Genomic DNA, 144,179 nt, shown 5'->3' with positions numbered 1-144,179 from the left:
CTTGAGAAAAGAAAACTGCTGATACTAAGTGAGAAGCACACATATATGCTATTATATTTGAGGTAGCTATGTTTCCCTGCACATTATTTGCTGTGGGGTATGCAGTATTCAGATCTCTTTTTACAAAATCGTACTTTGCTTCTTGATTTATACATCTATTTAATTTTAGCTATGAAGTTTAAAGTAGACATCTCTTTTCAAGGGAAAAATAACCAGGCTTTGATATACTTTTTTGTCTCACAATTTCAAGGGCATCATGGGAGTCTAGTTTGTGAAAATGGTACTCTCAGGAGCATGGGGCCTTGTGGACAGATCTGGACAAGAGAGCCAAAGCACCTGGAGCTTGTTGAGGGGAGAGCCTACATGTGCAGGTGGGAAATCCGAATCCCTGGTGCTCCTGGTGATTTCTCTCTGCTTGAGTTACTAGAGATGAAAAGAATTCTCATCTTCGACAAGATGAGTGTGCAGCCCAGAAAAGTAAGCAGCTGTCACAAAGCCACACTGCTAGATGTTGGCGGCCACAGCCTGGAAGTCAGGGCTCCTGTTGCTCTGTTTTGTGCCATTTGGACTCCATCTATCTGTGGGGCTTGAGGATCCGACAGCACAGCACCTAGAAGCAATAACTGTGTTCCTAAGAATACCTCCAGTGAATTACTAATTCCTCAGATTTTTCAGATTAAGAAGCCAAGAGTCAAAAGTCACATTTGCAATTGAGGTACCAGTACACCGACTTGGCTGGTTGGCAGTTGGACCTTCCAAGGGTACACCCATTAATTTTAACAGGAATGAACATGATTAAGGGTCCTCACTCTGGAGAGCGCCTTAGCCCCTTGCTCCCAGGCTCAACGCCAACTCAGCATGAATATATTCTACACCTACTTGGTGAAAGCATGATGCCGGATTCTGAAATAATGAACTTGACGTAATTCTATCTCCACTCCATGACAAGATGATCTTAGACAGGTTTCGTTTTGTTTAAGGGCCTGTTGATAAATTAACAAGTGTGGATTTACTAAGCCCCAAACAGATGTCCAAGAACTCGGGCTGTGTTGGAAAAGTCCCCAAACTCAGGGCAGGTAGGAGAGCCTGATGCAGCATCTTGGCCCAGCAATCCTAATGGAGTTACACTGGGATCAATGGCAGTCTTCTGGTGCCAAGCCTGCCTGAGGCACTCAAAGACATCTGGTCACTCTTTTGAAAAGGCAGAGACTCAAAACAGGGAAATTGAAAGGAGCAGAATACATTTGTCATCAAAGATAGGCAGAGAAAACCCAGAAGTAGACCCAAGCTTCCTGCCAACCACGACTTTGCAGCTGGAGCAGGTTGAATAGTAAGCCCTTAGAGTCCACTAGGAAGTCATTGAAATGGGAAGGAAGCACAGCAATGACCTGTCGAGCCAATAGGAATCGGGGTGACCTCTGCACCTAGGATGCCCAGTGCACTTTTATTCCAGAGACTTGGAGAGGAAGACCTCTCCTGCAAGGACTTCATCCGTAAGCAAAGGGGCAGCCTGAGGTTAAGATTAGCATTGTGCCATGTGAGAATGTGGTTATAAATTTGGATTGATAGTTGACTAATGTACATTATGGATGACTGACATCACTCACCCACTTTTGCTACTGTGCTAAACACTAGAGACCACAAGAATAAAGAGGGTGTTGGTCCCTACCCTGGACGAATTAATAATTGAATAAAAGGTACAAACTCTTACTTGCAGTCCATGATTGGGTCTGTAATAGAGGCATGAAAAAGAAGTGCTGTGGGGATTTAGAGGAGAAAGTAACCCCACTTGGGAAAAATCAAGGAAGGCTGCACAATGGAAAGGAGACCTGAGTAGAAAACACATGAAATTAATTCACTACACTGGGAGAAATAACATTCCCAGGAGTAGGAAAAGCATGTGCAATGGTGCAGCAGGGTTGAAAATAGAAGGAATAGAATCTTAGACCTCTTGGCAGGGCTTTATAACCTTCCATATCAGATGGCTGATAGGTCTAATTGTGGTCTTTCCCAAATAGACAATTTAGGTCACGCTAACCATTTTTGTTAGTGCTGACTCTTACAATTGTTCATTTGTGGCCAATTATAAAATGAGCAAGGTGGTGAAAAAATGAGGCTTTCCTTTAACTTACAAGGAAATAAACTTTCAATATATGGAGTTAAAATGGCCACTATGAAGCAACTCCTCCCAACTCGGCTCCTTAGACACATGAGAACTTAAGAATTATTTGTAGCTAAGCATATACTTTGCTGACCATCTCTCAGTATTGCAAAAGCAAGGAGGTCATCAGCTAGGATTTTGTCATTTCCCACAAAAATTTCCAGTCACCTTGAAGTGTTCCATCATACCATTTTCCAGAAAAGGCTCACCGCTTGCTTATTCCTTCTTGCAATTAAAGGTGTTATGCTCCCTGCAAAATTCTATTTTTATTTTAGATGCTCAGTTGGGAACTTTAAACTTTGTTTTGCTAAGTCATTTGTAACTGAAGCTGAACAAATAACATATGATCCAAATTCTATAAATTTTTCTCCTAGCTTCAAAGACTTCCACTCCCAAGAGCTTGAACTCTGGCAATTGAGACAGCCATGTGGTTAGAACGTGTTGCAAGGTTAAGGGTAAAAATTTCCGTAAGAATAGCATTCGGGGCTAATGCAGTCTGATCATCACAATTGGGACATTCCCCTCTGTCACCAGCCCTTCTGTCTGCATTTTTGCTACCCTCACCAGCCATTCTGGTTCTCACAGCAACCCCAGCAGGAAAGGCACTAAGAACAGGAGTGGAAAACGGAGAAACTCCCAAAAATAACTACTACAGAATTTCTCTCATGGTATCTGCATAGAGTCCACCAAGTAATAGGATTTATTGACCATTAACCATGTGCCAAGGACTGGGAATACTAAGACAAAACTCCTGAGCCTCATGAGGCATACATTCCTGCGGGGGAGATAGAAAATATATACACCATACTGCCAGGCTGTTACAAGAAGAAATGTCAAGGTGGATAAAGAGTCATGGTGTAGGAGACGTCGTTTTTGTTCAGAGGATCAGGGCAAGCCACTTTTAGAAGACAATATTTGAACAGAAATTTGAAGTGAGAAATGATCCAGACAGATATTTGGTGGAAATTACTGGATTATATTTTGGGAAAGAAGAGTTTAAGTGCTTATGCCTAGAGGGAGGACAGTGGAGGCAGGCACAAGTTTCCCAGGACCAAAAGCATATAAGGTCACTCCTTGTGATGTCCTGCCTATGAGACCTCCTGGTCTGCACCCCAGCTTTGTTTTAGCTTTGATTGGTTAAGATTAATATTTTAATAAAGTTAACATGTTTAATGAGCCCTGAAATTACCTAAGGAGGAGTGTATCTGTGACCCTAAGACCCATGTTCTACATAAAGAACACATTCAAATTTTTAAAAAGTACATGAATTTCTTTTGACATGGATTTGCACTCATTTATTTGTATCAGTAAGATCTGCATGTGATAGTCTTTCTGAAGCTTGCTATGAAAGAAGTCATATTGTACTTCCTAGGATGATTCTTCCTGCTTCTTGATCTTTTTTATTTTCATGTTATAGAATATCTTTTCAATTCTTAAACTCTTAATTTTAGTAAAAGATGCTTAATTTCCAAGAGCTTTTATATTTTGATTTTTTTCCATAGCACAATATTCTTATAAAACCTTCTTGAACCTCTCCAAGGATATTAAGTAGAGGATTTAAAAAAAAAATTTAGCAACTTTCATCGAGGATTACTGTTCTGTTTGATCTATCAAGATATTTTTGTTGCTGTTTTCTTTGTATCCAGTGATAATTGATGGAAAACGCTGTAGCCTTAGTTGTCTCCAGAATCCTTACCAAATTTCTTTAGAAAAAATTGATGCACAGCCCAGGGATAGGGGAAGGGACAAAAACCTAGGCTACTTGCCCTCTGTGCAGAAGTGAAAACGTGGGGTAGGGTGGCAGGGCAGTACACAAATTGTGTCCAGTGCTGCTTAAATGGAGGTAGCAATACTTTTCATTTGGGAAAAAAGGCACATTTTAGTTGACCAGAAAATCATTGGTGCTAGCATTTAATGGGCGGGTCCAGGGATCTCAAATTATAATACACAGGATAGTTGCATTTAGTGAAGACTGGTTCAGTATAAAATGCCAATAGTCCCTCCATTGAGAAACTGCTAGACAGGCTTTCAACTAACTGCGTTTCTCTCCCTGCCAGCATTTCCAGCTTTCCTTCTCACTCAGAATGTCAGTTCCTAATCCTGGAGGCCCTCAGGGTTTCTGTCCAGAGAGCAGAGTGATGATTTTTGGTGTTATTGGCACCTCTGGATAGTCCAGGATACAGATTTCCTGCTCTGTTTTAACTATCAATGTGCTTCCACTATTTCATCGCACGGAAATTTACTGAAAGCACTATTTTTGCTGCTAATCTTCCTTGTTTCTTGTTGCTATTATGGGATTATAACATTACCATCTTACTGAGGCCTCAAAAAAATGATAGTAACTTGGCCTCCATTCAACATTATGACTATTTTTGTTCTAGCAACCTAAGTCAATGTCTTAACGTCCTTCTAAATGCAAAGAAGATACTAGTACCCTTCTCATTCTAATATCCTCTTCCACCTTCCACCCTGTATGTAACTTGACTATTAACTTCATTGCCATTTACATTAACTTCTGCATCTGCAAACAAGTCATCTATTCTTCATAAGTGGACTCTAAAAGTTGAAAAGTTTTAAGTTGCATTTAAATTTAAATATTCATAGCTGTCCTACATAAAGTTGCATCACATTTTCTGTAGACTCAGTGTCCTAACTTCTGGACATTCAACAGACCATTTCTGGAATGAGATTAAATGGATTCTTTCTCTCTGCCTCTGCTGCTTTTTTTTTTTTTTTTTTTTTTTTTTTTTTTTTTTTTTTTTTTTTTTTTTTTTTTTTTTTTTTTTTTAATCATGCCAATTTTTGTTAGCTTAATGTTTGGAATATACATTTTCAGCAACTTTTAATTCATCTTAGAGTTTCTCATGGCCGTTCTCTTTATTCACGTATAACAAGCCGCCATCTTGGGTTTCTCTCCCCTCTCATGATGTCTTTTGCATCATTTACTGAGCGATCTCCTTCCTGGACCCTCTGCCTTCTGCACAACTCCTCCCTGCTTTGATTTCTTTCACTAATTATGTTCCTTTCTCTATTTTTGTTAACTTTTGTTTGCTCCCTTACTTGTTTCATGCAAATTTATATGAAAGGCCTGTGAGAGGCAATTATTCCGAATCCTTATATATCTAGGAATGCCTTACTTCAGCTTTCATTTTTGATTGGTAGTTTGGTTGGGTATGAAATTCTAAGATTAAAGTCATTTTATCTCAGTATTTTGAATAAAGTTCCCATTTCCTTGGAGCCTCGTACTACTGAGAGATCTGGTGCTAATCTGATCTCCTTCCTTCGAAGGGGAACTGTTTTGTTGGGAGCTGTATCACATTTATCTCTGGTGTTCTAAACTTTTGCAACTTGGTGTTGACATCTTTTTTTCCTCACATCTGATTGTATACTAAGGGAAGCACGAAGGTTTGTGTCTTAATTTTGAGAAACATTGTCCTGTCATTCCACTGAAAAATCTTACCATACTTTTTCTCTTCTCTCTGTACCTAATATTAAGTGGATGTTGAATCTCATGAATCAATTCACTATCTCCTAACTCTTTTCTCATGTTTTTCATCTTATGCCACTGTTCTATGTTCTGAGAGATAGGTCTGAAAATAGGACTGAAACAATCTATGAAGTGTTTTACCTAACAAGTCAGGCCTTTAGTTTCCAATAATTCTTTCTTGTCCCAATTCTTACTCATGGGAGCTTATTCTAGGTTATCTGTTATTGTATTGTGTGGTTTTTGCTTAGGTCTTTATTATCCTATCTAAGAACTATAAAATTTTTGAAGTTTTCTTTAAAGCTTCCCAAATGACGTGCATATTCTTAGTTTGTTCTATTTGTTTCTCTTGGTCCTTTTTTTTTTAAAGTTTTTTTCTTAACAAAACCTGATGATCCTTGTTTTTCCACATTTATAAATAAAGGACTGGATTGGTGACTGGGATGAATTACTTTGGGTCTCAGGAAGATTTTTCTTAACAAATATGTCCTCTGCATGGGACCTCTGTGTACACCAATAGGCTATATCCAATGGCCAACTTTTCTCCATGTAGGGTTGTGAAGCCGGTTGCATAGGTTAGACCAGGCCATCCCTTATCCATCTTCTCTCTGTTCATGACAAAACAAGAAGTCCAATTCCCGAAGTAGAAGTCGGTGTCCTCCCTACACAAATAATTTTATTTCAGTTGAGAGCAGGTAGTTTTTTGTACAAAATATATGGGGTACATGTGCAATTTTGTTACATGCATAGTGGTCAAGTCAGGACTTTTAGGGTATCCATCACCTGAATAATGTACATTGTTAATGAGTATTAACATTACCCAGTTGGTTAATAGGTATTAACCAATTTCTCATCCACTCTTTCACCAGTTTTTTAGTTTTTGCCTGGAGCCAAAACCACTTGTACCCAGGCTCTCTGTAAACACAGGGCTTAATGGGAAGGGGAGTGAAGTTGGAGATTTGGCCCAGCTGCTGCTCCAGGTACAGTCCTTTGATTAATTCCCACCATTGCTCTCCACTGCCACATTTGCTCTCCTTATTAGAAAGCTGTAAGTCTGGAACTTCCAAGGACTGAATATTATCATGTATACTTTGTTTTATTTTAACTAAAATTAGGTGCTTCAATAGCAAAGAGTTGGAATGAACCCAAATGCCCATAAATGATAAACTGGATAAATAATATATGGCACATATACACCATGGAATACTATACCACCATAAAAAAGGATGACTTCATGTCCTTTGCAGGGACATGGATAAAGCTGGGAACCATCATTCTCAGCAAACTGACCCAAAAAAAGAACTAAACACCACATGTTAAGTGAGTGTTTAACTGAGAACACATGGATGCAGGGAAGGGAACATCATACACTGGGGCTTGTCGGGGAGTTGGGGGCATAGGGAAAAATTGCATTAGGAAAAATACCTAATGTAGATGATGGGGTGATGGATGCAACAAACTACCATGGCATGTGTATACCTATGTAACCTGCATGTTCTGCACATGTACCCCAAAACTTAAAGTATAAAAAAGTGAGAAATCAAATATAAAAAATTAGAATACCTAAGTAAAACTAGATGCTCTTATTTCTCATGACCCGGGACATCTAATTATAAATGTGTATATATACACATATATAACTTGTATACACATGTATGAAATTGAATGCAATGGAGATACTAAGGTTTCACTACAAAATGAATGGCCATTACTTCAAGAATCTTAAAGTTCTCTTTCTTAATCTTAGCCCCACTGTAAAGGATTGTCAAAAAAACTTAGTGCTTAGGAGAAAGGTTAATGAGTTGACTGACAGCTTAACTCTTTCACACTGTACGAGTTACAGATGAGAGATCATAGTCATCACACGTGGGCTTACTACTTAGACATGGGGGTGGTGCAGGTGGCCTGTGGCTTGCTCCATGAGCCAAAAATGTTAACAGAAAACATATAAGCCATCACTTAGAATATCAGCACTCGCTTTAAAAAGGGCATCTGCATTTCATTTTAAATAGACTATTTTTAGAACAGTTTTAGATATATGGAAAAACTTACTATATTCAACAAGGTTCCCATACAGCTCACATGCCGTTTCCCCTGTTGGTACTTTTGCTACAATTAGTTAATAGTTTATCAGTATCGGTTCATTAAAGTGCATAGTTCATTTGTATTTCCCTAGCTTTTACTTCATGACGTTTTTCAGTTCCAGGATCCCCTCCAGGACACGACGTTACCTTCAGTTATTATGGTCCCTCTTTGACAATTTCTCAGACTGTGCTTGTTTTTGATGACTGACAGTTTTGAGACGTAGTCAGGTATTTTGTTGGATGCTCCACTATCAGAATTTGGCTGATATTTTTCTCATGGTTACGGGTTTGGGGGAGGAAGATCATAGAGATAGCATTTTCATCACCTTATATCGATATACTATCAACAATTTGTCACTGCTGACATCAACCTTGACAACCTGGAGAGGGTAGTGTTTATCAGATTTCTCCACTGCAGAGAAATTTTTCCCCAGCCCACTCTGTGCAGACCACAGCTGAAATGTGGAGAGTTAGGTTCTATTCCTTGAGGACAGAGTCTCTACATAAATTATCTTTGGCTTTAGTTCGGGAAATTTGTCTTTTCCCCCTCAGAAATAGCTTCTCAAAAGGTATTGAACACAATAGTATAAACGTTTTTAAAAGAAATAATGTCATTTCTCTACAATGTTACTAATCTATCCATCTGAAGTATATATTTTGAATTAGTCACTCCATAAACCTGAAATTCAATTATGCCTACAAATGAGCCAAGCAGTGCACAAAAAGCTGAAGGATAAATGATAGATGCAGTTCCCAATTAGTGGAGAAATGTTAGAAGAATCCCTGAGAAAATTCCTAAGTGGGATGTGAAACCTCTGGGGCAGCCTTAAAACAGGCTGATAGAGGTGTAAACACACACACTGTGGCAAAGTGTAAAAACATTAATCACATGCACTGTGACAAAGGCTGACAGTACAAGTACAGTATCCAGATTATGTTCTGGGGCCTGGAAAGGGAGCAAGAGTAACTCCCTCTGGAGGTCATTTAAGGAAGCCCTACATGGGCAAAGGTGAATAGATACAGCCTGCACGGGTGGTTGACCAGAAGTAATTTTTATTTATATATTTAATTGTGGAAATGTTGTACAGATTTGGGGGGCACATGGGATACTTTCATACCTGTATACAATGTTACCAAATCAGGACAACTGGAATATTCATCACCTCACACATTTCTGTGTTGAAAACATCAAAATTCTTCTAGCTATTCTGACATATAAATGTTCAACTATCTGCTGTACAATGGAACACTGGGACTGCTTCTAAGTGTCTTTTGTATCCCTTAGGGCTTTTAGAACAAGTTAGTCCTGAAGGTCAGGAGGCAGGTGATGGGGAGGCCTGGGGAGGGAGCGAGTCTGGGACAGACTACCTGCCTCTCACTCTGCCCTTGGCTGCTTAGCTTTTTTTCTTGTGAGGATGGTAGTTAAAGCCTCAGGTGACAGAATTGAGTTCATGACACTTCTTAAACTCATGGTCATGAACACCACTGGTCCTGAAGAGGTGCCTCTTTGGTTTGATGTTTTCCACGTTTCCTTCAGTCCCTCCAACCCCATGATCCTTACGCCACATGTACCCATTATGGGATATTCAAGCCCTATCCTTCTAACCCACCTTCCTCACATTCTACATAATGTTTTTGAGTTTATCATTTAAAAATGTATAGTAGTATGCTAGAAATATTTAAAACTTTTCAGTCTATTTTTAAAATCTACCCAGTGTTGTCTATAATTGAGTCCATTATTTCTGACTGCTGCGTGGTATTCTATCCTATGCACAAAGCATACTTCACTATTTTCCTGTTATACCTTTTCCAAGTCATTGTTCCCATAAGCTATGCTACAGCAAAAATCCTAATAAACATGTGACTCAGTTTCTCTAGGTTATACACACAGAAGTAGAATTGCTGGGCCGCACTGTATACATAGACCTAATTTCATTAAGTCCTACCAAATTGCTCTCATCAGGGTCACCGATGATCATGTTACTGAATCCAAATGTCTATTCTCTGCACTCATCCTAAGTAACATCTCAATGGCATTTGTCAAAATTTCATTGTCTCCATTTCTTGTTAAAAATAAACCTTTTGTTTTGTTGCATAGAATTTCATGTTTTTTCCTATATCAGTAGCCACTTAGTCTCTTTTGATAGTTCCTCTTCCTTTTTCTGACCCTAAATGGGGGAAACGCCAGAGATCTCCTATAGGAGTGGGATCGTCCTCTTCGCTGTTAATACACAGGAGTGTAAGTGCTCTCCTACACTCCCTGGCTCTTAAGACCATATCCATGTGAACGTCCTCAAATATATGTATACTGCCCTGACCTTTCTCCCAAACTCCAGATGCGTATAGCCAGTTGCTAACTCAATGTCCTGTTGGAACCTCTGGCATCTCGCACTGTGCCCACAATCAACTTTTTTCCTCCACAATCTGCCTGTTCCTTTTGCTGCTCAGTTCAGTCAACCACACCTCCCCATTTCCAGTTGTCCTTGACAAAATCTTCCAGCATCTTTGATTCCTCTCCTTTTCTCACTCTTGACTGAATCTATTAGCAAACCCTGTCAGCTGCACTCTGAAAGCATGTCCTGGGCCAACCACTCCACCTCATGCACCACCCTGGAGTGTCACCTTCCCAACGTTCCAGAGCCACAGCTGTAGTCTCTAACATTTCTTTCCTTCCTTGTCCTGTTGCATTTCCCCATACAGAAGACAGAATGTTACTGCTAGAATGTAAGTCTGATAAATGTGACTCTTCTGCTTGAATCTAGCCAGTGGTTGCCAAGTGACACCAAGAATGAGTGATCCTCGACAATCTGCCCACCTTGATCGCTGCTATGCCCACCTTTCCTGCCTTTTCCACCATCCATCGCGTTCACTTTTTCAAGCCACCCCGACCCCCCGGCAAATTCTTCAATATGTCGACACTTACCTCACAGCGTTTCTGCACTTGCTGTTTCCTCTGCCACTACACATTTCTAAAAAAATATATGCAATCAGAATACGCCACTTTTAAGAAAAATTCCATCAGATTGCAGTAGATGAAGGGCAAACAAAGGTATATGCAGGGCAATGGTAGGAAGAGAATCTCCCTGAAGGCCCTGCCCTCTGTGGGTCCTGACCTTTCCCTATCCCAGCAGCCATTGTTACTGCCATTCCATCTCACCAGGACCTAAACTCCTTCACCTCTCCATACAAGTGTTTCTCATGATGTATGTTCTAAGAGCTGATGACGGCAATGAACTCCATCAGCCTCTCTGTATTTCACAAAATGTATCCAGGCACGAATTAAGGGAGGGACCCAGAAACATGCTGTTTTAACTACCTTGCACAGCTGAGGATAGGTTCATCTTGTCACTTTCTGCACATTTTTGCAGGACAATCACCTAATGCGATGTGTTTTGAGAATTTTTTTCTGAGCAAGTACATTTACTATCAGAAGAGATCTGAATATTGACAGTTTATAAATTGTAATAAACTGAACATACATCAGCTATTCTACCCTGAGATAAGCTAGTCTTTACTGACCAACAGCCTCATGGCTAACAAATGAAGAACTATTGCTGAGAACAACTAAGAAACCTCAATTTGTAAAAGGTATACTGGGAATCGCAAGCAGGTTACATAAGTGAGGTTTCAGCAAGGTAATGTAGTGTGGTGATGAGTACTTAGGCAAGGGAACATCATTCCAGAGTGGAGGTGAGAAGCATGGAAAAAGAAGGCTGAGTCCAAATAGAAGTAGTCTTTCACTAGTTGAAAGAACCTGATTTTCTTTTTTTTCTGGTTGGTTTCTTGCAAGAGAATGGGCTGTTAATAAAAAGGCACAATGGTGTTGGTATTTTATGTAGTGTTAATAGAAATATGGAAATGTAATCATTAAATGCTTATTACTAGTTAATGAAACTGAACCCTCTCTTCTCCCAATAGCTGCTGCAAAAGTTTTCTTTCTGCCAAAGAACAATCTCAACAGCTCAAATGAGCATGTGGTTATTATGCAAGGAGAGTTGCATTCTCCTGCAGTTATCTGGCATCAAAGCACTTAGCAAGAATGGTGAGAGCCTCTTTGGATGCTCAGAGACAGACAAATTTTTCTACTTGGAGATCTGACTGCTTTTGATCGACATGGTTTCTATTTTGCTGCCTGTTTCTGCTGGCATGCAATGCTCGATGACGTTAGGCAAGGACTGAAGGCAGGAAAAATGCAGTGCTGTGGGAAGAAAATGATCACTTAGAGACTCCACTGTTGAATATTGCAAAAGCCTAGGGGAGGGGTGCTTAAGGAAAGCCAGTGAGTAATTCTCATTTCTCCCATCCAAGTCAGTGCCGGTGCTCTTCCTGCATTTCCAAACTTCCTTTAGGGAAAATAAACATCCATTAAATGCCTCCTCACACAGGGTCTGAAACACCTAGTAATGTGAGTCCCAAAAGGTTAAATCTAGATGTCTTTTACAATCAGAATGAATTGGTTTAATAACCTCAACGGCTGGTTTGTTTTGTTTGATTTTAAACTAGCTGATTCCCATTCTGAATGAAAGTTTATATCTGGGCAAACCCCCTTGGCTACACAAAAGCTGGAGAAGACCTTAAGTCAGTATTTGTTACACTGTTGTGAGGCTATCGGTCATCCCTGTGAGAACATAATTAAAGATACAGAATCGCTTCATAGTGTCATGTGTGCAAGTCCCCACACCCATGCACACACATGTACATAAACATAAATGCAGACGTAGCCCTCTTTTAAAAACTCTATCTAAATTTTCCACAGTGACTCATTCCCACTGTTTGATTGCATTTGGTATGCATTCACATGAGATTATGCACGTTGTAGCAAATTAAATACAGTCCCAAGAATCTTTGCAGGTGTCATCCCTGAAAGGCGCTCAAGTGCAGGTTTGAGTTAAGAAATGAAACGAGGTGTGAGTGAACAAGGCAGCACAGCCTGGAGGTTAGCATGAACCTCGCATCACATGCCAGTGTATCTGCTGTGTCACTTTGGGCAAGTTACTTTAGCTCAGTTTTCTCAAGTGTGAAAAGGAGATAGAATAGCAGCCCTGCATAGGTCAGATACTGCCCAACATCTCAAGCACTTGGTAAGCTCTCAAAAAATTGGCAATTATTTATGCTTTAATTCATTCACTCAAACTATGAATCCTTTATTTGGCTGTTCTGTGCTCTTATTTTCCCAAACCTTATGATTCAGAAATGCATATTCATGAGACGAAATAGGGAATTGAGCACTCTGTCCAAGCACCGCCGAAAGGATCATCCGTATCCTGAATACTTGCTATGTGACCTCTAAGTTCCCTTATGATAAACTTTCATGAGCAGCAAAAGTCTTGTGGTTCCCTTATGCTAAAGACTCTTAAGCAGTCCCTTCTAAGATAGGAAGGTTTCAGTTTAATGAAAGAGAACCTCTTAAACCTGCCACCATTGTTCATAATTTGCTGATTAGAAGCGAGTAGACTTGGCATGAAGTGTGCCCAGAAAGCAGAGAGATGTTCATATTCTCTACACGGCTCCAGCATCATACATGGTGCCCAACCCTGAGTTTATGCTCAGTTTTTATTTAATCTATTAAGGATTTAAATATCTGAAAGTAGTCATGAGGTATCTCCCCAGCCTTAAATGCCCCCTCTCAAAGCCAATGTTCCCCTATTTCTTCAAAATTTCCATAGAATGTGTCACTCAGACTGTTCATCTAAGTGGTCCTTTTGTTGAACACAATATTCCAGGGGCAGTCTGACCATGGTAGAGAAGTATTGTCAACGTTTTCCTGTTCACTCTATTCATGCACTCAATAGCTCATTCAACAAAGATCACCTTATATGCTTATTCCTAGAAAATTCTTGGAGATTCCAAAGTGAGTATTATCACTTGTATACAGCTCAACACACTTGGCTGTTGACTAATGCTTACATTTCCCTTGAGGAAGAAGTCATCCTTGTTCTTTCTAAATCCATCCTGATGCTAATTTCGGCTCACATGGTTCATCAAATCAGCTTTTGTTCCTCACACTGGAAGTGGAGCTTCTGTTAATGTTCATGATTGAAGTAATCTTTCTCCAAAATTAATATTTTAAGTTTTTTTCTTTCACAATTGTACACTTATTATGCCTCCTGGTACAGCTTCTAGAAATTGCTAATCTGTTTTTCCCTTTACACAATAGGCAACATATATGTCCTCTTTTGACCTATGTAGTTGCAGAAGAATGTCAGGCTTTCCCAAAGGGACTGTACATTCAAATATCAATCACCAGGAACCACAGGGGAAGAGGAAATAAATGAAAGAATAAATGTTTTGCTAAGTAGAGATACTTTTTAAAAGAACTACTTCCATACGTTTGCAGGCAAGTCAGCTACAGGAATGCCTAAAACTTTGTTATCCTCCCAAGGAACAGCTGACAGATTTAATTTTAACACAATACTTGAAAGAGCTTAGGGAGTCCAGGATAACTGGTTATCCAATAAATCTGTGATACAACAGGACAGCATGGGTGTGCGTCCCCTAATAAATATTGATACTGGTTCCCAGACTTTCATATAATGACTATTTTCAAAGGGAGAGTCTTTGATCTGAAGGCTCAGACTGACAGGCAATGATCTGGAAGTTCTTTAATCAACAAAATGGGTGGAGAAACACTAGAATAATTAACTCCTGTGACTTTTTTTTTTTTTTTTTTTTTTTGGATGGGGGTTTTTTTTTTTTTTTTTTTTTTTTTTTTTTTATTATTTTTTTTTCTTTTTTTTTTTTTTTTTTTTTTTTTTTTTAAGACTTGTGATCTCACAACTCTCAATTCACTGGTTGTCTCTGAACTAAGTTACATTTCCCAGGTGATCAAACAATGTCTACCAACTTCTTCAAGGTCAAATCACCAATCAGTGAGATTTGAAGTCGGGATCCATCTGAGATTGTGGCTGGGGCAAAGAGGAGCACTTGGCTTGGCAAGTTTGACTCACTGCAGGGCCAATGAATATCCAAGGGAGAAAGAAAGCACCCGCAGGAGACCTTGGAGAGACCAAAATAGCTGCCTCAGCAGCTGCCCTCCTCTGACACCTTGTGCAAACCCACTCATGAAGGAAGCCACCAATCATTCCAAGCTCCCTGGGCCATTCCTGCTTACATAATTTCATAGAGAACAAATGCAAAGCAGGGGAATCGTGGCTTTTTACAGGCCCAGGGGACCTGAAGAGGAAAGCAAACAAGATCCAGGGGGTGTTTTCAACTTCCCCCCCCCCATGAAGATTCTGACTGGAAGAAAAAAGGTTGGAATAAGTGAACAACTAGATAGGACTATTAAGCTGCATTTTACAATGCCAACATGATGTGGCATTGTATTTTTAGTAGAGACAGGGTTTCACCATGTTGGCCAAGCTGATCTCGAATTCCTGACCTCAAGTGATCCACCTAACTTGGTCTCCCAAAGTGCTGGGATTATAGGCATGAGCCACTGCACCCAGCCTCAATATTAATTATTGCTTTTATAAAGCTTATTAGCTAGTGAGTACCCCACAGTACATGTCATTTCAAAAAGATAGAATTGAAGTCAAAGAGGGGGGAAAAAGGTTCTAATAAAGATGTGGAGAAAAGACCCTGATGGACAGTCAAAGTGAGAAAGCTTGCAGGTCAGCTAAGCAAGTATTCAAAGTAAACCATTGCAATAATTAGAAGAATCCTAAATTCTACAAAATAGGAATGATAATTTCATAAAGTCTTTCAATTTGAGTTTGCCTGATTTATTTCTCATGATTATATTTAGGGTAATGCATTTTGGATAAGATATATAGAAGTGATGTTAGTCTGTTTTCAATTCATCGTACCAGGAGGTGAATGGTATGTTTTGTAACCTGTGATCTTAACTCTGGTCGTCTGGTTAAGGTGTCTACCAGCTTCTTCCACTGTAAAGTTAACTATTTTTCCCTTCACAATAAGTGAGTGTTTGGGGAAAAAAACTTCGACAAATGAAATATCCTGTTTTTCCTCTACTGACTTTAGCATCCGTTAGGGGACCCTACTTACAAGAAATACTGTTGCGTGTTTGCCTAATAGTGATGTTTTATTTCCTAATTTTTTCTACATTTAAAAATTAGTATTCTATAAGGAAGAGCTGTCCTTTCCTCCATTTATCTATTATTTGTTTGGGTTCTTCCGTATATGATTCTATGGCTTATAATCCAATATTTGTTGTTCAAGTAGTTTTAGTTTTGGAGCACCTTTTGATTGGCTTGTGGGTCCTAGACAAAGACTTCTTAGAGACATAAATGTCACCCTTAAAAGATTTTAAAACATATCATTAAAATGACTTTTGTATTATATTACACATTATATCCAAAGTAACTTTTTTTTTTTTTTGCATTCCACATTAAATCCAGAATAAGCAAAGGACTCCTAAGTCAGTAAGAGTCAGATGACCAAGACCAACCATCTGAATAGGCACTTCACAAAGGAGGAAATTCAAATGGCTAATAAACCAATGAAAAGGAGCTCAACCTCATTAGGAATCAGCAGGACACTTTAAAACCACAAGAGCATCAGGAAGAATAAAGGATGCTGGGTTTAACACCTAGGTGATGGGATGACCTGTGCAGCAAACCAACCATGGCTCATGTTGATGTAACAAACCTGTACCTCCTGCACATGGACCCCAGAACTTAAAAGTTGGAAAAAACTTAAGTACCATGTGCTACATCACACAAAGTTTAAGGTATTATACAAATTTAATGTATGTTTTTATTGTACATAGTTCTAAGTATTTTTATTTCTATTACTTTCTTTGATATATTTTTAGAAAGTGCTTTTTAATTTCAAACGTGTGGGCTTTTTTATTTCTAGTCCATCTGAGGTCAGAACAAAAAGTTGAAATACTGTAGACACAAGTTTTAATCTTTGAGAAGAAAGTATACTTGTCAGGTGCAGAATTTTTATAAGTTTCACTAGTTCAAAATTGTTAAGCTGTATTGTTCAAATATTCTCCAGCTTTAATAATTTTTGTTGGCTTATTTGTAATTGAATGTACTGTACCGAAATCTCCCATTATGATGACTTGGTGAATTTCTCCTTACAATCTTATCAATCTGGCTTAGGTATTAACATTTATATATTTTTATTTCTCTAGGCTATTTTCTTAGACATCGTTTATAATTGTCTTCCTGATAATTTAAAAATTTTTATATTATGTAGGGACCGTCTGATATGCTTTGGCTGTGTCCCCACTCAAATCTCAACTTGAATTGTATCTCCCACAATTCCCACATGTTGTGGAAAGAACCCAGAGGGAGGTAACTGAATTGTGGCAGCCATTCTTTCTTGTGCTATCATCGTGATAGTAAGTCTCACAAGATCTGATGGGCTTATCGGGGGCTTCTGCTTTTACTTCTTCATTTTCTCTTGCCATCGCCACATAAGAAGTGCCTTTCACCTCCTGCCATGATTGAGGCTTCCCCAGCCATGTGGAACTCTAAGTCCAATTAAACCTTTTTCTTCTCAGTCTCGGGTATGTCTTGATCGGCAGCATGAAAACAGACTAATATTCCGTCCTTCTCCTGAATTATTTTATTTCATTTGAATTCTATTTTGTATTTGTCTGAACATAACAGTGCTCTTGTAGTTATCTTTTGACTAGTGTTGCAGGGTATATATTTTTCCATTCTTTAACCATCACCTTTTCAATATTCTTATGAATAAAATTTAAAAAATTTTTTGCCAAACCTGACAAAGTTCATCTTATAACTGGTGGATTTAGTCTACTTCTATAACTTTTGGTATACTTTGGCTGTTTTTAACAATCTTAATTACCAAATCTATATATCATTTTTAATGTTTGTTTTCTTTTTATAGTTGGTAAGCCTTTGTTCATTCTTAATCCATTTTTGCTATTCTACTGGCTTAGAATTGTATACTCTTGTATATTGTCTTTTTTTAACTCCATAAATTAGACATTAAATATGTATTTAAATTTATACACTTATTTTTATTAATCTTTCTTCTTAGAACTTAGACCAAAGATAATTCAGATCATTTTCCTTTTATCTGAACCAAAATTTCTTAAATGAGTATCTCTTGAAGGCAAATGACTTCTGTTTTGGTACACCTGAAAATGTCTTACAACACACTTTCCTAGGTTGGTAATTATTTTCTATCAACAAATTGGAAATATTCCATTGTCTATTGCTGTTAACATCTGCTGTCAAATTGTCCTTTTTTAAGACATGTCTATTTCCAGTTACTGTAACAGTAACAGAAATGGACAAAGCCCAACCCCTGACTTCATACAAGGTACTGTCTAAATCTAGAAACACATAGATGATAAGCAAACGTATGTATACATATGAGAAGGCCACCATCCTCCAGATTCCAGAATGGTAGATCCACCGCCAGCTTACATGGTGCACCTAAAAAGCTGCAGACACTCAACAACAGCCCATGAACGCAGGCAGCATATAGCATAATATATCATAAGAATGTTGTGCTCAGAAAAGATAAAGCTGTGTCAGAAGGCAAAGAAAGTGACAGTGAATTCTATTTTGTGTGCAATGGTCAGAAAACATTTCACTGGCAAGGAAGGATCTTGTTGCACAGTGCCCTTAAGGCAGTGGAGGAGCTACCTCTGTGGCTGGCTATCTAAAGGCAAAGTGTCCCAAGGACGGAATAGCCATTGAGAAGGCCCTAATGTGGGATGAGTGTCACTGCTTCTATTAGTTTTCCAGGGCTGTCATAACAAACTATCACAGACTGGGTGGCTTAAACCATGGACATGCATTTTTTTTCACAATTCTGAAGGCTGGAAGCCCAAGATGAAGGTGCCAGCAGGGCTGTTTCTCCTGTGGCATCTATATTTGGTTTCCAAATGGTTGAGTATCCCTATGTGAGTCTGTCTGTCAGAAACACAGGAAGAAAGTCAATGTGGCTGGAGTGAAGGATGCAAAAATGAAATGTTCTGGAGAAAATGTTAGAGAGGCAGCATTGAATGCATTGAGCTTTCCAGGGCATTTTAAAGACTTCGAAGAGTTTTAAGAAGAGTGTTACGGACTGAATTGTATGCTCTCCTGCCGACTTCACATGTTGAGGGCTAAATATGACTGTATTGGGGGATAGGGGTTGAGTAAAGGTTGTTAGGTCATAAGAATTGAACTGTAATCCAATATGACTTGTGTCCTTACAAGAAGAGGAAGAGACACATGAGATTTGCACACACAAAAAAAAGAGGCCACATGTGGTTGTTGGGGAAAGTCAATCACATGTGCAAACCAAAGACAGAAGCCACAGGAGAGACCAACCCTGCTGGCATCTTGATCTTAGCTTACAGCCTCCAGAATGATGTGAAAATAAATGATATCGTTTTTAAGCCGACTAGTCTGTGATACTTTGCTAGGGCTACCATAACAAACTACAAGCAATGATATCCAGTTTCCTTTTTTGTTGCAGCTAATTCTTTTCTCATAGCCTCTCCTAGCAGTTTAGGATACCTTACTATAATTTCGACAGAATATTCATCTTACATCCAAGGATCTTGGGTTTCTTGGAATGGTCCCCACATGGACTGATTTTTTTTGTTGTCTTCATTTAATCTGGCATTTTAAATCTTGCATAAAATTCCTTTGTGTTCCTAAAATGAGGAGGCAACTTATCTAGTTCCCAATACTATTATACTGTATGCTATTAGATTTTGTTTTATATTTGAAAAATCTATTTCACTGGGAATCTGCAAAGATGGTATTATACAGATGGGATTACTACAACTCTAGGAATTCGGATGAACAGCCTTCTTAAATGAATATTGGCTATAGTAACAAATTTGTTAAAGGTTTCTTGATGTAGCAAGTTGTGTGTTTAATAGTCTTTCTAGTTTATGAAAGTCTCTTAACCTACCTGGTAATGAGGAAGCAAACAACATCTGGGCAGATATTGTCTTGTTAAGTTAAATATGCACCTGGCCCCTTAATTATCAACTGTAATTGACAACTTCATCACAGTACTTTTCTGTCCCTGCCACAGTGGTGCAAGCAATTAGGTAATAATTAATGATTCTTTAAGTGCACTATTTCCTGTGAGTTCAATTTTTACTGTACCTATAAAGAGCAACAACTCTGTTTGGTTTACCCATATTGACAAATGTTAAAATGAAAAATTGCCATGCTTGTGAGTATCTCAAGGGATCATCTATAATCACTTCTGACCTTTTATTAACTCCTCATAGTGCTTGCTTTATTTACATTCAACCTTATAAAATAACCATTAAGCATGAGAGCAATTTACAGCAACCAAATGTATATACTTCTACAAAAATGCTCATTACCGTGTCATACAAGAAAACATGTAAATTACCAATATTGGGGAAAGATTTAAGTTGCTATACCTGAACTAAACATCAGGCAAAAGTTTTAAATTACAATTTTGAAAGCAATAATTATATCAAATACATATTTTAATGAACAAATGAAAAAATAGGTAGACTAGCCATACCCCCAAATGAAAATTATATCACTGGAGGGCAGTAAAATACATTTAAGTAAATATTTTGTTTACAATTTGAATAGGTAAATCATGCCCATAATACAACATCTGAAAAATATAAAACAAGATGCATTTAAAAAGTTAATGTCCATCACAGACTGACTGTCCCCAGTAACCTTGTTCCATTTCCTAAGCAACTTTTCTAAAAACTGGTAGCTTTGTTAGTTTTACATTTTATTCCAGAGACAGACTATGTACTTAGAAACATACAAAATCTTTTTTCACACAAATGGTAGCAGTAATACCACACATTGTTCTACACCTTGCTTTTTTCACTCAATAATACTTGGAAATATTTCCATGTCATGACCTAGAAAGCTATCTAATTTTTAATCGCTATGTTTTATTAAATGAATTTATAATTTATCTTGTATTCATGTATACTTAGGTTTATTCTAGTCATTTGCTATTTGAATTAATATTTCACACAGTAGCCAGAGAGATCTATTTAAAAATGAGGTCAGACTTCTGATTTAAAGATAGCATTTATAATGTTAGAATTTCTCTATCTTCCTGGAAGTCTCTGTAAGGTAAAAAGAAGAATTAGAAATACAAACACAGGAATCATAAATACTTTCTTTGTAGCAGTGGGTAAAAAGAAAAATTCCAAGAATGTTTATGCAGTTTATAGAAAAGTTAAATGAACTTATACACCAAACCCTGGGTCATAAAATTTTACTTAGTTTGTAACAGAGCCCTGTTTGTTCTACACGAGCCTCTTATAAGCACTTGGTGTCAGAAAGTTGTATATACTTCAAAGATGAGTAATCAGAGATTTTATGCTTCTGGTAATGACAAAATAGCTGGTTTCAGACCAACTCTCCCTCTAAAAACAACTAGAAATGTCTAGGAATCTGTTTTTAAAATAGGTACTTAAAAATACTAGAGAACTAAAAAGGTAGCGAGAACTTAAACCAAGATCCTTGAGAGAAGGAATTTATGAAGAGGTGAGCTTGGCAATGATTTCATATGGCAAATACTTCTCTTTTTTCAATTTCACTAAGTTCCAGGATACCATGTGCAGAATGTGCAGGTCTGTTAAGCCTGTGCCATGGTGGTTTGCTGCACTTACCAACCTGTCATCTAGACATTAAGCCCCACATGCATTGGCTATTTGTCCTGATGCACTCCCTCCCCTTGCTCCCCACCAACAGGCTTCAGGGTGTGATGTTCCCCTCCCTGTGTCCATGTGTCTCATTGTTCATCTCCTACTTATGAGTGAAAACGTGGTTGGTTTTCTGTTCTTGTGTGTGTTTGCTGAAGATAATGGCTTCCAGCTTCATCCATGTCCCTACAAAGGACATGATCTCATTCCTTTTTATGGCTGCACAGTATTCCATAGTACTGTGTATATGTACCACATTTTTTTAATGCAGTCTATCATTGATGGGCATTGGGTTGGCTCCATATCTTTGCTATTGTGAATAGTGCTACAATAAACATATGTGTACATGTATCTTTATAACAGTGATTTGTATTCCTTTGGTTATGTATCCAGTAATGGGATTGCTGGGTCAAATGGCATTTCTGGTTTTAGGTTTTTGAGGAATTGCCATACTGTTTTCCACAATGGCTGAACTAATTTATACTCCCAGCAACAGTGCAAAAGCATTCCTATTTCTCCACAGCCTTGCCAGCATCTTTTGTTGACTTTTTAATTTGAATCACCATTCTGACTGGTATGAGGTGGTATGTCATTGTGGTATTGATTTGCGTTTCTCTAATGATCAGCGATAAGCTTTTTTGCCTATGTTGGCTGCATAATTGTCATCTTTTGCGAAGTGTCTGTTCATGTCCTTTGCCCACTTTTTGATGGGTTTTTTTCTTGTAAATTTAAGTTCCTTGTAAACTCTGGATATTAGAACTTTGTCAGACAGGTAGATTGCAAAATTTTTCTCCCATTCTGTGGACTCTCACAACACTCTGATAGCTTTTTATCTGTGCAGAAGCTCTTTAGTTTAATTAGATTTCGTTTGTCAATTTTGGCTTTTGTTGCAATTGCTTTTGGTGACTTCATAATAAAATCTTTGCCTATGCCTATGTCATGAATGGCATTGCCTAGATTTTCTTCAAGGATTTTTGTGGTTTTGGGTTTTACATTTAAGTCTTTAATTCATCTTAATTTTTGTAAAAGATGAAGGGTTTAGTTTGTTTTCTGTATATGGTTAGCCAGTTTTCCCAGCATCATTTATTAAATAAGGAATCCTTTTCCCATTGCTTGTTTTCGTCAGATTTGTCCAAGATTAGATAATTGTTACATATATGATCTTATTTCTGAGGTCTCTATTCTATTCCATTGGTCTATATGTCTTTTGGTAACAGTACCATGCTGTTTTGGCTACTGTACTCTTGTAGTATAGTTTGAAGTCAAGTAGCATGATGCCCCCAGCTTTGCTCTTTCTACTTAAGATTGACTTGGCTATATGGGCTTCTTTGTTCCATATGAATTTTAAGCTAGTTTTTCCTAATTCTGTGAAGAATGTCAATGGTAGTTTGATGGGAGTGCCATTAAATCTATGAATTATTTTGGGAAGTATGGCCATTTTCACAGTATTGATTCTTCCTGTTCATGAGTATGGAATGTTTTTCCATTGATGGTGTCCTTTCTTTTTTGAGCAGTGGCTTATATTTATCCTTGAAGAGGTCCTTTACATCCCTTGTTGGCTGTGTTCCTAGGTATTTTATTCTCTTTGTAGGCATTGTGAATGGGAGTTTGTTCATGGTTTGGCTCTCTGCTTGTCTATTGCTGGTGTATAGGAATGCTCGTAATTTTTGAACACTGATTTTGCATCCTAAGACTGCTGAAGTTGCTTATCAGCTTAAGGAGCTTTTGGGCAGAGACAATGGGATTTTCTAAATATACAATCATGTTGTCTGCAAACAATTTGACTTCCCCTTTTCCTGTTTGAATACCCTTTATTTCTTTCTCTTGCCTGATTGCCCTGGCCAAAACTTCCAATACTGTGTTGAATAGGAGTGGTGAGAGAGGGCATCCTTGTCTTGTGCTGGTTTTCAAAGGAAATGCTTCCAGCTTTTGACCATTCAGTATGATATTGGCAGTGGGTTTGTCATAAATAGCTCTTATTTTGAGATACATTCCATCAATTTCTAGTTTGAGAGTTTTTAACATGAAGGGATGTTGAATTTCATCAAAGGCCTTTTCTGTATCTATTGAGATAATTATGTGGTTATTGTCATTGGTTCTGTTTATGCGATGGATTATGTTTGTTGATTTGCATATGTTGAACCAGCCTTGCATCCCAGGGATGAAGCTGATTTGCTCATGGTTCATAAGCTTTTTGGTGTGCTGCTGGATTCGATTTGCCAGTATTTTATTGAGGATTTTCGCATAATGTTCATCAAGAATATTGGCCTGAAGTGTTGTTTTTTTGTTGTGTCTCTGCCAGGTTTTGGTATCAGGATGATGCTGGCCTCATCAAATGAGTTAGGAGTCCTTCCTTTTCAATTGTTTGGAATAATTTCAGAAAGAATGGCACCAGCTTGTTTTTCTTACTTGGGCAAGGGTTGGTCTTTGTGTTCTATTCAGGTCTTCATCTGACTGGATGAGACTCACCCACATTGTAGAAAATAATCTGTTTTCCTCAAAGTCCACCAATTTAAATGTTATTCTCAGAGGGCAGAGCAAGACAGAATAGAAGCTTTCACCAGTTATCCCCGCCATCCCACAGGACACTAATAAAAATCTACACCCAAAAAAACGCCTCATAAGAACCGAAAGTCAGGTGAGCAATCACAGCACCTGGTTTTAACTTCATATCACTGAAAGAGGCACTGTGGAGGGTAGAAAAGACAGTCTTGACTTCCCATTGCCACCCTCCCCACATTCCCCATCAGTGGCTGTGTGGTATGGAGCATCTGTGCCGTAGGGGAAGGGAGATCGCAGTGATTGTGGGACCCTGCATTGAACTTAGTGCTGCCCTGCCATGGCAGAAAGCAAAACTGGGCTAAACTCAGCTGATGCCTGCCCATGGAGGGAGTCTGTAGACCAGCCTTTCCCAGAGGGGAATCACCACTCCTAGTGGTCAGAACCCGAGTTTTGTCAAAAGTGCTCTGGGGTGCCAAATAAACTTGAAAGGCAACTTGGGCCACAAGGACTGCAATTCCTAAGCAAATCCTAGTGCTGTGCTGAGCTCAGAGCTAGTGAGTATGGAGGGCACGTGACCTACTGAGATGCCAGTACTCAAACCATCCCTCCCCCAACCCCAGGCAGCACAACTCACAGCAACAAAGTGATTCCTTTCTGCTCGAAGAGAAGAGATTGAAGAGTGAAGGGAACTTCATCTTGCATCTTGAATACCAGCTCAGCAACAGAACGATAGGGCATCAGGCAGTCACGAGGCCCCATGAGTAAAGAGGGGGTCCTTGGACACTGAAGAACCAGCGGCAATACCCAAGTACTATGTCAAGGGCCTTATGTGAGACTGAGATGTGCTGGCTTCACGTGAGACCCAGCACATTCCCAGCTAGCGGTGGTGATGGTGAGACACGCCTTCTGCTTAAGAAAAGCAGAGGGAAAAGTAAAAAAGGACTTAGTTTTGTAGCTTAGGTAACAGCTTAGACACAGTGGGGTACAGCACTAAGCAGGCTCTTGTGGTCCCTGATTCCAGGCCTTGGCACTGGCATGGCATTTCTGGACCTGCCCTGGGCTTGGAGGAAAGCCCACTGCCCAGGGTGAGTCCTAGGCCTGGCAGGCCTCACCACAAGCTGACTGAAGAACTCTTGGGCCCTATGTGAACATCAGCAGTAACCTGACAGTACACCACTGCCATTGGTCTATGGTGGTGGTGTCCATGGGGAGAGGTTCTTAGGCCTGGGGAAAGAGAAGGGAAGAGTGGGAAGTATTTTGTCTCGTGTTTTGACTGCCAGCTTAGCCACAATAGAACAGAGCACCAGGTAGATCTCTGAGGTTTTTGACTCCTGGCTCCCAGATGGCATCGCTGGACCCACCCAGAAACTGAAGGAACTTACCACTCTGAAGGGAAGGAAACAAGCCTGGCTGGCTTTATCACCTGCTGCATGTAAAGCTGTGGGACCTTGAGTGAACATCAGTGATAGTCAATTAGTGGTTACAGCAGGCCTTGGGTGAGATGCAGTGTGTGATAGCTTCAGGTATGACCCAGTGCAGTCCCAGTGGTGGTGGCTGGGACTTGTCCAAAGGGGTGCTTGTGTCACCCCCACTCCTAACCCAGCTCTCTGAGAGACTATTTGTTTGAAAGAAAGTAAGGGAAGAGAATAAGAATCTCTGCCTGGTAATATAGACAATTCTTCCAGATTGTATCCAAGACCAAGGTTTCTATGAATACCTCTACGACACTGCAGGAATCACAGTATTACTGTGTTGGGGATGCCCCCAGTGCACATACAACTTAGCTACAACTCCCTTCAAATACCTGAAAAACCTTCCCAAGAAGTATGGGTACAAACAAGCCCAGGCTGTGAAGACTACTTAACTCTTGAATGCCAAGACACCAACAAACATCCACAAGCATCAAGACCATGACTTCACCAAATGAACTAAATAAGAAACCAGGGCAAGTCCTGGAGAAACCGATATATGCAACATTTCAGACCGAGAATTCAAAATAGCTGTTTTAAGAAAGCTCAATGAAATTCAAGATAACACAGAGAACTCAGAATTCTATCAATAAATTTAACAAAGAGATAGAATTGAGAAGAAATTTGAGAGTTGAAAAATGCAACTGATAACCTGAAGAATGCATCAGAGTCTCTTAAGTACAGAATTGATGGAAAAGAAACAATCTGATCTTAAAGACAGGCCATTTGAAAATGCTCGCTCAGAGGAGACGAAGGAAAAAAGAATAAAAGAATGAAGCATGCCTACAAGATCTAGAAAATAGCCTCAAAAGGGGAAATCCAAGAGTTAGTTACTGGCCTTAAATAAAAGTTTGAGAAAGAGATGGGAGTGGAAAGTTTATTCAAAGGAATAATAACAGAAAACTTCCCAATCCTAGGAAAAGATCAATGTTCAAGTAGAAGGTTAAAGAACACCAAGCAGATTTAACCCAAAGAAAACTACCTCTAAGCATTTAATAATCAAACACCCAAAGATGAAGGATAAAGAAAGGATCCTAAAAGTATCAAAAGAAAAGAAAGAAATAGCATACAATGGAACTCCAATACATCTGGCAGCAGACTTTTCAGTGAAATCTTTCCGGCCAGGAGAGCACGGTGTGCCATATTCAAAGTGCTGGAAGATAAAACTTTTCTCTTAGAATAGTATATCCAGTGAAAATACCCTTCAAAGGTGGAGAAATAGACTTTCCCAGATTTAAAACAAGAAACTGAAGGTTTTTATCAACACCAGACATGTCCTAAAAGAAATGCTAAAGGGAGGGAGACAGAAAGGAAGGGGGAGGAGAGAAGAGGCATTAATGAGCAATAAGAAACATTCAAAGGTACAAAACTTCTGGGTAATAGTAAAGACACAGAAAAACACTGAATATTATAACACTGTAATTGGTGTGTGTAAACTACTCTTAAACAGAAAGACTAAAAGATGAACCAATCACATAACCACAACTAAAGATACAGTACAATAAGATATAAATAAAAACAAAGTGGGGGAGTTTTATGGAGTTTTTATTGGTTTTCTTTTTGCTCATTTGTTTCTGCAATCAGTGTTGTCATCAGTTTAAATTAATGGATTGTAATATAGTATTTGCAAGCCTCATTGTAATCTCAAAAAACATACAACAGATACACAAAAAATTAAAAGTAAAAAATTATACCACCAGAAATCACCTTTACCGAAAGTAAGACGGAAAGGAAGAAAAGGAGGAAAAGACCACATAACAACCAGAAAACAACAAAATGGCAGTAAGTTTTTACTTATCGATACCATTGAAGTAAATAGACTAAACTCTCCTATCGAAAGACAGTGGCTGATTGGGTCTTGTTTTTGGCTTTTTCTTTTTTTTTTTCCCCCAAATTACCTGCTGCCTATAAGATATACCCTTCACCTATAAAGACAAATACAGACTGAAAATAAAGATGTGGAAATAGATATTCCAGCCAATGGAAACCAAAAAGCAGGAGTAGCTATACTTAGATCAGACAAAATAGATTTTTTAAAAAAACTGAGAAGAGCCAAAGAATGTCATCATATAATGATGAAGAGGTCAACTGAGCAAGAGGATAAAATAATTGTAAATATATATGCACCCAATGCTGGGGCACACAGATATATAGAGCAAATGGTATTAGAGCTAAAGACAGATACAGGGAGTGTCTGGCAAGATGGCCAAGAGAAACGGCTCTGGTCTGCAGCTCCCAGCAAGATCAACGCGGAAGGCAGGCGGCTTCGGCATTTCCAACTGAAGTACCTGGCTCATCTCACTTGGGGGTGGTTAGACAGTCGGTGCAGCCCACAGAGGGTGAGCAGATGCAGGGTGGGATGTCAACTCACCTGGGAAGCGCAAGGGGTCAAGGAACTCCGTCTCCTAGCCAAGGCAAGCTGAGGGACTGTGCCATGAGGAATGGTGCGCTCTGGCTCGGATACTACACTTTTCCCACGGTCTTTGCAACCCGCAGACCAGGAGATTCCCTCCGGTGCCTACACGGCCAGGGCCCTGGGTTTCGAGCACAAAACAGGGCATCATTTGGGCAGACACTGACCTAGCTGCAGGAGATTTCTTTTTCATAACCCAGTGTGGTGCCTGGAATGCCAGTCAGAGAACCGTCACTCCCCTGGAAAGGGTGCTGCAGCCAGGGAGACAAGAGTTCTAGCTCAGATCCCACCCCTATGGAGCCCAGCAAGCTAAGATTCACTGGCTTGAAATTCTTGGTGCTGGCACAGCAGTCTGAAGTCAACCTGGGATGCCTGAGCTTGATGGGGCACAGGGGATGTCCGCCACTATTGAGGCTTGAGTGGGCTGTTTTCCCCTCACAGTGTAAACGGAGCCACTGGAAGTTCAAACTGGGCAGAGCCCCACCACAGCTCAGCAAAGCCAGACTACCTCTCTAGATTCCTCCTCTCTGGGCAGGGCATCTCTGAAAGAAAGGCAGCAGCCCCAGTCAGGGGCCTATAAATTAAAATCCCATCTCCCAGCCCCACATCAAAAAGCTTATCTACCATCAAATCAGCTTCATTCTAATAACTCTTCCAGTTTCTCAAAAAGCCGTCTTGTCTCTGCAGCTTTATCATAGGCTCTCTGAAGCTTAGCACTACTAATATTTGGGAGATAAATACTTGTTGGGGACTGTCCTGGGCATTGTAGGATGTTTAGAGCATCCTTGGCCTCTCCCCACTAGATGTCGAGAGCAAACCCCACTCCCTCCCTCCCCAGATTGTAACAACCAAAAATGTCTATGGACGTTGTCGAGTGTCTCGTTCCAGGCAAGGTCACTCCCACTGAAATCTCCATCAAGAACGCTGTTGCCCCTATATGCCTGGTCAACTTCAACTTATCCATAAAGTTTCAGCTTGGATGTCACCCCTGTATCCCGTGTCAATACTAGGGCCTCTGTAATTAAACGAATAAGTGATCCAAAAAACAGCTCCATTATTCATTACAAACGGAGAGGAAAGGAAGGGGTGGGGGCAGACATGAAGTCAGGGAGCAGCAGGGTAGCAGACTGGAAAAGGGGCTAGAGTTGTGTAAGAAAACAGGATGGCTTTTAGCTTCAGAAATGATTGAATTAAAAAGTGACATCAGGCTGGACTGGTGGCCCACGCCTGTAATTCGAGCACTTTGGGAGGTCAAGGTGAGTGGGAGCCTAAGATCATGAGTTCGAGACCAGCCTGGCCAAAATGGTGACACCCCTGTCTCTACTAAAAATACAAAAATTAGATGGGTGTGGTGGCGGGCACCTGCAATCCCAGCTACTACAGAGGCTGAGGCAGGAGAATCGCTTGAACCTGAGAGGCGGAGGTTGCAGTGAACCAAGATGGTGCCACTGCACTTTAGGCTGGGTGACAGAGTGAGACTCTGCCTAAAAAAAAAAAAAAAAAAAGTGACATCAACAAGGATGGAACTATGAAAAGAAGAATGGATTGGGGTTGAAGAGGATGGAGAGAAGGAAGTATGAGTTAAATTTTTGTTTGATTTTTATTGAGATGGAGTTTCGGTCTTGTCACTCAGGCTGGAGTGCAGTGGCACAATCTCAGCTCACTGTTACCTCCGCCTCCTGGAGTCAAGCGACTCTCTTCCCTCAGCCTTCTGAGTAGCTGGGATTGCAGGCGCCTGCCACCACAGCAAGCTTTTTTTATTTTTATTTTTTGTATTTTTTAGTAGAGACAGGGTTTGACCATGTCGACCAGGCTGGTCTCGAACTTCTGACCCCAAGTGATTCACCTGCCTCGGCCTCCCAAAATGCTGGGATTGCAGGCGTGTGGGCCACCGTGCACCACTAAGATTTCAGTTTTTGACCTAACAGTGCGAGGGGCCTATAGAACAGCTCAGCGGAGATGCTTTGGAGAAGCCAGTGCTCATGGCATGAGAGGGGGGAGCAGTCGCTGTTCCTTTCTTGGCTGGAGTTCGCTCTGTGCCCTTAGAGGGCACCTAAGGTTCTTGAGGAACCCACAAACTCCATTTTTTTTCCACCCCACCCTACCACATTTCCCCTACCTTCGAAATCACGCAAACACCGCTGCCAGAAGGAATCTAATGTTTAAATGGGATGAGGAAGGGATGAGAAGTGAAGAGCAAACGTGGGGGAGAGAGAATGAGGGTAGCAGAGAGAAGCTGTCTTCAGACCCTGCCTGCACTCGCCCCGGGCCTGTGGAGCTCAGGGAGGCACTTTAATCCGAACAGCTGCTGCCATCTAGTGACCGATTCTTAGAACTAGAGGAACGGTTTCCTGCGTCCTGGACCAAAAGGGGCAAAAGCCGCCAGGAGTAGAGAAATGAGGGACTTGGGGAAGCCGGAAAGGGATTGGTAAGACAGACCTGAGCTCTCCTCTGGGACCCAGGACTCGAACATCCAGCTCAGGATAGGGCACATGCACTATATTCAGGCTGCCCTCCATCTGCAGCAGCCCCTGTCAGGGAGGCCAGCTGCTCAGAGCCAGATCACGGCCCTGCCATCCTTCCCTGGCCTCTTTGCCCAGTCATAAGATCCCTCAGGCCTGGTTGATGGTGTTCCTTGCTGAGGTTTTGCTCCTGATTATTAGCAGCCCGTATTACCAGTGCTTGCGTATGTTATTTCCTATTTGGAAATCCAACAAGCTTTTAATTAAAGAAGCAACAGGAAGAGATATTAAGCTATATTAATGCATCTGAAAACCCAGCACAGCTAAAAGAAAAATAATCTCATAGATCACAGCACTGTTGAAAATTACAGTAACAGCTTCTAGTAAATAACTACATGGAAAGTCCCAGAGGGGGTCAATTGTTGCCGGTTAATATTTGTAGCAAAGTACAGCATTTGATAATGCTGCTGTTTCTTATTCTTATGGGAAGCAAACAACAAGAGTTGAGATTTCCCCTTTAGATCCTAATTCCCAGACCCCGCTACAATGAATTTAATGAAAGTTTATCTTAGAAATACTTTCTCTGCCAGTAAGTCCTAGAAGGGTCTCTAGGATGATTTTCTTTCCCAGGCATGTCACAAATGTGACCATATCTCAGGTCTGAGGATAAGCACTGAAATAGAATTGTTTGCAAAAATGCTTACAATTATTCCCCTCCTTGTACGCACTCCTTGAATCTTGGCTGCCTTTGACTTACTTTGTCCAATGAAATACTGTGGAAGGCACTTGCTAAGGCTGAGCCTGGGCCTCGATAAGCTAGCCAAGGCACATTTGAGAGAGCCAAGACATTTGAGAGAGTTCAGCCAAGATCAACAAAGCCATCTGTAGCCAAGGAGATGGCCTGGAAGGAACCAGAAGAACCACCCAGCTGTTCCCAGCCCAAATGGTTAATCTTCAGAATCATAAGTAAATGATGGGTGGGTTTTTTTTTCCCCTCTGTTTTGTTTTTTTGAGACAGCCACTGTGCTGCCCAGGCTGGAGTGTGGTACCTCTGCCTCCTGGGTTCCAGCGAGCATCTTACCGCAGCCTCCTGAGTAACTGAGATTACAGGCACCCACCACCAGACCCAGTTAATTTTTATATTTTTAGTAGAGATAGGGTTTCGCCATGTTAGCCAAGCTGGTCTCACAATCCTGACCTCAAGTGATCTGCCCACCTTGGCCTCTCAAAGTGCCAGGATTATAGGCGTGAGCCACAATGCCCAGCCAATGGTTGTTTTAAGACCCTAAATGGGGTCTTAGCAATAGCTAATTAGATACAAGCATTATCACTAAATTGCATCTTAGAATGTTTGTTTCCTGACTGAATGGAAAGCCATGATCACACACACACACACACAATTTGCGGGACAGGCCAAATAGGATTAAGGAGGTTGGGCCTCCTCATGATACAGATCAGGGAAGTCTCTGGGTTTCCCTTGGGAGTCATCCAAAGTGACCCTGGCTATAAGTACATCTATTCAATCATTGGCACGTTCTAGTTAAGCAGACATGAAATTTTAGTAAGGTATAATTCTGGTTGTTACTATGCTTACCTAAATTCCTCATTTATTTCACACCTAATTTATTGTAACAACTAATTTTTCTTACTCTAGATTTATTTCTACTTCAATTTATATTGATGTCTACAATCAAACCAATTTTTGTCCTAATGTCTTTCAATATGCTGCTCCCCTGCTCAATATTCTTCAACATCTCCGTATTTCCTGGCACACAAAAATAGTCTCTGCAAATAAAGTTAGCAAAATCAAATAATTAAAAGTTAATAAATTGGGCCATAAAAATTTTAAATGTCATTTCTTCTAAACATACTGTTTAAGACAATGAAGGCAAGCCACACTGAGGGAGGATATTTGTAAATCACATATCTGATGAAGGCCTTGTATAAATAACAGATTTTAAAAACTCTCACAATTCAATAAGAAACCAAATAAGCCAACTTTTAGAAAAATGGAAAAAGATGTGAACAGACATTTACCCAACAGAAAGATATGAGTAGCAAATAAACACATGACAAGATATATCAGCATAATTACAGAAATGCAGATCAAAGCTACAATTAGGTATTGCTGCACACCTATTAGAACATCACTTTTTTGAGACGGAGTTTTGCTCTTGTTGCCCAGACTGGAGTATACCGGTGTGACCTCGGCCCACCGCAACCTCGGCCTTCCAGGTTCAAGCAATTGTTTTACCTTAGCCTCCCAAGTAGCTGGGATTACAGGCCCCTGTCACCCCATCCAGCTAGTCTTTTACATTTTTAGTAGAAATGGGGTTTCACCATGTTGGCGGGGCTGGTCTCGAGCCCACCTCTGCCTCCCAAAGTGCTGGGATTACAGGGGTAAACCGCCATGTCTGGCCAGAATAGCTTTTAAAAGCTAACAACATAGAGCACTGGTGAGGATGTAGAGCAACTGGAACTCTGATATATTTTAGGTGGGTATGCAAAATCGTACAACCACTTTGGAAAATGGTTTAACAGTTTCTTACAGGGGATAAGGGAGAATTATTACATAAACTTGGGCACTTTCACTCCTTGAAATTATATATAGACTTTTAAAATAGCTAATTACAAAAAATAAATTTAGATTGAAATATTTTAAAATGCTGAAGACATTAAATATAAAAGAGTTCATTCTACGATAGTATTAGCATAAAAATAGTTGAAGATTAATAAAACTCTGAATGTTTAATATTACATTGGTTAGATCTGAATTTACAGATCCTCCCAAATGTCTGACTCATACTGACGAGCTAATTCAAAGCTAATTACAGCAATGTTTGTAAACACTTAACTTTTTAAAAAACTTTACATAATTCAGATACCAGCCAAGTCACCCAGTTAGTGTACAGTTCAAATGGTTTTAGTATATTCAGATACTTGCACTCATCACCCGTCAATTTAACAGCATTTCATCAACTCAAAATGCAACCTTACACCCTTTAGCAGTCATCCCTGTATCCACCACCCCGATCCTCCTTCAGCCCTAAGTAACTCCTATTCTACCTTCTGTTTCTATAGATTTATCTGTTCTGGAATTTCACGTGAATGGAATCGCATATTTTGTGACTGGCTTCTTTCACTTAGCATAGCGTCTCCAAGTCCCATTTGTACTTTTGCATGTATCAGTACTTCATTCCCTCTTCTAGCATTCACATACAAGTTTTGTCTTTTTCTTCCTTCTATATATAGACATCTATAATGATGAATTATCCTATAGGCTTTGCTTTAGCTGCATCCTATAAATTTTTGGCATATTGCTCTTTCTTTTCATTTATCTCAAAGCAGTTTCTGAATTTTTTGAGGCAGAGTCTCTCTGTTGCCCAGGCTGGAGTGCAGTGGTGTGACCTCGGCTAACTGTCCCGTCTGCCTCCTGGGTCTCTGTTGCCCAGGCTGGAGTGCAGTGGTGTGACCTCGGCTAACTGTCCCGTCTGCCTCCTGGGTGTAAGCATTTCTCCTGTTTTAGCCTCCCAAGTAGCTGGGACTACTGCCACCATGCCCAGCTAATTTTTGTATTTTTTTTTTTGTAGAGATGGGTTTCACTGTATTGAGCAGGCTTATCTCAAACTTCTGACCTCAGGTGATCCACTCACCTCAGTCTCCCAAAGTGCTGGGATTACAAGCGCGAGCCACTGCACCCAGCCAATTTCTGAATTTTTTATTTCCTCCTCGACCCATTGGTTATTTAGGGGTGGTATTACATATTTGTGAGTTTCCTGATATTTTCTGCTATTGATTTCTAATTTTACTCCATTGTGACTGAAGAGCACACTTTTTTTTATTCTACCCTATTTTTGTTTATTTTTATGCCCTGGCGAGTATATATTCTGTTAATAGGTGATATGTTCTATAGATGTCAGTAGGTCTAGTTGGTTTATATTGTTAATTCTTCTCTTTCCTCACCCATCTGTCTGGTCCTTCCATCTGTTATTGAAGGTGGGGTACTGAAGTATCCAACGATTGCTGGATTATCTTTCCCCCACATTTCTGTCCATTTTGCTTGGTATATTTTGGTGTTTCAGTATTAGGGGCAGATCTATAGCCACTTCTGCTTTCTTGTGGTTGTTTACTCCATGTCTTTTTTTCCATTATTTTACATTCAACTTACTTGTTTCTTAGAATCTAAAGTTGGGTCATGATTTTTAATCCAGCCTGACAATCTCTGCCTTTTGATTAAATTAACTTTTACTGAAAAGTATATACACATACTATACAAAAATGCATAGCTTGACAAATTATTATAAGCTAAACACCCTTGTAGCCCAGCATGTAAATCAAGATGTAGAACTTTTCCAGGCCACCCACAGTCCAGTCTCTGCTACCCAAATTAACAATGATTCTGACTTTTATAGTAATCGCTTCCTCGATTTCTTTCAAGTGTTATGCCAGTGGAAATCCCCACACACTACAGCCTCTCTCATTTCTTTTTTTTTTTTTCTAGTAAGCTTCTTTATGAAAACTTACAGCTCGTTTCAAGCTGGCCTACCTGAAATGAGAATGGAAATGAGATTCAGGCTCATTAAGAAGGTCTAGGTATTCAATAATCAGAAAACTGAACATCTTAGAGTTGCAGAATGTCAAATGTCTGTCGTGTGCTAAAGCCTATATATGAACAGAGGCAGAAGGTGGAAACATGACAGGAAATAAGAATGGGGCCAGAAGAGGAATCACTCAAATGGGCAAAATGAGATCTTCAGTCTCCTGCCACCCTCTGCTGTCTGCCAGAGATGATGCCTCTTGCCATCATGGAGTGACAGCCCTAGAAATGAGGTTTGGAGTCAAGGAACAGCTGGCTTCTGCCCTCTGCTGCTACCGTCTACCTTCAGAGGCAGAGGAAAGCAGCCACCTAGCTGGGACCTAGGATAATGCTAAAACAGGAACTCTAAGGGCAGGATGCCCCCTCAAGCACCACAATGCAGTATGATTTTTGAAACCAGTAGAGCAGGGCCCACAGGAATCAGATTGTTGATCAGCCCTTTAGAAAATCCTCACAGCTGTCAAGTGGGGGTGGGGGAGGGAAGCGGTAGGGATTACTTATCCCCAGACCTTACCTGGCTTTTCAAACGATGCCAACAGGAAATGAGCTGCTAGTGGAGGATAATCCTCCTGAATCCCACTTTGACACAAAGCTGTGGAGAACAAGGAATGAGGGAAACCCCTCTAGGGCCAAGCTAGAGGTCAGCCAGGTATGCTGTGTTGGAGACAGAGGGCCACCAGAATTTGGAAAAGTCACTTTTTCCAGAGCAATCTAGAATACATGCTGCCTCCAATGTGCTCCTATTCAGTAGGGACAGCTGTTCTCAGCTGACCCAGCCCAGCCATGCTCTGCCATCTCCAGCGAATACTGTGAAGGCACTGATGGGGTAGTAACCCCAGAAATTATCATAGGAGGTAGGGGAAGGCCCTGTGGATGAGCTGTCACAGCCAAGTGAGGGAAACTTAGGGATGTTCTAGGAATATCCATGGCACTTGAGAGTGCTAGCCTGGGGGATATCTCTGTGTATCCAGCCTTCAGGGTAGCCACTGTGCTGTCCCATGTCAGGGCTCCGGCCCCACCATCACAGATGGAGTCCTGGCGGCTCAGTCCATAGGAATAACCCTTCAGCATGTGCTGGTGAGACAAAAATTGGCTTAACAGAATCGGCTTTAAAGACTTGGTTCAATAGAGTCAGGAAGCTACTTTCAACCCAACTCTGTGCCAGGTCCTAGTAGGTATCCAGATGACACATAGATGGCATCCTTCTGGAAAAAGGCTTCCGTGCTCTTCAAGAAAGGAAAAACCAGCTTCTAAGGGCCACATTGGCAACACTTGGTCGGGGCATTTTTCATCAGGACAGTTGGAGCTGGGGTGTGACTTGGATTACCTGGCAGGGTCAGATGGTGGATGTCCTGCAGTATTCAGGCAGATCGCACTAGAGTGAACTGTCCCATATCCTGCACAACTGTCCAACATCTGAACAGACCTTTACATAGGCAAAAACATGTAGGGTTTTACTTAAACCATAGGCTAAGTGTAGGTTTATGTTTAGGCCTAGATTAAGAATACAACTCCTGGGCCAGGCACGATGACTCAAGCCTGTAATTCCACCACTATGGGAGGCCAAGGCAGGTGGATCATCTGAGGTCAGGAGTTCAAGACCAGCCTGGTCAACATAGTGAAACCCGGTCTCTACTAAAAATACAAAAATTAGCCAGGCATGGTGGCATACGCCTGTAATCCTAGCTACTCAGGAAGCTGAAACAGGAGAATAGCTAGCAGTGAGCTGAGATAGCACCACTGCACTCCAGCCTGGGCAACGGAGTGAGACTTCATCTCAAGGGAAAAAAAAAAAAAAAAAAGACTCCTGTTTATACTTAAACACAAAGTATTTGGGGCATAGTTCCAAATCCACTTCATTTTCTCAGAAGTGTAACTGCATTGCCAGTGGAGGGAGAATTAAACTCTCTCCTGTCAAAAACTTCCCTAAGATGTGTTTGTATTTCTGGGTAATCATGTCGGCGACAGCAGTGGTCTTTGCGTCACTGGCACATTTGTAAGAGTCTGCCCTTGCAAGCGGTGCACTGAGGTGATGAGATGTGTAGGTGCAAGTGTCTACTTCCTTACGTCTTGGTGTTAGCCGAGAGCCTTTACATATTGAATACATAGTATTCCAATGTAATGCCCCCTCTTTCTCCTTTACATTGCAGTTAGGTCAGACACATACACAGACACATAGATACTGTCGATTTCATCTCATGAAAGCAAACTGGGTGCAACAGTCATAATAAGCTACATTGGGCAGAAAAGATTTCTGGCTCAGATTACAAGTGCACATTGTTCTTTGCTCCAGCTGAGGGAACAAGAACATGCCAAATATTACACAGCTTTTTAGTGTTTCAACAACAAAGTGGCTCAGCTCCCTGCTGTTCATTGACCACTGCATTCCACATGGTCACACCCAGCTTCGGGGACCTTGGGCCAAAGTCATCCAACTCTGTTCCCTGAAAAAATCAGAATACTTGGGAAAGCCCTAATGACAACCCAAGTGTTTTTAAAAAAAAAAAAAAAAAAAAAAATGGGAGGCCAAGGCAGGAAACCTGGTTGAAGCCAGCAGTTCTAGATCAGGCTGGACAACATAGTGGGACCCTGTCTCAAAAAAAAAAAAAAAAAAAAAATGGGAGGAGGGGTGGATATTAGATTTTGTAGAGTTAATTCTTACATTAGAAAGATCCTATCCCATGCAAATTGGAGAAAAATGACTTCGACTCTAAGATCAGTCAGCATCAGTCATTGCAGGAGCCTTTTTGGAAAAGATGAGATTTGCAAGGGGGGCTGTTAGGTTATGGGAACGGAGGAAGGCTTTTCAAAAGTGGACTGGGTGGAAGATGGATACTATTCAGGCTGCTTTAAATACCAGAGAACAGGTGGCTTATAAGCAACAAATTCAGTTTTCATAGCTCTGGAACCTGAAGTCCAAGATCAAGGTGTCTGGTGAGGGGCCTCTTCCTGGTTCACCCACGGTTAACTTCTCTGTGTGTCCTCACATGGCAAGCAGGAAGGGAGCTCTGGGGGGGTCTCTTCTAAGGGCACTAATCCTATTCATGAGCACCCTACCCTCGTGACCTAATCCCTTTCCAAAGCCCCCACCTCCTAATACCATCCAACGGAGATTACATTGCAACATGTGAATTTGGGTGGGAAGGAGGATACAAACGTGTTCTGTCGTAATGTGGAGAGCTAGAGAATGAAGCATCTTGAGCACCTACTGTATACTGACGGGAGCTGGACACTGTATGCAAGATTTCTATGGAGAAGTGATTTGCCCTAAATTATGCGCTTTGTGGTTCCTTTCTGTTCTACCAGGTAGCCTCTGAGCAGAACAGCCTGAGCTAACAAGGCACAGTGGCTGGAAAGCTAGAGGCTTGTTGAATGGAGAGAGGATCTGGCCTGGCTACTGAGATCCTAAGAAGGAAAAGGGCAAATGGGCACTAGGAAGGACCCTGGAGTTCAATTATTTCCACAGGTTCACTCCTCTGTAATGGGATTTTCCTGTGGCCATGAGGCATAGGAAGATAAATAAAACACATGCCTGCCACCAGGCTTTGAGGCCAGAAAAAGGACCCCCCTCAGTCACTGGCTACTGGCCACCCTGGATGGGAAGGGTGGAGAGTGGGTGGTGGTACCCCTTAGGCATCTGCCAGCTGTTGTCTGCAGAAGAGGTCAGGGTAAGCTCTTAGCAGCCCAGCCTGCAGCTGCTGGACTGGGGAAGGCGCCTAGCCCGGCACTAGCAGCTTCTGCAAGGACGCATTACCCTGTTTGTCTTCTTTTAGAGTCGTCATTAACTTTCTTACAAACAAGGTTCTTGAGATTGAGATTCTTATCTCTCACTTTCATGTCCTCAAAAGCATCGGATGATTGACCTAGTAAATATCTCAAGGAAAATCCAAGGATGGATGGATGAGTTATGTTAGTGTTTACAAGCTAGTGTGAAAATTCTTAGACACATGTTCACTTTCTAAATGACACCTTTTTATATTTATGTGGTCTCAATAAATACTCTGATCAGGGAAAAAATGTAAATGTATGCTTTATCAAAAAGATACAAAGGGTTAAATCATTGCAAAATCCTCTGTAGGTCACATTCTTTCTACAGGCAATTTAAGACTAAAGTTTTTCCTCCAAATGTAAATTACAGTAAATATTTTATCTTGTTCTTGCCCCTCATCTCACTTATGAGTCATTGTGTGGAAACAAGCCTGGTTGGCAGAAAAATCGGGACTGGGAAGAGCTGCTGCGATTTCCAAAGGGGCTCCTCGTGTTAACCGAATGACCAGAAGAGGGCAGTGCAGACCCAGACACTGAATTTTGCCCTGAAGAAACCAAAGTCGGGGAACTTGATGAGGGACAGCTTGGCTGGGGGAGGAAGTGGCTCTGAATTCCAGACACAACGTATTGTCTGCTGCCTCACCCACTGCTCAGGCTGAGTGGCATGGTTGGGTCACTGTAAGTGTTCCTCTGCTTGGGATCTGCCTTTCTGTGCTTCCAGGTTTGCTGCTGTAAATCAAAGTGTCTGACACAGGTCTCAGTTTAGAGTTTGTTTTGTCAAGGTTAAGGAATCGTTCCTGGGAGACAGGTCTGTGCCTTTCTCCAAAGATGATTTTGAGGACTTCAATATTTAGAGGGGAAAGGACAGCTACTGGGGAAAAGACATTTTTTAAAGATGTGAGTACATTAGAGCCAAACAGTTGCGTTCTTTTGAGTCTTTGAGTTTTTACATGTGAGAGGGTAGAGGAACAGTCACTTATGCATTCATCTAGCTCAGTGGTTCTGCACTTTTTCCTAAGATAAAATAAACATAGGGCAGAGGAAGCAATCAGATATGCATTTGTCTTGGTGGGGCAGAGGGATGACTTTGAGTTCTATTCTGTCCTGTATCTGTGAAGAGAAGCTATCAGTGTACTTTGTCAGGGTGAAATTCAACAAATCTGTTTTAGGGTTGAGACACTGGGGGACCCTACAAGGAATCTCTCAGTAGGCAAATAGGGAGGGAGAATTTTTTTTTTTTTAATCTTTGTGGCTATCTCACTTAGAAATAAAATGGGAGACAGGTTTGCCTGACCCAGTTCCCAGCTTCACTTTTCCCTTTAGCTTAGTGATTTAAGGGTCTTGAAATTTCTTTTTCTTTCATACTGCCCCGTGGGCCGGGCCCAATCTCGGGCCTGCTGTTGCGGAGAAGCTCAGTGCAGCCTGGGTCTCCCATAGGTCACAGGGCATGCAAACCTCTCCTCAGAGCTGAGTGTGTGGTTCCAGTCAGGGATGGGGCTCCAGCCAGTCCTGGGGGTTGGGGGGGGGCAGTCAAAGCTAAAGATGGGGACATTCTGAGGACCAGGGCTAGGTCTGATATGTTGATTGCTTGAGTGGGCAACATAGAGCAGTGTTTCCTTAAAATCCCCCAAAGGTAGAAATCATTCCATTCCCAACCTAATCCTTTCCTCTGTATCCCTTTCACTCTGGTGGGGGACTCCTTTGCCGCAGAATTCTTTCTTGGGAGCAACAAAGGGCTGCAAAATGCCAGGTCCCTTTACCAGGCAGGGGCCTGTCTGCCGTCACTCCATCGTTTCCAGGACCCGAGTGTGAGGCCTGGAACCTGCCTACTGCTTTCTGAGGAAGTGGGATGAGGATTGGACTCTCATGGGAGAACTCTCCATGGCTTCTACCAACCCTGGGGCCTGTCCCAGTGGATCCTAGAGGCAACAGAAGACTCAACTGAGCCATCCTGCTCCAAGCCAGCTGCCAGCTCTTCCCCACCCAGTCATGTCTGGTTCTCGGCTCTGGAGCCATGGGGCAGGCTGGGCTGAGGCCTGGGCTTTGGTGAGAGTGGCCCACTGGTTCCTGAAGATATGGAGCCTGCCCCTAACCGCAAAGATAAATGAGGACTGCAAAAGGACCAACCAGGTCCCCACTGTCAGATGACTTCTAGGTCTGGAACCCCTGGGGAGCCAGGAGTCCTGGACCATCCTGGGGAAAGCTACTCCGGTTTCTGTAACACTGCCCTGTGGGCCAGGCCCAAACTCGGGCCTGGCGTTGCCACGATGCTCAGTGCAGCCTGGGTGTCACACAGGCTACAGGGCACGCCGACCTCTCCAAGCTGAGTGTGAGGTTCCAAGCAGGGATAGGAATCCAGCCATTCCCTGGGGGGCCCAGTCAAAGCCGAGGATGGAGATTCTCAAGCCTGGGGCAAGGGAGGACCCAGCCACCTCCTTCTCAGCCAGCTGCTGGTTTCCATGCCACTCTTCACAGACCATCAACAGCATTTGATCCAGATGACCGTCCTCTGCTTCTAGAATAGAAACCCTTTCTTACCTTCCCTATCACTACCCTCCCCTGGCTTTCCTCTTAAATACACATTCTGGATTTCTGCTGTCAACTGGCATGATTCCAATATATCCTCATCAAGAATTTTCCAGAATTAGACTTGAATTAACAGATTGGCAAAGGCATAACATGTTCCAAGCAGGGTAAGAATGAAACTGTACAGCATCAATAATAAAGACCAAGCTTAAAGGCAACCAAAGAAGGAAAAAAGAGTCAGGCTATTTTAATCTTCAAAAACAATAAATGTTAGGAGCAATGATGGTGTAAAAGTGCTGAAGAACATCACTGCCTGACTAACATAGCCACTTCCTGAACGTAGTCCTATAAAGACTGAATGCTTGCCCCTACGCAGAACTACTTTAAAAGATTGGTTTCCAATCTTTCTTGTTGAAATTAAATATTTTAACCAAAGAAGTATATTGATAGAGCTCAGTAAGCGCAAACTACAAACAACTGTAATAACTATATTTAGAATTTTAAATAAGATATGTCTAAAGGAGTAGACAACAGATTCTAGAAATGTGAATCTTGGAGAAAGTTACACATGCTCAAGCATGTATCTTGTTTAGGAGGAGGAAAGAAGGATGAGCAACTTAATTTAGGGAAAAATAAAATGTATTTTGTTAAAATTCTAAAAGTAAACAACACAATTAGAATAGAATGCATATTGCATATTAGCAGAAGAACAGGAAGGGAAATAATGCAACGAAAGGCCAAAAAAAAACGGTGAGCAGGTACAGGGGGTAAAACGCAGAAAAGGCAAGGCATATAGAATGTAAGATAACAAAATAAGCTCAAAATATCCTCAGTCACAGTGACTAACCATAGACTATGGCCATCTAAACACAGGCTATCAGTTTGGATTAAAAAATTTTTCAGCAATATGTTATATAGAAAACATATGCCTAAAAAATAGACAGTTCTTCCACTTTGAGGACACACCCCCATTAAAAATGTCTAATGTTAAAGCTTTAAATAGACATGATTGATTAGTATGGTAGCTGATTTGTAGTCCATTTTCTGACTTTGTAATGTCGCCTTACACAGTTCATGAATGGAAGAAAACAGTCTTTGCTCAGTATAATCTGTATAGTAGTAATTTAAACTAATGATTTATGTTTAAAATGAGTCCCTCTTGGAAAACTTCTTTCTGTGCTAACATTTCCCTGCTAATATGAAACTTTCTGAAAGCTGTATCAGGGCCTATTAGGTTACTAATATTTTAATACTGATTTACTATATATTTTTATTTAAACAATCTTTTATTATCCTTATGACTTATTAAAAATTTTAGTTTATTTCAAGGAAAAAGAAGCATTCAAGGAACTTCTCCCCTCTTATCTCACTCCTGTTTTATTCACAATGGAATGAATGGAAATGGGAAGAAACATTAATATAAGTACAATTCTGGAAATGTATTTTTGGAAAAAAAACTGAATACAAATAGCATTTTAAAAATCTGCATAACCTCTGGCTATGGGTTTTCTCTATCGAGTGACTGCAGATGATTTATGGGGGCTAGAAGATATTTTGATACCGATGTAAATTTTTCCTGTTAGTCTAGCTTTTTACTTTATAAATCTGAAAAACTGTATAAACTGAATAAACTTATGTTACTGCACACTTTAAAAAGGGGGCAAAAAAACTGCAGGTGAATGGGTAGAAATGGATATACCATGTGTACATTAACCAGAAAATTGTTGAACTATATTACTGCCAAAATAATGCTTTATCTTTTTTGCTGTAAATCTTAATAGAAACAGAGACATCCCTTAGTAGTAAAAATGAAATGCCATCTGCCTCTCCTTCCGTCTTCTCTGAGAACTGTTGAAAATTTCACACCCTTGGATCCAGCTCATTCAATTCTAAGTCTAGAAAAACTCTTGCACATGCAAATAACAAGATCCTCATGAGATGCTGTTTGGAATAACTTCAGAATGGAAACTACATACGTTGCCACAGGGAGGACAGCGGCTATGCCTGGCCTGTTCCTATGATGTAATATACAGCAATTAAAAGGGAATAACCTAGATCTAAATGTACAAGCATGAATAAATAGCACATTGAACTACTTCAGAAACAAAGGCAGAATGATAAATCTAGTGTGATGCCATTGATGGAGCTTAAAAACACACAGGCACACATACTAAATAGTGTTGATGGATATTTAGCATAAGTAAAGAAACAAAAATGGTACGGATAAATACAAAGTTCTCATTAGTGACTGCCTCTGGAAGGAGAGAGGGAGGGAAATCAAATACCACAATGGAGACCAAATTTCATCTGTTATGTTCTTTCATTTAAAAAGTTATCTGAATCGAGCATAAGAGCATATTGTTATTCTGGGGTGGACACAGAATTTGTTGTATTGGTCTCTGTAACTTAGTGCACTTATTTTAAAAATTCATGATAAAAGGATGCCTTTTCTATATCTTCCCCCTTCAAATAACCCTCCTACCCACCAGTCCCTAGGGAAGTCTATGAGTAGATCAGCCTTCAGGTGAGGCCTGATCAAGTTGTTCCAATGACAATGCGAAGGACCCTGTTGCCTTTTGTTGTTCTCCTCTGCCTCCCCTGTTGTCTGATTCATCTTGAAAATCCCTACCATGTTCTCTGAACAGCTCCAGTTGTTTCTCTCATAACTGCAAGTGACTGTAGCACCTGCAAGCCTCACAATCCCATGTCATGCTTTCCAGGGGAGGAGAGAGGGCCTCTCCAATAAGCTTCCTAGAAATAGACTTCTCACATGGCCTGTGTACCTGTCCCTGAGCCAGCCTCTATAGCCAGAGGAATGGGTGATAACGCCATGTGGACTGGTTTATCTGGACGCACCCCTGAGCCTAGGAATATGGGCGCCCAAACAGTGTGTTTGATCATGAGGTGGGCAGTTTCCATAAAACAAAAGCAGGGTTCTTGGAGGGAGCTGAGGGCAATGGAGGCTGAACCAGCAGTTACAAATGTTTACTTTGTTAACCACAGATCCCTTAACACCTTAATTACACCCTATCACACACCATATGTGGCTGATTTTTTTAGTATTCTCCACCTGACCATGAGGACAAAAATGTTTCTGGTTCATTCTTGATGGCAAGCTGTGCCCTCAGTGCCTCTACCACACAGTTCCCATTAAGAAATTTTTAAATGGAGGGGTAACGGCCATCCATCTAAACAGTGACCTGAATACTCCAGAGACCACACGACATCACTTGAAAACAGGGACCTCAGAGATCTCTGGGTCTCTGTACTACAGGCCTAAGTCTCGTAAAACTAAAAAATATATTCCTGTGATGACAAACAGATAAATGCGGATTATATCCAGCACTTAGTTTCCAAGTCCCTCTCTCACTTGAACCTCAGAAATGTGTTCCTAAGATCTTATGTTTAGGGCAAATAGCTTGCTTTTTTCAAACTTTCCCAAATTAGTTAAGCCTGCAGCATCTCTCCACCCTAACACCTTCTCTACCACCCCTTCTTAAAATGTTGGGTAGCGCTGAACTGCTAGAACACTTTGGGGATCCAGCGAAGGGGAGGTTAAGTTAGATATTCAGTTTGGGCTCAGTGGGTTTCACACACGAGTGTGTACCATTGCTTCCTTATACAGTTATACTCGCATTCTGGGAATACTCCTGTTGTTCATTCAGCACTATGCACAAAGGCAGAGAGAGGGCCAGAGATCAGACCATGTCTATTAAAATGTCCTGCAGTGCCTGGCAGTGCACAGTGCTGGAGAAACAAAGCTGGATGTGTAGGGGGCCAGGAGCTAGTCATCATATGTGTAAAACTGTAATTGGAAGATTGTTTTCATTGGTGCTGAGTCCAAATGTTCAATAATAAAACACACGGTTTTTATTAACTATGTGACTAAATTCCATCACTTTCTTTGCATAAAATTTAAATATAAAAGTCATCTAATAAAGAGATGATCAAAGAGGATGCATCCAAAACAAGCAAAAAGCATCAGAGTAATGAATACAAAGATGTTTTTCTGGGTTTCATAATGTGTATGATAGTTGTCAAGTTTTCTCATTCTAAACACCCTTATTTTTCATACCTAATTTTGAATTTAAAATTTTTCATTTTATATTAAAGATTACTCCCCAAATCATGAGTTTCCAGCTTCACAAAACCTAAATCTGCCTTTGTTCATACCGGATAAAAATAGGCCACACAGACTGCCAAGTAGGTACAGTCTTGGAACTGTCTGTGGTGCTGGACCTAAGGTTCACTTGGCTCTCTCCATGGTACTTACTGCCCAAGCCAAAACTGCTCCTGGTGAATAGCTGGGTTGATTAAAGGAAGTCAGGTTTAATGTCATAGAAATGGATGCTTTTGTACATGGAAAAAGCATCTCAAGAGGGTTAAGGAGAACACTACAGATGACTCTCAAGTATTGGGGACAACCAAAAGATAGGGACACCAAGAGTGTCAGCTCAAGGAGAACTCACCCCAAGGTACGCCTGAGTCTACTTCAGGGACAGAGGGGAGGAGGGGCCTGGGGTGAGGGAGGAGAAGGACCTAGAATATAATACGCTGCAGGTGGGGGGCTCTCTTGGAGGAGGAAGAAGAGGGTGATGGAGGGGGGTGGTCCTGAGAGGGCCCTGAGGGTCAGCCAAAGGCCCTGCCCATTGCATTGGTGGGAGATTTGCTGACTGAAGCTGAGATCTCACTGCAAAGTCCCCATTAGCTGAGAGCATGTATGAATCGAAACAAACACATGATGTTTTTGTACAGGTCTGCTAACTGCTAAGGACTGCTTCTCTGGCCTAGAAAGAGCACATGGAAGAACTCTTGGTGACTGGGTTTCACACAGAGAATTTATAACCTCGCATTCAGGACAGTGGCAGGTTCATACCAGAATAACTACTGCAATGGGATATCCACAAGGGCACAGTATAACAAGGTTGGGAGGCTCAGAGCATCTACATGAGTTCATTTGAGGGCAACTGACAGTCAGAAATTATAAGACCTTCATCTCTCCCAAGCCCCCATCACTACTCTGAGGATCCCCCAAATTAAAAAGAGACTACTTAATGTAGAAAGCACCAGGGCACAGAATCCACTCGGGCTGCAGCCATGAGAGTAGAACATACCAGAAATGGTGCAGACATGCTCTCATCCCTTGAAACTAGACGAGGTTTCAACATGTCGGAAGACACAGCTCCCCACTTCTGATCAGGGGGCTTTGTGGTCCAGGCTGGAGACTGTATTCCCGGGTTTGTTCCCAATATAGTAAAATAGGACAAACATATAGCCATTATGACTCTGGTTTTCCACAGGTGTTGGATAAACCCAACCCACCACAAAGGGCTGCCCAAAGATTTGGAGATTATGACACAAACTGTCAATCAACATCCCTTCTCTCCTTCCAATGTTAAGGTTGCACTGCATTGCCTGCCTTGCAGTGAGGTGTAGCCATGTGACTACACATTGGATAATGCGATGTAAGCAGATACAGGCCTCTTGGAAGATGGCTGAAGAAGAATATTTTGCCTTCTCCCATTTATCCCTAAGTCCAGTGACATCCAGAGCTCCAGGGGGCCCTGAAGCTTAGGGTGCCCTCAAGACTAGAACTCACCTGCTAAAGATGGAGGATAAAAAGAGAAGTTTGAGTCCTCTGAGACACCACAAAGCCACAACACCTGTTGCGGACTGTCTACCTCCGACTTCATATGAGAAGTAAACTTGTGTCTGCTTTAAGCCACTTTTTATTGGAGTTTTTGCTGTCCTCTCACTGAACTTGATACCAATTGATTCAGAGATGGTCTGATACTTATGCTGGTTGAGATGAATGGACATCTGCAGGCTGATTTCCTCTTGGAACTCTTTGCTTTCTATTCTAAGACAGTAGTCTGAGAGAAAAAAGGAAATTAAAGTTCCTGCTGCAAATGTCTATGCTTGTTCTCTGCCTCCTGGAAAGGTAATCATTGCCCAGGCCCAGGATTCACAGACAAGAGACTATGATGCCCTTCCAGTGCCCTCAGTCAGAACCTGTAGAACAGTGGATCTTAAAGTGCTCTCTCAAGACCAACAACAGCCACAGCTGAGAACCTTTAAGAAATATAAATGGTCCAGCCCTACCTCAGACCTGCTGGATCAGAAATTCTGGGGGTGGGTCCCACAATCTGTGTTTTAACAGCCCCTTAGGTGAGTCTAATACAAGATAATGTCTAAGAATCACTGGGTTCCCAAGAGGAATTACACACAGTACCAGCAAAACAGCATCATCAGGAACAGCCAAGATTCAAGGCATTTTTTTGAGGGACTTGGGAGAAATGAGGGCTTAGTCCATCAATGTTGGGGAGAAGACAGAGGAAACAGGATTTAATAAACGTTCACATGGACTAAGGAGTTTGATGACCTTCACTGTTCCCAAAACCTTCAAGTTTAATGTGAAAGTCAAGCCCTTCAACTAACTTTTGGCTCTTACCTTAGCTTTTGGACGTGTCCTCTTTCAAAGAACAAAATATATGGCAGCTCAATTCATTAGGGTCACTTCAGTGAAAATAATATTTTTCTAAACACTAGGGAAGTCTTCTGTAGGCTCTGCTGGCTGCTCCTGACACACAAGGAGACTAATTTTCAGCCTTTGAGCATAAGTTCGATTTTGGAAGCAGATCAAAATATCTGCTAAGTGTGGGTCATATAACATAGCCTGGTCATCTCCTTTAGAACTAAAAGAAGAGGTGGACTTGGAGAAAAAGGAGCAGACACAGCCTCTGAAAGCAGAACCAGCATCCCAGCTTGGGAACAAACCCCTGGACACCTGGGGGCTTCTGGTGACATATACAGTGCTAGCTGGTTGCAGGGCTCACATGCTATTGGGGCTAAGATCCATCTTTCCATTGACTTCTTCAGAGTGGACCACCTGATCATGGAAGAAAGCTGGCCCTGCATTGATGTAGACCTCAGGCCGGTTTGAGTAGGCATTTATTCCCAAGATTTTATTGTTATGTTTAGAAAATCTCCGGGCTTGTGAGCCTGACTCTCCAGGTAGAATCCAGAAAAGTCCAATTTCCAGTCTTCCTTGTAGTAAGGACACAGCAATCCAATGGTGTTACGTGAGACTTTGATTCGGAAGTGGGCAACTTGAGGAAGAGGACTGAAAATAGAATCTGATTTGATAGAACAGCAGCAAACCTCTCTGCTTTCAAAGGTGGCAATAATTGTGAGGTCACGTCCCTGGCATGGATGAGACATCACTGGGGTGGCAGCAGCAACAGTGGCAGCAGTTTTGTCATCAGTCATGTGGTACGATATGGCTTCAGATACCTTTTCTAGTTTCTCCAACCTTATGAGAATTCTATGACCAGCTCAATGCCTTTTTCATAAACTCCTTTTCTGTCTTAGTCAGAATTATCTTTGTTGCTAGCAACTGAACATTATGACCAACATGAAAATGGACACTGGGATAATGACAGTCAACAGAACCTTGAGGAAATGAGGATTATTTTGAATTGGTTATCTGGTCTGGCTGAGATTGGTGGCTCAGAATATCCAGAAGTATTAGGGGATGGGACCCTGGAAGCCAAGGGTGTACCTGTAGTTACCTACGATGAAATGCTCCCTGCAGTCAAGGCTTTGGGATATCTGGTAGGTACTCCCGAGGTACAGGATGAAGGTCATGATTCCACTCAGTTTCCATGATCCCTGGAGATCCTTTGAGGCCAAGACTTCTAATTTACTTTTTGAAGTCCATCCTAGGTTCACTCAGGCCCACTCTCATATTTCTCCTTTGGAATCTTAAAGGCCACTCGGCCTTGTAGACTAGATTACTCTGGGATGGTCAAATTTGGGGCAGTAGTACTCTCCCCTTCCACCTCCTTTCCTCCCTTACCTCCACTTCTGCCAAGTTACAGCCACCAGGAAAAATGGTAAAACATTTATTGAGTCATCTACAGCAGTGTGACATCCTTAAAATCCTGGACAAGATTGTGAGCACAGCATTAATGGCGGCAGCGGTAGCAGTAAGGTCTGTGGGGCTTGTCTTTATTGTGGGAGATGAAACTCAGGCTGGTCCAGCTCCTGTGAGTGAGCCAGGAACCATGTCTGAGACGCCAGGGGCTGCACCACTCTAGCCCTGACAGAGGCAAAGCTACAGAAGACGGACATCAGATAAGACACATATAGCCAAGTACAGACACATCCCAAGACTGAGTTCAGAAGAAGGAGGAATGGACACAACACCCACTTGGGAAATGTCCCAGATCCTGAAGTTTCCTTGCAGTGGCAAGGAAATACTGCTATCACCCATATGGAAGTATGCTCACTCTGATCCCAACAGAAAACTGAATCAGCTGATGCAGATGAAGCTAGAATTCTGTGTCCATCTGAGCCATCTGGCCTCCCCCTTACTCCTGATGCTGGTGGTTTTACAAATGGGGCAAAAGTTAACTCAGGAGGGCTCGAAGCAGTAGGCAGACAGCAAGGAGTCCCTTTCAGCCGTCTTCATCCCAGTAACAAGCCTCCATCTGTATTGTTTCTAAAATCTTTTCACATACAAGCCATCTCATCTCAACCGTATCCTTGGCCTGTGGGACTAACAATGTCAACCATGTCCTCCCAATTACTCAGAAGACCGAGGCCCAAAGAAAGTAAGCCCTGGATCACAGAGCAGGTGGCTAAGCCAGGGTTGAAAAGTAGGTCTCCCCGTTCCACACTGACTCCACTGCTTCTCCCACAGTAGAGTCCTGGACAACCTTCTGTCACCAGAGCCCCTCTCCTGTGCAAGGTTACATATATACTGCATGGCTGCTTTGAGTGTCACATTCTGCTCATGTGTAGGGCTGTGCATATATGTGAGCCACTTACTCAGGTTTATAAAACATACTGGATCCCACCATGGTGGCAGGCACCATGCTGTGTTTCCTCGTCAGCCCAATGGGGAGGTTTGACCTACAGATGTCCAATATTCCTCCCAGCTTTAGCATTTTGTAAGCCTCCTCAAAGACATAAGGAGAATGAGTCAAGGTCACACAAGCCAGGAGCAAAGCTTGAAGCCCAAGTCCCTGCTCCTTGGTCAGGGCTCTTCTAGCTGACTTCCGTGGTCCCTGGGCTCCAGGAAGACTTTATGATAACAAAGTATTAATACTTGCTGGCTTCACTTTGGAGTAGCCATGAAGGAGGCAAGACTATCACTCAAAAAGAGACCCCTTGAGCTTTCCCTTCCACAAAAGGTGAGGGTCAGATGAGAGAGGTGAGTGGGCATCCTTGACGGGGATTGTACATACAGGTGTGTCTCAAGCCTCCGGCTTCGCTCTAGTTCCCTGGCCTTGCTCAGCAAAGAACCCAGCTTGGAGGGGGCTGAGTTAGGAGTCACTGTAAGCCACTGGATGTGTCAAGCAGGGTAACAGAGCTACACACTGGCACAGAGAATGTGGCTTAGCATTAAGTGGGGAGTCCTTAAGTCTGCAGTGCTAGGGGCCACCACAGGGCCACTGAACAACAGCCACCCACATTCCACACTTAGACCCCTTCTCTGGCTCCCTGACAGCCTCAGCATCCTTGACTTGGAATCCCATTTCCACCAGGATGAGAGTCCTGCCCTGACACTCTCTGCCTACTCCCTTGCTGGACAGTTGTGACAGGGAAAGAGATTTCTTCATCCCAAGAATGATTGGCATTATATAATCCCAATTCAGCCCCTGTGGGTGAGTTTGGTCCTTCAGGATTGCACAAAATGAAAACCCCCTTCCCAGGAATGGAGTCTCAACAGGGATGAAGTCTGACAAGGCTGCTCCTCCCCAGCCCCAGTTTTCCCAAGTCTCTCACGCTGTCTTCACATGACGGGATTTCTTAGCCTTTCCTGGCCCAGGCAAATACCACAGTTCTGGGGCCCATTTCAAGTAGATGGCTGGTGTTTAGACGGTTCCAGAGATGCTTTGGGCTATATACAAATCATCTAGCCTTATTGCCCATTTTACAGATTTGAAGACAGGGTCAGAGAGGGGAGAGTTTTACACAGACCTTATGCTGTCCACCTACTGCCTGTGACCCTGATGGCCAGAACCTCCTGGAACACTCAGAATACATCAGGTACATCTGCTCACAAGACTGGCAAAAATTCAGACAGGAAAAACCAGAGAATAGGAACCAGCAACCTCTATGAGGACACAGGGCCAGGGCTCAGGAAGCAGCACAGTGCATTGGGTTCAGGGTTGATTTTGTTTTTGCTGTTTTGCGATGATGTCTCTATAATGCCAAAGTTTCTTCTTCCACAATGAAACAGACCTGCTGCTGGGAGTGTTGATGAATGAGTGGGGTCCATCCCCAGGGGCTGCTCCTTGGATCTGGAGGAGCCACCACATCCCAGCCAGGTATATATGACTGACTGTACGTCAGGCCCGGGGCACCTGTTCAAATGTCCGTGACCTAGTTCTTCCTTCTAGTCCACCAGCTTCCACTGTGGTGTTCAAATGGAAGGGACAGAAGGTCCATTTCTAAGAAAGGGAAATAAATGGCATTCTGTTCATCCCTCTACACACACACACACACATTCTCTCTCTCTCTCTCTCTCTCTCTCTCGAACCTGATATGAGGCACAATGATGCATGCCCTTTTACCTGCCTTGGCTTTGAACTGGAAAATCACAGTACAGGGCAGGGAGCAACGTATTCACAGTCATAGCAGTCTGAACACAACTGGGGTACAGTGTAGTTCCCTGAACCCCAGTCCATGGCTCCTTCCAGGCAGCCCAGCCCCGTTAGTGTCCAAAGTGCAAGATGGCCACAGAACCGCTGCTTCAGTAATACACACTAGTGCAGGCGGAGGGGACCATGAGGTCAGGTGCAGGGTAGAAGGGCCACTGCACACTCCATGATCAGTCTGAGTCATCAAGCATGCCCGGGAAAGGTCAGGTACCTCCTTTCTTCCTCGGGCTTTGCCAAAGACTCGGACTTATTTGACTGGCCAAGGACACGGGCTCCTCTCTAAATTACAGCAATAAGATCCTTTTCCAGCCACTCTGAAAGCCTCTCCAGAAACATTTTCCCAAGTCCCCCAGGCCCCTTCCTCTTCATAAAATGAAGTAACAATCCTCTTCCACCCAAAGTCCCCAAGCATTCCAGAACATCATGAGACAAGTCTGCAAACAGAACTTGGACAGGAGTAACACCAAATGCTGACGTGGAAAACTAGGCCACACAGGGACCATGTGCTCCAGCACTTCCCTCTACCTCCCCAGCTGGGCACTGCCTTATTTTACATTCTCAGGCTGAGGGTTTGCAACCTGCAGCTGGGGGCCCAGGGGCAGGTGGTGGGAAGCAAATGCCCCATCAGAATGGGCATGGTGGGTGCAGCTTCTCCTCCTGACACCCTAGTAGTCCAGGGTGAGTCAAGATCAAGGGCATACAAGGGACATCTTTGCAGAGGTCTCAGATTTCAATAGTTGAGTCCAGGCCCAAGGATCTGGTGTCTGGGACACCTTATCATCCGTGGGGGTGGGGGTGGGGGTGGGAGAGCCCTGGGCCCCCGACTCAGGCGCATGGAGGCGAAAGGTGATTGAGGATGCACTGACATCACAGGCAGGCGGCTGGTTCATCCTAGTCATGGCTTTGACTTAGGGGAAATGAGGAGGGCTTAGGGGCTCTCTGTGGTGGCATGGTTGGAAACAGCTTCTGGAAGGCATCCATGGGGGTAGGAGAGGTGGGCGGGAGGTAACTAGAAGAACCCCGCCCATCTTGAGCTGGGGTTAAAACAATGCAGATGGCAAAGGTTTTCTTCCATGGGTCTCCCAAACTGTGTCTCTTTCCCAATCACAGCCACATTTCTGGCTCTCAGCTCCTCTTGGATCAAATGAAAAGCACCAGAACTTTCCTTGACCTACAGACTCCCCACCCAAACTGAAGTCTCTGATGAGAAGAGCCTTGGAGCTGTCCCACTGCCCTGGGACCCAGGAGCTGAGCACCCAGACACCAAGATGCTGGGCGAGTGCCAGGATATGTGCACCAAGGGGCGTTCCGGCCACCCGAGCTGGCCCTCTGCTGGGCTTCAGGGACTTGGGCCCAGGACCGAGAAGAGCCCCACGGTAGCATGCACGCTCGAGGGGTCACATCCAAAATCAGATGATGAGGGGACTGCTGGGGCAGGTACCACCCCAGCTCCCACAGGCAAGTGCTCTCCAGCCTTAGCTCACAAGGCCTCACAGCTGGGGTCAGGCCATCGCTGAGGCTGACCGAGACGCAGATGGGTGGAGCTGAGACCTGGCTGGAGGTGAGAAGGGACACTGGGGCAAAGGGGAAAGGGATGGGACAACTTCTCCAAATTTGAGGAGTATTTACATGTCTGGGGTCAGGGCCCAGGGGACCACAGTGGGTGGGCCCAGTACCAAAACGAGGGGGCAATCCTAGTCTGTGCCCTGCCTCCTTCTCCCCCTCGGGGAGGCAAGCTTCCCGCCCAGGGCCTGCCCAAGGGGAGGGAGGAGGCGCGAACATGCGTGGGCTGGCGCCTGCCTGCAGTCCCAGCCTGTGGATGGAGGAGAGGAGGAGGGGAGGACGGCTCAGGTGGCCAGGTTGTCAGCAGGGAGACCAGACATGCGGATTTGGGAGCTGCTCTTGCTCAGGATGGAGAGCTGAGTGCCCCCGTTCACCCCACTGCTGGCCAGAGACGGGTGTCGGTGCTTGAAGTCCACAGCGAAGTAACGGTTCACCTTCCAGCTTCGCCATTTTCGCTTGATCTCTGCTTGTACCTGCAGGAAGCAAACTGGGCGGTCACTTCCAGGTAGACCACCTCTCCAGCCTCCAGGCCCTGTCCTGGCCTGGGGCCCTTCCCAGGCTGGCACTGCCACCCCCAGCACCCTTCCCACTACCCAGTTGCAGCCTGCAGCCCTCAAGGTCTCCAATGGGGGGCTTTTAGCAGCTATGGGCAGGCTCTGAGGAGCTGACCTGAACAGCCCTTCCCCTGCCACTTGCTGAGCAAGACTCTCTAACGGCTTCCTGTTTTCAGGCCAGGCAGAGATGAGTGCATCAGGTCTTTCAAAGAACCTTTAGCAAGCAGGGCAGGCGGCTCAGGGAAGGACAGCCACTCTTGGCTGAGCCATAAGAGTGGACTAGACATTAGAATCACCTGTGAGGGGGCTTTAAAAATTCCAGATGCCCAGGCCATACCCCAGAACAATTACATCAAAATCTCTGCACAGAACCCAGATGTGGTATTGTTTTAAAGCTTCCCAGGCGACTCCACTGGGTAATCAGGGTTGGGAACCGCTAAATAACGCACCCCTCTGGGTAAACACACCCAGGTAGCTCTTAGCATGGTGAGTGGGGGCCGTGCCAAGTCTCAGCCTCCATGTACTTTCTCAGCCAAGTACCTTTGTGCAGTGCACAGACTGCACAACTGGAGGCAGCGCCTGCACCCACCCTCTCCAGTTCTAGCTCCTGCTTCCACTGCAGACTCTGAACAAGCTACACTTCTGAGCTCTCCCGGCCACGACCTGCAGGGCCCTTTCTGCCTCTCCTTGTCCTAATCGGACCCTTCTGTTGTAGGTTGTTTGGGTGATCACAGAGCCCAATCTCTTTGTTCCTCAGATGCAAAAAGTGGGAGGAGCCTGGCAAGGTGACGCAGCTAAGACCCAAGCTCTGGCGCAAAGGGTCCTGACTACTCTCAAGCCCACCCTAGCCATTCAGTCCCCACCCCTTCCCCAGCATCTCTGTTCTACCTTGTGCTCAAGGGCTTCACTCCAACAGGCTAGAGGGAGCCCTCAGACCACAGCGCTGGAAATGGAGTATTACTAGAAAGTTCCAGGTCTCTCCCTGGGGTCTCTTCCAAATCCTCAGTTTCCACTCTACCAGGGGAGTTTGGGCCTGGCTAGTCAGCCAGCTGGGGGCAGCCCCGAGTGCTGGACAGCTCCTGGCTCAGCAGCTCTGCCTGTAGGTCCTACAGCATGACCTGTAGGTCCTGTGTCCTGTGCCCCGCCCTTCCTTATTGTCAATTCCTCCTCATCACGGAGTGTGTTAAGGGAGACCGTCTCCAGGGGATTTGTGCTCAGCAGAGCTGATGCTTTTACCAGGAGCTTTGCTCTTCAGGTGGGGCCTTAGCTGCACAGCAGGCAAAGTGGGATGGATTCCAGCACAGGGTGTGGGCGTCAGGAGGCCCTGGTACCACACAATGCCGGTAGCTGTGTGAGCAGCCCCTCCCCGCAGTGCTGGGAGCCTGGCAGAGCCCTGTCTGAGGAGTTAGTCCTATGTGGCCAACAGGTGGCTTTCCCATCTGCTCCCCAGAAAGCCCCACCCCCACCCCCACCCCCACTGCAAAGAAGCCAGTGGGCCAAAGTCTTACCTCACCATTCAGAAAACAGTAGAGAACAGCCACCACAAAGCCCTGGGAATAGAGGAAATGAGCCTGAGGATGCTTGCAAAGGAGCTTCTGAAATGCTGTTTGGGGCATGGAGGGGGTGACACCAGGAAGCAAGAAGATACCATGATCTGGATGGGGGCACCTGCTGGGGTAAGATGAGACACTTCTACTCTACCAAGATGGGCACACCCATAAGGCCACGTGGCTGGTGGCCAAGTCCTGTCCCACAGATACATTCTAGCTTTGGTTTTCACATTCCCGTGATCAAATTCTTCCCATTCCCAAGGGCCAGCTTTACCCCACTTTCTACAAGAAACCTTCCCTGAATGCCCTAGAATTTCTCTTGGCTCAAACCAGCCTGCAGGCTTCTGAGGGTAGGACTCTTCCAGAACAAAACAGATCTATGCTATCCTTGTCCACCATCTCCTCAATCTGCCCTCCCTGGGCCAGATACTCATACACAGCCATGCAGAACACCACACAGAGTGAGCAAGTACTTTGCACAGAGTATGCACTTAGCTATTCGCTATGGTCTTTAAATCTACACCAAACAAAGCAGGAGCATTTTCTTGAATACTGCAAATTAGTTCCCTGTGATCGCTGTGTTCTGTACTGTCGCTTGAAGGTATTGGAAGAATGACAGCTCAAAGACCCCAAAACTGGTCAGCGAGCACAGGGACAGGAGCCCTGGGCTCTGACTCCTGGGCTGGGGCTTTGGGTATGAGCCCGTGAGTCCAGTCTCAGGTGAGACCCATGCTCAGTCTCACCAGACTAAGAACCTGGGCCAGGTTAAATGGCCTTGAATTAAAATGGTAGAGAAGGTCAAATCAGATATGGAGAGTAACTTTGACCATGAAGATCAAATCCTAATTCAAACAGCTGGCTTAGGGAGATGTGCTTTCTCCCTGGACACTCCAGGAGTTGCCCCTGCCTTGATCCGCCTACTGCTGTTCCCGCCGGCTCATTCCTCACTGTGATTCACCTAGCCCCTTACTCATTTCCAGTCTATTCACTCCTCCAGGCACACAGGCAGCATTCTGCCAGCTTCTCATTCCCTCACTCACTCACGTCTGTTTGCTCATGCACTTGGGCAGCTTGCTGGGCTCTCTGCTGGGGACCTAGATATGGGTAGGAGAGAACTCCAGGAGTGCATGGCCTAGAAAGCTGAAATCAGGATGTGGACACGCTGGGCTCTTGAGGCCTCTCCACCCTGAACCCCAGGCTGCTGGGAGGTACCATCTCAGGTTGCCCAGGGTGGGGGCTGAGAGCGGGGCAGCTGTCTCAGGATACTCAGATGCAGTGATGGCCAGACACTGGTGTGTCCTCTTACAGGAGCCCCACGGGTGGACAGCAGACAGGGCTCCCTCATCACCTCTACTCTAGCACTCATTTCACAATCCAGGTTAAAGAGGCTCCAGCACCAGCTGCGGGTGAGCAACCCGGCCCTGGCTCCCAGTGAGTCCTGCCCTCCCCATGGGCCACACCTACCTGGAAAGAGCCCAGCCCCAGCTCAAACACGAGTCTTTCCCTTTTGCTGACATTCTCTGGGGAGAAGGCGAATACTGTGTAGTGGATTCCAAACAGTGGGATGAGCAGCAGGGTGGACCGAGCCAGCCGCCTGTCAGGAGAAAGCAAAACATCTGTTCTGGGCACTTCCAAGGCTCAGGGCCAGAGCCATGGAGGGCAGAGAACTCGGCCCCAGTCCTTTATTCTCTCCCCGAGCTGGGTCCCCTGTCCACAGACCCGTCAGCATTCTCTTCCAGTGCAAGTGTCCTGGGCTGCTAGGACTCTCTGGGATATTGGCGGTGGGGGGCATCCACAGTCTGCAGGCCACACAGTCAGTAGCCTGTAGAACCACTGAAAATGATTTACAAGGACCCCTTGTGTGACATGTAAAACCCCTGGGAAAAGCAAAATCAGGACAAAACACAGGGATCAGACTGAGAAGGCTTGAGGGAAACACGGGGTGCTCAGGCAGAGCAGCCTCTCCTGTTCTGGAAGGAAGCCCCCTGTGCCTGAAAGGAGCAGCCCTCGATGGGCCACAGAAACAGTTGGCTCTTCAGAGTCTGGGGCTAGCCCAGACACTCACCAAATGTTGGGGAGTTGCTGATGACAGGGAGGGAAGGAAGGCACAGTGAGTGGACCACAGAGGAAGAAACTCAGGAGGAATCCTAAGAGGAACTTACTGACCCTGGGCATCGGCAATCTCCATCTGGGCAGGAGGAGCCTGTTTCCGGGAAACTGAGACAAACGTGGAGGAGAATATCTGCTCTGAAGCAGGCCAGGCAGGGGAGGAATGGTTAGAGAGTATCTCCTGAGGCAGCTCTCCTGGGGCTCTCCTGCCTGCCTGCCTGCCTGCCTGCCTCTGGCCCTAGGCTGACAGCAGGGGGGGACTCTGTTGTGAAGGCACAGGGCCACAGAAGCCCACAGCTAGGACACTGGGACCATGTGAACTTGCGGGACCTGATCTATGGGGGGTGCTCCCAAGGGTTCTCCCAGAGTGGGTACACTGGCTCCTGTGGGTCTCCCCAGAGAGGTCAGCCTTGTCCTGCAGATGTGGCCTGTCCCCAGGCTGCACCCTGCCAGCTCCTCCAGAGGATCAGCCTTCCCAGCTTCCATCAGAGCTAAGTCCCAGGATATGGACAGTAGGCATCAGGCAGCCGTTTGATTTGGGGCAATTATACCACATGTCCCTCTCCCTCATCCAGCTTTTCTGGAAGAGAAGGTTCTATTGAACACGGGAGCTCTGGAGGTCTAGAGAAGCTGAACTCTTGGAGTCTGCATGAGGCCCTTGACTTCCTAGCTTACACTGAGAGAGGGGAAGGAAGGAAGGAGGAGACACAGAGGGAGGAGGGGCAGCCCGAGGAGATCTTCAGGCAGAGGAAGCTCAGCCTGGAAAGGAAGGAGGACCGTGATTGTGTGCCCATCCCTTCCCGCCCTGCTCACAGACAAGGGCCAACAGGATCTGAGCAGGTCTGTGCTGAGCCCAGATGTGATCCTGACCGGTCCATCCTTCTAGCCTTCGTCTTATCTGTCTCTGACGGTAGCTCCCTGAAGGTGGGGGTGGTGCCTCATTTATCTGTGGCAGGGAGCTGATGCTGGGAAAATGCCTGTTCCAGGAAGAAATCCATACAGCACACAGGCCTAGCATGAGAGCCTCAGTGTTCTCAAAACGGAATTCTCTCTTGAGCACTCGGGTCTTATTCATCTCTGGTTGCCCATGCCTGGCACCAGAAGGCAACGGAATGTTTGTAGAAGGAATGAAAGTCAGGAGTGCATAGGAAAATGGCCAGAGGACATGGATGTCCTGGGGACTTCTCTGTGGCCCTAACCATAGGGGCTACTTTTAAAAAGCTGGCTAGTGAAGGAGCCCAGGAAAGGAAGGTGGCCTCAGAACATTCCCTGTGGCCCCTGCCTTCCCCTTCCTGGCCTCCGTTACCACAGGAGGGACCACTTCCAAGTACTTGTCCCTGCAGTCTGAAAAGGGCCCTGGAAACCAAGAGGTCAAATCTCTCCAGCTTCTGTGGTGGCATCACATGGGATGGATTCAGAGTGTGAGAAACTGACCTTTCAGGCCTTTCCCAGCCACAAGGTGGGTGCAGGGATGGTAGCAAGGGCATCCCACGGCACAGTCTGAGGCCAACACTGTTCCTCCCCAGCATCCCTGCAGCAGCCCCAGAACAGTTGGGGACTTCTTCTGGGGAGCCAGGACATTCCGGTGACTCCTTTGGCAGATGAGGCAGTAGGGACAAAGGATCTCTAGAGCCCGGGGTTCTGGGACTGTACTTCTAAGCTGATCGAGGTCTTGGAATGGGAACATGTGATGTGAGCCACTATCCATAATGACACAGGGCCCAGGCCTCTGTCCTCCTGCCCTGAGGAGACAGCAATGGGCAGAAGAGTCCTAAAATACCAATAAGGGCATATGAGATGCCCAAAATTACAGTGGGCTGCCCAGGAGGACAAAGGCACCCTTAATAAAAGGGACGTCCAAGTTGAGTCTGCTATTCTAGCCATAGACTCTTTGGAGCAAAGTGCTTAGGATTCTCTGGGTTCAAATCCTCCCTCTGTTAATTAGGGGGTCCTTGAGTGAGTGAAGTCATCTCTCAGCACTTCAGTTTACTCATCTGTAAAATGGTGATGACACAAGGACCCAGCTCATAGAGTCATGGGGATTGAGTGAGTTAATGCTGACTCACTCACAAAGTGCCGCGAACACTGGAGTGAAGTTCCCTTCCCTGTGCAGGGGAAGGTCTATATGAACTCAGGCTCTAAGACTCTTAGAAATAATTTTGCAGTTGAAATCACTGAAGCTCAGAGAAGTTGGGGACTGAGGACAACCACACACCAGGTAGCAGCGGCAGAGAATGCGGGGCTGCTGCCTCCTCAGGAAGCACCCACAACTGCTGCAGCTCCAAACCCACGCCCTACCCACCCACCCCATGACCACGAGGCTGCAGAGAACTCACAAGACACACAGACACCAACATGCAATAGCTGGGAATGGGTTGGGGCTGGGAGGCACAGGCCGGCTCTCCACTGTCCTCCAGCAGCGGCAGTGGCAGCATGCGTCCCCCACCCCGTCAGGACTCCCGGCCACAGCCTGGGCCACGCACACTTACAGAGTAATGGTGGACAGTTCTGACATCTTGCAAGAGTGCTGCTGAGCCCGCTGTGGCTTGCAGTAGCATTTCTGCACGCAGCTGCTGGGTGTGACAAGATTAGCACTTCTGTCAGCTGGGGGGCACCAGGCAGCGAAGACACTCAGTTTACAAGGAAGGCAGAAAAGAGGAGGGTATGGAAACAGGGCCAGGGCAGTCATGTGGAGGAGAATGAGGGAGCCGAGGGCCAAGACATGGGCAGCTCTGGACAAAGAAATGCACGCCTATACGTGGACATGAGTGTGCATGGCCGCACACGCACATACACAGAAGCAGTCACACTGGGGCCAGTGATAGGTGGGTGGGCTTAGAGGAAACGTGTATTCAGAAGGTGGCCTGGGCTGGGTCTCACACAGGGAGCCAGAGGCTGCCTCCAGAGTTGGCTATAAGCTTAGAGCACAGTCTCGTCCAGGTCCCACTCAACAAGATGAGAACTGGAAACTCACACTGCGGACCTTCTGCACTGCCCAGCACAGGCAGCCTGAGCCTTGAATCAGGCCAGTTCTGGGCTTGGCTGTGAAGGGGTCAACTTGGGTGTCCACTGGTCTTTCCTCTCTACCCTCTCCCTCTCCTCTGGTCCATAGCTTCCTTCCTCTGAGCCCCCCAGCAACTCAGAATCGGCACATACATAGGGGGCAGAGGTAAGTCAGATTGAAGAGATTGCTCACTCTTCCAGACCTAAACTATTCCAATACAACGGCCACTACCCATATGTGACTATCTGAATTTAAATTAACCAAATTAACTCGCATCCACAGTTGTCCTGGCCACATTTTAAGTGCTCAACAGCCACATGGGGCTAGTGGTTATCATATTGGACAGCACAGCCATAGGGCACTTCCATCACTGCAGGGAGTTCTATGGGAGAGTGCTGGGCTGGACTTGATAAAAGTTCAATGGGCAGGGACTGAAGACTGACAGCACTGCCCCATGGTTTGCAGGGAAAAAAACACCTCAAGGAGGGGGGCCCAGGCTGCAGTCCTGGTCTACATTCTCCTGGGTGTACCCAGGCCTTCCTTCTCAGGGAGGTCTCTCCAGCCCACCATGGTCCTGTTTGGGCTTAGGCTGGCACGAGCCATGGACACTTTTCCCTTCTCTAACAGATGTGTCAGAGGTAGCTGAAGAGCTGTCATCGTTTCCGATTGCAAGAGAATAGCTACTTTGCTGACTTTCCCCAGGTACCACATGGCTCTGTGGTTCCTGGTGCTGGCCAGTGAATTAATCAGATTGGACATGATGCAAATTGAAGACAGATACAGAGACCACACCCTTGGCATTCAGGATCTGCCTTGTGTGATGCCAGCTCCTTAAGAGTAAGCCTGAAGGTACCTGACAAGTGGTGACATGTCATTTTGCTGAGGGCAGAATTTGTGTCACATTTCCAAGATGGGGCAAGCCCAGGCCTCCCTGCATCTGTTCATAATGGGTTTGGGGTTCTCATTCAATAAACAACAGCTACAATTCATATCCCACTGTGAGGTGGGCACTACAGATCCCCTTTTCCAGAACAGAAATGCTGAGGTTTGGTTTGACGCTTTGCTACTCTGACTCTGGTCCCCAGACCAGCAACACCAACACCACCTGAGTGCTTCTTAGAAATGCAGAATCCCAGGTGCCACCTCAGACCTGTGGTCAGAATCTGCATTTTAACAAGATCCCACATGCATGCCAAAGCTTGAGAAGTGCTGTTAGGTGGTATTCATCTGAGAAGGTTCTTCATGATTCCTCAATGAATGTCAAAGGTCTGTTTCATACACATACAAAGAGACAGACTCAAATAAGTATGTTTTTCTCAATCATTAAAAGAGCTTAACTGGGTGTACAGAAATAGCAGCTATTCTATTCTTCAAATTTATTATCTACCTTGCCCAAGCTGAAACGTTGGTTAGTCTCAGGGTGGGCGGAGGGGCTCACGCCCGTAATTCCAGCACGTTGGGAGGCCGAGGTGGGCAGATTGCCTGAGTTCAGGAGTTTGAGACCACCCTGGGCAATGTGGTGAGAACCCCATCTCTACTAAAATACAAAAAATTAGCCAGGAATGGTGACAGGCTCATGTAGACCCAGCTACTTGGGAAGCTAAGGCAGGAGAATTGCCTGAACCCATGGGGCAGAGGTTGCAGGGAGCTGAGATCGCACCACTGCACTTCAGCCTGGGCGACAGAACAAGACTGTCTAAAAACAACAAAAAACCTTGGTTAGGTCAGCCTCTCCTATGGCCAGGGGACCCCTCAACCTGGGGTTGGGTAAACCACAGAAATCGGGGTCCAAGAGACCCCCAACTTCAGCCGTTGCCTCCTACATGTCAAGCTTAAACTCTCACTCCGAATTCTAAAGTTCTCTGCAGCCCTGCTTTCTTTAGCTTCAGATTGTTCCTGTCCCTCTTGGACCCCAGATGTTTCTATGGTAAAGAAAGACTTCTCTGAAAGTATTCTAAAGACCATTTAGTGACAAGTTCACTGGGAAACCCTGTACCTGGTGAAGTTGTGTGGCTCTGCTAGGGGTGGGGGAGGGCAGATCAAGGAGCAGCTTCGGGGGTGGGGGGGACTAGCCCTGGAGGGCTCTTGAAGAAGGTGGGTCTAAGGAAAAGGCTTTCCCCAAACCTTCAGTGGCTCTGCACAAAAGGACTCATGGAGAAGAAAGAGAACAAATCGTGCAGAAAAGCCAAGACAGGGGTGGGAGAAGGAAAGATTTCAGAATCTCTGAAAAGTCAGGACAATTAGGGAAAAGAGAAAATAGGAAGAAGAGATGAGCCTAGACTGGCTGATGGGATAAATTCTGGGCTGGATTCAAGAGAGAATAACAGCTCAGGCAAGGGTGTTGGGTGGGGCTGTCTGGACAGCAGAGCAGCCTAACTGGGAAGCTGGGAGACCCCATCACAGGTGCAGGGTCCACCTCCATGTCTGCAACTCGGGGAGCCTTGGCCTCCCGGACTGGCTCCACCAAGGCTTCACTGTGTTGTCCACAGGAAGGTCACAGCCATTTCCATGTCTCAGCACTCATATCTGTCAGCCAGCGATCCAGCACATGGCGTCTTTGAGGGCCAAACTCCAGAAATGCTTCTATCGCCCTCGTATGCAGGGCTACTTGGGCTATAGCCCTGGGAAAAACCCAGAAGAACACTAGACAGAGACGCCTGCAGGGAGCCCTTTGCAGGAAGCATCCCTGTCATCTTCATGTCTGCAATCCTAGGGATCAGCATGGTCTGGCCACGTGGTGGTCCACAGAACATGGTGGACTGAGCTGAACACACTCCATAGGATCTCTCTTGATGATAAAATGCTGTGCACACCCAGAGCCCTGCCCACTCCCAGAAGTACTCCCTACCACCCTGGCACCCCAGCTAGCAGCACAGCTCACAGATCTGGGGAACTTCCTGCCCACCACCACCCCCTTACCAACCACGAGGACAAGCTACCCCTCCATGCTCCCAGCCAGCCTGGAGTGGTCCCAGCTGGGAAGTCTGGGCACCTGAGCTCAAGGTTTTGCTTGGCAACTGACTGCTGGGTCATCTTAGGTGGTTCCATTTTCCTTCTCTGGGCCTTAGTTTCTCTTTCAGCAACATGAGGGTAATGATTGGCTGCTGCCAGCCCCTAAAGTGAACTTTGAGGATCGGGTGCTCCTCGGCAGGGAAGGAGGTACGTGAAAGTGGAAGATGGAGCCCGTGTGCACTGGAAGGCTCTGGCTGTGGAGGAAGCCTAGACTGAAAGCTGCCTTCCTGCACTTCTGCCTGGCCCCAGCACAGCCACCTTCAGAGATGTGGGCATTCTTCCCAGTGGGGCCAAGGAGACCCCACAGGAGTACAGATGGGTTTTCCCTCCTCCACCTAAGCTGTAGCTTCCAATGCCTATCTTCCAGGGAGGAGACCCCTGGAGTAAAGCCAGTTCACTTCAAGGCAGGGGGTTGAGGCCCTCCCTGAACAGTCAATGTCTACCCTGGAAGCCTCACCTCTCCCCTTTCTGAACCAGTTACCTGCTCACAGAGGTCAACTCCAGTTAGGCCAGACCTGCCTGAGGCTGAGTGCCAACCCCAGCTTAAGGGCTAAGCCCTCACCCCTGTCCCAGACCAAGTCAACCCTGAGCACATGCTGAGCCCTGGCCCAACCCTGATGCCCACTGCCCATGTCCTGTCCCCAGCCACACATCAGCCACACCTGATGCTTCTACCTGGAGCATCAGGTCAGGGAGGATGGGTGGCTCAGTGCCACTGTCCCCCTGCAGAGGCCCCAGATCTCAACAGGTGCTTCTGAGGCTGGGCCAGGAACACCATCTTGATCTATGGAGGACAAACCCTTATCACCTGAACAGCTGGAACCAACCTACAGGAAAGGGAGGGAATGCTGGTCTGAGGGCACAGGCAGGGGGTCCTCTCGGGCTTTCTTGGGGACTCGCGGGTTTAAATTTGTTCTGGAAACAAGAGGAAAAAACCGGAGAGCTGTTGTGGGCAGATCTGAAGGGGCTTCTCGGTCCCACACATAACGCTGGTACCCAAGGTGACTCCGGCACAGCCTTGGAATCTCCCTCTGCCACCAATCCCTGCCCTCTCCACCTCCCCTCCTCCCAGAACAGACACCTCCCAGCTCAAAGCCAGCTCTTCCAAGCACTCTGGGCTGAGGGGGCTTTCACACAGGCTAGAACCAGAGACCTCCTCTTCCAAGAAGCCTAATTTTGTGCACTGGTTTAATGCTCTCTTTCCATCTGTAAATTCCTTGAGGACAGGATGATGGTGTTGTCCAGCTTGGAGTGAAAGACCTGCCTGCACCATAGCCACGGCTGCCTCCTACCTCCTGGCTTCATGTCACTTCACTGATAACTAGTTCCCTCAGCTGCAAAATGGTGATTCTATTTAACAGTGGCTTACTTATTCCACCAGATTCACTGGATGTTTGCGAGTGTTAAATGTGCATGGATGTGGTCATGAGCGTTTCCAAGTGCTCTACAGTTCTCAGCAGCATGGTCAATTGGATTACTACTCATATTGGCTGACAGGGTCTCCTTGACCCTGGAAGCACTTAAACGTACTGCTGGACTTAATGGGATCAAGCTGATCCCCTCTCCTGTGTGGGAACTCCCACTTGGCTCACAGAATTCATCCACATGAGATTTTAATCATGGATGCTCAAGACTAGCGGAGGTTTGGCTTTCTCTTTTTAAAAAAAAAAAAAAAAAAAAAAAAGGATTTGCTGAGATTGCAAAAAGATATTTTTTTTAATGCCAGAAGCAAACCAACTAGCTGGTTCTTTTAAATGTCCCAGGTTAATACAGTACTTACTTGTATAAACCATGTGCTAATTGCAAGTTCTTCTGTATGCATTAGGAAGACCTAATAAGATGAAAGCTCCTGGTCTGTGGGAAACCTGAAACCTTAGCTCACACTTCTTTCCCACCAGACCCTAGGGGTTCTTGTTGCCCAAAGCAGAACGTCTGAGCTGGCAAAGTGTGTTCAGCCTTCAGTATGATATCCTATTTAGTAGGGAAAGCTGAGAGGACCCCCAAGAGAAGACATTGGGGGTCCTCATTAGAACAAATCCTACCAGGAAGGGGAGGAAATCAAGACCACTAGAGCTCAAATGAAAGATGAGGTTGACTTAGCTCCCTGCCAGCTTCAAATATGGGAGACAACTGTTAGTGTGTGCCCCAATCCACACCCAAGCAGGAGAAACTGAGGCCAGACAAAAGGGCAGTGTCCAACACTAGACAGAAGGCAAGGGGAGCAGCGGAGCCCTATTTTGTAAATCCTTGAGATGAAGGCAGCAGTGATTTCTTTAGGGCAGGTTATATAGTAGCAGAGGGCTGGCCCCCCACCTCACAGTGCAGGGCCTCTAAGACTATGACTTACATTGATAAATAATTTACTGCTATATAATGTGTGTGTCTGTGTGTGTGTGTGTGTGTGTGTGTGTGTGTGTGTACACAAGAATTGAGACAGGGCTGAGAGAGAAGTGGGAAGCTTGTAAAACATGAAGAAAAGAAAAACAGTAAATGGACAGCAAAAAAAAAACTTACTGTCTAATCATTGTATAGGCAGAGAAAACTTGGCTGAATATCCCAGGCCCTGTGCTAGTCCTCCACCCCTGAGGAAGGGCTTCCACACGGGGAGGTACCCAGGCTGAACAGACTGACAGACCAAGAGCAAGCTCCTCCTCCCTGAGGAAGCCCCCAGGATCCTTAGGGAAGGATTTGGGATGTGGTCTCAGCAGTTCCTGCCTCTCCCTCTTGGAGAATGGCTGAGAAAAGGGGTCCTGGGGAGGCCTGTACTGGGATCTCTCACTGTCCCACTTGTCATCTACTGGGCCGCCATCAAGGTTGTGACCCCAGGTTGGGGTCTCTGATGAAGGCAGGACCATGCACCCAGTGAAGATACCTCAGCTCCTCCTCACCCACTTTCTTCCAAAGGAGCAGAGGAAGCCACACATAGGGCTTTTGCCTTACCAACAGATGGACCCCAGGGACTGCCCTCAGAACCAGAGTGTGCCCATCCACCCCTCCAGCAAACCACAGGGGGCCACCAACCTTCCTCCCCAGCATCAGAATGTCCCCATACCCCACACAACCAGCTGGTCATGTTCCCATTCACAAGGCCAGAGGTGGGAGGTGGAAGGTGCTCTGATTTCAGATATGAGACAGGACAGAGAGAGAAGTGGGGAAGGGCAGGCAAAGATAGGCTGTTAGGGACATGACTCCAGAAATACTTCTTGGAAATCAAATGGCCATGGAAGTGGAGAAAGCCCTATACTCTATGGTAAGAGGCTGCCCTCTAACCCAATAATCCCCAACCAATCAGATGCTCCTCGGGAAGGAAGGAAGGAGTTGAAGGAACAGAACCAGATGCCAGAGGCAGAGCTGCCCCTAGGGCCAGTGGAGGAAAGTACCCCACTTCCAACACCCAGATCAGTGAGAATGTGTCCATCCGACTTGCTAGTGGAAACTAGGCAACTTCCACAGTCTGGACTGGGGGTGAGAATATCAGGCAACAGTGTATTCAATGGTATTCATGAGCTTCCCACAGAAATAGGAACCCCAAAGGAAACTCAACTTCTAACCAACCAAGATCCCTAACTCCCCTAGGAAATCTGGTGTTTTCCATCTTGACTTTCCTAGTCAGTATCTGTCAGGCTCTGTCTCCCTCGTTCTCCGTCTCTCTCGGCCCATCCATATGACGGCCATGCAGCTGAGGAGCTCCTGGGTTGGCTGAAGGCTGGAAGGGCAACTATATTAAAGCCTACTTAATCAGATGATCTGGAAATGCCAATGCTAGGCCACCTTATCAGCAAAGCCGCCTTCTGCCTGTGACCTGAATGCAGGGCCCGTGTGGCTGTCAGAAATAGCTGCGGCATCCACACAATGGTACTTACAAGTAGATGCTGGACTCATTGCCTCCCATGTCTGGAGACTGAAGTTTCTGCACAAGGATAACGATGATGCCAATAAAAAGCACAAAGTTAACCTGAGGAGCAAAAAAAAAAGATGGACATGATTCTGGGCAAAGACTTTATATACCTCTGCCTCAGCATAGGCTATTATTCCCCCACCTAGTCCAGATCCCATCTACACTTCTAGTCCAAGATGGCAGCATAACAACTCGCATTTATCTCCCCAGCCTCCCATAGTATCATTGAAATGATGGAAGAGATAGAAGAAAAAGAACTTCATAGGAGTACAGGAAATAGGAAAGGACATCATGAGTAAGCCAGAAAAGTAAGCTATTTCTGAAAGAGAAAGTAAGATCAGGGTGATGGGAAAACTACAGCCCAAAAGAGAGAAAGCAAGGCTAAGTGAGTTTTTCTCTAGAAAAATTCCAAGTTCAGAGTCATGGAAGATGGGGAACCAGAATGGACATCCATAAGCAATGCTAATTAAAGGACTACCTGGGAATGGAAATAGCAGCTTTGCCTTCAGATAGACCGGGGACAAAAGCTTCCTAAACAAAGTAGGAAGCTATGTGAACAGTGACAAAGAAGAAGAGGAGCAAAGAAATAGAAACAAGGCACCATGACAGGACTTAACAATTCAATATCATTGGGGCATAGCCAAAGCAGCCCTTGGAGGAAAAAAAAATGAGCCAAAAATGAACTGATTCGAAAACAAACACTGAAAAACACTTAAGCATTCAAATCAAAAGCTAGGGAAAGATTACCACAAAAGTAACATAATTTTTTATCACTTAAAATTTCTTATATAAGAAAGAAATAAGAAAAAGTAGGAGAACTGATCAACAAAAATAAAGTTTTAGTTGTGCTTTTACCTTGTTTTACAGATCAATTGAATGACAAAACATGTTCCATGAGGGCAGGGTTCTGTCAGTCTTGTTCTCTGCTACATGTTCAGCTTAATCAGTGACTGAACTTAACAGAAATAAGCAAAGGGGAAAGGATTCCCTATTTCAGTAAATGATGCTGGGATCGGGGTTTCACCATATACAGAAGAGTGAAACTGGGCCCCTTCCTTACACCATATTCAAGATTTAAAGATGAATTAAAGATTTAAATGTAAGCCCTCAAACTATAAAACGTCCTAGAAGGAAACCTAGAAACCACCGTTCTGGACATAGGCCTTGGGAAAGAATTTATTGCTATCTCCTAAAAAGCAATTACAACAAAACCAAAAATTGACAAGTGGGACCTAATTAAACTTCAGAGCAAAAGAAACTGTCAACAGAGTAAACGGACAACTAACAGAATGGGAGAAGATATTTGCAAACTATTCATCCAACAAAGGTCTAATAGCCAGCATCTATAAGGAACTCAATTCAACAAGCAAAAAATAATCCCATTAAAAAGTAGGCAAAAGATATAAACAGATACTTCTCAAATAAGTACAAGCAGCTAACAAACATATGAAAAAATACTCCACATCAGTAACTATTAGAGAAATGAAAATCAAAACTGCAATGAGATACCATCTCACACCAGTCAGAATGGCTGTCACTAAAAAGTGAAAAGACAGCAGATGCTGGGGAGGCGGCAGAGAAAAGGGAACAGTTAAACACTGTGGGTAAGAATGTAAATTAATTCTGCCACCATGAAAAGCAGTTTGAAGATTTCTCAAAGAGCTTAAAACGGAACCACCATTAGACCCAATAATCCCATTACCGAGTATATGCCCAAAGGAAAATATATCATTCTACAAAACAGATCCATGAATTTGGATGTTCATCACAGCACTATTCACAATAGCAAAGACATGGAATCCACCTAGGTGCCCATCAACAGTGGATTGAATAAAGAATGTCACACATACACACCATGGAATACTACACAGTCATAAAAAGAATGTAACCACATCCTTTGCAGCAACATGGATGCAGCTGGAGGCCATTATCCTAAGTGAATTAACACAAACAGAAAACCAAATACTACCTGTTCTTAGAAGTGAGAGCTAAACTTTGGGTACTCATGGACATAAAGATGGCAACAATGGATACTGGGAATGACTAGACAGGAAGGATGGGGGCAAGGGTTGAAAAACTATTTGGTACTATGATTACTACCTGGGTGATGGGATCAATTGTACCCAAATACCTCAGCATCATGTGATATACCCATGTAGCAAACCTGCACATGTATTCCCCAGATCTAAAATAGAAGTTGGAAATATTTTAAAACAAAGGAAAAAAAGCAATGTCTGGTACTTAGCAAATACTGCTAACTGTATGTTAGTCAATGAAAAAGGAGAAAATGTAATTAGACAAATTTAGGAATGAGAAAGAGCAAGACAATAGATATACACAGTATTTTAAATGATGAGAGAAAACTAAACAAAATGGGAAAATAAAAATTAACAAAACTAAGATACAGAAAATCTAAGTAGAGCAATAACCTCAGAAGAAATTTAAAAGTAGTTTAAGATGTATGCATTAAAAGGTACCAGGCTCAGATAATTTTATAGACCAGTTCCAGAATAACATTAAGATGTCATTTACATACTGCTTAACTGTTTCAAGGCAAATAAGCAAACCTTCTGGATTACCTATGAGGCTAACAAAATTTTGCTACAAAAACAAAATGAGAGAAAATACACAGGCACGTACAACCCATGTACCTAAGAACTTTATGAAGAACAATGCTAAAAACTTAAAATATTAACAAAATTTAGCAACATAGTAAAAGAATAGGCAGATCATGTTAATAAAGGTTTTATTCCAGAAATGCACCTCCAAAAATCTAATATTTTTTTACAATAACAGATGAAAACAGTAAGCTTCCATTATCCCCCATAAGACCAGCAAGTAGAACTCAGCAACAGAAACATCAACAAAGACATGGGAAATTGGCACTCTTGTAGCTTGCTCATAAAGAGCAATCTGATCTGCATAAACATGTTAAATGACATACCCTTTGTCCCAAAAATTCCACTCTTGAGATTTAGTCTAAAGACATATTCACATATGTTCAAGATATGAATAAATGTATTCATCGTAGCACTGTCTATAATGAAGGAAAACTGAAATACTATAAATGTCCATCACTAAATAAACGATTACTTGAATAAATGTCTCCAAAACACATTTGATACAATTAAACACCCATTCTTGATTATTAAAACAAAAAAGAAGCCAAGAAGAAAAACTTTCCCAATTCGATGAAGGGTAACCGCCAAAACTAGAGCAAACACCATCCCTACGAAAAACAAGAGCTAGAAGATGTAAACACGGGAATGAAAGAGCATAAACTATTTTCATTTGAAGATTATATAATTTTCTACCTAGAAATTTCATGAAAATCAACTGAAAAGAAAGTTCAGAAACATAAGCAAAGACACAATACATAAAAATCAATAGCTTTCCCTTACAGCAGCAATAGCCCATTAGAAAATACAATGAAAGAATGATTCCTAGACCCACTTAAAGCCCAAACTGGAAAACCCCTTAGAGGGAAACATAACAAGAACAAGGAAGAAAACTAAAAAACTTAACCAAAATGACTCCATAAGAAAAGACTGAATACATGGAGAATCATGCCATATTCTTGGAGAGGATGACTCAATCTTTTAAGAAAATAAATTCTCTTCCAAATTAGTCTGTGATTGCAATGCAATTCCTATACAGATCTTCTCTAGACTTTCTGGTGCAACTTGACAAGGATATTAAAAAGTACACCAGAAAGAGTAAACGTGAAAGGAAAATTTGAAGAAAACAAAAGAATAACAAAGGGAAAATCTGCATACCAGAGCATGCTACAAGGTTACAGTAACTAGCATAATGGTGCATCTGCCACGGGAATGGACAAATAGATTAGTACGTCTGGAACCAAAGACCAGTATGTTGAGGGCTTATAATAAAATGACATTTCAACATAATGGAGAAAGGATTCAATAAAAAGGATTGAGAGGGTAGAATGTCCATCCACTGAAAAAATTAGATAAAATTGAATATCATTTCAGACCAGACAAAACAATAAAATTTCAGCCGGATTAAAGATGCACATGTAATAGTCCACAAAAAGTGGACAAGAATAATCTTTTTATATCTTGGTTGGAAAAGGCCTCCATCAACCAGAAATAAGGCTTGGAATTCATTAAGAGAAATCTTGACCATTTGTCTCTACAAATGCTATGCAGAAATGGAAATATACTTACATATACAACAAAGAAAGTGTTAACTGTCCTTTCAACTGTAACTAAGAAAATCTGATGGAAAACTGAACAAGATAAATAGGAATATTCACAAGAAAAACAAATTGTCAATGTTTGGAAACACGCTCAGTCACACTCGCAAGACGGAGAAATGTACACCAAAATGATGACCCAGCATTATCCTCCTTAAGCCTGTGCAAAAATTAAATGATTGGTATTATAAGTATAGATAATGAAACGGGGAAACGAGCCACTCTTCCTGAGGAGGCATAAATTGTTAAAAGGTTTTTGCAAAGCAATTTGGGATCTGAAACTTTAAATGTCTACCCCTTTTGACCCAGCAATTCCACTTCTAAGGATTTATTCTAAAGAAATATTTCCACATGCTCAAAATTATGCACAAAACTATTTCTATTTTTTGTAATGAGGAAAATGGAACAACATAAATCTCTAATGCTAAGAAAATAGCTAGTTTGTACATCCCTGTTACAGACTGTAATGACAGAAGGAAACTAGGTTGTGTGTTCATGTCTCTTCTTGTGCCCTGCTCCCCAGGACCCCGTCTCTTCCCTGCCTCTTTATCCCAAGGACACTCACCATGATAGAGCCAACCACAGGACCTTTGATCACCCACCACAGAGCTGTGCTGTCATTCATGTCCCAGCAGCTGAAAACAGAGAGAAACGAGATCGCATCCGTGAGTCAGTGATGTGGATGCCCGAAGGACACTGCTCCACCTAGCTGGGAGCCCAACACCTTCAGCCCTGTAGTTCTCTGAGGGGCTGGCTGGAAGAAGAGCTCTCCAGTGGGCTTCAGACTCCAGCCTGGTCCTGGCTCTGAAAATCTCTTCCTTCTGAGCCTCTGTCTTGCCCTCTACTTTTGGGCATGAAGCCCAAAAGTCAGGATCACCAATGAGCTCCTGGGAAAGGACCATTTTTCCCCCGTGAGACCTACAGCTCATATGGTGTAACCTCCCCCTTAACATGCTTCCTCCCCTCCCTAAAAGGAAAGCAGACACTCAGAGCTGAGTGCAGAAGTAAAAAGGGCTCAGAAACCTAGCACATTCTCTTGCTGGGTTTCTGGCTGAGATGCAGCTGGATCGGTTACCTGCATGGAGCCAGGGCTCAGGTGGTGCCCAGTGCTGGACTTTAGTCTGGGCCTGGCATTGAATGGTTTCTTCGGGGCAGTTCATGTGAAGTCAGGGCAGCCACTGAGAACCCATCTGTAAGAATCTACTCTGTGCTATGGCCCTGACTCTCAAGCATGTACTAACCCTGTGTCATCAAAGTAGAGTCTCAGTGTAGCCCACACCGTCACGCACACAGTCGGGGTCCCTGAGAGAACAGAAAAGAGGTCCATGACAACAGAAAAACCAACATGTCCAATGTCCGCCTCAGACCAGGGGCTCCCGGGGGCTATCGCTCCCCCATGAGACTTGGAATTCCTGGGAATTCTAACTGTCCCTCACACCCAGGCCTCCTGAGAGTTGATATCTTCCTTGAACCAAGGGCTCTCTTGTTTCTCTGAGGACTCCTGGGCATAACTCCTCCCTCAGATAGTGGGCTTTCTACAGGCAAGAAGAACAAGAATAAGTCCAAGAAAGAGCCCAGGCCATTAGCCTTGGGCAGGGCAGCCCTCCTCACCTGACACTTCCTGAAGGCGGAACCAAGGACACACGTGGCCGTGAGGCCTGAGCCTGTCCAAGCCATAGCCAGGAACCTACCCCAGCCAATAATGGTGTACCAGTAGAAGTATCTCCTTTCAGGGAAGAAGGTCTCCACCAGCAGGGTGAAGAGGTACAGGCCCTCGATGAACAACCAGAAGTAGTTGGACACGACACAGTAGTGGAAGAAAACCATGACAGCCTTACATTCCACCTGCAGGAAGAAGCGTCAGGGCGAGGGATGTGAGACCAGTAGGAGCGGGAGCAGGGAAGAATCCTAGAGCCCACTGGCTCTGGCATGCTCAGGCTCAAGTAGCCCAAGGATCTAAGAGTGAGCATTCCTGGATCAGAGCTGAAACTGCGGCATCCCAAGATTCTGAGTCAAAGCTGCCCATGGAGGCAAAACTGCACACACAAGACGAAGACGGATGGCAGACACAGGCCTCCCTGCTGCCAGCGCACTCCCCTTCACTTTCCTGCCCCTTCCCTATCTCCCTCAGCGGAGGGGAGGAGGGAGAGAAGCAGCCCAGAGGACCCTGCAGGAGGCTCCTTAGTATAATGAGGATTTGGACACCTTTCAAGCAGGGAGATCTCTATTCCTGGCCTCCAGAAATCTCTACTCATGGAGGCCCCCACACATGTCCCCCTGGTCAAGGCCTGGACTTTACGCTGTTCTTCCTAACCTACCTCCTCAAAGCCCAGCTTCTCCTCATGTCACCTCCTCTAGAGGTATGAGACCTGGGAAGGTGTCTGGAAAGACCCCTGGCCAATGAGCACCTGGGCTCCATCCCAGGCTAAATGACCAAGGGTGGGTAAGCCCTCTCTCAGCCTGAGTTTCCACCTCAGTCACGTGGGACTTGGTGTTCCCACCTGACCTTCCTCCACTGCTTTACCAAATACAACACTCAAGCCAAGGGACAGGAAGCATTTTGGCTGGAAGTGATGATGTACATTGGCTCATTGGCTACTAGTTTATGTGATTCCTGAGTTTTCACATAAACCAAGGGTGGTGGGACAATGCCTTCACCTACAGGAACACACTTGACCTGCAGGGTGTCAGGCAGGGAATGTGCATCCGGAGAACCAGGGAAATGGTGTGGGGCCTTCCTGGCAGAGCCCCCTGGCCTGCTTGGCTCACTCACGGTAGAGACGAAGCAGTGGTTGCTGTCCTGCTCTGCATACAGAATCCAGTCTTTGATGAAGACGGAGATCGCTCTCAGCATGAACGACACAAACAGGTTCATGTGGATGAAGTTGCGTGTACAATGCAGCTTCCTACAGGAGTGGGCCAGGGAGAAAGAGGCCTTGGACCCCACAGCATCTCACGCCCTCCATGTGGGCATCCGCGGTGGGCCGACTCCATGGCTTTATCTCAGGTTTCCCACCCAGACCACCCTCCTTCCTGCCACCTCTCTAAATCCTCACTGACTCCCAGGCCCCTATAATCCAGCTCCACCACCCCACATGGCCAGACTTCTCCCTCCTGTGGCTTCTGTCTATCTAGACTAGGAAAACAAAAGCAAGGAATGCAGATCTTCTGCCCTGGCTCTGCCTGGCTGCGTAGCCCTGGACATGTCAGTTATTCTCTCTGGGGTGAAGTTTCCCATCTGTTACCCTTGGGGTGGGGGAAATGCCTTCCAAGGGGCCTCTTAGGGCTGATATCAAGTGGGTAGGGGAGAGCTGGACCAAGGCCTCTGAGGCCCTGGCCAGCTCTGGTGCTTGCTTGAATGCTGCTGGGGGTCTCACCGGAATCGACACAGGATGACCATGGCAGTGGTAAGGGTGACGAGGGACGTGCTATAGCCAACCGTGTAGAGGGCCTTTACCGACAGGTAGTAATAATCCTGGACAGGGTACAGGACATACAGGGCTTCATGTGAGACCTGTCCCCAGCCAGCCCCCCTCAGGCCTGCACCCAGTCTCCCAGACCAGGGCCTGCCCACCTCCAGGCCTAGCTCCTCCTCCCTCTCTTCTGCTGATCTCATCTCCACCACCTCTCACCCCCCGGCCAAGTCTCTTACTCCCTTTTGCACAGTGTCAGCATTCTGCAGATGCTCAATAGATGCTGTTGAAGGCAAGAGCGCTGTCCAATCGGAACAGACAGCAGCCTTGGCCTGCACAAAGGTCCAGGAAGACCCCTGCTGGGCCTGGCATTAACCCAGCATCCTGGAAGAGTAGCCAGGATGGGAAGCACAGCCAGCATCTCAGCTGCTTCTCAGCCCCAGCAGGTGCTGATGAATGCCACCTACTGACCTGAGTTTGCTCAGCCCTGCCCTCACCGCCTCTGGGGAGCAAGGTGCAGACACTCACTTGGTCCCCAGTCTCAGATTCATATTCATCAAACCCACAGGCATCAAAGTAATGAGGGAAAGGTTCCGACCAGCCATCCTCTGTGCAGTTCCGGCTCACCACTCCCATGTCTGCAGTAAAAAAACGCAGCAAGGCCCTGAAATTCATCTGCGAAAATTATGTGTTCAATGGGAATTCCTGGAAACCCCTATAACCAACTGGGAAGCACGGGGAAAGGAGGTTTTAGAAATCAGCGATTGCTAATCGGAGGGTTGGAGAGACAAGGAGCAGGGTCATTTCAACCAAAGATGGGGAGACTGCACCAGCTGAATCCAGCAGCCCTGCATCCCTCCTCGCTGGAACATTTCCAAATGCTCATCAGGGATGGGCCTGAGTCCTCCCCTGGGCTCTGGATCAGCACTTCTCAAATGTCAGTGTGCAGAACCACCTGGGAGACTGATCACAAATGCAGATTCCAGACCTGCCCCCAAAGATTCTCCATCAGGAGATCTGGTCGCTTTGAGGAATCCCCTCTGGTGACTGTAGGGTATGGGTGATATCCTTGGCACACCTTGGGAACACATCTTGATGTGATGCTTTCCCTCGGAGCCCTAAGCTCTAAGCCTCACAGCAGCTGCGACATCCTACAAGGGGACACAGGGCTTACTTCATTAACAAGGTCCAGACCTCCACTAACCTAGGGCTGGATCTTACGAAGATATATATTTGGGGTTTCTTTTAAAATTTTGCCTTTAAGCATTTGGGGGACTGTCTCCTGTCACTAATGTACTTTAGTTTTCTTTTGATTGACTTTAAGGCCATTCATAGGGACACTTGAGGGGCTGGGTTCAGTCATGGCCATCAAATGAGTCATTTGCTGGCTGCACAGTAGAGTCCAGGCTGGGTTTTGCCCTGCGTGGGGCTGTTAGCCTTTCATGATTGCTTTTTCATTTTCCCCTCACCCGATGGTTTATAATGGTGGGTGGGTGATGTCGAGGGTGGGATGGGGATAAGCAAGCAGCCCCCTTTTCCTCCAGCCCAGCACCTGAGTGTGGCCCCAGCCTGACACTGGGAGTGTACTTGGTCTATCAGGACCACATACGGTTGGTTCTTCCCTTCACAGCATTCAAAGACCAGGACGTTACACAAAACAAGAGATACCTGCAGAAAAGGGGTTCCAGTACCCATATTGCTGGACAGGTCACCTCCAGGGAACTCGGGAAGGAGGCAAAGGGGGCAACAGGTCAGCCTTTGTGGGAGGCAGAGGCCAGGAGAGGAGATCCTTCCGCTTTTCCAATCTGCGTCCCTCACTTGTTGCATTAGAAGATCTAAGGCCAGTTCTCTTTAGCCAAGAAAGTCAGAAATGAACTTTCTGGGATGTGGGTAACTCTGCCAGAAAGGAGAGTTCTGCCCACAACAGGGAGCCTGGGCTCCAGCCCTTCTCCAACTCTGAGTTCTATGGCACAGGCTAAGGAGGAAGCTGGCAGGCCCAGGGGGAGCAAAGGAGCTCGCTTCTGTCCCACAGCTGATGCCAAACTGTCCCTCCTTCCAGCAAATCTGTTTCAGGCAACCTCCTTTTAAGTCCCTCTGAACACTTCTTTCAGAAAGTCTGAATGTCCCAGGGAAATCACCGCCGTGGCCAAGCTCCTTCCCCTCCCTGGGCCTCATTTCCTCTCCGCTTTGCTCACATCAGAGTGGTGGGAAGAGGAAAGGGAAGCTGCTTTGAAACACAATATTTTTTGAAAAAGTGTTCTAGAGGGAAAAGCCGTTTCCTTTCTTTTATTTCCTTTTTTTCCTTTTTATAACAGTGTGGGCTCAGAGAAGTATAAACCCTTTTGTTCAGAGCTGTTCCATGAATTCGCCACTGCATTGTTCTAACAGAAATCTCCGGAAGATGGAGTGCTCTTGAGATTGTCAAAACCCCTGGGTGATTGTACCTGCTTGACTAGCCTGATCTGCCCCAGAGACTGCACAGGAACATAGAACTTTCGGGCAGCGTTTCCCAAAGGGCTGACCTACCCAATCAGCCCAGCAGCATCGCCTGGGACGCTGGCGAGACAAGCACATTCTCAGGCCCCAGCCCAGGTGGAATAAATTAGAGACTGCCAGGAACTTGCATTTTAACAGCACACGAGGTAACTGACACACAGCTAAAGCTTGAGAGCCGCTGTTCTACATGTTGGAGTTCAGAAACAGTCAAGACTGACACAATCCAGGAGTTCTTGAAGTCCACAAGGGGACCCTAAGACATCTGTGGCTCCCCTGAAATTCTATGCAGTTTTCTGTCTGAGTTTTTCTGGGAAGATAATCTGTACCTTTATCAGAGAAAGTCACTGGCCAAAGATAACCCAGCCACAGAGGGGCAGAGCCCAGCCTGGTATGGGGCTCTCAAAGCTGGCATGTCGGCAGTGCCCTCCCTCCAGCCAGTCCATGGTTGACCCCCGCCTAACCCCTTACCTGAGAGTTCTAAGGAGTTACTGTCACCAAAATCAGACTCTCCTGCAAAATACAGACATAGGCGGGTATCAAAATGCCTGGCTTACAGTTAGCTACTGTTTGCTGTCCACCCTGGAAGGCTCAGGCTACCCCTGTTCTACAGGAAGGAGGGGGAAGGGGTCCTGGCCAAGAGGCAACATCACACAGCAGCCGCACACCTTTCTCACACGCCACCTTCTAACACCAGTCTCACTTGCTTTGCATTTCTGTGATGTTCAGGATGGTCCAGGACTCAGTCTCCACAACAGGAAATGGCAATGGGCATTGCCAGGAGGATGGGAGGGCCTCCAGAATGGAGAGGAATGGGAGAAAATGAAAAGGGATGGTTGGGCCTTTTCAAGAAAAGGGCGAAACACAGCAATGAGGGCGCACGGCTTGGGGTTTCCTTTTTGGTTTTCAGCCCTCCACCTCAGCCTCCAAAACTGCTCTTCATCAAAGGGAATCCAGAAGACTTCATCTTCAGACAATTTCTCTTCTCTCTCTACTCTTCATTCCCATTTCCACCCTTTTCTCATGCCAAACCCCTGCTAGCAATGAGACCCCATTTCCACCCCCACCCCCACTTCTCAAAACTCCTTTCCCAAGGTCCAGCTGACATGCCACCTCTGCCTGGAAGCCTCTCCTGACTCCACTATTCTGCCTGCATGCTGCATCATTCACTCTTCTGTTCTCTTGCTCACTGTGCATTCTGGCTTCTTAGGTGTCAGAGATATCACCATCTGCATGGACTGAGGCACATGTTCAGGTCCGTACGTATGCACATGCATGCACCTACACTTATGTGTCAGCTTGTTTCTTAGCCCCTCCATTGGTGAGTCCCATCCTCCCAAACAAGCCTGTGAGGGCCCCGAGGTCCCACCTGTGTCTTGCATCTTCCTGTACCCTCCACCTCCAGAATGGCCAAGGTGGGGGAGAAGGGGAGGGAGGAAGGAGGAAAGAGCCTGATCCCCAATGAGCCTCTTACTCCACCCCCACCCCCGCCCCAATCCCGGCAGCCAGATCCTGGGATCTCCTGAGGCTGGGCTCCTGCTGGATGGACAGAGAGACAGTGGTCTGTCCTCACCAAGTTTCCTCTTACCAATGGTTTCGGTCTCCCAGACTGAAACAGAGAGAGAGAGAGAGAGAGAAAGAGAGAGGTCAGAAGTAAGCAGTGGGGCTGAAGTCAGGGGGTGCTCTCATCGGGCCCTGCTGAACACTTCCTCCTCCTTCCCACCCCCAAACATTAAAAAGGGGCTCTGGGGAACCCAGAAGGTATGAGGACTATAAGCTGAGAATATTGGAGACCTCCAGAAAAGAAATGGGCAGAGGCATTTGAGAGGAGGAAGGAGATGAGTGCTCCCGCATCTCCAGTCTCCAATATCCTACACAGCCACAGTCATCACAACAGGCTACCTGGGAACTGAGAAGAAACAGGAATTCCATTCTCTCCCTGCCAAGTATTCAAGGCAGGTCTCACCAATCAAGCTTTGTGAAGAAAGGTGCTAAAAGGCCCTGCCATAATGAACCATTAAGAATCAGGTGTGAATAACACCTTCATTGTGCCACTTCCAGAGGAAGGGGGGAGTGTGGAGGAAAGTGTATCTTAGGAAAATCTTATTTTACTGTTGATTCATTTTGCCTTTTGATGAGGAGGAGGAGTCTGGCATGGAATCTGACCCAGAGTAGATGTTCAATAAACTTTAAAGGAATGATGGAATGAAAGGAATACATGAACGGAGGAAGTGATTAAGCTGGCTCTACAGGAATGAATTGGGAATCAGGCTGAATCACTTGCTGGCTGCCACCACGCCTCGCAGCCCTCCGGTCCTACTGTGTCTCTCACTCCAGTGCCTGTATCCTCTTTCAGAATTCACTGTGGCCTGCTCCGGTCACACCCAGTCCCCAAGCCTTCAGGTGGGAGAGTTCCATGCCCCCCTCCTAGGCCGACAGGTGGTCTGGAGGTGGAGGTATGCTGCAGAGTGCAGTGCATCTTAGACAAACCTTGGGGTGGGAGCCAGAGACGAGGGGCCTGGGACCCCAACACACACCACTATTTTCTCTGCTACCTCCTGCAAGCCCCTCCACCTCCAGGGCAGAGTCAGTTATTGGAATTTGAGGTTTGAGAGCAAATTTGCCTTTTTCCTCTCAGAGAGGTCAGGGGACTGCCGCAGGCAGGACTCGGTGCCAGAGTAGAGCCTGGAAACTCGCCCCTTCTAGAAGGACATCAGCCTAGGTCTCAGGCTGGAAAAGGAGAACGCTAAGGCCAGGTCCATGACCACACAAAACTTGGACCCCTCTGATCCCCTCAGCCCCCGCCCATAGCTTGATGGCCAGGATGTGGCTCAGTAAGTCACCTGCCTGAAGCTAACCCCGCCAGCTCTCCCTGCCCAGCCCCAACTCAGTGCCTTCAGCTGGCCACCCTGCCTCCTGTGACACAGGGAAGAGGCAGAAGGCCTGTGGGAAGGCTCACAGGTCCCAGCTGAAAGGCAGGAACCCTCCTGGAAGAGCCCATGGGACCCATATGGAAAGGAGCCATCTGCAGCCATCCCTTCCCCTCAGATGCCCCCTGCAATGGAGATAGGGCTACTGGGGCTTCTGCCTGTGGGTAGAGCATCTCCTTCTCTCCCTTATCCTCACCCTACATGCCACTTGGGCACAGAGCTTGGCCACTCTGCCCAACTCACAGGCTCCTCTATGATTCTGGGGCCACTGGATACCTCCATAGCACTTTAGGGGCCCCCAAGATCTCAAACACAGACATGCCCCAAACTCAGATCTTCAGGACACTGCACCCTCCCAGCCTTCCCTCTCAGGGAAGTGCCATCGCACATGCATGCCTCCAAGCTCATGTCCATTGTTACTGACAGCACTGTGGCACTGTTTCCCATGTGTGGCACCCTCTCCCCTGGCAGCCCGAGGCCAGACCCCTCCCCATCTAAGTCCGAGTAACTGCATGAGGGCATCGAGGGCCCAGAAAATGCTCTGTTGAGCAAACGTGTGTGCCCGCCCCACCAGGCCCTGTGCCAGCGTCTAAGTGGCTCTGAATGTGGACGTGGGTGTCTTGTGTCCAGCTGCCTTCCCCACGCGTCTCATTCTGCCTGAGGGGGATGTCTACAGCATCTCTCTCCATGCCTCCCGCTGGGCCGCTGAGGATCGATCTGTTACTGTGGGAGGATGGTGACAATCCCAGCTAACATTTACTACTGCACATTCAAAACGCACCAAGTCCTGTGCTAAGTGGCATCCACGGCATCACTTCACGTTACCCTCACAAAGGCACCCTGGGAGGGGACCACTGGGCCACATTCCCCAGCTGACAGGGGCCCGGGCTAGAGGATGAGTGACAGCTGGGATGGATCCCACACCTGAGGAGACAGCCTTGCTCTTACCCACAATGATGGTCCCCACATGTACCTGTGTCCCCATGTATGCATGTCTGGTTTCATCCCCCATACCGCATGTGAGCTCGGGAGCAGGGACTCTGCCCACAGGGTGGCCTCCCTGTCCTTGGTGCTTGCCTGGGGCCAAGTTTGGGGAGCGGTCTAGACCAGTGTGACCTAAAGAGCCTCTGGGTTAAACCCACCTTGGTCTGGGTTGAAGATTCGGAAGAGTTCAGGGCAGCTGACCAGGACCATCTCACCCACATGGGCGGGCTTCCAACACGTGATGTTATCCCACATCCCGGGACAGCCTGTGGAGAAGACAGCCATGGTGAGAGGGGCCAGACACACACACATCACACACACCACATTCTCACATCACACACATCTCACACCACACACACCTCCCTTACCTGTTTTTACACCACCCCACAGCCCCACAACCTCGAAAGATTGTGGGGAGGGGAGACACACCAGGCCAGGCTGGATCCCTAGGAATGAGATGCTGAGATGCAGGCGTCTCTGCAGCAGCCTCTCCCACATCCCTCACCCAAGCCCCTCCTCAGCAACCCCCGAGGGGTCCCACTTCAGATCCACCCCTCAGCAAGGCCCCCTATCTGCCTTAGGGGGAGGGGCAGGAACAGGCTGGCCTAAGACTGCCGCTCCACTACTTCCACCTACCCGCAGGCAAGCCCAGCAGGGGACACAAATTCATCACCTGGAGAAGAGGGGAAAGCCAGCCAGGCAGAAGCTTGCACGCACCAGGCTAGAATTGTGAAAGGACCCAGAACCAGAAAAGGTGGAGGCAGGGACTGCTGCAGAGGCCTTGGCAGCATCTCCAGGCTGACAGAGAGGAAGGGACAAGCCTATTGAGAGATGCTTAGGAATCCCCTAGATTTGGTCCTCATTGGACATGAGCAGTGAGGAAGAGGAAACTGTCAAGCTTGATGACCAGATTTTCGGGTCTGGGGGCCCAGCGGCTCCCCTGACCCCTCTCCTCCTGTGCCTGCCTCTTTCCAGCCCTACCAGCCTCTGTAGAGCTCCCTGCACTGCCTGCCGCCACCTCTTCCTGCTCCATCCCTACTTCTCTGGCTCTGTCCTCCCACAATGCTGGAACACCTCTCACCAAGGTCACCAGTGACCTCTTTGCTGCCAAATCCAAAGTATAATTTCAGCCCTGACTGGGTCCAACCCTGCAGCCCCAACTGAATGCAGGTGCTGGTAGCTGCCCTGCCTTTGGCTGCCCACTCTGCTAACCTCAGCACTCACCCTGCTCATGAGTATAACAGAATTGCATGTGGACAACTCCCAGTCCTCTGTCCTGTCCACCCCATGAGGGTAGAGCTCACAGCTGGTTTCCTGCTCGATACCCCCACCTTGAAGGACCAAAGATGGTTCAAACACAGCAGTCCAAGACTCAATGCAGCATCTCCTGCCCAAACCTGATTGCCTGTTCCAGCCCCAGCTGGAAACCTGGGAGTCACCCCACTTCATCTCCTTCACCTTGGTGCTCCTGGTCAAGCCCTTCGTGGTTTCACCTTGAAACCTTATGCAATCCTTGCCTCACACTCTATCCCTTCACCCTACCCGGTGAAGGGATTAGGATCCCTCACTGAGACCACAGGTACACAAACCCCATAGAGCTACAACCACAAGCTTTTCAAAATGAGTATCTGGCCATGTCACAAGACCTCACCAACTATCCCACGCTTTCCAGGATTTTGGTATCCTCAATCCTTAATATGGTACTCATGGCCCTGCCACTCGTTTTTCCTTCCGGCCTATGGGTAGTGGTTGAGGCCATGGGATGAGACAGCTCACTGTGAGAAGGGATGTACAGTGAGAAGAGCATGGAGGAGGGAACCCTGCTATGGGTTCCGTATGGAGACGGAGCATGGAGACCCCGTATTTATGGAGCAGGCAGAGGAAATGCATGTAGTGATGCAAGCAGGAGAGAGCGGCAAAGGTGTGGTGGGAGGCAGGGGTGTGGAGTGCCAGGCAGCAGAGGAGACTTGCAGGAAAGGGGCCTCCATCTGTTAGGGGATTATAAAGAAAGGCTATGAAGGCTTCTGTGCCATATCAGGGACAGCAGGTGACCGACAGTGCCCACCTCATAGGGCTGCTGTGAGGATTAATGAGTTCACATGTGCAAAGCTCTCAGAACAGAGCCAGGCTCATTCAATGCCTGTTCACGGCTGTCAGAATCATTAATTTCATTATCCCAATTAGGTGTCTCTGGGAACCATTCCCCCGAGAGGCCTCCATAGGCAGGGAGGTGAAGCAGGGACCTGCAAGGTGAGATGGCCTGGGGAAGGGCTGCTGATAGGTCCCAGAGGACACCAGGGAAGATGCTGGGAAGAGGAGGGGCCTGGAGCAAGGCACCATGAGCTCACAGTCTTTGTTGGGGTCCATGACGCTTGAGTGCTATTTGGACCAGAAGGCATCCACAGCTTCTAGATTGAGAAAATCTTGTCTCGGAATTCACACCGGGCTATTTTGGAATCTGTGCCCAGTCACATTGGCCCATAGCATCCTGTTCATAAATGGCAGAGTTTGGGAGCCAGACATACCATAGAAAGCTCTGAGAACAGAAAGCCAAGAAGGCAAAGATATTAAAGGCCGGATGAAGGGAGCTGGGTACCAGGTCTCAGAGCAATGGGCCAGTCATCGGTGATTCCTGTGTAACGATTAGCAGAGGACATCTAGCCAGCATGTGCCTGGCTGTGACATCATGTCCTTGAAAGAGAACCAATAGCACATCTTTGGCTACTGCAGCCCATGTTGATCGCGGAATGGCCATGGAGCGTGGCTGCGTCTGGCCCATGCCTCAGGAGCCCCAGCCAACAGATGTTCCCTTAATGGAGAACATTAGGCCCTGGCACAGCCAGCTGCTGCTGCCATCTGACATTGCCGAGGTCATGGGGCCACTTCAGACAGAACGAGCAGGGTCGTGAGGGTTGAGGGCAGGGGGGGCTGCAGAGATCAGGCGGGTGGCACGAGGTGAGAAGGGGGGCTCGTGTTGGCAGCAGGACAGGGGATGCATTCTCTTAACTACTATGTACTAAGTGCCTGCCTTGTGCCAGGGACCATCTATGCACCAGGGCCGGTGCTGGAGAAAAACACAAAGCCATGAAACTGATGTTTGAGGGCAGAGCGGGGAAGAAGGGGAGCTCTCCACACAGCATTAGCACCGGAAGCCCTAAAACTCGAGTTCTGATCTCCTTCTGCCACAGGCTCACTGGTGACTCAGGCCAGTCACCACCCCCTCCACCATGATTCACATTTCCTATGTGTGCAGGGAGGACTGAGTCTCTCTGAACTCCCAGCTTTGAGTGACCAGAGCTCAAATCTGAAACAGATTCACCCAGGACCTACTGGTGCCCAGAGGATGGCTGGGGTGGCTAAAGCTGCCTAAGGGGCATCTGCTACGGTGCTTCACCCCAGCCCGGGGCATGAGAGCTCTCAGGATGTATCTGCCACAGCTCTCAAAGCCCTCCTGGTACCCCTTAAGTCCCCAGCCTGGGCCCCCTCTAGAGTAGTAAAGACAATTCCCATAGTACCAGGGTAGGTAGGAAACCTAGAATGAGCCCTCAGGACCCCGGGACCCAAATCCCAGTCTGGGTTTGGAAGACAATGTCCCTGGCCCTATTGGGAGCTCCAAGACCTTTACCCAGTCCTCTAGTCTGCATTGCTGCAGTCTCAGACTCTGAGCTGCCTCCCTGGGGCTCCCCACAATGCCCTAGTGCCCATTTATCTTGGTTACCACCTCCCAGCCCAGCACAGATGGCAAGGCCCAGCGGGCTCTCACCTTCACTCCTCCATTGAATGGAAACTGCTCTGGCCTCAGGGGATTAGAGCTGAATCCTCCCAGGGCCCTGTTCCCTGGAGGTTGGGAGGATGGGAGTTGGACTCCTGAGACAGCCTTGGGTTTTTCTAACTAAAAGCAGCAACTGATTTCCTTCCACTCACACACAGTACGTCCAGCTTCCACAGACCCATATGTTCCACAACAAAATTTAGTTTTGTTGAGACTGGAAGATTTCAAGATGCCTTTTCTCCTTCTCCTCCCCCTTCTCCTTTTTTACCTTTTTTTTTTTTCTTCCCACTTTCCTCTCCCTCTTTCTCTTAATTACTCATTTATTCAAGACACACTGAGTCAGACACTGCAGAGCAACACAAGAGTGAACAGAAAAGGCACAGTCTCTGCGTGCACAGAGTTCTTACTCCGGTGGGTTAACACATTGAGATTTTTATCCTCAATGCTTAGAGATGTCACTGGGTGGTGTATTCATTCCCTACTGCTGCTGTAAGTTTGTAAGCAAACTTAGTGTCTTAAAATGACAAAGCTTATCATCTTACATTCCTGCATGTCACAAGTATCATCTTACGTTCCTGCAGGTCACAAGTCCGAAATGAGTCTCAACTAAAATTAAGATGTCAGCAGGGTTGCATTTCATCTAGAGGTTCTAGGGGAGAATCCATTTTCTGGACTTTTCCAGATTTAAGAGGCCACCCACATTCCTGGGCTCATGGCCCCTTCCTCCCTCTTCAAAGCCAGCAGCTTTGTAGCCTCAAGTCTCTCCTCTTTGATTCTCCTGCCTCCTCCTTTCACTTATAAGGACCCACGTGATGATACGGGGTCCACCCAAATCCAGGATAAAATTCTCAGTTCAAGAACCTTAATTACCTCTGCAAAATTCTTTTTGCTATGTGAAGTAACATATTGACAGGTTTCAGGGATTAGGATGATGTGGGCATCTCGGGGCAGGGTGAGGGGTATCATTTGACCTGACACAGATGGGCTTTAAAGGAGTCACACTTTGATTTGGTTGTGTAGGGAAGATCATATAGTCCAATAGCAGAGATGCAGACACAGGGAGGCAGCAGAGTTGGAGTCCTGTGTGGGACAGAGTCAGGAGCAGGGCTGACAGGGCTTGGGGAGACACTGGCTGGACCTGGCTGGCAAATGTGCAAAAGTCTTAGTTCTCACCCACATCACCTGAGGACACACCAATGGTGAGTAGGTGGAGTGCAGACCCAGCCTCTAAAACACCCCGACAGGCTTCCACAGCCTTCCTCTCTTCCTTCTCTGTACCACCCTTGAAGGCCACATGTTAAGGGTAGCAGTGTTCCAAGATGGAAGAAACCTGGATCCCTAAATGACTGGGTAAAGTTGAGTTCCACCTCCTACCTCGGCTGACCCTACTGGTCTGATACATGCAAGCAAGAAATGTTATTGTGCTAAGTCTGAGATTTTAAGATTGATGTGTTATTGCTGCAAAGTCGAGGCCATCCTGACTAACATATCCTGAAGTGGGGAGAGGTACCAAGGATGTCACCCAGGTTTCTGGCTTCAGTGTCTGGATGGATGAATGGCTGGGTGGGTGGGTAGGTGGGTATATGGATGAATGGATGGATCATTGGCCACAGTGGAAAGGGCCAGGTGAGCAGCAGATGTTGGAGGAATTCAAGTTGGAAAGTAAGAGCTTAGTCTGGGTATGTTCAGTTTGAGATGGTGCTAAGAGCCAAGAGGAGACGGCTGTCAGGTAGGCAGCTGGATAACAGTCTGGAGTCTAGAGAAGTAACAACTGGAGAAGAGGGCCTGGGATGGGCAGCGCAGGGACGATATTTAGGCTGCAGACATGGATGCTTTGTCTAGTGAGAGCAGAGATCAGAGAAGAAAAGAAGACAGAATAGGCCTGGCCCCAACAGAAGTGCCAGCATTTAGAAGAGGACTTGGCAAAGAAGACTGAGGCAGAAAACCAGGACGGGAGGGACACAGCAGTCAGGAAAACATGTTTCAGGGAGGAGATGGCCAAGTGCAGCCAAGGCCAAGTTCCTGTCCTCCCCTTCCTCCTCCAGAGGTTGAAAATCAGAACAGGTCCTGTTCTCCGTGAGACCTCTCCAATCCTTACGGAACTCCAAGCCTCGTGGCTCCATCTGTGTAAAGGCCCCCGCTAGGAGACGTGGGCAGAGGAATGCAGGCCTAAGGGTGGGTAGGGGAGTGCTGCATACACTCTAGAGCTGCTCCCACCTAAGACATAAAGTGCCCAGGAGTGGCAGTGAAGTGTGAGAGCAGGAGGGAAGGGCTCTGCTCAGGCAGGGCGACTGAGAGAGAACACACGAGCTATTAGCTTTTGTCTGGAACAAAATAAGGAGCTAATCCTGGGTTGTCATGGAGATGATTTTGTCCAGTTCCACAGTGTTCAAAACTCCATAGGGCAGGGTGCCAAAAAGACTCAGACAAAGCCATGGTCCTTCCTTTGAGAAGCCACCTGAGGATGCCCGGGTATTGTTAGAACAAGGTCCCCATTTTAGAATGCAATCCAAGGGTAAAAACAGTTCAATTTGCCAAAACGTATACAGCCAATGTTTCCGTTCCACAACATGAGGACCCTGCTGTGAGCTGAGTGCTGGGGGTGGCAGAGGATTAAAGATGCCGCCCTTCCCTTTGGAAGTCAGTGGTTCTCAAGGTGTGGACCGCAGATGGGAAACACCACCTGGGAATCTGCGGGAAATGCAGATGCTCAGGCCCCATCCGGATCTACTCAATCAAAAGCTCTGGGGGTGGCCCCAGTAACCTGCATTTTAACAGAAAATCTGATATTCAAGTTTGAGAATGACCAGACTTCAGGAAAACACAAGTTTGGATAGAAGTGAAACCCTCTGTCAGGGAATAAGTTCCTCAGCATGAGGGTCCCTGCAGACACCACCCTTTCCCCAGGCTTGATGCCCGTTGGGTCTCAGAGCAGCTGAGACCCAGACAAGAAGCTCCTCATGCTCTAAAGGTGGGGAAGCCTGGACCCAGCCTGATGTGCTTCTCTCCCCTCTAGTGGGGTAGAGAGGACTGGTTCAAGGCGCTTGGTGCCCTGGACAGGCCTCTGAGACCAGGTCAGAATAGCAATGAGCAGGCCTTCCCATCCTCCCTCCAAGCCTGCTCTCTGCTGACCCTGCCATGGCCACTCCTCTTCCTCTTCCACCAGAGTGTGGGGACCCCCATGGAGGACCACACCGACCAACCCTGCTTAGATTCAGAGAAGGCTTCCGGGCTGATGGGAACCTGCAGCCCTGCAAAGTGGAGGTGCTGGTCTCACCCTCGGCAGGCAGACTGCAGAGGGAACAGAGCCTGGGGGCTGTGTGGGCCTGGGGATGCTAAGCCATGAAGCCAGTTCCCAGGTACAGGCGTCTTTTGTCCTTCCCATCTGGTCACAGGAATACTGCAGCAGCAAAGGTACTCCCTGGCTAAGATGGCAGACCTGGGTCCCGTCCCATGTAGCTGGCTCTGGCTCCCAGTGTGGTTTGGTCAGTGACCGCCACCTCTGGCCTCAGCCTCCCTGGGCATCATATGACAAAGCCAACTTGGTATTGGCTCAAATCCCATTAGCATTCGGGGGTTTGGAATAAGGGACAAAACGGCTGCATCTCCAAACCCCCTCCTCTCCTCAATCAACACCTTTAAAACATGCCAAGGATTTTGCAAACAAAGCAAGCCAGGCTGCAAACTTGCTTTCACTCCCCACGGCCACCTCTCTGGGCTCTATTTCTCACCCTCATTGAGCTGCCTGCTACCCCGCCTGCTACCCCCGGCGCATCTGTGTCCTGGCCACCACTCCAAAAGCCACTCTGCACAGCACCATTCTAGGTTCTCTTTGGGGTGGAGGTCCCAGGACCAGTGAGGAGCAAGGGCTTGAAGGAAACACGTGCTTCCTGGAACCTCCCTGCATCCCCCCAGCCACACACAGTGCCACAGACATAATCCACCTAACAGATCAAGACTCCTGCTCCAATTGACTCATGTTACCAGATTTAATACATACACACAAAATATATACGAGCATGTTAAACTCTATAAAAGACACTGTTGTGAGTACACTCAGAGGCACTGGAACAAGCTGTCAGGTTTCCTTTTTCAAGGGTGTTTCAAGGACATGAGCTGAGCTTTGGCCAGCGTTCTGTGTATGGCGTATGTGCCTGGGGCCACACGGGCAGCGAAGGCGCAGGAAATGGGTGCAGCAGGCGGGCTGGCACAGATTAATAACACAACACACAGACATCGATTCTTCGGTACACTCAGATTTGACGTGGCCAGTGGTGAGCTCCGCAGCCTGGTTTGGCTGCTCTCTGCCTGAGATGGCATGAGTGACCTGGTGGATGCTGTGCTCTGGCCAGTGGTTCTCAGACCTGGATACACTTTAGAATCGCCTGGAGGCTTCTAACTCTACATGGAGCCCCCCGCCCCACCCAAATGCTGAAGACTTTGGTCTGGAGAGGGGCCTGGACATCAGCATCTTTAAATGCTCCTGGGGGCTCTACAGTGCTGCAGGTGTGATGAGAGGAGTGGAGGCCCATCTTGCCCAAGAGTGTTGGACTTGCAGCCAAGAAGCCCAGCTTCAGCCAGGGCGCTCCTAAGAGCAGGCTAGAGGTTCTTAAAGGACAATGGGGGAAAATTAAGGCCTCCCCTGGTGGGTGACAGCAAGGTCAATGCTCTCCAAGAACTTGAGGCCCCCTTGAGGAGAGTCCTCCAACCTCAGCCTGCAGGGCATGCTCTTCCAGGGGCCGCCCCTCCCCCTGGCCTGCCCCTCTCCTTCCCAAGCAAGTCATTAGAAGCCGAGGCATTCTATCCCAGGCCCTAGAAACACAAACGCCCTTTGGCCTTTTCATAGCTAAGAAAGGGGCAGACCTCAAGCACATTTTAGGGCCCCTCTCCCTCAAGGCCTCTTTCCAGCCTCGCTGTAGCCTCCTGCTGTATGACCTCTCACTCTGGCAAGGGGACAGCTAAAGGGCTAGGGTGTCTCCTCATTCCTCTTCTGAGCAGCAATGTAGCCCAGTGGTAAAGGCAGATTCCAGAACCATCCACGTGCACACCTTGGTTCCCCCTTCCCGGCTGAGGGGTTTACTAGATAAGAGACAAGCAACCTAACCTCTGTCTGAGCAGCCTCACCTGTTAAATGGGGGTGAAACTCTACCAAGCCTATAGGTTTGTGAGAGTTAAATGAGTTGTGTGCGTGTATGTGTGCACATGCATGCGTGTCTGAGAGAACCCAGTGCCCACCTGCCTTACTGCTCCCTTTCTGCCTTTCCCCAGCCGAACACTTCTCTCCATCTTCCTGTACCCTCCATCTGCCCTCTGAAGCCCAGATCTGGTCCCCAACCTCCCCTGCTCTGCCAGGATTGTTCCAAGTGGCACTGAACTGCTTCCTAGAGAGATCTCTCTACTCCCCAGAATTGGGATCTAGCAAAAGGTAGGAGCCCTGGAGACCCCCAACACTATAATGACAGCTCCTAATAACTACAGCATCTTAGTTAAGCGCTTAGCAAATGTCATACATTGTCCTTCGTGCTTCTCACAGACTTTGATCACTTAATGCAATAATCCTATGTGGTAGGTATTACTTTTCCTCTATTTTTCAGACATGAAAATTAAGGTGTTAAGGGCCCTTCAAAGATCCCACGTCTGGTGCCGCAGCTAGGCAGTGGGGGCAGGGGGAGCGGTGCTGGGACTCGGAGCGTGTCACTCTTCAGAGGCGGTGCATCCCAGCAGTCGGGTACAGGCTGCCTGAGATCAAGTTCCACCTCTGCCTCCTAATAGACTATGTCCTTAAGCAAAGTACATAACCTCCTTGGGCCTCAGTTACCTTATCTATGAAATTGGGGTCATAACAGACCCACACACCTCCCCCTGCCCAGCTGCTGTGGTGGAAGAATGAAGTACTGACATAGAGCCTGGCACACAGGAAGTCCACAGAGGGCCTGGCTATTTACATGATGTACTCTATCTCACTCATTTTAAAGGAGATCCTGAGGCCCAGAGCAGGAAAGAGCCATGGAGTTTGTGGTCCAGCTGGACCTTTAGTCTTTTCCTCTTTCCCACCTAAAGGGTGCCCTTTGCTTCTGCTTAATTAGCTCTGTTTTATAAAGCCCTACTCTATGACTCAAGGGAGGGGAGAGGTAGAGATGAGGGACCCTTTCCATAGGCAGACTGTGAGAGGGTTACAGCCTCCTCACCCAACTAGACAGGGTTAAAGGAGAGCGATTCACTCACCTCTTGGAGAATCCTTCACACCCCAACCTCCTGTGGCCAGCCCTGACTCACAGGGTCTCTGAGGAGGGGTGAGTGGAGCCCCTGAGGCAGTTGCAGAGACGCCAGCTCCATGGGAGCCAGCCACTGCTTTCCCCTGCCTTCAACTCCAGCAGCAATGGACATGAAATACACACCCTGGGCCCTCTGCCATGCCCCCTCAATAGCCCAACCCATCTGCTCCAATTCTGAGTTCCAGATACAGGACATTACTCAAGACTACCAAAAACACCAGGCTCCCGCCTCCTGTGGTTTCCTCAGCCTACGGTGTTCACCCATTCATCTAGCCCTCTATTCTCCCCTGCCTTCAAATGCCTACCAATCCCTTGGGCCGAACCCAAGGGTTCTCAACAGCAGCTTCTCATTAGAATTGCCTGGGGAGCTTTTAAAATCTACGGTGACTATGATGGACCCAAGCTTCTGATTTAATTGGTTTGGATTGTGGCTTGAGTGCATTTTTCTGAAAGTTCCCCAGTGATTCTGATGTGCAGCCAGGTTTGAGAAGCAAGGATCCAGTTTCAATATATGAATCCTTCCCGAGAGAACTCATCTCTTCCTCTCCAGAGCACGCCTGCGGGTGAGACCTCCTCCCCAGCACTGGCCTGGCCCCTCCTGGGATACTGTATGTCCAGCCGGGCATCCGCCTCCCTTGTCTCTGCCACAGGGCTGTCTTGACTTCTCAGCCAGAATTCAACAAGCAGGTGTGCAATTAAACTGCACACGGCTTACCCAGAGGTCCCTGTCCCACCCCAGCCCCTGCCTCTATTCTTCTGTACTGAATGCTTTTATTGCTCAACCCCAGATGTGTCTGAGACATGAGATGCAGGAACAATGGCCCTGGGTTGGAGCAGGACACCTGGGTTCCAGACTTACCTCAGCCTGATCCTCCATGTGATCCACACCATCCCTGCCCTCCAGACTCAGCATTCCCAGGGCCAAACAGAGACTCAGACCAGATAACCTTGGGATATTCTTTTGGCCTCCTCCAACTGTGTGCCCTTCTGGGCCCCCTGCCTCAGTTTCCCTCACTTTGTGGGGCCCCAAATCCACGTTCAGCCTTGATTAGGGCTGAGCAAGAGCTCAGATGGAGGCAAAGGCCAGCATGACCCAGAGTAGCTCCCTTACTAGTTAATGTTCACTGAGAAGCAACTGGCCGGGGAGCTCCATCCAGTGGGACCATTACATTTAACTGGGCTGCAGATTAATCAAGTGTTTAAACAGATGGTGCTCAGAGCAGCCAGGAGGATCCAGAAGGAAAAATGAATCCCTCTGGTCTGAGCAGAGAGCCCTGCTTAGGCAGCACGGAGCCAGTCCTCCAACGACTGAGGCAAAAGTGAGGCTGGCGAGACCTCTATGATGCCCCCTACCCCAAATCCCCAACGTCCCCTAAGGCCAAAAGCTGACAGTGCCTGTGCTCTATGCACCTTAGCTTCCCATCTGCACAATGGGAAGCTTGGAGGGGGAGGGGTTCAATGGGGCCACTGGTTCTCACCACGGGTCATACCACTCCCTTGGGACATTTGAACTGTTGGAAGGCATTTTGTGGTTGTCATTGTGATCGGGGACATTATGGGCATTTAATGGGAGAGGCCAAGAATGCTCAGTGTCCTGCAATGTGTGCTTCCTCTGGCACAGGGAAGCAGGACCCTCCTCAAATGCAGCCCCAGGAGAAGCATAGGACCCGAGGCTTCAGGACTGCAGTTCCTGCTGCTGCTGCTGCTGCTGCTGCTTCTCTGGCTGCTGATGGAATGAGCAGAGGAGGTGGGAAAGGACCCCACATTACCCGCCCTGGGTTGACCAAGCACTTTACAGCTCAGCCACCGGCAACAGCTGTGTCCCTGCTGCCACCAGGCCCATGCTGCCTGCTAACAAGCTCTTGACAGCCACTGCCCAGCCCAGGCACCAGTGCTATCCCGGCCCCTGTGGGAGAGAAGGCAGCCATGTCCAGTCACCCAGAACAGCCGAGAGCCATCCAGGGCACACCAGCCTTGAGGGGGCGGCCCCAGCATCATTGCCCAGGGCAGATCCAGGACATCAGTATTCCAGAGGGCTTTCTGAAGGTCCCAGAAACCCATATCCTTGACCACTCTCTGCTAGGTGAGCCTGAGGACAGGAAAACAGTTTACTAAGCTGGCACTGGGAACATGGCATGTTCCCTGCTGTCCCGCTTACCTGGAGAGGAGTCATTGAAGCCCATCAGCTCATTGGCCCTCTGGATCTTCTCCAGGCACATGGCTTGCTCCTTCTTGAAGATGCAGTCAGAATGCATGGCGGGGGCCTGTGGGAGAACACAGGATAGATGGTGGGGGCGGGCAGGAAGGCCTGTCTGCAAGCCCTCCTACCAAAGCCCAAGGGGCAGTGTCCTGGGGTAGTAGGGAACAGAACCAGAGAGGAAGGTGACAAGAGATGTCAGGGCCAGCAGAGGCCCTGGCATTCACCTTGAGAGATACTATGAGGGCTCTTCAGTCACCAACTCAATGTGTGGCTTTGTACAGGTCCCATTCCCTCCTTGGGTCTCAGTTTCCACAGCTTATAGGAAGCGCATTATTCTGTCATGTGTGCACGTATATGGAGAGTACCATGAAGTACTACTTTTATCACTTTCCATTTCACAGATGTGGAAACTTAAGTACAGAGATGTTAAGTCACCTGCTCAAAGTCATATGGCTCAGGAGACTGAAAAACGAGGATTCGAACCCAGGAGGTCTGACTCCAGGGGCCACAAGGCCACAGCTGCAGGTTAGGGGAGGAAACAAGTGGAAGGGAGAAGTCGGGCGGAGAAATCTCATTGTCTGTCTTCTCCAGGAGCTCAGGGAGAAGGTGCCCCCAGCAGCTGTAGGCTAAGGAGCAGTGGTGCCATTTAGTGGGGCCTACGCACCACCCTTATTTACAGAAGAAGAAACTGGAGCTCAGAGAGGTTAAACTCCAGCCCAAAATCACACAGCTGGTTAACAGCAGATATGGGCATCAAGTTCAGGACCAAGTAACTTCACAGCCCATGCACTGCTATCATGACAGCTGCTTCCAAATGCTGTCACTTTAACTCAAACCCCCAGGGCAGGGATGGTTCCCAGGGGGATGTCAGCAAGTGAGGAGGCAGTCACAAGGCATTTGACTTGCCAAGGGCCATGTCTGGGGACAGAGTCCAATCCCTACTATTCACAGATGTGCAGGCAGTTTCCAGGGAAAGGGATAGGCTTGTCTGACCACTTACTGAGTCAGGGCAGAGATAGAACTGGTACCCAGGGTCCTGAGGACAGCCTCACCCACTGCTACTCTGAAATCTCAGGTCGAGTGATGGGACCAGTTCCTGGGAGTCCTCCTCTGTTCACTCCCCATCCCTACCTTTACTCAGGGAGAGATCTGAGCAGAGGGCAGTCTTCTGAGTTCTACCCTGGGAGGACTTCGTGGGCTGGTGGCAAGAAAAAAGAGCCTTCGGCAGCCCTGACCAGAGATCCTGCGTTCAGCTGAGCAGAGTGTGTACTGTGCAATTCTAAATGTTGCCACACATTACCATCATAAAGATTTGTACATTTTGTAATAAATTCTGGTCAAATCAATATAGGGTCTTGAGGAAGGCGCATCTTTTCTGATTCACACAAAGGCGCTGGGGGGCCCAGTGGTGGTGGTGGCAGAAATACCAGCCAAGTGAATAGTTGAGCTGAGGGCACACAAAAGACATGGGTTCTCTAGAGCAGGGGCTCAGGTGAGCCTGAGGCTCCCAGAGATGTTCCTGGGCTCTTACCATAGGCAGCAGGAGGAGAGCAGCCAGGGAGACATGCACGACACCAACCATGACGCTTCTTGGCCAGCACTGCTGGCTTCCCATTGACAGCAGCGGCGGGTCACCCCCAATGTGTCTCCAGGCTAGAGAAGGAGGAAAGGTGTGAATCCTGTGGACCCAGTGCTGTGGCAGGGTGGGGGGGGGGGGGTGGGGGGAGGGGGCGAGACCACCTGCCTTCCTCATTCCCCCAGCTCCCTGCAGCATGGCCTTCAGCCTCCAAGGATAATCCCACCTCCGTGCCTGCATCCGTCTTGCTCTTTCTTCTTCTGCCCTGCAAACGTGCTGGGCACTCAGCCTGTGCTAGGTGCTGGGGATACTGTGGGCACACACTGGCTCAGCTCCATCACTCTCCTGGCATGGTCTGGAATGGCTTTCTCCTTGGCACCAGAGGGATTTTCTCCCCAAATCCTTGCATGTTCACCCTCCTCCACAGTTGACAAAGTTTTAGCTGGCTACGTGCATGCTCATCTAGACATATTTCCTGGTCTTTCTTGCTTGGAGGTGTGAGTACATGATGAAGTTATTAGCACTTATGGAATGTGGGTGGCAGCATGTGGCCACATCTGCACCCTCTGTGTATGAGGGCGTGGCGTGATCTCTGCTCCTGCTCTTTCACCCTTCCCAAATGCCAAACCCCACTTTGACAGTGTGGACAGGAACAGTATCCGGCGGTGTAGGCAGCAACACTATGAGAGGAGGCAGGATCACCAGGTGACCTCGTGGAGCCCAGCCTCTGGGCCTGCCTGGAGGGCTCACCTACCTCCAGACTGTTACGCCAAAGGGAAGCCAGCTTCCAGCTAATTTACCCTCTCAAAGGGCCTCTTTGTTCCAGCTGCCTGGCCTGGTACCCTAACATGCCCTACCTCACTCTACTTCATCTTCGGCATAAAGCCTTGAACCATGACACAGGAAACACAGTGACAGATGAAGCGTGTGCTCAGGCCTCAGACCTGCAGGAGCTCCAAGGGAGCAGGTCTGCAAGGACTGGAGCCACTGGTGGGGACCAGACAGACAGGTTACAGGGAGTTGAGAGAGGAGTCTGCAGGAGCACTCTCCCGGGGAAGAGCATACTCTGCTTCTAAAATTGATCATTACTACATATACCCTACAACACAGCAATTCTGCATCTGAGAAATGTTTGCGCTTGGACAAAAAGAAGCATATGCAAGCATATTCACCACATCATCCTTTAAAATAGCATCAACAATAAAAAATAGGGCAGCAAAGCATCCATCAACAGGCACTGCTAAATAGGCTCCGGCACAGCCGTACAATGGTTATGATTATTTTAAAATTATTACTATTATTATAAGAGAGATTGAGTAGGCCCATCTCAGGGCACTGCTAACCCACAGGTGCCTGGCCCAGGAGGCCATGGGGGGCCCGAGCAAATCCTTCATGTGCATTTCCAACCATTAGTCCTTGCACACCCCCTACCAGCGGGGCAGAGCTGCTGCACCCCAGGGGACTTTGTGTCCCTCACTCTCTGCCTAACCACGTCCCCACCCTCTCTCCTTGCCTCCACAGGGCCTCTCCAAGCTCAGGCTGGAGATAAGCATCCAAAAAGGAGAAATAAAACCAGCTGCAGGAGGGCTCAAAAAAAGGGAGCCCCCACTCCCCATATTATGCACCAGGGCTCACTCAGATGCTGAGAGAGGCCTCAGATGTCCCCAAGTGATGCTCCAAGAAGCCTGGGGGGCATGGCAACGCTGGCCTAGCCTCTTCATATGGGCCAGGGAGGACAGGGCAGACTGCCTGGCCTCAGCACTCCTGGGTACCCTGAGGCACCATCTAGGCCGGGCACTCGGGCTTCTATCTCTGTACCAGCTCCCAAGGCTTGCCTGGTGGCCACAGGCTGCCTCTGGTGTGACCTAGCACCAGTGGACCCCAAAGGACTTGGTCATTTCTACTAGCCCTGGGGAGTCCAAGGCTCTGCCTGCAGAGAGGACCCTCCTGGCTTGCCTGGCTGTGATGGAGGAGTGCCGGGCACCAGCGACCCTCAGCACTCTCCAGGCCAGCAGAGGGTTGTGGGGAAATCCTGCAAGGCAGAGAGCCTCCATGATCAGGGGTTGATTCCCTGTACCTTCTACAACCTCAGGCCAAAAAGGTGAAAACAGCTGCTTGCTTTCAGCAACACCTTGAGATGGCAGCAGCACTATCCCCATCGGAACTGGGTTGCCCCCCCCCACAGTGGATGCTCACTGCCTCCCCAGCAAAGTCCTAACCTCTGACCCAAGTACACAACCTGGGCTGCCCACTAGAGTCATCTGAGCTTCCCAAAAAAAAAAAAAAAAAGCCCTGCCCAAATGAATTAGAAGCTCTCAGCTGTGGTTCGGGCAGCAGTGTTGTTTAAAGTTCTCCAGGTGATGCTCATGTATAGTTAGGATTATAAAGCCTGTTTTAACCTTTATTAGAACCCAGGGAGCTGGCGCAGAGGAACCAGGATTTTGAAAGCTTCTAATGGGGTGGGAAAGCAGGTGGCAGCAAGCAGACAAGAGTGGGTTTGTGTTTTGAGGACTGGTGGATTTCTGCTTCTGTTTCTCTCTCTCTGACATACACACACAAAAATACACAGAAACAGGTCCACAGAGATGAGCATAAAGACATGTCGACCCTACAGAGACAAAGACACTTATCCCCAGGGCCACCACTTGGAGGTATTGATACAAACTCCCATGATGGTATACACAGGTGGAAACATACACTGCCATGACAGGCAACTATGCACACATACACATATACACACATACTCCTTCACAGAAACACATACAGAACAAAGATGTGCAGATGCAAGCACACAGCAATTCAGATATTCAGATATGTCACAGATCGGACTGTAGATACGCAGAACAATTCACACACTCACCCTGCAAAGGCATTCAGATATAGAGAGGGAATCAGATATACTCGGATTCAGATATGAGTGCAGGCATAGCACAACATACATGTGCACACGTGTGCACATGCATGCACACACACAGGGACACCCAGACTTGCAGGGGCCTCACCCCTGCTGTGCTAAGGGCAGCAACTCAGCTATAGCTGCAGTGGGCTGAAGACAAGCTCCAGCAGAGGCCCCAGCCCTCTGCTTCATCACAAGGCTGCTTACCAGGAGACAAGTGTGTCCCCAGCCCAGTGACCCAGGGCAAGGGAGCTGGGACACTTTCACAGGGCACCTCCTCTGGAACTAGACCCAGGGTTCTTGATTCTATTACCTTCTCTTGGTGCCCCCCCCCCCCCCCCCAGATTACAATCCACTCCCTGTCTAACTGGACACAGACACCCCCGCTAGCAAAGAGGAGGAGAGACAGAACCTGGGAGTTCCCAGGCCTAGACTTCACTGGGGACTTCAGGGATCACAGTCACCTCCCTCAGCCTCTCCCCTCTCTGTGTGGTAATCGTTTCAGCCCCTATAGGCATTTCTGCCCCCACCACAACCCTGCACTGCCCCCTGCTGGACAACGCTCAGGGTGTACAGACTTAGGCTGCCTGCCCCAAACCCAGTGTTTCTCTCTGCAGTGTCCCTCTGAGATGCGGCCCCCTTGTTGGCCACTCCAGCCCTCTCCTCTGGACTCCCCCAGGCCGCTAGTGATACTCTCAAGGGACACGACAGGCCCCACCACTGCAGCCTGGGGTTGAATTCTCCCCTCCCTGAGGATGGATTTCAGCCCAGCCACAAAAGTGGCTTAGGATGGGGAAGTGTGTCACACCATATTCCTTGGCGCTGTCTCTCGGGTCCAGGCTTTGTTGGGGCAGATAGCTTTTGAGGACAATTAAACTCACCTCCTGGCAATTAGTATGGCAGACTTGGGACCATTTTGCCAGATGTGTTAGCCCTAGGAGCTTGGGAAAACTGCTTAACTTCTCTGTGCCTTCTTTTTCTCATCTGTAAAATGGGAATAATAGTGATGTCTATCTCATAGATACTGTCAGGCATCAGCAAATTTATACAAATAAACTATAGAGTATTTACTATAGCCTGGCACTCAGTAAGGGTTATACTATATCTCACCACTTTGTGTTCAGACTTTTTGTACTCTCTTGCTGTCACCTCCACCCCCACGGCACCTTGTCACATTCAAAATGGGAGCAGGTCTCCTGCACTTTTATTTACTAGTGGCTAACTTTTATTAAATACTCAGTATGTGCCAGGCACTCTTGCAAGCAAAAAACTTGTGTGAACTCATTTAACCTGCCTGAAACAGTTACTAGCATTAGCCTCTATAGCAGAGGTGACTGAGGCACAGAGAGGGTAAGCCACTTCCCCAAAGTCACACAGCAAAGCCCCAGTAGAGCTGGGAAGCAAACCCAAGCAGTCTGGCTTCAAAGCTGGTGCACTCCATCCCTATGCTTCCAGTGCCCTCTTACTGGTCAAAGGAAGATCAGTTCAGAACCCCATTAGGAACCCTCACACACACCTCCAGGGGCTGGTCAGGCCCGCCACTACACCCGTCCACATATCTATGTCTAGTTTCCTCCTTAGGAAGAATTAGTTACAGACACATCATTTCAGACCTGAAATAGAACTTAAAGCCCACCTCTAAAGGTGCGGATGTGGAAACTGAGGCCAGAGAAGGAGACACACTTCCTAAGGTCACACAATATGGAGCCTGGAGGCTTGCCTGGCAGGAATGGGTTGTGTGACAGATACCTGGACTGTAAGGGAATTTGGGGGGGGGGGGTCCCAATAGCACAGCATCTCCCCTTCCCTCCTCAGCTCTCCTAAGCCCAGCCACCGAGCCTGGAGTGAAACTGACTACAGTAGCCATGTTCTCCGCTGAGTCGCTGCACCAGGCAGCAGTGGCCCCTGCACACAGAGGATGGCGTCATCAGTCAGCACACGGGAGTGAGCGGTGACTCACTGGGCTTGCAGACTTTCCATATCTCCGTGCGGAGGGCAGAGACCCTCTAGCCATCCCCCAACTGTCCAAAGCCCAGCAGATCCCTTCTGCTTCCCCTGGCTGAAGGCAACTCCACTCCTGAGATGGGCACTCGCCCCACTCCAGCGGCTGGCCCATGCCCACAGTGGGAAGCTCTGACGTCCCTGTGCCCTTCCCAACCAGCCCTGAGCAGCACAGATTCCCCTGCCTCCTGTAAGCCCCTACAGGGGTGTGTGAACAGCGTACCCACCTCTTCTTTGGGCCACACAGCCCTGGGATTCAGATCTGCCCCTCATGGGGCTGGGGCCATCCGAGTCGCCTCCTACTGGAATTCTCTGGCCACTGAGCATCCCTCCCCTCACAGGGCAGGGCAAGCCTGGACACCAGAAAGGAGATGGCCAGGCTAAGTACATCACTTGCCTACCCTGCTCTCCCCATGCTCCCTTTACTCACGACAGGGGAGCCAGACCGCCCCTACTTCCTCCTCTCCCTTCTAGGGCCAAGAACAAGAGAGAGAAAGCTGAAAGATGAAACACTGTCCCCCTCCCTCTCACCCCTCAAAGGGAGGGACAGAAGCTGCTGCGGGGAAGGAGGGGGATCTCTCTAGAACCTGTTTTCTCCTCAATAAGATCAGAGCTGATAAAGGGCACACAAAAACTCCTGGGCCAGGGGCCTCCTGGCAATCTCAAGATGAATCATTAATGCTGCTGTTATTCTCTGCTGTTCAAACTTTCCCCTTTCAGAGTCACTGGATCCTGTCCACAGTGAGGGACAGGAGCTAGGCCACCAGATGGGCCCCCAGTGATGATCCCACTCATGCCCTGCATTTTGCACAAGCTTGGGTGGGAAACCAGGTCCAAGGCAGGGCAGGGCCAGGCTGGGGCACCCGTGCACATTGGCAGTATCATCCCATCTCACTGGTGAGGCACTGAGGCCCTAGGAGACCGGGAAACTTCCCCAAGGCCATGCTGCAGAGTCATTCTTCCCAAAAAATGTGTCCTATGAGGAATCCTCTTCCGTACTGTATAGTACATGGACCTACCCTGACCTGGAGGAGTCAGGGAGTGCTCCCCCTAGGCCAGGCAAGAGGAGGGGGAGGAAGGAGGCAGAAGATAAATGCAGGGAGAAGAGGAAGGTGGGAAGGGAAAGGATGGGGAGAGGATGAGAGGTGGAGGAAGGGGAACAGGAGGCCTGGCCAGAGGGAGGCACAAGCTTGTGGACGGTGCACTGAGCACCCACCAGGCAGAGGGGGTGTGGCTTGGGGAGGAGTAGCTCTGCATGACAGCCTCTCCCTTTGTGCAGACCCTGGGTAAGCTGCAGCCTCTAAGTGAGCATGAACCCAGCTCTGGTGTGTGTGTGCCCACAGCACCTGGCACAGGCAAGACACATGAGTGCCCAGAAAACTTGGACAAGTGCCCCCGGATGGGTTTGGGAAGGTGATTCCAGGGTGTCAAGGAGCACACAACACATACCAGGAGGTGATGAGGTAGAGGAGAGAGAGGGTGGAGGGCTGGTGCCAGTCCGTGGAAGCTGGAGAGTTGTTCCACCAGCAGAAGAGTTATAAGCAATGAAGGGTTGTGGGCAAAGGAGTGGAATAATCGGCTTTCCATTTAGAAAACATCCCTTCAAAGGCTGGGGAGCAGAGATGAAGGGGAAAAATATAGGCAGAAATGTACCCTGAGGCCCTTTTCTGGGTCTAGGGTAGAGGTGATGGGGGACTAAGCTGAGCAGGGAGGCAGTTGGGATGGAAAGTGGGGGACAGAACCCAGAGACATGGAAAAATGAGAGAGGAGCATCTCCTTGGCCCACCTCCTCACAGGTGGCAGGAAGGAAAGCAAGAGACAGAAGGCAGGGCGTAGTTCACTACACAAGCCTTAGATCAGTGGCTGAGAAGTTCAGCGGTGCCTAGGAAGGAGCTACTATCTGTATGTATTTGTCTCAGCCAAACCTCTGCATTGCCCATTGATCAGGAGGGGAAGATGAGGGCAGCTAAGGCAATACATGGAGTCTGGAGAGCTGGGATGAGTGTCCCACCCAAACCCCCAACGCCACCTCCAGGAAGCCCACTCAGACAGACCTGGCCCTCCACTGAGAAGCCTCAACCCTGAGATGAGCAGCCCCTCTCCTCTGAGCTGTTTCAGGTCTCCTCATGTTCATTGTGAGTTTCAAGTCTTGTCTAGAAACGAGGGGTATGCCCAGGTTTCCATGTGGCTTCCCCGCCCATAGAGATGGGCATAGACTTGGACACAAAGGGTGAAGGGTAAAGGGCTCAGGAACTGTTTAGCAAGCTCCAGTGACAGCAGTCAGCTTTTCAGTCTTTAATGTCGTCTCCAGGCTTTAGAGTGGGGGAAATTGATCTCGGGGACAAAGCACAGGCCCAATCTGGAGTAGGGTGCTGAAGCCAGGCAGGGAGCCTCTTCTAGGCCTGACCCATTAAACAGATGGGCATTCAGGGCTCCTAGAATGAGGCGAAGCACCCAAGGTGCCATTGGGCATTTCTGGCTATTTCAACGCTAAGCCCCTCCCTTCGTCAACCTCTCTGACCATTTCTCTTTCCTAACCTTACAACCCAGGAGCTGGCAACCCCTTCCGGCCAGTCAGATCCAGGCTATAGCCTATTTTTACACGGCTAGTGAGCCAGGAACCATTTTTACATTTCTAAATGATTGCAAGGAATTAAAAGAATCATATTTCATGACACAGGCAAAATGTATAAAATTCAAATTTCAGTGTCCATAAATAAAGTTTATTAGAACATAAGGCTGTTTACACATCATCTAAGGCTGCATTAGGCGACACAGCAGAATTAAGTAGTTGCAACACTGTATGAACACAAGGCCTAAAATAATTGCTATTGGGCACTAGACAGAAAAAGGTTGCCTACCCTTGTTCTAGGCCCATGCAACATACATACACACACACACACACACACTCTCTCTCTTTCTCTCTCTCTCTCTCTCTCTCTGTCTTACACACTTTCCTCAATTCAATTCAATATGCAGCTGGACTTTGATTAATGAAGACTTTTGTGATCTTCTTTGGACAAATATCTCCGAGTCCCTGGGTGTGCCCAGATCTGTGTGAGAGGGTATGTCTCAATGTCCGTTTGTCTTTCTGGTGTTGCTTGTCACTATTGTGCCAGCTCTCTGGCAGGTGTTATAGAAAGCCTATATGCTTCCCCAGCTGTGTGTCACTCCCTCTCTGTGTCACTGTGGGGGTGGCTGCCACCGTTTGCCTCTGACAGCATCCAGAGCTCGGTACAAACACGTTGCAGCAGAGGAGTCCCCAGTCTCCATCTTGCCAGGCAGCTGGACCACTAAGCCCAAACCATTCAGACCCTGGAATCTTAGATTCCTCTCTTCAGGGATGGCTGAGGGTCTCCAAGGCCTCTAGGCCTTCTGGGGTGGAAAGCCACTTGGCAGCCCTTGTTTGGGGCATCAGACCTCTGCTCACAAGTCTGCCCAGGACAGGAAACTCACTGTCACCTCCAGTGTCTGCCCCAAGGTGGGTGGGTCTCAGGAAAGCAGGGCCTTCCTGGCACCGGGCTAAGCTCTAGCTCTGCACTTGGCACACCCTGGTTCTTCCCCATGGCAGACAGCACAAGGTGTCCTCCACTTAATCGGTGCCAGCCCTAGGTCAATGAAATGCTTGTCCTTGGGAGGGCGGCAACCTGGGACACTCGAGCCTAGGCCCTGTCCCCAGTAGAAAAGCCACCCTGTGGCCTTAGCTTTCCTAGCTTCTCAGTCACATATACCCCCATGTGTGTATGTATGTATTTCTTCAACACAATTGAGGGAGTGCCCCAAAGTTGATGCACAACAGAGAGAGGTGGCCATGTGAAAAGGCATGGGTCCCAAAGTGTTTCTCCAGTCAATTCCCTCCCAGCCTGAACCCTATACAAAACAGGACTTAACACACCCCTTAGCCTAGATCAGTTCTTAGAGTGAGGGAGAGTGATCCTTCCAGAGGCTCCCCACGGATGCCTCCCCTCACCGCACATGGGGGCAAACAGACCTTTGGGGGTCTTGTCCCAGACACCCAGACACCTATGGCCAGAAAGGAAAAGGACCAGGCCTGCCTTCACCATCACCCCACACACACTTGTTGATGGATTGGTTGGAAGATCTGGCCCACGACCCACTCAGCATGTTCCGTCTCTAATTTGTATGTTCAGATTTCAGCTTGTGTCCACACTGGTGCCTCTGCCTGCCCTCCCCAAGGTCAATGAGGAGCAGGGATTAGCTTAGGACTGGGGACTCCACCAGTCCCACTTGTACCCAGCACCAAACTCACTTAACTGGGGTCTCCTGAGAAAACCTGAGTGCTGCCTGCTGCCCCTGCCCCCAAAGGCTCAAACACAGTTTTCCATCTTCTTGAGAATCCTAGAGCCACTCAAAAGCTTCTAGCCTGACCTTCAGGACGCCTTGCCTGCCTCTGGGGCCAGCTGCAGTCTCAGGGCAAGTTGCCCTCCACATGCTGCGTCCAGCCCCTTCCCATCCCCCAACTCCTCCCCAGGGCTGCTCACAGAAAGAACCAAACGCTGTGTCTTTGGAAAGGGCCAGGGGGGCTTTGTGGGTCATTGAAAGGCTGGGGGAGATAAAAGGAGTCTGACGCACCTGCACTCAAAAATATAAAAACGGTTGGAAGCATTAGCAGGTGTCCACCCCCCCACCCCCAGCATCTTCCAAAGGGGGGCTGAGCTCCATCCAGGGGTGAGGCTCTGCTCCTCAGCTCCAGGTGAAATGCAATCGGCTTCCGGCTGGGCTCCCTCCTGAGTGTCTAGCTGCATCCATTGACTCCCCTGTCCCTTCTGAGCCCCCTAACCTGCCAAGGTCCCACAGAGGATGTGGCCTCTGCCCCCAGCAGCTGCCGCTTTAAAAAGCCTCTGCCTTTAAAGCGGCAGGCAGGGGTCTCGGCAGGCCCATTTCAGCCTGGGGAGGCCGGTGTGTTTCCCCACAAACCCCACAGGGCGTTTCTTCTGGGGACCACCTAAGCCCTGGCATCCCCAACCCCAAGCCCTCCGCACCGCGGGAAACCGAGACGACGCTCTTTTGAACAATCCTGAATGTGTCGCCACAGAGGGGCATTCTACGCTGGCTCCTACCACAACCCCTACCTAGCACATTGCTTGCCCACCCCTCAAACCCCATGCGGACTGTGGTACCTAACCCCGGGGGACCCTCCAGCCTTGCCTTCCGATCCGCGTAGGCGCGTCTGCCTAGGGGTAGGGAGACATGTCCCTCTGGGTCCCTCCAGCCGCATGGCTTCGCTGCCCCTGGTCTCCCTTCTCCGCATCGGGAGGGGTGCAAGATATCTAGGCCGACCCCCACCCCGGCAGGCTGCGGCGATCGGCTGCCCCAGGCGTGGCGCCAGACACTTGGGTTGGAGAGTGTCTGCCTGACGCGCAGAAAGGGCGCAGCGGCGGAGAGGGCTTCATTTCGGATCTGGGGAGGCTTGCCCGGCTCCGGCCCTGGCCAGCTCTCGGTCAGTGGAGGTCGCGGCTGGCTGAGACCACCGAGCCAGAGGAGGGGATCCGAGGTCCCGGCTGGGCGAAGGTTCTGGAGCCGGGAGAAGACGGCTGAGGCGTGGAGGGGCGGCCGCGGCTGGGCGACCCTTACCTGCTCACGGCTGGGCCGGGGCAGACTCCGCAAACGACGCGCAGCCAGCAAGTCCGCGGCCCGCGCCGCGCCGCGCGGGGATGGGGAGCGAGTGTGCGGAGGAGCGCGCGCCAAGCTGGGTCTCCGCGCCTGTGTGGCCGTGGGCGGCCGGGGTCCGTGTGTTCCTGCGCAGCGGCGTGTGCGTGTACGCACGCGGGGACCACGCTCGCCCGGAGCAGCCGCCGCCGCCGCTGTCGGTCCCCGCCTGGGGCGAGCGCAGCGCCCCCCTTCGCCCGTCCCGCGCGGCGCGGCGCGGCAGTCCAGCCCGGCTAGGTCCTGCGGGCGAGGCGCAGCCTCCGCCACCAAGCCAGGCCGGGCGCTGGAGAGAGCCGACCGATCACCGCCTCCGCCCCCACCCCCGCCACCCCACTGCACACTTCGCAGGCTGGGGAGGGGGCGCTGCAGACCAATGAGCGCCCGGGGGTGGGGTTAGGCCGAGGGCTGTGTGGTCGCGGCGTGGGGCTGCTCGACCCGACCCCATCAGCAGCACAGACCTGAGCTGGAGCTGCTGCGGGAAATCCCAGTGGTGGGATGGGGGGCGCTGAGGCGGAGGCGACGGCCCTATGTCCTCCCCATGTCCTTCCCATGTCCTTCGTCTGTGGGCTTCCAGGCCAACCACCCTCTTTCTACTCTCCCCATCAAAGCCGGAACTAGAAAGCCGTCTTTATTCTCCCTAGGTCCTCAAAATTCCCCGTGTGTCAGAGCTTGTCTTCCTCCTCCTCCTCCTCCTCCAGGAAGCCTTCCTTACCAGGCAAGTCTCGGACTCTCCTTGGGCTCTTCTTTGCCCCTACAACTCAGGCCTGGGAGGGTCAGCTAGTTTGTGTGCTAGTAGGTGCCTGTTGGGATGTACTCAAATGTGACCCCCCCCCCCAGAACGACCAGAAAAGGGATGGTGATGCTTGCAGGACAGAGGCAACTTCAAATATCAGACTGCCTGGCTCCAGTCCCTGCTGCAGGACAGCTCTGTGAGCCTGGATAAGTGACTCGGCCTCTCTGAACTTGAGCTTCTTCATCTGCACAGGGGAACCGAAGTACTGGCCCCCAGGGCTCTTCACAGCAGCATTAAATAAAAATGGTGCACTCACCCCATAGTAGTTTCTCCCTGGTATCATTCATTCATTGATGCTGAATGAATTACTGTTAATACTGTTATTACAGTCCTGTCCAACCTCCTCCTAGTACAAATGGCTTAATGAGAAGAACTACACAGGTAAAGGTAGCATTGGGGGTTGGCGGTGAAACCAAAACCAAAACTAGCTGAGAGTAGTTACCCACTCCCAGGCAAGTTCTTACCCTCTGCCCCCCACCAGCCCCCACCCAGCCCACAGTCGCTCCTGCCGCCTCTGCTCTCAGTTTTTGGTCCCTGCCTCAGGCGTCACTCTGAGAGCTGCTCAGTTCTGAACCAGGCTCTGTTCTTGCCCTTTCAAGTAAATTCTTGCTCAGCTTCCCTTTGGGCTCAAGTTCTAGGTATACCCACCTTGTTGAGGAGGCCTCAAGGAGGGGGAAGGAGGAGGGAGAGTCCTGAGCCTTCCTTTGGAGACTTCAGTCTGCCAAAAAAGAAAGAACCTGCGGATGGAGAGGAATCCATATGGAAACTTGAAAGAAGTGATCCAAGGTTCCAGAAAGATGTGTGGAGGTTCCTAGGTCCATGTTTCTCTTTGCTGACCAATGGCCACTGATGCCCACTGGCACAACACACTGGTAGTCCGATTGGCTGATATTCCTTTCAGTCCAGGAAAGCTTCCTGGTGGAGGAGAATATCTGTCTTGCCTAGATCAAGAAAGAATGGATAGAGGAAAGAATGGAGAGAAGAGGGCCAGGTACTGTGCTAAAATCAGATACACAGACAGGACCTCCCTCTAATCCTGGCTAAACCCTTCTTAGCTTGTTGCCCTAACCCTTGAGAGCTACTTGCTTTATCTGCGTCCAACTCTGGTGTTGTGAAGATCAAATGAGAGGCTGTGTGTAAAAGCTCTCTGTAAACTGTGAAACTAAGTGTGAGGGAAGGAAGGCTGCCAGGAGCCTCAGTCGAGGGACTCGGTGCAGGGTGTAGAGGGCCTAGGAGTGAGAGGAAGGGTGGAGATTGAGGTCACCTATGGCAGAGCAGCCCGTCCTGGGAATGGGGATGGCCAGGCTTCCAGATAGAGCGCCCCCCACTCCACTCTAAAGTTCAGCATTGACTTCCAGATTTATTCCCTTTCCATTCTCTTGGTTCTCCAGTTTCCACTGTGGGTTCCAGATCCCTTGGAAGGGGTCAGTGGGGTTGGAAATCCAGATCCTACTCTGCCCACTACCCACCAAACCAGTCATGCCCCCATCTACCCAAAAAGGGGCACTTTTTTCTGGTAGATCCACCTAGAGGTGACACCTCTCTAACCCTCTCCAAGTTGCCATGTGGGCTAGCAGCACTTGTAGACTCAGATTCTAATCCCACTTTCCTCCAGTAGCATCAGCCTGGAACAAACATCAGAGCTGGGATCCAGGAGGGTTGCCTAGTCCCCTTCTCTATGGGTGGGGTGGCTTAGCCCAGAGGGGCAACAAGACTAGCCCGAAGAGACACAGGCAACTTTATCAGAAATCTTATCCTGGTGCCCAGCTTAGTAGTGTTCCACTTTGTGAGCTCTCCCCACCCCCTTCATTATGGAAATCAGGCCAGCCTCTCTCAGCCCGCATTATTCTTCACCTGTCTCAGCCATGCCACTGTGGGCTCTCCAAATGGTCTTGGAGGAGGAGCTATGCCAATTCTGTTCCCCAAGACTAAGCCTACCCAAGGACCATGACCAGGGTCTCCCTCTTCTCTGCCTCCCCACAAACTCACCCAAATAATCAGCTTCACCTCAAGACCTAGCCCTGACCTTCTAAGCCAGCCAGCCTACCACTCCCACCCTACCCCTACCTGCCTGCCTTTGGGAAAACTGGAGAAAAGGGACCAGCCTGGGAAGAGTTTTCTCCCAGAGGACCCCCTGAGCTGCCTTCTCTCTCCTAGGGAGGGAGGCTAGGGGGCCCCCTCACCAGCTTTTTCCCTACCTTGAGGTGCCCACTGCCTCACTCCCTTCCACAAGCCAGCCAGCCAGGCGGGCAGCAGCTGAAAAATAAGGGTTTTAATTCAATTTTCTGAGACGTGGCTGAGGGAGACGGATGCCAGGCCACCCTACCCAGCATTCATCTCTGCTGAGCAGCAGCTTCCTCCCTGACTGCAGGGCCCCCACCCCATGCCAGCTTTCACACTGCTCAGGCAAGAACAGCACACATAAGGACACAGGTGCTTTATAGCTGATAGCTGACGTCGACCAAATGCTCACAACGTCTTGTGCCAATGCTTCTCAACCCTCTGGGTGCTGCAGACTCCCCCTGGAGAGTTGTTAAAAAATACCTACACCCAGGCCTCACCACCCAAGATAATTAGACAATTGGTCCATCATGAGGCCTGGGCCAAAGAGTTCTTTACAACTCCCCAGAGCATGCTAATGTGCAGTCGGCTAAGAACCCCTGTCTTTAGCCCTCTGCTAATGCTTTGCAGGCGAGCATCCCAAGGTAACATGCTGCTATCTCCAGAACAGGTTAGAAGTATGCTGAGATGCTGGTCCCTCAGCCCCCTGGGCAGCCATAAGCAGCCTTTTCCGTTTTCCTCAGGAGACATATAAAGGCTTTCATTTTCTACAGGCAGCAGGGTATGGAAAGGCTGGGAAGTAACTGCCATTTGTGCATTGGCCCGTTTAATTCCTGTTTGGGGAATGGTGAGAGCCTTGAATGCCAGACTGAAATAGTGTTTCTGTCTATGGGAAAGCTTCATTCAGAACACCCTCTGGTCTCCTATATCTGCACTCTGGTCAGATGGCCAGAGAGACTGAGAAGCCCCAGGTGCCTCAGGGACTGCTCCCTGGAAAGCCTGGAAGTGTTAGAGACAGATTAGAGCAAGCAGCAGACAGGCTTTGGAAAGCTTAGCCCCCCGCTAAGGTGGGTAAGCCATGCCCATTGCCCCACTAAGGCCTTTTGTCCCTGAATACACAGGCTGCAGAGACATTCCAATGACAGGGCTGAGTTCCCCTGGGAGGCCACCCACCCCAGAAGCAGGTCCCTGAAAGTTAGGTGCACTCCTGTCCCCTGCTGTGTCATAGAGGAGCCAGGAGGTAGCATCCTCATCAGATGAACCAATGCCATCTAGAGCCTTGGCCCCTGATCTCCAGGACCCTTGGGATCCTCTGAGAGACCAAGGGAATGAAGGTTAGGTTTCCTAGATCCATGATTGTCAAATTGTGTTTAAATGCTCTGGAAATCCTTGAAGCTGCCTCACAAAAAAAAAGCCTGGAGTGAAGAAGAGATACCCATGTTCAGAGATGCCTGGGAGCTCCTCAAAGATTAGCCCTGAGTCCTCTGTGTCCCCCACCCACCACAGGGCACAGCAATGGATGAGGATGAGCAAGGGGAGAAGGGCTGTTGGGAGTGGGGGCAGGTGGGACCAGGGGACAAAGGACTTGCTTGGACCCTAAATGTTAAGTGCAGACTTGACCATTTAGCACCACCTTTCACAGATGAAGAAAATGAGAGTCAGGAAACAGAAGTGATTTGTTCTGTGACGGGGCTAGCTAGTGGCAGAGCGGGGCCAGCATGCCAGTCCTGTACTCTATCCCCAGAATCATGACCTTAGAAGGGAAGACACGCCTCCACAGAGTTGGAAAGTGTGGATGTGTTGGGGGTGGGGATGGTGGAAGAAGTAATTTCTTGAAGCTTGGAGCAATGGCAAGAGACACATGTGAAGAGTAAAATGCCCTTAGTCTCTGTCCTCCGTGTACATAAATATCCAAATGCACTCTCATACCCATATGAGCATACCCTCAAATATACGTACTTATTGTTACACCTGAGTACGCTGAGCATGCATACACATGTAGATTTCCATTTAATATGTATGCCCAGAGGTGCATTTACAGAGTCCAAGTATGTGCATGCACTCAGATGCACAGGCGTGTGTGTGTGGGTACATGCGCACACACACACGCACGCCCTCCACAAATCTGGAATAGGAAAGTATATCTTTACTGAGAGAGAGATGTTCCCTCTCCTGCAGACTCTCAGGCAGGCAGTGGGCCTGTCTGCAGAGGCATAGCTTCATCACTGTCAGGATATTGTCAGACAGTGAGTGACACTTCCCATTCACCTGCTATAGTCTCCTCCCAGAGACTCGGCTGTTTACTCGTGGAAGCTTGAGTCTTCTCCAGGGCTCCTGGTTGAAGGAGAATGAAATATTTCTAGTCTCGCCTCCAAATCTCTATCCACAGGACTTTATTTTCTTATCTCTGCCACATCCTCTCCTCCATCTTCTGCACATCCTGGCATTCGTGCATAGTATTCTTTGGCTACAGAAGGGACCCTCATGAGTATCCTACAAATAGGCCATATCATGTGTGTTCAGGAGCCACACGGCTCATGTCTTGTGCTTGGCATATTTGCTGTTTTCAGTGGTCTGGGTCTGGCTACTCTTGGGGTAAACACCTGCACCCCCCTGCCTGTTCCTGCTTACAGGTGCCGCAGTCAAAGCCTAGGTCCCACTTGCTGTTCGTGAAGCTTCCTGGAGCCTGGCTGGACTGCTTTGAAAATAACAGTGTGCTCCAGCCCCACACAAGTCCTGGCTTCAACACAGGGCCACGGCAAGCACGGAGGTGTGGAAATTACAGATAATTTGTGTGGGAGGAAGCAGCCTGCATGAGGCAGGGAATACAGCCTTTCCCAGAAAAGCAGCTCAGGATAATATGGGGCCTGTGACAGCCTGGGCCCTGACTCGGTATCATGCAAATGATGCTGATAATTATATTAAAAGTAGGGCAAATAGAACAATCTTTGATGACCAACTTTGGGAACAGGTTGGCAGCTGATGAAACAATCTTTTGCCATGGGTGATGGGAGGACTGTCTGCAAGAAATTCATTGAGGCACCCTGGACTCTAGACCCCAATCGGGCTGGGCAGGTTCGTGTGAGCTGGCAGGATGGGACTGGCTCAAGGCCTTGCATATATTCAAGGGCCTTCTAACAAGTTACAGCAATCATAGTGACTGAAACCAGCACACGTTGTTTATCTCATCGTTCCCATGGGTCAGGGTCCCCTGCTCAAAGTCTTATAATGCTACAGTCAAAGTGAGTGAGGCATGGGGTCTCATCTGAGGCTTGGGGTATCCTCCCAAGGTTTTTAGCAGAATTCTGTTCCCAGTGGTTATAGGACTGGGGCTCCAAGCTTCTAGAGGGCACCCACCATTTGCTGCCATCTGGTTCTCTCCACTCAGGGCAGTGTGGTTTGTCAAGGCCACAGGAGAGGGACTCCACTGCCTCTCCAGCCTGGATTTCTAGGCCCTCTTCTAACAGGATCATGTAATTAGCTCATGTCCTCTCAGGATCTTAACTTTTTGGATAAACTTGAAGACAAGTCATTAGAGCTTTTAATAACATCCACAGAATCCCTTTCCCTCTGCCACATGACTGACCTGATCAGGAGATCGAAACCCCATCTTATCTATAGGTCCTGCCCATGTCAAGAGGAAGGGCTTGTACGGGCTTGTATTCTAGGGGGCAGGATCCTTGGGGACCTTAGAAGCCAGCCTACTACAGTCCCCACCTTCTAGAGCCTGGAATGTGACAGCTGGGGACAACCCATTGACCAAGCTCCCTGGAATGTGAGAGCCCGTGTCAGTCTTGTTCCACCTCCAGCACTGGGCATAAAGTCAGTGTGCAGGAAATATTTATTGATTGAATTAGTGAGTAACCAGCCACTACCTCCATAGTTGATGGGGAAACTGAGGCCCAGAGAAGGGAAAGAACTGTTTTAAGTCATCCAGAGCCACAGTTGAGAAAACGAAATAATGAGAAGTGCTATAATTTACTGAGGCCCTGTGCTTGGCTTTCTTGCTTGTTTGTCTCCTTAGATCGTTGTAAAGCTGTGATGAGGAATTATGATTATCCCAGGTTTACAGATAAACCCTGTCTCAGAGAGGTGAAACAGCTCATTCAGAGATGCTGCTGGCTCTCTTGGCTCCACCCAGATGTCCCTGATGCTCCCTTTTCTCTGTGCCATTGTCTGTGTCCGCAGGCAGGACAGACTGAGCACAGGGTCAGAAGGCCGGGCGTGCAGGGAGAGCCAGGGCTTCCTGGAGGCATCCTCCCTCCCGTGCCTCTGCCCTGCCCCACTTCCTTCCCAGAGGAATTAAGTCCTCACTCTGTTTCACACTGGGACAGGGCCAAACACGGGGGAGAGAGGTGTTTCTAATTACTCATAATTAGCCTGACTGATTAGTCCTGTCAGGAGGGCTTGTGTCTTCCAGCTCTTTGTGTTCTGAGGACACTTCTCTGTTAAAGAAGGAATCCATCCACAGTAGCCAGCGATGAAAGGACACACAGGAATCTGACTGGAGCCAGCAAAGGGGTCTTTGTACACCCACAGCAATAAGCATCTCTCTGAGCCTACCCCTCCCACCAGGTCCCCATGGAAAGCCTTCCTCCAGCCCCACAGTACAGAGAACCCTGGTTCACCTTATTGAAAGAGGGAACCTGGTTCAATCCCTGAGGGACACGTCTGCCCCACCTCCCTTCTTCAGATATCCACATACATCACCCCCTCACTTTCTTTAAGTCTCTGTTCGAATGTCCTTGCCCACCCTGTGTAAGCTATACCCTCCGTCACTTTCCACCCTTCAACCCTGCGTTAGGACCCAGTGGTTGCCCACAGATTTTGGAGATAGACTATTGGGTTTAAATCCTAGCTTTGCCATTTGGACAAGTTACTTAACCTGCTGTGCTTCGGTTCCTTCATCTATTCAGTGTGATTGAACCGTCTCATCTACCTTTAAATGTTAGTGTAAAATTTAAGTGAATACATGTAAAGCATTTAGAACAGTGCCTAGCACAGAATAAGTACAATATAGTATCAGCTATTCGTTGTTTGCTATATTTCTTCAAAGAACTTATCTGACAAGTTGCACACTGTTTCAGATCTGTTCCCTAGGTGAATGCAAGCTGCTTGAGGGCAGGTCCCTTCTTCGCTCATTGCTGTGTCCCCCCTGCTCCAAGCAGCTAATAATGTTTATTGAGTTGGTGAATGAATCCCACCTTCCCACTCCCCAGATAGCAGGTTCATGTTTCTCTTCAATCTCAGAAACTGCAATTTAAAGAGAATTAAAATGCAACTTCCATGTCCCCATCATGAACCCCTCTCACCCTGATTCATGGCCACAGAGTCCATTTCTGGAATCAGACTCCCCTGAAATACAGTAACTCAATTCTAGAATACAATTAAATGGTCTGAGACCCACATTGCAAACCCACATCACTAAGTCCTGGAATTCTAGAATTCACAGAGTCCTAGAATGGACTCCAGGACTTGAGAATTCCAGAATGAAACTCTGCAGTCTTGAAATATAATCTGAGAATTGCTGGTAGTAGGACCTAGGAATCTTGGGAAGGAAGCCCAGAATTTCAGAAGAGAGGCTTGGAATTGGATCATTGGGAGAATCTGGTGAAACCAGCTGGCTTCCTTTTGCTGGCTTTTTTTTTTTTTTTTTTTTTGCAGTGATAAAAAGGCAAGTGGTGCTTGTGTGTGCTCAGAGCCGAGGGGCAGGGTGAGGGGCCAGGACGGCGGTGGGAAAAGAGCTCCCCGTGAGTGTTGCTAGGCACCGGCACCAGGGAAGGAGAGGACAATGGAGCTGGCCTGGCCGGGGTAGGTAGAGCCAAGGACTGAATCCTGATCAGTCCTGGGGGAGGAAAGGAGGGAGGGCTTTGGGGGTGCACACAGAGAGGCGGGCATGGCCAGCCCTAATCCCATTACAGCTGCTCATCCAGCTGCCAGGGCTGGCAGGCATCAGGCCTTGGCTATGCCCTCTTCTCCTCCAATTGTGAGCTCAGGCAGCAGAGGGCTTTGGAGTCGGAAGGTTTTCCACCTTGTTCTGAAGTCCCTACTTCAGAGCAGGAATGTGGTTGTACCTTGAGCCCCAGCAAACTTCGGGGTTTGGAGGGTAGAGGAATCCCTCAAGGAAATATTGACCCAGGATAAAATGGGGGTACTTTGTGAGAAATTTTGGACATATGATAGAGGTTCAACTAATGACCTTGATGCTATTTCTACCCAAAGTACTAATTCAACCCCAGCCAGAGCTTTGGCCCAGGTCAGACACTCAACCCTGACTCCATCTCAGTTTGACCTCTAATCCCAGCCTCAGAACAAGCTCCTGCTCTGGCCACAGACTGACCTCTAACCCTGACTCAAGGCAAAGTCTTGATCCCAACTACAGATTCCTCCAAATGATGCTGAGATGAGCCCACAGATCTCTGAAAACAGAATTCATCTTAAAAAATAAATTGAAAGGCCAGTGGACTTCCTTAAAATGATCAAATGGAGCCCCCTAAACACACTGGCTTATGGAAACCTACAGCTACAAAGACTTGAGCTGCAGTCCCTGTCAAAGCCCACAGCAAGCTGACTCATCCCCTTCCTGATGAAGGGAAGCCTCTGTTCCTGGAACAGTTCTGCTCCAAAGCAGCACCCTGAGCTTATCCCAATATGGGAAAGGGTATCTGGAAGGAGATTGGTGGACAGGCAGTTAACTTGACCCAGGGTCAAGACACAGGGAACGGTGTTTTGCTGATGGAGTCGGCAATTTTGGAGGTGATGTTGATTGTGGTGGTGGGCGAGTGATCCTGGAGGTGCAGATGCAGATTCAGATGACGTTAGCAAATGGAGATAGAGCTATGGATGAATGTTCCTAAACCCGGCAGCAGCCACATACCCATGTGGGTCTTTCAACTTTTCTTTTCTCTCATCATTTTTCTTTCATGAGTCTGGAACTTTTTAGGAGGAATTTTGTAACAACCCAAAAAACAAATCTGAGTCTGCGCATTTCCAGTTTCTTTCAGCATCTCCAAGGTGGAGGAACAGTTACCTTCTACCCATCACTATGGCTGCACAGCAGAGCTGGAGGCTTCCCCATTCGACATTCGGTCTGATACACCTGCTCACTCCCAGAAGTTCAAGGGAGTTCTGAGGGAAGGACGGATGGACCCTCTCAGAGCTCCAATTCCCTGCTCCTTCCTGATACTTCTGCCACCTGACCCCATGTTGATTTCTCAAGGAGGGCAGCACTGTAGGTGTGTTGGTCAGGACACTTCTTTATTAGTAGGCTGCCCTTTGCCACACAAACCATTTAGCATCCTACATGATTAGCATTTAGACCCTTCATCTTGACCCTGGTTCTAAATGCTAGGGGCATTGCCCAGTCACTGTAACATTCAAAACACCCCCACACATTTCCAGCATTGCCCACGCTTAACCCCTTTGAGAACGATTTTGAGAGATTGTCCATGCAAGACTTGGAAAGAAAATGGCCTCAAACCTGTTTAGCCAACATCATCCCCCCACACACACCCCACCACCACATGCAGGTAACAGAAAGTGAGGACTTTAGAAAGTGAAAATCTGAGGATACATTTGGGGGCATCTAAGAAAGGCAGGTAGGAAGGGAATCTTCTGTCACCTCAATCAAATAAACCTGAGAAAAAAATCAGAACTAGATAGTTTTATTTGAAAAAGTATACACTTAAAAATTATCTGCACTATATCCAACTTGTATTCTCTGCCCACCGATTTTCTTCTTTCCCTTTCCATCTTTCTCCTCCTCCTCCTCCTCTTTGTTTTATTTAATACTCAAAGGGTACCAAAAAGGAAAATGTAATAAAGTAGAATAAAGAAAGCAATAATAAGGAATGTCAAGAGGAAAACTTTTGCTTAATTTCACCATTTTTTTTGACATTAAGTAATGGGTACATTCATAAGTTTCTTGTAAATCAAATTACCTTAAATATTCTGGAAAAGTAATTGCAAAAAAGTACACCTAATAATAGAGTATTCTTCTTAAAATTGAAGCATTCTATCACAGTTCAAATAAACATTTCTGAAGTTTGTTTAAAAAAAAAAAACACCAAAAAACAAACAAAAAAAACCTGAAAGACTCTTTGGAGCTCTTGGAAAGTTTCCCCTGAAATTGGGTGACTCAGGGATGGGGAGCTGACTGCACAGAGACACATCCCAGAGTGAGGTGTAGGAGGAACACTAGACTTTGGGGAATAAGGTGCTAGAAGAAGCACAGTGTGATCAGCAGTTGGAAGGTGAGCAGGACCAGGTTATGGCCACGAATGCCATCCCAAGAGATTGAATTTATTCTTGCAGGATGCAAAGCCAGGGAAGAGCTTAGAGCAAGGAATGTTAAGCAGGATCACTTGGGCTGCAGGATGGAGGATGTCCTGGAGACAGGGAAATGAGCTGGGAACCGACTGAAACAGTCCAGAGGACAGATGCTGAAAGGGTGAGCAGAGGCCGTGATAGAAAAGGACAGGTCTGGATCTGATAAGAAGATAAATGAGGCCGGGCGCGGTGGCTCAAGCCTGTAATCCCAGCACTTTGGGAGGCCGAGGCGGGTGGATCACGAGGTCAAGAGATCAAGACCATCCTGGTCAACATGGTGAAACCCCGTCTCTACTAAAAATACAAAACATCAGCTGGGCATGGTGGTGCGTGCCTATAATCCCAGCTATCAGGAGGCTGAGGCAGGAGGATTGCCTGAACCCAGGAGGCGGAGGTTGCGGTGAGCCGAGATTGCACCATTGCACTCCAGCCTGGGTAACATGAGTGAAACTCCGTCTCAAATGAATGGGAACCATTTTTGAAAACTCCAAGGGCAAGACCCATACAGGAAGTTTTTATTGTTTTTTATCATATTTTTTAAAAATAGGAAAACCCTCTGGAGAGTGAATACCTTGAGCCATTATTAGTCATTAACATTTTAGCACAAATTCACTGATTCATTCATACAGCAATTAAAATTTAGCACAGTCAGGGCACTAAAGAATGGGTGTTAGGTGGGGTGAGGAAAAAGGAGAATGTGCCACCAGGAAAATGAAAGATAGCTGGGAATAAATCTGGACACCTACCAGGAGGAGCTGATACAGACAGAAGCAATAAGAAGGGGTGGCAGAGAGCTCTAGGCTGGAAGTCTAGAGTTCTGTGTTCGTGTATCTGTCCCTTCCACTACCTACCAGCCAGCCTTAGGATGCCGGTAAGTCACTTAACTTCTCAGAGTCTCCACTTTCTCATTGGTAACCCAGAGATGATACTATATCTCACAGGGTCAAATTCTGTAAAGGACCTTTTAAACTGCCAGGCTCTGAATTCCATCAGATTGCTGAAAGTTATCCTTGGAAGTGGTTCACCATTCACTGACTTGCCGCCAGGCTGTCAGCTACCTGTCTTAAAATTAGTTTAGTCCCTTCCAAGGAACCCTTGATTAGTATTAACATGTACAAAATGGGAAGGACAAAAGAAAAGCAGTGAAAATGCATGCAGCTAAGCATTAAACTTACCAGAAACCCCTTTGTGGACCTCAGTTTCCCTGTCTGTCCAATAGGAGTGACGATAATTATTCTCCCTATTTACAGAGAATCCAAGAAGACGGCTCCATCTCTAAACTTTTTTAACAAATGGACTATAGTCTCTTTTTATTTCTTCCCACTCAGTAGCTGTGATCTTGTTTTTAATTTTTTGTTGCCTCAGTTTTCCCAGCTGTAAAATGTGAAGAATAATGGCACATAGGGTTGCTGTGACATTTAAATGTTACAATGCCTAGGACAGTGTTTGGTTCAAGTCTACTTTATAAACAGTAGCTATCACTACTGCCACTACAGGACTCTGACACTGCCACACCCATCATCCATCCATCCCACAGGCCTGGCATTCAGTGGACATTCCATGAGTGTTTGCTGAGCTAGGCTGCTCATGGATTTGAACTTATGGTGAGAAGCATGCGATGTTACACGGGAGGGGGAGCGCAGATCCGGCCGTCTTGTGCTCACTGTACTGGCTACTCAGAACCTTGGTTTCCTTGACCATGTGAAGGGCTCAGAACAGCACCTTTCAAGATTAGAATTCAGTAAGGAGAATTGGAGTAGTTCCCAGTTCCCAGATTCCTCCTGTCTAAAGTTGGACACATGCCAGAATCTTCTGAATGGCTATCCTCTTAGCAGCCTTGACCCTTGATGACCTGGGTTATCAAGATCCAGAATCCAATGTCAGTTGGTTCAAATAGGACATCTCCCCAGAGGTCCAGAGCCATATGTCCAGCAGCCTATTGACCCCAATAGCTTCATACATACATCTAGCCCAGCCTTTCCAACACTGACACAGGATCTGCACCCTCCCCGCCATGTCCCATCTCCACAGATGGCACCACATGCATCTCCTGGGTAAGCTGGAAACCTGGGAGTCATTCTTCACACGTCTCTAGCCCTCATGATTCACCTGAGCAACCAGCAGCCAGTGGCACAGTGCCAACCACTGAGGTGGCAATGGCCCCTGCCCTCCTGAAGCTTATAGTCGGATGTGGAACACAGACTTGGAAACAATCACACAAATAATGTAATACAACCTGTGATACTGAAATAAAGAATAGGGTGCCATAAGCCTATGTAACAAGGGGTTACATCTTACCCAGGGCTCAGGGAGGCTTCCCAGAGAAATAGTTTATCTTAGATCTGAAGAACAAATGAAAGGAGCTGGGAGTCGGGTGGGGACGGGGGTGGGGATACTGCGGCAGAGAAAGAAACGAGCAAAGCCACGAGTAGAGGGAGGCACCAGACACTCAGCCCACTGGACTCAGACCAGCATGGCTGGAGGACAGACAGCAAAGGAGGGAGGCTGGATTTGAGGCCAGAGGGCCAGGTCAGACCTTGAGGGTGCATCAAAGCCTAGGGCTTTACCTTAGAGTAGTGGGAAGCTGCTGAACACATGATGAAGCCTCATTTGCATTTTTAAAATATCACCCAAGTTGCAGGGGAAAAGCTGGGTTGAAGGATGCAGGGAAATCAATTAGGAAGCTTGTTGCTAGTAGACAAGGCAAAAGATGATGGTTTGGAATGGTGGGAGAGCTGGAGGGAGGTGGAGGAACTGGAGACCACCGTAGGAGATAAAACCAGCGGGACTACAGTTCCCAGATGCCCTTGCAGCCAGGTGTGAAGTGTGACTAAATTCAGTGCAGCGGGGTGTGAGCAGGAGTGATAGGAACGACATCCAGTTTATGCCCCTGAAGGGAAGGATATGGCATCTCCTTCCCCTCCCCACTGGCGGGAATGGCGATGTGATGGTGGGAACTAGGGCAACACTCTTGGGCAAGAGAAAGCTGCTTTGTAAGGAGAGAAAACTCATGTGGTTTATCAGGAGCCTCCCAACTCCTACCCCGCTCCCCACCCACCCAACCCTACCGTTGCCCAAACCCGTGATTATGGAACTGGCATGCCAGCTCTGAATTGCCTACTCACGCTTTTATGTGAGGAAGAAAGCAACTTCTATTTTGTTTGGGGACTGCTATTTTGGGTCTCTGCTACAGCTGCTGAATCAAATATTCACAGAGTGGTGGATTACACATGAAGATGATGGAAAAGAGAGGGAAGGCTGGCTGGCCCTAAGGTCCCTGGCTTACACCACTGGATGTATGGTGGTCATGTTCACTGACATGGGGAGTCCTGGACAGAGAAACAGGCTTTGAGATGGAGTGAGGCAATGGTGGTAGAGATTATGAACTTGACTTGGGCAAGTAAAGTTTGAGGTACCTTAAGTAGAACACAAATGTCAAGAGAGCAGGCAGTGCTCTCGGAAGAGCAATAGGAGTTAGAGAGTGCAATCAGAGGGTGAATTAATCTGTGGTTCTCAAGTCTGACTGCACAGAACTTTTTTAAATCCTGACACCTTGGCCCTGCTCCAGAGATTCTGAGTTTATCGGGTCTGGGATGGGGGCCTGGCATGGGCATGTTTTTAAAAGCTTCCCAGGTGATTCTAGCATGCAACAAGGGCTGAGAACCACTGGTATGGATGCTATGAAAACCATGGGAGTAGATGAGATGGCCCAGGGAGGAAGGATAGAGGAAAGAATCAATCTTCAGGTCCTGTCGATTGCAGTGCCTCTCACGTCTCCTGGGCCCTGCTGGGAAGTGAGAAAGAGTGGGTGACACGTAGCAACTGTCCAGCCATCCCCAGCACAGTCCCCATAGGGACTGTGGCAAGGAAAGCCAGACAGGAAGCACAGTAGTCCTCTCAGAGAGGGCCTTGGAGTGACTGCACTGGTCTGTCTTCCTCCCTCCCAGGGCTGCCTGCTGGCCACGAGGAAGCCACTCTGGTCTTTACAGCTGACCTGGCCACAGGCTTACAGGGAGTGGGTTCCACTATCCCTCGTGGGAAGGAGCCCTTGCCCCAGGGCAAGACCACGAGTTTCTGTCACTGCAGCCGATTGCTCTGTCTGCAAGTGCCAGGCCGGGCTAAACTGCAAACACGTGAGCACTCAGGGACATCGCCACTTTCTCGTTACACAACCAGCCAGTGTTTGTTTTTATTTTTCTGGACCTCAACTTGCTCATCTATAAAATGGAATAGCTGTGCTCAACACTACTAGGAAGACATGTTTTTTGTGAGCATCAAAGTGGTTGTTAACAAAACAAGAATGTATGAAGTACCTTTCATTGGACCTACCTCTACTGCTCTTTGGATTAGAGTGCACAGAAGAGCAAGAGAGGGAGACAGAGAGATGAATGGGACCTGTGAAGTCTCTGCTGCTCTCAGGGACCTTACAGAAGAATGTGCCAAATGCAAGAGAAAGTCCAGAAGGGAAAAAGCTTACAGTATTTGCATCAGGAGGAGGCCACAGTTTACAGGGCTGGGGTCAGTGAGAAAGGGAAGATGCAGGGAGGCCCACTAGAAGCATTTTCCAAAGGGTCGGCCAGCCCCAGTTTTGAATGTCAGTGTTGCCACTCTCCAGTTGTGTGCCACTGGGAAAGTTACCAATTGCTTAGCCTTTCTGAGCCTGTTTCTTCATCTAGAAATCACTCAGCTTAATGCCTAGAATATAGTAGTGGTCAATAGTAAATACTAGCTACTTTTGTTAACAGGATTATACCAAATTCAGAGGGTTGTGAGTGAAATTGCAAAAATTCTGACCCAGATTAGATGTTCACTTTATATTGGTTCCTATTGTTCATTTAAATGTAATCAAGTAAACCTTCAGTGTGGCCCAAGTACAGCCCCAGAAGACTGTCAACATCCTGTAACAGTGAGATGTCCAGCAGTGTTATGGATTGTAGGGGAGAGGGCTTTGTGAGACAGAGCTGGGGTGACCACCCACAAGTGTGAGAAGCTGATTATCCATCTAGGCTGCTAGGATGGATGTGAAAGGTCAGACACAGGGCTAGGAGGACCTGTCGGACACTGGGAAGGTCTAGAGAGAGTCACAGTGGGAGGCCCACAGTGGGAGGGGGTGGGAGGCACCCACTGGACAGCAGCACTGTGGGAATGGAGGGGGAAGGAAAGCCTAGGAGAAAACGCTTCCTGGATGGGTGGTACTGTGGTCTGAATGTGCACCCCAGAATTCATTTGTTGAAACTTAATCACCAATGTGATAGTACTAAGAGGTGGGACCTTTAGGAGGTGATAAAGTCATGAGGGTGGAGCCCTCGTGTGGGATTAGTGGCCTTATAAAAGAGGTTGAAGGCAGTGCCCTAGTCCTTTTTGCCCTCTGCCTTTTACCACATGATGCAGCAGCAAGGCATCAACTTAGAAGCAGAGAGCCAGCCTTCACCAGACCTGGAATGTTCTGGAGCCTTAATCTTGGACTTTCAGCCTCCAGAACTGTGAGGAATAAATCTTCATTATTTGGAAATAACCCAGCCTCAAGTATTTTGTTACAGCAGCACAAATGACTAAGGCAGGTGGGTAGATGCATGGATGAACGGGTGGGATCTTGGACCCCATGTGCCAGACAGACTTGGGTAATTGGCTGCTAAGCCCCTTCCCTAATGTCGACTGGTTCTCCAGCCCCTCCATCTTCCCCTCTTGCTGTGCCTCTGGGACCAGGATGGCCTATCCTGCCCTTTAGGAATTGCTCTCCCAATGCCCGGACTGTGGCCACCACCCAGATCCCTGAGTTGGAGGATTCTCCCCGGGCTGGCTGCAACCTCAGCTCCCAGTCTCTCCACCAGGACACGCTGGCAGGTCCTAAGTAACTTGAAGGAGTCTTCCAGGTCCCCTCTACCCAGCCCCTGCTCTTTCCTTCTTTGGGGTGGGGGACGGGTGCATCTCCATCTGAGGTTGTGTTTGCCTTTGCTCTGCCACCTCCCTTAAGTGAGTTGCCTGCCTTCCTCTCCCAGCACCTGGCCTACATTTCTGGTGACCAAGTCTCCACCTCTGTGTTCAGAGCCTGGCCATGGTGTTGAAGTGCCCATGATGGGGTCTTGGAGTTCTCAGAGAAGATGCCAGCCTGATATGAGTGTCCCCTGAGGCCCCTTTGTGGCTCAAAGGTTTTCAAACATTGAGGCCAGTGAGCTCGTTCTCCAGGCTGCAGCCTGAGCCTGGCCTCTCCACAGGGGTTGGCCCTGGGGGGTAAGAGAGAGGCAGCTTCTGCCTGCTTGATTTGGGGCCCTGGGCACAATTAGTTGAGGCTCCTGAGAGTTCTGGCACATGGATATAGCTTCACCAGTGTTTGCTGAATAAATTATACCTGGAAGGGAACTTAAACACCATCTGATCCAAGCCCCTTTATTTTTGAGACGAGAGGAAGAAAAGTACTAACCTGCTGGGAGCAGAACATATGGAAGGTGGTTCCCTCTTCTCCCTGGAGAAGGCTGTTCCCTTAGCACATTCCTCTCAGAACCACAGAGCTAGGCTGGACTTGTGTGCCTCTCCTCCAGCAGGGCATGCTCTTTCTCAGCCAGCAACACATCCACTCTAGGTGTTTGCCTCTGACAATGATTCAAAGGCGCTGTCCTGCCACAGATACCCTGGTGATGCAGGAGGCAGCCTCCTTGCCCCAAAGTCATGAACTGTGGATGATGGAATCACAGACAGAGGCCCCCTTGGTTAACATCACCCCCGCTGGCCAGCCCCCATGGGTGTGAGTGACCAGAAAATCCCAGCCACTCAGCAGAAGTAGAAGCCATCGGACTATAGAAATCCATGAAAGAGAATGGATTTTCTTACCCTGCGCAGAGATTTTAACATCCTGTGTTTGCCCCCAAAGGGCTTTTTCATCGACAAAGCACTTGGTTCTGTGGGCAGTGCGGTTGAAGGGAAGCTGCCGATGGGGAGATTAGTGATGGGGAATGTGCAGAGGCTAGTAAGCTGGAATGGCAGCTCTGACGAGGAGGTAGGAGAGACAAAACCAGGCCTGGGCTAGAGGTGGGGGTGCAGCCAAGAGTGGGCAGACTGAGGACAAAAGCCAGGCAGAGTGGTGCCAGGATCCAGGTGGCAGTGAGCAGATGCCAAGCCAGAAACACGTGCTGCAGAGAACAGATTCCTGGAGACAGAGACCTCGTGAATCAGCAGGGAGACAGCCAGAGTGAGGGATGTGTGCCAACTGGAAGCTTCTAGTGCCAGGGTCAAGACACAGAAAGCTCTGATCCCACCTTTCCCCTCATGTCCTGAACTCCAAACTCTGTCAGAGCCCAGAGCTGACTGTGTGGAGCTTTTACAAGGAGGAGAGGCCTCTCCTGTGGGCTAAGACGGAGTAGTGTGGGGGAGATGGGGTTGACATGTTTGAGAGATGAGGGGAGGGACCCCACGTCTACCCAGTGTGGGCATGATTCTCTCTAGACCTTCCCTGTGTCTTTTGTCCTCACCCAAAAGAAGGATCTGTAGGAGCTAAGTTTAGCTTAAGCACAGAAATCACTTTGAAGCAGGTAGGGTTACCTGCTTCAAATGAGCTACCTGGGCCACCCTGCCCATACCTCAAGGCCTTCCTCTTGCCCTCAGCTGGGGCCACTCAACACTTTCCTGCCCCTCTGTGTCTTTTCAGGAACCAGAAATGCCTAGCTGCAGGGATTCAGCATGAAGCTGGCAAACCTGCAGGTCTTGGGCCCGGAAATGAGCCCAGCTCCCCAGATGCCCTACCTTGGGCCAATGAGCCCTGCTGCTCTCTTGCTCCAACCGGCCAGAGGCTCACAGGCAAAATGTGAGCGAGCCTGGAAACTGACCACACCATCCCTCTTGAGATATGTCTTCTCGTGCCTAGTCTTCCTTTTGCCTCATTGCATTCTCTCTCCCAACCTCCCACACTGATCCTTCACGGCTCACCCTCCAACTGCCAGTGTGTGTCGGGCTCTATCCTGAGCAACCCTTTTCCAACATCTACAATTTCTATAGGTGATCACATTGCCCCTCACGGCTTTAAATTCTGTCAGTGTACTAACACTGATGCTAAATGTCTCTGTCCACCCTGATGTCTTCTGCAAATCCAGCTGATTTCTTATATGTCTGTAGGCGTTTCTGACTTAGCAGGACCAACACAGAATGCTGGAGCTCCTCTTCTGAGCCTGCACCACCCCCAGCTTCCCAATCTCAGCAAAAGGCATCACCCCTCACCTCACTATTCACAGCAATGCCCTCCTGATTTTCTTCCTTTACATTTCTCCACCCCCACTCCATTAGCGACTCCTGAAGGGCCCCTGTGGACCCGAAACTATCTCCCTTCTCTCCACGTGTTAGTCCATTTTGCATTGCTATAAAGGAATACCTGAGGCTGGGTAATTTCTAAAGAAAATAGGCTTATTTGGCTCACAGTTCTGCAGGCTGTAGAAGAAGCATGACGTCGGCACCTGCTTCTGGTGAGGACTCAGGAAGCTTCCCATCATGGTAGAAGGGGAAAGGGGGGGCAGGCATGTCACATGGCAAGAGAGGGAGCAAGAAAGTGAGGAGGTGCGCGGTGCCTTGAAACAACCAGCTCCCAAGTGAACTAACAGAACGCACTCATTACCACGGGGAGGCCACAGAGCCATCCATGTGGGATCCGCCCCCATGACTCAAACATCTCCCACCAGGCCCCACCTCCAACACCGGAGATCACATTTCAACATGAGATTTGGAAGGAACGAACATCCAAACTCAATTGCTCTGTCTCCACCATTTTCATCATAGCCAAGCCACCAACCTCAGGACACCCAGACCCTGGAGCCAGCCCTACACTTACTCCGTGTGTGGCATTGGGCAAATAACCTCTCAGGGCCATATCTCCTCATATATAAGCCAAAAAATAGTAACAATAGCTCCCTTATGATATTGTTGTGAAAACTAAGTGATGTACTTAAAATGTAAGAGTGATTGGACATGGGAACCAGTATAATGAGTATTATCACTATCCAGCTCGAAGCTGTGCAACAGAAACATAATTTGTGATCCACAAATGGGAGCTATACATGAAGTTTTCAATGTTCCAGTAGCCACATTATTTAAAACAAAAAAAGGGGAATTAATTTTAATGATATATTTTATTTAACCCAACATATACAAAATTTTGTTATTTAAAAATCCATATAACAATGCAAGTGAGATATTTTTATTGTGTCGAGTCTGAAATCTGGTATTTTATACTCACAGCACATTGGACTAGCCACATTTCAGGTATTCAAAAGCCACATGTGGCCAGCAGTTACGGCATTCAGCACAGGTCTGAGTAGCTGCGATGCTTCCCTTCTTCCTGTACAGCGGTTTCTCAACCTCTGCACCACTGACATTTTGGGCAAGCAGTGGAGACAAAATTTGAACCCAGATTATATATAGAAAGAGCCACAGGCTGGAGTTGTTGAAACGCTTGACACAACCAGCTCCCAAGTGAACTAACAGAGCAAGAACTCACTCGTTACCGTGGGGAGGCCATGGAGCATTCATGTGGGATCTGCCCCCATGACCCAAACATCTCCCACCAGGCCCCACCCCCCACACTGGGGATCACATTTCAACTTGAGATTTGGAGAGAACAAACCCTGGGTTCAGTGACCCAGGGTTTTTCTAAAGAGCAGGACCCAGGGGACACCAGCATCCAGAGCAGAGTTTCTCAGCCTCAGTGTTATTGACATGTGGGGCCAGATAATTCTTTGTTGGGAGTGGAGGGCTGTCTGTCCTGTGCCTTGCAGGATGTTTAGCAGCATTCCTGGCCTCTACCCACCAGCTGCCAGCAGCATCCCCGCCCCCACCCTCTGTTGACATTGCTGAGTATCCCCAGTTGTTGTGGGGATAACACCTGGTTGCGAATCATTGTTCTAGAGTCTCTTCTGGGTTAGTTCCTCGAATGCTTCTCATTGCATTGAGGAAAAAGTCCAGATCCCTCACAGTGGGTGACCGAATTCCAAGATCTGGCCCCTGCCTCCTGAGTGGATCTCCTCTTCTCTCCTCTGCACCCCCCAGTCCTCCTAGCCTCCTTGTTTAGTTCCTGGATAAGGCCAAGTTCATTCCTTCAGTGCAATCTTATCTCAGCTGGTCCCTGGACTTGCCCTTGATGCTTGCTTCTCTCCTTGATGCTTATGTTGCTGATTCCTTCATGTCATTCAGGTCTCAGCTTGAGGCTCAGTGAGTCTTGCCGATACCTGAGCCCCGCCCCCAAATCTAACATCACCTTTCGCCCACTATCCATCCTGGGTTGAAGTCTGCATGCTGTCTGATAATTTTTCTAGGTTGCTACTGTCTGACTCTTTCCTCTAAGACACAAGCTCCAGGACCACAGGGACCTGGTCTATCTTGATATCACTCTGTCTAGCATCCGAAGAGTGCCAGGCACTGGGCAGGTGATCTCAATTAACATTTGTTGAAGGAACCCATGCCCTTTCTGCACTGGCCTTTGGGTCTCAGGCTCATGGTCAACAAAGCCTCCCACATGCAGCCATGCCAGAAATCTCCCTTGATTTTCCAGTATTTGGTCAAAGAGTTGCTGCCTCTCCAATTCTGCTTGGCAGACTGCTATATACAGCAATTCAGGTTCTGCTCCATTCAATGGCACCCTAGGGAGTTCAGTGACTGAAATCCATGTACTGTGAGGCCAGGACTGCCAAGAGAGGGCGTCTTTTATGCTAATTCATAAAAGGGGCCCTGAGGGCCGACAGCATCCTTGCCTACCTGGCTGCCTGATGATGCCAGCTGCCTCCTCCCAAGGGAGCTCCCCACTGCAGCAGTTGTCCCTGCTGATGCTGCAGGCCTCTTGGTCATTTGTGGGACCCAACCTGGAGCAGGGAATGCCTGGATCTCCGTTCTGGACCTAGGGGTCTGCTGTAGGTAGGACAGCACCTCCTTCCCTGTCCCTTGTTCTGTGGATCCAGCTACTCATATACAGAAGCAGCAGTCTCCAGGTGTCTCTACTCTCTGCAAACCCTTACCTTCAACCCCACGTCCCAGGGTCAGCTCCAGCTTCTGCCTCACTCGGGACAGGGATGGAATGGTGACCTCAATGCAGGAGTAGATGTGATCTAAAACAGAACTGCCCAGCCTCCAGAGCCCGCAAGTCCTGGGAGCAGCAGAAGGAAAACTACAAGGGCAAAGCCAGCCCTGGGAGAAAAGTCCTCACCAGTGGCATGGAGTGTGAAGCAGTGGGTGGTTTGGAGCAAATGGCCCTGGAGACATGTACCCTCCAAAGTCACTTGCCACATGCAGTGGCAGTGTGGGTGTCTGCCTGAAGGCCATCAGCCATCAAAGTCTGTCCATTCCTCAGGCCTCTGTCATCCAGGCTGGGATCTTGTCTTAGGCCATTTGTCTGGAGAGTCAGAGACCTGGCCCCTCCCATTTGACAGATGGAGAAACTGAGGTCCAGGGCTGAGAAACTTCAAAGAGTGTTCTGGGAAGCAGGGGTCACTGAGAGGGCAGCATTGGGAGGATGAGGTGGGAGGGGGCAGCTGGGGCCTCTGAGCTACTTTCCCAGGGCCCCTGGCTCCGGTGCCCCACCCCTCCCAACTCAGCCTTTGTCTGATTTTCTCCCTGTGACAGCTGGGGAGGCTGGGTCTCACCCTGGCTCCTGCCATCAGCCATCTCTGTGTGGCACTAAAGATCTGCATGGGAGCCAGGCCCAGCAGCAGGCTTGGCAGGCAGCTCCACGTTGCCTGGGAGACCATAGAGGAGGAAATCTGCGCCACACAGCTACCGAGGGCCAGATGGCCAGTGGTCCCAGAGGTTCCTCTCCCGGGGCCACAGTCCCATATACACACTGCTGGGGTCCCACAGACACTGCGAGTTGGACAAGGAAACTGAGGTGCAGGGGGTGAAGGACAGATTTATTGCCACCGAAGGTCTGTGTCCGGGAACTGAGGACAGAGCCAGGGCCCTGCTTTTTGCCCTGGGCACCAATGGCCTCATGGGGCTGCAGCCAAGAACATGGTCAGAGGGCCACATAGGTTTCTGTGGCCAGGTCTCTAAGGCCCCTACCCGGGACCCTCTGGGGCTAAATTTCCTTCTGGAAAGACCTCAGACTCCATCAAAGACCTCTATTAACCCTTGTCCTTGGGAGCAGCTGCCTTGCATAGGCCCAGTGTCTGAGGAAGGCTCCCATCTCTGGATGCATAGGAAGTAAGTGGGCAAGCACTGAAAGACGGAGGTTGGGCTCTGTGGAGGCCCAGTGGGGAGTCAGAAAAGGGATGCTGAGATTCGGGGCAGGACCCATAACCAGAGAACCGAGAGCTGGCTGGGCCTTGGCAATGGGAAGTCTACCAGCTTCATTCCACGCAGGAGGAAATCAGTGTGTGTGGTGAGGGAGGGTGCAAGTCTCTCAGGAAGGCTGTCTCTGGCCTGGTCTTCCCTCCTTGAAGCGTGACTGAGGGATAAAGAGAACAAAATAGGGCCCACTGCAGCTTGCTTGCAGGTATGGGGCCTCCTCAGACCTCCAGAGACCCAGGCACAGGAGGGGACCCATGATCCTCAGGTGGGCACGGTGGTTCCACTGAAGGCGATTCTAACATAGCCATTCCTCACCCCTGCTATGCCTGGGATGCCAACCTTCCGGCCAAGTGCCTAGAAATGCTGAGCAGTCCAGGCCGGCTTCCAGCTGTCAGAGCACCTATGGCCTGCCTTCAGACAGCCCCGAGGCCAGTGGGTGACTGTCCCTTTTCCTCCAAAACCTGACTCAGTGAAAAGCCCAGACCTGGACCTGCGCAAGGGTTTGAGGGTGAGGCTGAGAATCTCAGGGCTGGAGCCGGTGGGGTGGGGCCATCGGGAAGGGACGGGGAAGCTGTGGAAGTCTTCCCAGAGAAGAGGGAGGGAGAGGGCACAGCCAGCCCTGTTCCCCACCTTCTGCAGAACGTCTGGAAATCACCCAGAATAGCTCCAAGCCAGGATCCTGATGGGTCCCTTCCGGTATAGCAGGGGACGGCTTGAAGCCCTTCAGCACTGGCACTCAAGCATAAATTAAACGGGGAGAGGAGTCGGACAGCCTCTCAAGGGTTCACATAACTGAGCTAAATCGCTCTACAGCCCGCTCCTCTGTGGCGCAAACGGAAATCCCCACCTGCTGGAGCTTGTCACGCAGGCAGCGCCTGCTCCCTGAGAGCTCGGAGCTGCCTGCAGCCCAGGGCCTCCCGCCCCCCAGCCCCCGCCTGCTGCCTGAGCTGTCAGCCCGACTCCCAAACAGGCTGATTATCCCCATCTGGGGAAAACAAAACATGTCAGCAGCTGCGCCTGAGAAGAGAGCTGTCTTCTTAGGAAGAAGTAATCTGAGGAAAACTCCCAGCTCTGATCCACAATAGGAAGTGAGTGAGCAACCTCGCTGTTCTTGACATTGCTTCCTCCTGACACAGACACAGGCAGGCCACCAGCATCACCTCCTCTGAGAAGCCTTCTGGGCCTGAACTGACCCTGCCCGGGCAGCTGCCAGGTCCCCTGACCCTCCCAGGGCCCGCCGTGAGATTTCAATCAATGTTCCCTTATGCTGCCCTAGAGCTTCGGTTTATTTCAGAGTGAGACTGTGGGTCACACCATGTGTTGCTTTGTAGGGATTTTGGAGATGGCTCTAGGCTAGAAGACTTGTGGATTCCTCCAGGAAGAATATTCTGGTAGAACAGGGGAGCCTGGGCCGGCCATTGGGATGCAGCGTGGCTATAGATCCAGCTTGTCTCTGTTTGGGGAAAAAAATAATCATAACTTAGGTCTTCAACCCCTCAAGATTTCCTGTCTTCGTGCTTCCCCACGGGTTCCCTCCACCTGAGATGCCCTTCAAGCTACCTGGCACGCCTACATTTTTTTCTATCTTAGTTGCCCCTCCAACCCCAGTCAGAAAACAAAATCCCAACCCTCCCCAGCTGAAGGGGTCCACCTGCCTCCAATAAGCCTTTGCACCTCCAACTGGCATAGTGCTCATTTTAGGAGAGGGCAGCCCGGGCTGCTGTGGTCTCGTCTGTCAGCCCCCGGATCCAGCCTAGGGCCCAGACATGGTCAATGTCCTGGAAATATGCTAAGTCGGTGAAAGTGAAAGTTTCCTCTCTCCCAGCCTGGCCTCTCATGGCTTCCACCTCTGTTAAGCTGCTGGGGCTGCCACCTCCATCTTCTCCCCAAACTCTAAGGAGGATCCTTGTGATGACACTTTATCCAGGGTCCTCCTGCCTGTTCTCTTAGGGATTGAAACTAACATTCCCTGACTCTAACATGCCTCCATCCTGCCAGGTAAAATGAGAAGTATTTTACACATTTATCTAATCTAACACAGCAACAACACTGTATACTTGGTGTTATATGACCCATCTTACAGATGCAAAAACTGAGGCTCTGAGAAGATATGGTCCTGCTGTAGGTCCTTGGTGGCCAAGTGAGGATCGGCATTCCAGGTCTCTTGTTTCTGAGCCAGGGCTCTTTCCTCTGCAATAGGCAACCTCATTCAACCTTCAACCTGAGTTCCAGTGGCTACGCTTCAAAGAGGACTGCTCCTGGGAGAGCCCCCACCCCGCAGCTCCCTCCAGGGCGGACTCTAGTTATTATCAGCTAACTGTTCTGAGCATTTACCATATGCTGGATACAGGGCTAAGTGTTTTGCATAAATTGACACATGATAAATTGCAGATGAGGAAACTGAGGCACGGAGAGGTTAGCAAATTTGCTGAAGCTCGTAGCTATTATGTGTCAGCCCATATTCTTAATAGCATTCAAGCTGTGTGACACCAAAAATTTGGGTCATCTGCCTTTACCCTGAAGCTACACAGAATGCCCCCACCCCGTTGTGATGGGGTGCAAGCTCCCCTCTCCACCCTGCCTGCAGCTCCTGAGAGTAGTCCCAGACCCCACTACCCTCACTCTCCAAACTCCCACCCTGACCACAAGCTTGTCAAGGGCAGGGGTGACAAGCCTCCTTCATTTCCTCCCACAAGGGAGCAGATCCCAGAGTCAAGCCAAAAGGGAGCATAATGATTTTATGTGTGCATTTATGATGTTTACTCTTCCTGCTTCCAGAGCAAATGTAAAGTGGTTTAGAATATTGAAATGCATAATTGGGACAATAAAATTATTCTTTAAAACAGAGCTGTTGGGATCCAAGCAGCAGGCAGGAAGATGGAGTTCTAGCAGGCAGCTGGGAGGAATGAGGCTGGAACGTAAGAACATGGGTTTACGTCCGTGGCTGTGCCACGCATGACCTTGTGGAAGTCACTCCTTTCTTAAGTCTCAGTGTGCCTATCCATAAAACAGCCAGGCCAAATATAGATGTGGAAGGATTTAAGTCAAAGGACAGTTTTTTCAAACTCTGCTACATGGAGCTCTAGGAGTTCATCAAGGATACTCAGTGGCTGACATGGGTGGGCAGGAAGAGCCAGGTCAATAAGTGGGCCCAGGCCTTGCACTCACTCTGCGATCAGACTGACTTTACTTTCATCTGTTTTAGTCATTTGAGCTTCTAAGATGTTCAGTCATTTGGGCTGCTAAAAATGTTTGAGAAACTACACTGGACAAGATTTTCTGTAAAGGACTTTCCATGTTTAAAGCCCTCTGCCTTTATTCTTGTTGCCAGCTTGCCTATCCACAGCAAGCCTCAGTTCTAGGCATAGCCTGCCATTCCTGATCTTGGAAGGACATTTGAGCACAGGGGTTGAGAGATGGACATCCCTTGAGAGGGGGCTACAGTTCGGGGGTTTGCACATGGTGGAGGTTGCTAAAGTGGAAGCCAGAATCCCTTTCCTCTTCAGGTAGGAGCTCACTGTCTGTCCCCAAGACCCAAGACATGGGCGTTGGTCTAAAGAGCTGATACGGTTTAAATCTGTGTCCCTGCCCAAATCTCACGTCAAATTAGAGGGTACTGGTGGGAGGTGACTGGATCATGGGGGTGGATTTCCCCCTTGGTGTTCTCATGATAGTGAGTTCTCACGAGATCTGATGGTTTAAAAGTGTGTGGTACTACCCACTTTGTGCTCTCTCTCTCTCTCCTTCTGCCATGTGACGAAGGTGCTTGCTCCCCCTCTACCTTTTGCCACGATTGTAAGTTTCCTGAGGCCTCCCAGCCATGCTTCCTCTACAGCCTGCAGAACTGTGAGTCAATTAAACCTCTTCTCTTCATACATTACCCAATCTCAGGTAGTTCTTGTTAGGAAAATATAAAGGAAGAGAGAAAGGCAACTCGATGGCCAAATAGGTTTGTTTACAGGAATAAGCCTGTGAGAGGTCCCAGTCAGGAATCTGGCTGAAATCCTAATCACTTACAAACTGAGGCTTTTATATTAAAGTTTCCATAGGGGAGGGGTTGGGGAAGTGCTGGCATGTTGGAACTGTTGGGGGCTAAGGAAGGAAGTGGTAAGGGCCTGTCAGGCTCTGCTGTGGTTAGGGTTGTTAGGCTCTGTTAAAACTATGGGCAAGGTTGACACTTGCTTTGGTTCTGGGAACACCATCACCAAGGTAGAAAACAGTGTCACCAACGTAGAAAAATGGCATCACTATTCTTAGTCCTCACATTTCTTTACAGCAGTGTAAGAAGGGATCAATACAGAAGCCATGGATTTCAAGGGCCCTCCCTCACCCCTCCTTAGCCCACATCTACAGGGCCTCTGTGCTGCAGACAAACACAGGCTCCTGAAGGAGATCCCATCAGACATAGGCAGACAGGCAGATAGTCCAGATAAGTGCCTGTCCACCAGTGGGGACTGGATGTTCCTGACCCAGAGGCTGCAAGGATGACACAGTCACTTCCCAGATCACCAGGTGGTTGCTACATGCGCCTCAAGGAGGCTGTGCTGTCAGCTCCCCACTATCAAAGGTGCAGATGCCCTCCCTCAACCTTTGCCATGGCTGTGAGCATTGATCTTTGACCACTGTGGTGGGGAGGGCAACACAGAGCCATTCATGCTCCCCAGCCAGCTCTCCTATGGCCAGCTTGCTGGCAGACTTTATCAATTCAAAGTCTGGTCTCAGCCTGAGCCACCTCTTAAAAAGTCTAAGCCCCCAAGCCCAGTGATAAGTGATCCATGCAATAAGAGGTCTGAGCTGCAGCATAAAATTCGAGTTCAGTCTGAGAACTACACTCCTGAAAAAGTTCTGGGTCCTGGGAGGGGACAGGAATGAGGATGCCCGCAGGGCTGCGGTGGTCTAGTCCTCTGGCTCTGAAGGTGGGAGGAGAGAAAAAAGCAGGTAGGAGAGCAGACAGCCAAGACTCAGGGTAAATGGGCTGGGAAAGGGTAGAGTTGCTGTGAGTCACCTTCCCATCCATGAGCACAAGATGGGACTTTGGGGGCCTGGAGTAGTGCAGCCCCACGTTATTTCTAGGACAGCTTGGAGACCCCAGCCTACCCAAGGGGTGCTGGCAATGGCAGGCCTGACTGGGCTTCTGAGATGGGGTTTTCCATTAGCTGCCCCCAGGAGGACGGAGAGTCCCCATGACCTCCTGGCCTAGCCTCATGCCTCACCTTGCTTTGTCTCTGCAGCACTGGACATCATGCCCCTCAGCCTCCTTTACCCCACCCACTGCCATTCCTCCTCTGCCTCCCAGGGTAAGCCTTGCCCCTCCCCTTCAAGGAGGGTGGTCCCCAGAGTGTGAGTCCTGACCACCTTCTCACTCTTGCCAGGAGCTCTCAGCCAACCCTTGAACTGGGACACGGTACGATCTCTGGGAGCTGGACTATGTAGTTAGAGGTGTCTCCCAAGGGGGTCAGTACTCAGGTGAGGGAGCACAGTGCAAGCTGGCCTCCAGCATCTGGAAAGACCACTTCATACCATGGACCCTTACCTGGCCTGAACAACAGCTGTTATATGTCTCAGGGGAAGAACTGTGGGTCCCCAGTGCTTCTGGGTGAGTTTTGTACCATGTCTTGTTGTGGGGAGGGGTTTAGGAGCCTGCGTCTTGCAGGAGTGAAGCCTGGGCCAGGCCCCCTGAGTCTTGCATTTTCTCCTCCCCTGGCATCTACCTGGGACCGATGGCTGCTCTTGGGCCTTGCTGACACCCTTTGATTCAGAAGCTGTTCTCTGCCTCCCTCCTCCATGTGCTGCTTGTCACCCGCCTTTCTCCTGAACTGTAGGCTGAAAGCTCCAGGCCATTTTCGTCCAATTTTCTCCTCAAATAAGCAGGTGATTGTACCATTAAGACCTGGTACATGCTGTTCAGAATCAGCAAGGAGCAATAAAGTGGGACAGATAATGAGAGCTGTCGGGCAGGAACTGAACCTGTCCCCTCTCTTCCCCGCCATGTCCCTGCCCCTCAACACCCCCTAAGGTTTCTCTCCAGAGATCAGATCAAAAGGAGTCTTCTTAGGCACAGAGAGTCCCAGCCTCCCCAGCTGGTCAGATCCTCCATGTGGCTGTGGGCAAACCACCTGTCTTCTCAGCCTCAGTTTCCTCATCTGTACAGTGGGCATTTATACTTTCTTCAAGGAGTGAGAGTATTTTTTAAAGCCAAGGAGGAAGCCAGTCATTGGAAACAGTCACTGTCACGGTCCATCATCAGCATGAATTCTCTCACCATCCATGGCAGGCTGTCTGAGCCAGGCTTGTTCTCTTCCTTTCTGTGAATAAGGAGACAGGTGTGCAGGAGTTAAATGTTGCCTGCTGTTTCTGCATCTGTTTGAAGCACCCTAGGCAATAATAGTACATATTTGGCTGGGTGCAGTGGCTCACGCCTGTAATCCCAGCACTTTGGGAGGTTGAAACAGGTGGATCACCTGAGGTCAGGAGTTTGAGACCAGCAAGACAAAACCCCAACTCTACTAAAAATGAAAAAAAAATTAGCCGGGCATGGTTGTGCATGCCTGTAATCCCAGCTCTTCGAGAGGCTGGGGCAAGACAATCGCTTGAACCCAGGAGACAGAGGTTGCAGTGAGCCAAGATGGTGCCATTGTACTACAGCCTGGGCAACAGTGCGAGACTCCATCTCAAATAATAATCATATTTATGTAGACCTTGTTATGCCCCAGGCTCAGCACTCTACTCACCACCCTGAGATGGTTATTTTATTACCCATCAGGGTAAACTGAGGCAGACAGCATTCAAGCTAGTTGCCCCTAGAATCCTTTAGTCAGCAGCAGGCAGATGTTTGAGCCCAGATAATCTGATCTCCGATGCACACCAGGCCATGCTCCCTCACAGGCCACCTGATGCCCCTGTGACTCCAAGGACCAGACACCTGGAGAGAGAGAGAATGAACCTGGATGGCTCAGAGTGGTCACCAGCTCATGCAAATCAGGAATTCATTCCTGAAGAAGGCACATTTTAGCATTTCCTATAAACAGGGAGATTGTTTTGTCTGACCAAGGGTAAGGAATGGGGAGAAGAAACCCTTCCCAGGCCCTCCATCCCTTCTCCCTTCTGCCTCCCTCGTGGCCTCTTTCTTTTCTCCACGTCTCTGCCCTACCCTTCCCCTCCCTCCATCTGCTTCCACTTGGAGCTGCCTTTGGCTCACTTCTCCTGCTCTCTCCCTTTTGTTTCTCTGCATGTCTGTCTGCCGCTCCCCCACAAAAGTGGCTTCCCCTCCCAGACAAGGACAGTGTGTGAGGATGAGGAGGGTGCGTTGCTGCTGACCCTGGCTGCAGAGCTTACAGCACAAAGGCCAGCAGGGGCAGATCTGGGGCTTGAGCATCCTGGACCCCCTGCCCCACCTTCTCTGGTCATTTCTGGCCAGAGGATCCCAGCTGGCCAGAAGTGATACCCACACCTAGCCTCTCCTCCAGGACACCTGCCCCTTCCCTCTCTCCTCTCTTCTTTCCATCTACCTTCCTCCTGCATTCATTCATTCATTCAGCAAACACCGATCCAGTGCCTATTCTGTGCCAGGTACTAGGCCTGGGCCTGGGGGTCAGAGGTGAAAAGGACACAGCCCAGGCCCCGGTGGCAGAGGGGTGGCAATTTGTGCGAAGGGCATACAGAGGCCTCCATAGAGAGGCTCGTGGAGCCTGAGGAATGAGCCTATTCTCTGGTATTTGGAAAGCCACCAAGGGTATTTCCTGGTGACCCTGAGCTGATTCATCTCATTTAAACATGGATGTGTTGATGACCTATATACCAGGGCATTTGTGACATCTGAGCTGAGGCTTGAAGGAGGATCAGGGACTCCTGGGGATGGACCCGTCTCCCACCCAATCTCTACCCTGCCCCACATTCCTGTCCCCAGCCAGCATGGCTGATGCCCAGGGAGGCCAGGGGCACAGAAGAGGAAGGGCAGGCGCTACTTCCCCAGTGTTCTGACTGAGGTTGAAAGAAAGCACAAAGTTCTCATCTCCCATCTGGGAGGCCTCCACCCATTGTCCTCTGTATCATAGCAAATTATCCTCCGCCAAGACTAGCACCAGCTCCAGCCAGGCCCCTCACCCTGTACCCCTGCACCACACATCTGGGCACTGACTTGGCCCTCTGGGGTCCTCACCCTGATCCATAACCAGTTTCCTAATCAGCATGGCCTTGTCCTGAGTGGCAGGCTAGGGTCAGGACAAGGAGGGGAGTGAAGTCCAGAGCCCCACCTGGTGTCAAGTACTCCTGCCTCGCATCTTCCCAGGTGCCCCTCACCACCCCCCTGCCCCACTCCCTTATGGCCAGCAGCTGCTCCTGGCATTGGTGGAGCTAGGGAGGAAGTACAGGTGAGGGCAGGGCCTTCTACCCTCCCTCCTGGTTCATAAAGTGACAGGATGCGGGAGACCACAGGAGCTGGAGGAGCCCCTGGCAGACAGCAGGAGCTCTAAACATTCTGGGGAATGGTGGAGGGGAGAAACTCCAGAGTCCCCCAGCAGCTCAGAAGTGGCTTTGGCCTTCTGCTTGGGCCCAGCTGAGAGCCAGGAGAAAAGGTTAACTCTCTTGCCTCCTGCTCCTCGGAGGACCTGATTGCTCCTTGCCACAGGAAGACAACCTTATGCAAAGCTCTTTATTTAACAGATGAGAAAACTAAGCCCAGAGAGGCTATGTAAGGCCTTAAAGTCCCACAGCCAGTCAGTGGCCAGGGCATCAGAATCTGACACAAGTCATGCTCCAGATGATGTGTGCCCCGTGGTTTGGTGGGCATTGCTGCTTATGATGAATGCCATCTCCTTCCCCAGCAGGGCAGAACAGATGCGGCCCCCACTGAGTATTGCAGAAGAGGAGCCAGTGCTACCCACCTGCGAGGCCCAGAGAGTGCAAAGCCAGTTCCAGCCAGACTCTGCCTCCTATTACCAGCCTTCTCTCTCACCTTCCTCCTGCCCTACCCGCACCCAGGAGGGGTCAGAAAACAGCTTGTAAACGGGAGGGTGGGTGTCTAGAAGAGAGAAGGCCAAGAAGAACAAAGAAACCGGCCATGTCCCCACCCCCTGCCCCTCCCACTGCAGGTTCCAGCCCTGAGTGTGGCATGGGGAAAAGATGTGCCATTGAATCAATTTCAGAATTTTAATGAACGTCTTGTCTGTGACATAGGAGTGAGCAGAAAAGACATGAGACCTGCCTGAGTTTTCAGCTCATAAAGCCAGCAAAGATTGCTCCCGTAGTGCAGTTTAAAGGGGCTGTGTGATACAAAAATAAAATGTTTTCAATAGACCCAAACCCTGCTTGTTCTGGTGCCTGTCCCCATAAATGTGGGCTAAAATTATCATTCCCACACTTTTGTGGTCTCGTCTCACCTCCATGGGTACATCGCTAGTTGTGTACTCACAGGATCGCATGCATTCTTGTGTCTTGGGTCGTCCTTCTGTTTGTCTTCCCTGGATACTTCCAGCTGCTGCTGGCCACTAACCCATTCAGTGCCTTTGGCTAAGGAGGTCTCTGCCCCACTGGGCCTCAGTTTCCCTGTCTATAGCAGGTTGAGACAAACGGGACCATTTCTAAGGGCTTGGTGTATCTTAACTGTTCAAGGTAACAGCAAGGGTTCCCTCATTCCTGATCTTTAAAAGTCTTGGTTCTAGGTGGGCACAGGAAGCTGGAATGAGGATTATAGTGATAAGACAGATAAACATCAGGGAAATCCACATAATCTGGATTTCTGAACAGTTGGACAATCTGGCAGCATTGACCCAGCATGTGACAGTTGTCAGATGCAGCATGAAAAACAGTCCCTTCATCTAGAACCAAAGCTCTCCCCTTAACCACACCCCTCACCACTCCCCATTGCTCCCCATTGCTCCCCATTGCTAATGCTCTCCCCTTAACCACACCCCTCACCACTCCCCATTGCTCCCCATCCTGAATGCTCTCCTCTTAACCACACCGCTCACCACTCCCCATTGCTCCCCATCCCTAATGCCAGCTGCCATCCACCACGGGACAGGAGCCGTGGCTTTAGTAGAGAACAATTACTCTATCACTGTGTCACTATCAATGGTAGAAAATTGAACTGGAGGATGAGAGGACATGTGTGTTTTAGAAAAGATAGCACAAGGAGACTATTTCCTTCCAAAGTACAACTTGTCCACCCACCGCTTGCCTGGTCCTGTGCTCTGATTGGACGTCCCAGCCTGAGGCTTCTAGCAGTTGAGTTGGGGTTCTCGAGTCCCTCAGAGGACCCCTGGCCCTGCCCTACTTGCTGCTCCTGCTGCCCCAACAGGACTGAGGGATCTGCACAGGCCCCCAGCCTGCTGACATTCTCTCAGGGGGCTCCCTCCTTCTCTTTCTTCGCCCAAGCTAAGACAACCTTCTCTAGACTGAGAACTTCATGTGGCAGCAGGGGAAGCCCATGCCTCCTCCCAAAAGGAGGAATGCTTGCATGACAGATGTGGGAGCCAGGCTGGGCAGGGGACACGTGGGGCACTAAGGGGTCTTCCTGGGTGAGGGTCTTTCCTGGGACCCTCACTCTTTACCCCCCCTGCACATTCCCACTTGGATAACCAGCCAACACGGGAATAAATTGATCCCCTTCAGGCCCTCTCCCTCCCTCCCTCCCTCTCTCCCTCTGCTGGAGTTCCCATGACAACCAGAGTTCACCTTTGATGCCAAAAACACTGCAAAAACAACAAAACTCCACCCTCCACTAGGAGGGAAGGAGGGCAAGGCCCTTCCCCCACATCCCCCCAAAAGCAGTACAGTGCTGGGAATCTGGGAACCTACACAGGACCAGAGGCAGAGTGGGTGGGGCAGTTCCAAAGGGCTTTTCCATTTTTCCTACTGTGCTGTAATCCATTTTGTGCATACTGACTGGTGGTTCACATCTGCCCCAGGGCTTCTCCATAGTATCTACCTGACCTGGAGCTATTCAGGATGGTGGGCAGAGGACTGCAGGGGAGGGAGCGGCTCTAGCCCTGGGATGTAGATTCAGAAAGAGCCCAAGCTACCCAGCTCTGCCTGGTCCAGGCTGTGTGATCTCAGACAAGGCATTTCCCTCTCTGGTTCCCTAAATCCTCCCACTTCACTCCCTACTCCCCCTTCCTTCATTCACACCAAAGCGTAAGTGATTGATAAGGCGTCAAGGGGCCTGAGAAGCTGGCCTGTGATGGCGGCATTTCAGTCCCGAGGAGCCAGGCTGGGCATCAGGAAGCATTTTCTACTTCTCTGAGATCCCACATGGTGAAGAAGGGAGCGAGCCTGACTCTGCCCAACCCCAGCCACTGCCCAAGCCAGTCCCTTCAGGGGACCAACCTCCAACATGGGCCACTGCCTGAATGCTCACCGTGTGAGCTGCAGGACAGCCATCACCAACAACCAGCGTGCCCTCCACCCCATTCCCTTAGGGTGGGGCAGCTTCTGAAACACAATGGTTGGGCAGCAGGACGGGGAGGAGTGTTGGGGGAGGAACGGTGGGGACTGAAGGGTGACAGGAGAGGGCAGACAGCCTTAGAACCCGCATTTGTACCTGTGAGCACAGGGAAGTGGGGTCTAGTCCTGGCTCTGCCCTCAGCTCCCTCTGCACAGTGTCCCCTCTCTGGGCCTCAGCCTCCAGGCTGAGGAGAGAATTGGATGAACCCTGGTGGAGAGCACGGCAGGATGATGTCCCACCAGACTGTGGCTCCGTGGGACCTCACCTTCACTTGGACCCCAGGCTCCCAATTCAGGTTGTGGAATGAAGGAAGGAAGGATAAGGAGGAAGGAGAGGTGGTGGAAGTGGAGGTCAGGAGCAGAAGCAGGTGGGGACTGAGCCCCAGCTGGTGGCCAAGGCCCAGCCAATGGGGACAGGCCAAGGAGCTGCCTCTGCCTGGGACTCCTGGCCCCATGGCCCCTGAGTCAGAAGCTGCAGTGACAGAAGGAAGTTGCTATGCCCTGTGGGACTTACACCAGCCCCTAAAGCCCAGGAGGGGCTTTAGATGCTCACTGACTGACGGGGGGTCCCCAGGTAAACAGTGACAGCTCCATCACCGCATGGGAGGTGGAAGGTCTCCTTAGTGAGCTTCGGGAGAGAGTAATGCGGCGGGTGAATGTGATTCACCTCTCCCTGAATGTGAGCTATCTGAGCAGAAGAGGCATCCCAGAGAAAGTGACAAGACCAACATGCGGACCTCATGGAGCAAAAAACGGGCAGCAGCTGGCAGGCAGAGAGGATCTAGCAAAGCCTAGAGGATGGGCTCCATGGGAAGGGTGTGTGTGCGTGTGCATATGTATGTATCGTGTGTGTGCACGTGTTTGTGTATGACTGAGAAAAACAGAAGTGGGAAGGAGCCAGAGCATGAAAGGCTCAAGCTCCTGAAAGCCTTGGCAGCCCAACAGTGGAGACGGCAGATTGGTAGGGGGTTAGCAGGATGGGGGAGCCACCCGGGAGGCCATGGCTGTCCAGAGCAGAAGGGACTGCCCACCTCCAGCATCCTGACACAATTCCACCCAGCATTTCCTGAGCAGAAGGGACAGCCCACCTCTAGCACCTTGACGCAATTCCGCCCAGCATTTCCCCAGCGCCCACTTCATGATAATGGGCAACACTTTTGTAAGGCTCATGTGTGCTGGACCCAGTTCTAAGCATTTTGCATACACTAGCTGGTTTAATCTGTACAGCAATCTAATTTGCTAGTGTTATATTCATACACGTTTATAGGTGAGAACACTGAGGCAGGGAGCGGTGTTGGGACTCTGGTTTTCATATCCAGGCAGCTGCTCCAAAGTCTCTGCCTTTGGCCATCCTGTGCTCCTGCCTCCTGCCCACCCAGCACAGGCAATGGGTCAGCTGTTGGGGGCAAATAAAACATAGACCAGACCTGCTGGAGCCTAACCTGTGGCTGGCAGGGGTGGTGGGAATAGTGAGAAGGAGGTGGTTTGGGGAAATACTTGGAGGTGATGTTTCATTAAGAGGCGAGGCTGTGAGGGAGCAGTGACAGCAGTGGCAGTGGCAATGGGGAAAGGGCTGGGGCACTGCCTGGGACTGTTCCCCACTGAGGTGACTGCACCTCGCTGACCTTCTCACTGAAGCCCAGGTGGAGGTGGAGGAGTTGGCACACACTAGCGGCAGTGTCACCACCCACGCAGGCCTGGATCTGCCCAGCCTCTCTGCGGTCCCAGTTAGAGCTGCAATGGGAAGACTGTGAGGGCAGAGAGGAGCAACAGCGGGGGTCGAGGCCACCGTCACAGCAAGAGCAGCAGCAGCAATGTCCCCACTTACTCAGGACACACCTTTCTCCTTGGGGTTCCTCATGACCCAGACCTGGGTCCCTCTGAGGCCAGAGCTCAGTAATTGACAGGGACTTCTCACCCATCATAGGCTCCTGAAAACCGAGGTGATTCTCCCTCCTCAGGTAAAATGCTACCCCTGCCCAGACCGCAGTGGACTTCACCCATCCATAATTTAACAAGTCCTTGATTTAACGCTAAGTACATTGTAACATTAATTTATAACCTGTATAATTATATACCAAATATATTTACATAAATATATAACATACGATCTATATATAATTATAAATTAACTATAATGGGTTTAACAACTCCATGCCTACTTTCTGCCAGGCACTGGCACTCTGGAGGCAGGGCGGGCAGGTTCATACACCCTGGGCAGGGCGGTCACGAGTCTGTTTCCACGGAGCTTGCAGCCCGATGGGAAGACAGGACAAGGACGGCGAGGATGTTGCATGAAGAAGGATGGGCAGAAGGGGCACCATGCAATTTTGGTGAGGTGGGGACGGCTGCGGAGTTGTGGAAGGCTTCCTGGGGGAGTGACGTTTAAGCTGACACCTGATGAAGAAGGGAGGTCAGGCAGAGGAAAAGAGGTGAGGAGAAGAAGACAGACCGGGAAGGAACAGGGAGAAGAGACAGGGACGACCTAAGGGCTCGAGGTGAGGCGTCCGGTGTGATGAGCACTGTTTGGACCCCAGAGCACTTGGGGTGAGAACTGGGGATGCATGAGACGGGCCTGACAATGAGCTTTCTGGGCGGGAGTGGTGAGGAACTGCTGGGAGCGTCCGTGTGTATTTGGGGATGAGCAGCATGGTGAGATTCAGAGGGGTGTCTCTGAGTCAGACTCAGGAGAACACCACTTCAGAGGCAGCTGCAGTCCAATGGAGGACAGGTGCATGGGCCAGGCTGGTCAAGGTGGCAGTGGAAGGGGGTGACCAGAGTCAAGAGGAAGTAGAATTTGAAGTGCATGATAGTTGCCCGTCTTGGTGTGATGCATGAGGTGAATGGCAGGGGTACCCCTATGGCAGAAGTCAAGATGAAGAGCAACTTTGGAGGGAGTGGTGATGAGATCAGCTTCCAGGGTGTTGAATATGAAAGGCCTGTGGTCCACACCACACACCCAGGGTTCTGGGGAGACAGCTGGGTGGTGAGTGAAACCAGGGGTCTTCAGCATGGAGAGGGGCCCGGAGGCTCATGCGGCCCTGTCTAGATGGCCTTCAGGAGACTTCTGGATCCACAACAGTCATTTATGTTCCCTACACACACCCCTGCAAAGCCTCCACTGCAGTGACAGGAGAAGACAGAGGAGTCAATGGGAAGCAACATGTTTGAAAAGGAAGGTGGAGGAACAGTAACCGCCTTGGCAGAGCTGAGAAGGCGGAAAGCTAAGTGCTTGTCAGGGGATGGATTCCGCCTGGGTGCCTGGAAAGACTCGGGATATAGAGCTTCTGTTTCCTCTAAAAGCAGGAGCGAGGCTGGACACAGAAGCAGTAGTTAGCATCTCCTTTAAAAAGGACTTCACACCCCATTGCACCCCTAAATTCCCTTCCCACCTGGCTGATGACGGAAAGTTTACTCTCGGGAGAAGTGCACCCAGAAGTCT

At 48.1% G+C, this 144,179-nt stretch overlaps 1 protein-coding gene across 9 annotated transcripts; it reads right to left on the bottom strand.

Annotated features, from left to right (window-relative positions):
• Nucleotides 1-48,959: 48,959 nt before the first annotated feature.
• On the bottom strand, nucleotides 48,960-105,720 carry ADCYAP1R1 (ADCYAP receptor type I). Of its 9 annotated transcripts, XM_037737946.1 has the most exons (19): nucleotides 105,358-105,717; nucleotides 104,691-104,781; nucleotides 95,247-95,368; nucleotides 93,674-93,779; nucleotides 81,627-81,734; nucleotides 79,143-79,163; nucleotides 78,026-78,067; nucleotides 75,590-75,699; nucleotides 75,026-75,123; nucleotides 74,422-74,554; nucleotides 73,340-73,493; nucleotides 72,890-72,950; nucleotides 72,214-72,283; nucleotides 67,398-67,489; nucleotides 64,366-64,449; nucleotides 60,008-60,088; nucleotides 56,874-57,003; nucleotides 55,368-55,409; nucleotides 48,960-53,778 (listed from the first exon to the last, which is right to left on the bottom strand). In XM_037737946.1, exons 2-19 carry the CDS (start codon nucleotides 104,743-104,745, stop codon nucleotides 53,590-53,592), a joined length of 1,698 nt encoding a protein of 565 aa, XP_037593874.1. In that variant the 5' UTR covers nucleotides 104,746-104,781; nucleotides 105,358-105,717; the 3' UTR covers nucleotides 48,960-53,589. The 9 variants fall into 9 exon arrangements, with proteins under 9 accessions (XP_037593874.1, XP_037593876.1, XP_037593875.1 ...); XM_037737948.1 differs by lacking the exon at nucleotides 55,368-55,409 and having other exon boundaries at nucleotides 105,358-105,720; XM_037737947.1 differs by lacking the exon at nucleotides 79,143-79,163.
• Between the last annotated feature and the right edge of the window lie 38,459 nt (nucleotides 105,721-144,179).

Source organism: Cebus imitator, unplaced genomic scaffold (genome assembly GCF_001604975.1).
Source record: "Cebus imitator isolate Cc_AM_T3 unplaced genomic scaffold, Cebus_imitator-1.0 Scaffold45, whole genome shotgun sequence".
Lineage (NCBI taxonomy): Eukaryota > Metazoa > Chordata > Mammalia > Primates > Cebidae > Cebus > Cebus imitator.
Note: the sequence above shows the minus strand (reverse complement) of the source record. Positions and strands in the feature narration are given on the sequence as shown.

Coding starts and splice junctions, on each gene's coding strand:
- ADCYAP1R1 (XM_037737946.1), bottom strand. CDS start 104,745: ATGACCCACAAAGCCCCCCTGGCCCTTTCCAAAGACACAGCGTTTGGT. Junction 74,555..75,025: donor GTCATCCTGTGTCGATTCCG/GTGAGACCCCCA, acceptor CCACTCCTGTAG/GAAGCTGCATTGTACACGCA. Junction 72,284..72,889: donor CTCTACTTTGATGACACAGG/GTTAGTACATGC, acceptor CTCTGTTTTCAG/CTGCTGGGACATGAATGACA.